This window comes from Chenopodium quinoa, unplaced genomic scaffold, assembly GCF_001683475.1.
Source record: "Chenopodium quinoa cultivar QQ74 unplaced genomic scaffold, ASM168347v1, whole genome shotgun sequence".
In the NCBI taxonomy this organism is placed as follows: domain Eukaryota; kingdom Viridiplantae; phylum Streptophyta; class Magnoliopsida; order Caryophyllales; family Amaranthaceae; genus Chenopodium; species Chenopodium quinoa.
Window position 1 is genome coordinate 526,479 of NW_018744790.1, and position 144,179 is coordinate 670,657.

The 144,179-nt window shown below is 38.0% G+C and overlaps 3 protein-coding genes across 4 annotated transcripts; all 3 read right to left on the reverse strand.

The window, feature by feature from the left end:
* Window positions 1-18,426: 18,426 nt before the first annotated feature.
* On the reverse strand, window positions 18,427-29,872 carry LOC110703911 (sialyltransferase-like protein 2). 2 transcript variants are annotated; one of them, XM_021881707.1, is made up of 13 exons: window positions 29,623-29,872; window positions 29,464-29,537; window positions 24,339-24,452; window positions 22,080-22,169; window positions 21,884-21,961; window positions 21,508-21,608; window positions 20,780-20,972; window positions 20,613-20,703; window positions 20,476-20,540; window positions 19,942-20,096; window positions 19,752-19,833; window positions 19,298-19,407; window positions 18,427-19,080 (listed from the first exon to the last, which is right to left on the reverse strand). In XM_021881707.1, the coding sequence occupies exons 1-13, from the start codon at window positions 29,711-29,713 to the stop codon at window positions 18,891-18,893; spliced, it is 1,434 nt and encodes a 477-aa protein (XP_021737399.1). In that variant the 5' UTR covers window positions 29,714-29,872; the 3' UTR covers window positions 18,427-18,890. The 2 variants fall into 2 exon arrangements, with proteins under 2 accessions (XP_021737399.1, XP_021737400.1); XM_021881708.1 differs by lacking the exon at window positions 24,339-24,452.
* A 24,834-nt stretch (window positions 29,873-54,706) lies between these two features.
* Window positions 54,707-61,662, reverse strand: LOC110703912 (long chain base biosynthesis protein 2a). Its single transcript, XM_021881709.1, has 12 exons — window positions 61,239-61,662; window positions 61,075-61,140; window positions 60,173-60,261; window positions 59,888-60,033; window positions 59,661-59,785; window positions 59,478-59,571; window positions 59,186-59,349; window positions 56,451-56,612; window positions 56,217-56,343; window positions 55,957-56,123; window positions 55,719-55,826; window positions 54,707-55,160 (listed from the first exon to the last, which is right to left on the reverse strand). The coding sequence occupies exons 1-12, from the start codon at window positions 61,362-61,364 to the stop codon at window positions 55,065-55,067; spliced, it is 1,470 nt and encodes a 489-aa protein (XP_021737401.1). The 5' UTR covers window positions 61,365-61,662; the 3' UTR covers window positions 54,707-55,064.
* Window positions 61,663-94,277: 32,615 nt separating this feature from the next.
* Window positions 94,278-96,238, reverse strand: LOC110703828 (flavonoid 3',5'-methyltransferase-like). The gene is made up of 5 exons (XM_021881612.1): window positions 96,040-96,238; window positions 95,821-95,906; window positions 95,490-95,634; window positions 94,843-94,974; window positions 94,278-94,684 (listed from the first exon to the last, which is right to left on the reverse strand). Exons 1-5 carry the CDS (start codon window positions 96,100-96,102, stop codon window positions 94,373-94,375), a joined length of 738 nt encoding a protein of 245 aa, XP_021737304.1. The 5' UTR covers window positions 96,103-96,238; the 3' UTR covers window positions 94,278-94,372.
* Window positions 96,239-144,179: the final 47,941 nt, after the last annotated feature.

The window sequence follows — 144,179 nt, forward strand, 5'->3', positions numbered from 1 at the left end:
CTTCTCACTCGATTTGCGCCCGATCGGGCGAAAAGAGAACTTGTTTCCAGGTCTCCTCTCGCGCCCGATCGGGCGAAATTAGCCAAGAAGTCAGCTCTGCTTGCGTGCCCGATCGGGCGAATTTTTCTCCGATTTTTGCCTCACTTGCGCGCCCGATCGGGCCCGTACCAAGCCCTAGAGTTTCTCCGATTTCTTTTCTTCTTCAAATTTTTCTAAGTCTTTTTACCTGTCAAATTCATACCTGTATAACAACACTTAAAAATGGTAAAATATCACTCTCCTCACCTCTCTAAAATAAAAATAAAATAAGAGAAAAGGAAAACTAATCTAGAAAGCATGAAATACGGGTTGCCTCCCGCAAAGCGCTGGTTTATATAGGTCCCGCACGACCTTCTTACCAAGTACAATTCCTAGGACCCTTTACCTAACGCTTGATCGGGTGGTTTCTCACCCGGTCTAGCGATGTTTAGGCTGCGATGCGGCTTCCTGACATAACCTGTGGGGCGCCAAGTCGCCTTATCTGGTGGATCCTCCTTGACTTGGAATGGGGGATCTTCAATGCTACGCACTAAAAACCCTTCTTCAATAGAATGTTGCTTCAAATTGTCATTGCGTTCAACACTTGCAACTCGATCTGGCGGAACACTTACCGTTGGCTCGATTCGCACAACTTGCTCGATCGGTTCCACTTGTTCATCCTCGAAACCAAGGCCAACATTGTAGAGTGCTCTTTCTATTGCATCGACTTCCTTCTGCCATTTGTCTATCTCATCTGAAAAGGATGCAACACAAGATACCGCCTCCAAGGGATCTTTTTCAAGAGCTTGGGGCTTGTTAGAATAATTTACAACCACATTAACACTGAAACATTTCTCCTCAGTCATGGAACTTTTGGGGGCATTATTCAGATTAAAAACCACTTTATCGTCCCCTACTGATAGTGTTAACTTACCACTTCTTACATCTATGAATGCTCCTGAAGTGTTAAGGAATGGTCTACCCAAAATAATTGGGGTTTGCATATACTCAGCCATATCAAGAACAACAAAATCTACAGGTATATAAAATTTACCTACTCTAACGGGGACGTCCTGTAAAACACCTAGAGGGTATTTGAAAGAACGGTCGGCCATTTGCAGAGTTATATTGGTAGCTTTTAATTTACCCATATTCAACTTAGAACACACAGATAATGGCACGACGCTAACACTAGCACCCAAATCCCATAATGCATTATCAATCAAGAGATTACCAATATGACAAGGGATAGAAAAACTACCCGGATCTTTTAATTTAGGTGGAGACTTATTTTGAAGTACGGCACTACACTCTGCAGTGAAAGCTACTGTCTCTACCTCACTAATAAACCTTTTTCTCGTCAAAATTTCTTTCATAAATTTTGCATATGAGGGGATTTGTGTGATCAATTCAGTAAAGGAAACTGTTACCTTCAAATCTTTAACCACCTCCAGGAACTTACCAAACTGCTTATCCAAGTTTGTCTTCAATTGACGATTGGGGAAAGGAAGTTTGATGATTGGCTTTTGAGCATTCTTATTCTTATCTGGAGTAGCCACCTTCTCTGGAGTTGTACCCTGCAATGTAGAATTAGATATGTTAGTATTATCCTCTAGCCCTGCAGGGCTATCAACTACATTGTTTGATTTAATGGAATCAAGATTAACATTATTTAATAAAATAGGTTCATCAACTCTGGGCATAGAGGGCCCTTCATAGTTTGAACCACTCCTTAGAGTAATTGCAAATGCTTGATCCGTAGGCCCAGTCGGCTGTGCCGGCAGGGCTCCCTGTTGGCGTGCTTGTAAAGTAGCGGAGAGTTGCGCAACTTGATTATCTACAATTTTATTATGCGCTAGAATTTGATCAATTGTCGCATCCCTGCTCTCCATGTGCTTTTGCATATTGACCAACATTGCTCTAATTTCCCCCAAGGAAGGGTCGGAAGATGAGGGGGGTTGTTGTGGTTGATTCTTCTGGCTAGCGTTGGGATGATAGTATTTCTGCTGCTGTTGCTGTGGCACCTGTGGTTCTTGTGGTGGTGGATTTTGAACATTAGTGCTCCGGTAGGAAAGGTATGGATGATTCCGATACCCAGGATTGTAAGTGTTGGAGTATGGGTTATTCTGCCTATAAGCTTGGAAGGCATTAACTTGCTCCACGGAACTCCTGCAATCCTGCTCCCAATGACCTACAATACCACAATTTTCACAGAAAGCCTCATTACAATTATTATTAATCGCAGAAACATTAGCTACATTAGCAGTGCTCAGATTATCTAATTTTTGGCAAATAGAGGTCAGTTGAGCTTGCAAAAAGGATACAGAGTCGACACTATGTTTCCCCTTGTTAGCAAATCCTCTGGGATTCCCATATTGGGAATTGTGTATCGCCATATCTTCAATAACCTGACCTGCATCATCAACATTAAGATTCATAAATCTCCCACTAGCTGCAGAGTCTAAAATTATTCTAGAAGAATTTCCAATGCCGTTATAAAAGGCTTGGATTAACTTCCATTGTGCTAAATTATGGTGGGGCATTCTCTTTGTAAGTCCTTGAACCTCTCCCAAGCCTCATATAAAGACTCATCGGCTTCTTGGGCAAAGTTCTGAATCGCACTCCGTAGTACTGCTGTTCTCACTGCAGGATAATACTTGTTATAAAAATTCAAAATAAGAGTTTCCCAGTCAGTTATACCAAGCGTAGTTCTATTTAAGCCATTAAACCACAATTTAGCTTTTCCAGTTAAAGAGAAGGGAAAGAGAATCTCCCTGATTTAGTCTTGAGTGACCCCGGCTTGCCTGATGGTGTTGCAATATTGACAATAGTCGGCAATGTGAAGATTTGGGTCTTCACCCTTTGCTCCACTGAATTGCTTCCTCTCTATCATCATTATAAATTGAGGCTTAATTTCAAATTGAACCCCATCAAGAGCCAGAGTAGGGGTGAGATGTGGAAAATCCGTAAGCTTTGGTTGTGAATAATCACTAAGCTTCTTTGGAGCCGCCATCTCCGATTCTGTGTCTGATGATGTCTCTGAATTGCTAGAATCAGTTGGAGGATCGCGGTGATTATTGTTAGTATCACCAGAATCCGCCAGGATTTGCTTGTAGAAGTTTTTCTGTCTATGGAAGGAACGTTCGATCTCAGGATCGAATGGGATATAACCTGATCTGGAACACCTGGGCATAAACAAAAACTAGAAGCAAATATGAGATTTGTCTCAGAGAACTAACGCTCTCTGAGACAAAAGAGAAATAATCTAGACTACAAAATCAATCAGAAATAAAAATAAAACCGTTTCCCCGGCAACGGCGCCAAATTTTGACAGGGTAAAGTCGTATCCCTAATAAAAAATAATTACCTAAATCACTAACTAAGGTAGATAGGGAAGTAGGGTCGATCTCCACAGGGAAACAAGTCTTTTTACTCCTATTTTATTATTATAATCTAAACTATTTAAGTAACCAATATTTATAGTTGAATAAGAAACTAAACTAAAAAGAGTAGGAATAGGGAGAAAATAATATATAAAAGGATCTAGGGCATAGGTTCACCAATAAATAATACTCCAGAGTAAAACATAGTAATCAACCATTGACATTGCATAAATAATATGATTAACAGGCTCTCGCAATTTACTAATCAACATAGATCTAATAGGCTCTCGCAATTTACTAGATATAAGTTCTTATTGAAAATAACCTTTAATATCAAATTAACATCTGCTCGATTCATCAATTTAATATTGCTATACTTTTACAAGCCGCAATTGTAAAACATTAAAACAATCCAACAAGAAATCATCATGCAATACCAATAATCAATAACAGTCAATCATCAATGCATCAATAAACCAGATTGTAAAGGGCTCTCGCTACGTATTACAATCACACAATTAATTTACCGGTATTAAATCTCATCTCTCGAATCTTGACTTAACCATTTATAAATTAACTTGCCTATTGAAACTAGACCTAAACATTAATTCTCATCTCTCGATTCTTGAATCAATATTGTCAAACTCATGCATAAAAGATAGGCCTAATCTAATCACAGAGCATTAAATCAATCAATAGGAAATTAATCTAGCATTGATAATCAACAACAATAATTTACCCCTTCATATTATTTATTAGATCCCCAAAAACCCTAGAAATTAAACTACTCACACATAATAAAAACTAAACTAATCAAAGTAATAAAATAAATTATGATGAAAGGAATAAAAATAAATAAGATTAAGGAAGAGAAATCGTTACCAAAATAATCTGGAATTAATCAAAGAAATAAGAACAAAGGTTTAGAGAGATTAAGAGAGAGAAGACTAAGTAGAGAGAGAAAGTCCAAGGAAGAAGGTGATTAAGAGAAGAAGAAGAAGATCTCAAATTAAGCGTCCTAAAAACGTACTTAAACAAAACTAAAAACTACTCCTAATTAGAAACTAATTGCTCGTCAAAAGACCCTTCAAGAAACACGCGCCCGATCGGGCTAGAGGCCGCCCGATCGGGCCCGCCTTTTTTCTCGCACAGGTCTTCTCACAGCACCGCCCGATCGTGCTAAGCCTCGCACGATCGGGCGCGCCTTGGGCCACGCACCAGCACGCATCTTGCCCTTGCATGCATCCGCCCGATCGGGTCTATGCTTGCCCGATCGGGCCCGGTCTTCTCCTTCGAGGCTTGGACTTCGATTGGGCTAGATTTCTCGGCCCAATCCATATTTCCTCTCGGGTCTCGAATACATGGTCCAAATGCCTCGTGATCCAAATCACCGAGCCCTTAGTCACCGGCTCGATGGCTCTAGCCGGCCTTGGGCTCCAAAAGTGGTCGTGTTTCTCCAATGCTTGTGATCGCTCCAAAATATCTCGGGAAAATACTCCAAAAGCATAAATCCCTACAAAAGTCAACCAAATCTACGGAAACACTGGAAAACACCGATTAGTAATAAAAGTGTCTCTAAAGAGCCAAAAACACTACTAATTACGACCAAGGGATGGGGGTAAAATCCTATATAAAATAGACATATCACTCTTCGTGACTGTGATCTTTGGGACCTTAATTTTGTCGGCCAGTGGTTCACTTGGGAGAAAGGTTTGACTGTCAATACCCTTATCAGAGAGAGATTAGACCGTTATGTTGCTACGGCCCTTGGCTTAATCTTGCTCTAAACCCGGTTGTTGAGAATTTGCCTCGTTCAAAGTCAGACCACTCTCCAATTTTTCTAAAGATTGGGGCGCATAGAAAAAAGAAGAAAAAGAAAAAGAAGAGATTCCGTTTCGAGACTTGTTGGTTGTTGGAGGACGAGTGTTTAGAAGTTGTTAGGGGTTCGTTGCAGGGGGTGCGTGGTCGTATTGAGGACCGATTAAAGTGTGTGGCGAGTGGGCTGCAAACTTGGAGTAAGAAGAAATTCAGTGGCCTTGAAACGCAAATTGAGAAAATTGAAAAAGCTCTAAAGGAGGCTCAGAGTGAAAATGTGACTGATGATTCTCTCTCGAGGTGTGCCGTTCTTGAAAAGCAACTTGATGCTCTTTTAGAGAAACAGGAAGCTTATTGGTATCTTTGGTCGAGGGCTTCAGAAATTAAAGATGGGGACCGCAACACTAAATATTTCCATCACAAAGCCTCGCAGAGAAGAAAGAAAAATAGTATTCTGGGTCTCTTTGACTCTGATGGTGTTTGGTGTGAGGAGGAAGCTGATTTGGAAAGGGTGGTTCAGTCTTTCTACCAAAATCTCTTTTCAGCTGGTACTCCCTCGATTGATGCTTGTGAGAAGGTCCTCAAATCAATTGAAAGCCTCATTACTCCAGAGATGAAGTTTTTGCCGCTCTCAATTAGATGCACCCTTGTAAGGCTCTAGGTCCCGATGGTATGCATGCTATATTTTTTCAGAAATTTTGGCATATTATTGGTGATGACATTGCTGGTTTCATTAGTAATGTTTTGCAGGGTAATGAGTCCATTAGCTCTGTAAATTTTACTAACATTGTTTTGATCCCGAAAGTCCAGTCCCCTACTACGATGTCTGAATATAGGCCTATTGCTCTGTGTAATGTGCTCTACAAAATTGCTTCAAAAGCCATCGTGATGAGACTTAAATCAATTCTCCCTAACATTGTATCGGAGAATCAGAGTGCGTTCATTCCGGGGCGTCTTATTACTGATAATGCTCTTATTGCTCTGGAAATGTTCCATACCATGAAGATGAAGAGTAAGGGAAAGAAAGGAACGATCTCGATGAAGCTCAACATGAGCATGGCTTATGACAGAGTAGAGTGGAATTTTCTGGAAAAGCTTCTTTTGAAAATGGGGTTTGCGGATAGATGGGTTGAAATTGTCATGGATTGTGTGACTTCGGTGAAATACTTGTAGGGAATAATTTCAAGCCTTTAAAATCCCACTAGCTTGAACCCCACTGTGATCATACACTAAAGTACGGTGGCGTCCAAAACGGAAGAAGATAGAGCAAAAGAGTCGCCAACAAGTTTTTAAGGAACTTGTAAACCGTTCACGAGGTGAAGGTTACACCCCTTAACGATCCAAGAGATCGTCAACTCCATAAGGTCATGAACCAAATAAGGGTTCGGGGATGAAGGTACAAATCCAACCTAAAAGAGATTGAACCTGCCCTAATAATAGGCCTCTACTTTATTCTGCTCGTATTCATGTGCGCTTTCCAATTAACATACAATCAATAGGATTAACCCTAAACCTGTTTAATCTATGTTGGTTGAATATTAATGCACAAATAAACTATTATTGGCGATCACTTGAATTATAATCATATTAACCCTAACAAGATTATTAATATCTTATTAAGCGCGATTACAAATACAAATTCCCTTTAACATGCATAAAAGGTGATCAAGCAATAACAATATATAATATATATTAAGCAACATAATAAATAATCAACATCATTAATAATAATATTACTAATCATAATCATAATCATCATAATCATGTTAAAGCACAGCAAGATCCTAGGCATGATACTAACAAGATTAATAACAAACCCTAGCATGTCACTAAACAATAAAAATCAAATCTTTAACCCTAACATGATACTAACAATCATAAATATTAGGAAGAGCATGAAAGGCATCATAGCAATCATATTTGATATTAAAATTAACCTAGACATGATACTAGGAATATCATAATAACAATATAAACATGATTTCTACATCATAATATCAATTAATCAATTAAAGTACTTACTTTGATGCCTGGTACCTCTTTCTAATAACAAAATACACACGTTAGTAACTTTAAGGAAAATAATAAACAAAGCAATTAAATTAAATAATTGAAAGAGAGATTTGGGACCAAACCCTCAGAAATTAAAACCTTTCACGTCTAGGGCGAAGGCAACTTCAAATATGGCTAGGTGTTTCTAGATCTTGTGAATGCAGAATTTTGTATGTGAAAACAAAGTTTAGAAAAAGAGAGAGAGAAAGAATAATCAAGAAAATCTTGATGAGAGTTGGTGATTGAAAAAGGAGAGATATGACCTCTATTTATAGGAAAAAAAAAGAGAGTCGAAGAATTAAGAAAAGAATCCAAATTCGAATCGAAATAGAACTCGTAAACAGCAGTTTTTACGGATTTTGTTTTTATCATATCTTTTGATCCAGGAATTGGAATAAGATGAATAAGATGTCGTTGGAAAGATCTTGAAGTCTACTTTCTAAAACAATTGAAATCAGATTAAAATATGTTGTAGAATAAAAGATATGAATAAAATAGTGAGACGGTGTCAGTTTTGGATAGAGTTTGATATCTTATTCATATCTTTTTCGTTATACCTCGGAATTATTATTATAATATATCATTGGAAAGATAATTTCAATATCTATCCAACCTTATAAAATTTAGATAAAAAATATGAGGCACGAAAATAATATCTGACTGTCTTTTAACATGTTTACATCCGAATAGAATTAGGACTTTTAAAAAGGAAAGTTTTATAAAAAAGGAAAGTTTATAAAAAAAGGAAAGTTTATATTTAAATCAAATTCCTTAATCTTATCTTTTCAGAAAAGGATATTTAAGATATTTTAGAAACTTATAGAAGATTCTAATCAATCCTAATTAGTTTAGGAATAGGATTAAACCTTTGGACCCTCCTCATGATCATTGGGTCGTAGGCAAAATCCTGTTTGGGCCCAGTTTAGTATTTTGGCCATAACTTCCTCATTATTCATCGGAATTGGGCTTATAATATATCGTTGGAAAGGTCTTTGCAAGCCCCATCCAACTACACCATTATTGGACCCTTATCATGGTTCAAACTAAACTGGAATGGACGTTTTCATAAAATAGAGTGGGTTTTCGAAAACAGAAAGAAGAGAAAAGAAAATAAAAGCTTTCCGCAACACTAGACTTTTCCACACTTTCACCTCATTCGATTATGGTTTGACGTGAAAGATATTCATCACTGGGTTTGGTTTTGGGGAGACAAAAATGGGTGTCTACAATACTCTTTTATAATCAATGGCAATGTTTGTGGCTCGGTGGTTCCTTCCAGAGGTCTCCGTCAAGGTGATCCCTTATCCCCGTATCTTTTTATTCTGGTGGCTGATGCTTTTTCAGGGTTGCTTCGAAAAGATTTACAGGATGGCTCTATTCATGGGGCTAAAGCTAGTAGGAGTGGCCCTACTATTTCTCATCTTCTCTTTGCGGACGATAGTCTCCTTTTTGCAAGAGCTAACCGAAGGGAGTGTGCAAAAATTGTCGAAATTCTTGACATATATGAGAAAGCTTCCGGTCAGAAAATTAACTATGAAAAATCGGAGGTCTCTTTCAGCAGGGGAGTTAGCACAACAATCAAAGATGAGTTGTTGGGGATTCTGGCAATGCGAAGAGTGGACAGTCATGATAAATATCTTGGAGTGCCGACCATAATCGGGAAATCCAAGAAGATGATCTTTGCAGCCCTCAAGGATAGGATATGGAAGAAAATGTTGGGGTGGAAGGAAAAATTTCTCTCTAGAGCGGGGAAGGAGGTGCTTTTTAAGTCGATAATCCAGGCTATCCCGACTTACATTATGGGTGTTTACAAAATTCCCTCTGGAGTCATTGATGATATTCATGCCATGATGGCAAGGTTTTGGTGGGGTCATGACGAAGCAAAAAGAAGAGTTCACTGGAAGAGTTGGAAGGATCTATGTACCCCCAAGTGCTTAGGGGGTATGGGGTTTAGAGATTTGAAAGTGTTCAATGATGCGCTCCTTGGGCGTCAAGCTTGGAGAATTGCCTCCAATCCGAATTCCCTCTTAAACAAGGTACTTAGTGCTAAGTATTATAAGGGAAAGAGTTTTCTTGATGCAAATCTTGGTGTTGGTGGTAGCTTCTCGTATCGTGGCCTGGCGTAGCATTTGGTCCTCAAAGAGTTTGATCAAAGAAGGCATGTTATGGCGCATTGGCAATGGCACTTTGTTGAATATTTGGTCTGACCCTTGGATTTGCAATGGTGAGAGTAGATTTATCTCTACTCCTTACTCGGAGGAGGTCACATTTGTGAGTGACTTGATCGACCACGCCTCAAGGGAATGGGATATCCCTCGTATTGAGAGCCTTTTCAGTGAGGATGAGGTGCGAAGCATTCTTGCTTTGCCCCTAAGCTCAGTTGGCAACCCCGACTCGATCTCATGGGCTTTTTCTATGGATGGTAATTATTCAGTTAAGACTGCTTATATGCTCGGGAAAGGTTGTGATCTCGATAATTTGCATAAGGCGTGGGTTGAAATTTGGAGCATGGATGTCATCCCCAAAGTCCGACATTTTCTCTGGCGAATTTGCATAGGTACCCTCCCTACTCGTGCCTACCTCAATTACAGACACATGACTGATGTAACTGACTGCCCGTGGTGTGCTGGTTGCCCCGAAACCGTTTGCCACGCTCTCTTTGATTGCCCAACTGTTCGTAATTTATGGGTGGAATGTGATTGTGTTGAGATGTCCTTTTGGCCTTCTGGTATGACCTTTATGGACTTAATTGTTTCATGGTCCAAGCTAGACAACAAGAAGAAATGCAGAGGAGCTTTTCTTTTGTGGAATATATGGTTCAGAAGAAATGAAATGGTGTTTAATGCAAAGGAATTATATCACCCCACAATTGTTGCTCGTGTCTCGCGTCTAGCTGCTGACTGTTTGTCTTACCCAAAGAAAATTTATGGAGGGATCGGGAAACACCCCTGCAGTAGCTCGAAGACGTGGAAAGCTCCACTAGATGGGTCGGTCAAACTCAATTGCGACGCCTCATTATCTGAGGATGGGTGGATTGGGACGGGAGTGGTTGCCAGAAACCACGAGGGTGAGGTTCTATTCTCTGCTTCTCACAGGTACAGGGCTTACTGGCCTCCTATTATTGCTGAAGGGAAGGTTGTGCTGCTCGCATTAAGGCTAGCCAAACGCTTTAACCTGTCGCATATCATCATCGAGACCAACTGTGAAGTCCTCATCAAACGTCTGTGCAAAGGCTCTTTATATTTTTCTGATCTTGATTCTCTCTTGGATGATATTCTTTTCTTTAGTTCTTCTTTTACTTCTGTTGATTGGAGTCATGTCAAGCGAAGTGGCAATGTAGTTGCTCATAATCTTGCTCGCTTAATTCCTTTTGGTAGTGAACAAATTTGGGAGAACCAAAGCCCTTGTGAGGTTGCTCCTTATGTACTCATGGACAAACTTTCATTATCAATATAAGACTCCGATTAATTGTTCTCAAAAAAAAAAAATTTAAAGACGATTTATTATAAATTTACTGATCTGTACAAAGTACTTGTTGACTAAAGTTGCATAGAAATTATAACGAGGAAAAAACGAATTTTTTTTAAAGGACATTATATTTCATCAATTAAAGCGGCATTTATAATTAACAATAATGAAAATATATTTAACAAAATAAAAAAAGAACTAATTGGGGAAGAGCTAAGAATCCTAATAATTTGGCACATTCTCAATTTGTGTCTCGTACAACTTTTTGAGTGGATCCGTCTTCGTTTCATAATTTTGTGAGAAAGAAAATTCTTGTGCTGATTTCATAACCCGAATCCGAAAGGAGGTACTAAATGTATGAAATACCTATGAAATATAACCTAGTAAGTTGGGGGGGGGGGGGGGAGTAGTACGTATGTGTGCATCTTATTTAACCTAACAAGTGTTGTTTGAACTAGACAAGAACCATGGTACTTAAATTGGTAGGTTATAATGGTATATGGTTGTTAGCTAACGCTCATTTTTGTCAATGCATGGTTCTGCTTAAATTCTTGAAAGATATAAAAATAGTTAACAACAATAATATGTTTTGTCCATGACAAAAAATGATTAACCAATAATATACGCATTTTATCACGAAATCAAACAACACATGATACAATAATAATAGTATGGTATGGAACACAGACACACACTATAGACGTATATTGAACCACAACAATATACTTGTACATGAATTAATTAGAAGCAGTAAATATATAGCATGTAAAAGAGCATAAAAGATGGTTCAAAACCACATACTAGATCTCCTACTATGATAAAGTAGTACTACAAAACTACATAAAGGCATGCATGTATGGCCGCATGCATGGTGGTGTAGCATCCAATAGGTTGATCTACGACACACATGTACCGCTAAAGAAGCGGTTGCAGGATGAGCCGGCGCAACACCAATAGCCCGGTACTATGTTACATGACTCCCCAGCTGCTGAGCAGGCTTCCTGCTGGGCAGTCGCACAAGAGGCCATCATAAAAATGATGGCAATAGTAAGAAGCAAGAGAACCTCAACACATTTCTTTGTTTTCATCTTTATTTGATTGTATGATAAGTGTCTTTTGTTTACTTTTTGGAGCTGATTTAAGTCCCTTTTTATAACCTTCAAAACAAAATGTCCTACGTCATATAACGATGTCACTTGTGAATAATGCATCAAAGTCCACTCTTCGAGGTGTCTAATTAGATGCTCTTCTTTAGGGTTGCCTACGTTCAAATATTATTACTTCGTATTAATTAGATTATTATTACTAATTAACGACTTTGTTGGGATGGTCAATTATCTTTAAAGAAGCATTGTTTAATTTTAAGCCAAAGTCAGAAGAATTCAATACGGAGTAGTTATCATATAATACCGTGATTACCGTCTTTGTATTTTTTTAGTTGCCATATTTTAACCTTAACATTAATCTAAGATTTTAACTAGAGCTGTCAATTCGGGTAAATAGGTCGGGTAAGAGTGGGTGGGGTCATCTTGGGTCGGGTCAATTCGGGTTAATGTTGTAACCTATGTGGGTCGGTTCGGGTTGGGTCATGCTTGAGTCGGGTCACGTCGGGTAATACATCTTATCGAATTTGGGTCGGGTTTAAGTTGGGTTAATAACATGTCGGGTTACATTTGGGTTGGGTGAAAAATAGGTCAGGTTTAATTCATGTTTTCACGGGTTAAAACGTGTTAGGGCAATTCTCGGGTTTGAGCCAGGTTCGGTTCGAGTCAATAATTTGCGTGTTAGAATCAGGTCGAGTCATTCTCGAGTTTGAGTCGGGTTCGGTTCAAGTCAATTATTTACGGATTATAATCAGGTCGGGTCATTTTGAAGGTGTAATTATTCTCGGGTTCAGGTCGGGTTTAGTTCAAGTCAATAATTTGCGGGTTATAATCAGGTTAGGTCATTTCCAAGTCGGGTCATTCTCGGGTTTAAATTGGGTTATGTTCAAGCAAATAATTTGCGGGTTACAATCAGGTCGGGTCATTTCCAAGTCGGGTCATATTCGGGTTCAACTAATTATAAATAGATAATTATCATTTTTATCAAGCTAATTATTTCCTTTGACTATAATATATGTGGCAACACACTAGGGAACTATAGTCTATAATATAGGAAGATAATTATCTCCTTTGACCACAAAATAAATATATACTATATTTAACACTTAAATTTGGGAATGATGCTCCTTTCTTTTGCTGGCCTGGATCGACTTGATCTCCCTAGAAAAAATACTTTGATCAACAATAATAAGGTGGTCTAAATTGAATTTAAGGTGATTTGAAATCGGGTCAAGAACAAAGGGTTGAATTTAGGTCGGGTCAATAACGTAACAAGTCGTGTTGATTTCGAGTCGGGTTAGTGAACGATCTGGTTGAAGTTTTGGGTCGGGTTAGTAATAGGTCGAGTAATATTCAGGTTGGTCAATAACAAGTTGGGTTGAATTGGGTCGGGTCAATAACAAGTCAGGTTGATTTCGGGTCAGGTTTGTAATAGGTCGGGTTAAATTCGGGTCGAGTTAGGAACGGGTCGGGTTGAATTTAGGTCGGGTTAGTAACAAGTCGGGTTTAATTCGGGTTTTGACGGGTTAAAACGGGTTTGGATCAATTTAGTTCAAATCGGGTTTGGTTCAGGTTAATAATTTACGAGTTACATTCGGGTCGGTCATCTCCAGGTCGGTTCATGTTTGGGTTCGGGTCTCACATACTCGGGTCAAATCGGGTATAGGATTGGATTCAGGTCGGGTCAGGTCAAGTTTGGGTCACCATTTTTTCGGATTCATATGGGTCGGTTAATAATCGGGTTCGGGTCGGTATTTCGGGTCGGGTCAATTTTTGACAGCTATAATTTTAACGGGGGGATTTGCATGGAGCTGGTAAGTATCTCCAATTCAATTTGAGTCTATCGGTAAATTAAGGTAACATGTAGTCCTCTTAGAATACGGTAATTCTAACAAGTGTTCGTAGTGTAATAGATGTTGTAAACCTAAAGATGGGCATCATGCCGTGCCGTACCGTGTCATTTCAGGTTGTGCCTGGGCCGTGCTGGGGTGGGGCTCGTGCCGTGCCGGCTTGGCGGCGGGTCGTGCCGTGCCATGCCAAGTTTTGGCACACCCCAGCCCATGGCACGTGCCTAGCAAGTCGTGTCGTGTCAGGCTACGGCCACCACGATTATATAATATATAATAAAAATAACCTGCTGGCGAGCCGTGTCAGCGTGCCGACGATCATGCCGTGCCAATTTTCAACATTTGTGTTCACAGCACGGCCTACGGCCCACAAATGGGCCGCCGTACCGTGCAGTGTCGTGCCAGTGGTCGTGCCGTGCCGGAGTCGTGCCACCTTAGTAGAATAGTAATAAGTAATTCACAAAGGTGTGTGGAGATGAAAAAAGCCTCGGATAAGCCTCGGTAGCGTAATAGATGTGGCACACCTCATTTCATTTTAGTTCAGTTCACTTCAGATTTTAATTTCTTTCTCTTATAAAATATTCATTTCAGCTCTATTCAATTCAGTTCAGCTCAGCTCCAATCAGTTCAGTTCAACTCAGTTCAGTAAATGTGAACGAACAAACCTTAATAAATTTAAATTCATAAGAGTAGTATTTCTCTAATGTCTTTCTTTTTAATTATAAAATTATAGAAAATTTGATAATTATCATCTACAATTGGTATTATTTTAGCAATTCCCACTTACATTTTTTTATTTTATTTTATTTGAATTTCACCAAACTTACTTTTTTTTAAAACATCAAAAAATTCTCACCTACTTGTCTATCAACTCAAATGTGACGTCATGTGGGGCCCACTAACTACCTTCCAACCCTTTTCCCCTCCTTTTCTTTCTTTCTCACTTGATTTCTTATTCCATTGTACACCTCTTTAAATTGGGGAAAAAGTTCAATTTGTGAAATAATTAACATGAATATGTAATTTAATTTAAAAAATTTCCCCAATTTTGAGAAAGAAAGAAAGAAAAGGAGGGAAATAGGGTAAGGTAGTTAGTATGCCCCACATGACATCACACTTCAATTCAGAACCAAATTGTTGGAAAATTTTAATGTTATGAAAAATATTAGGTGATAAATTTTTTTTTTATAAAAAAATTATAGATGGTAATTGTTAAAACAGCAACAATTGTAGGTGGTAGTTAGAGCTGTCAATTCAGGTATCCAAGTCGGATTTGGGTCGGGTCAAATCAGGTTTCGGGTTAAATTAAGATTAAGTGTTGTCGGGTCAATCTAGCTTCAGATCAGGTTCAGGTTCATGTCGGGTCAATTTCAGTTCAGGTTATAACGGGTTGTTCATCTTTTCGGATATAGGTCGAGTTCAATTCGAGTCAAATTCAGATCGGGTTCAATTTCAGGTTCGGTTTGTGTTGAGTCGGGTTTGGATGGGTTAATAAGATGATACATTCGGGTTCGGGTAAGTGTTGAGTCGGGTTTTGGTTCAAGTTCAATTCTAATAAATATCGATGTGGTCAATTAAGTTGAACTACATAATTACGCCTTTTCATAAATTGATCAAGCACCATCAAAATTATATTAAACCTATATATATATGAGTAATAGAGAACAAAAGGTATATAAGCTAAACAAAATATTTTATTAAACCGGATTGAGGGTTTACAGAATTGTACCAGTATATAAGCTGAACAAAAGGTATATAAAATTTTATTAAACCTTAGCTTCCATGACTCGGGTACAAGTTGTAATTGGGTCGGGTACTAGTTTGGGTTCGGATTGTTATTGGGTCGGATTAAATCAGTTGACGGTTACTATTAGGTCGGGTGTAGGTTCGGGTTCAGGTCATAAAGTATTGGATCAAATCGGTTTTCGGTTAAGATCAGGTCAGGTTCAGGTCACTAGTTTCACCCTATTGTTCGAGTACAGGTAAGGTTCAGGTCATTATCAGTCCAGGTCGTGTTCTCGGGTCGGGTCAGTTTTTGACAGCTCTAGTGGTAATTGACAAAAAAAATCTAAAGTTATTTTTGTCTTTTTCTTGTTTTTTACTATAAAACTCCATCCAGGCCACCATGTTTGGATTTTTTTCCCCCTTTAATTCCTTCTATTTTACCTTTTTTTTCCTTTACTTTTGCTGTTAGTTATCTTAATATTTTGAAATTGAATACTAAATGAGAATTTTGAGGAGCAAAACAAAGTAAAGATGTGTAAAATTGTAGAAGATGATCACATATTTTGTTTTGCTCATTTAGTCATTTGCTGTAATTGAGCTCATTTGTCCATACCCTTCTTCCAATCTCTCCACTCTAAATATGAGCCATGAATACACACACGCGATTTCAGTATCATTCCAAACAAAGGCCGCAATAACAATGACAAAAAATTAACCTAAACAATTACTCTCAATTTCCATGTATAAGCATTATTTTACTCATTTACAATTATAAAGAAATAATAAAATTAAATTTTAGTTCATAATTATTTCAAGTTTTGCACAGTTTGCTTATATGTAGTATTCACTGAGTGTTTGATCTGTGCACCCAGGTGTGCATAGTGCAACCGGTAGAACTTAAAAAGGCAAAAAGAACATACTAGTGTATGAAAATGAATAAATATGTGTTTGACAAAAGAACATGTTTGTGTTTGATTAAAAACATGGCAATACAAAGAACATGATAATACATTAGAAAACATGTTTTTTTCATGATTACTTAAGTGGTTGAATTTAACCTTTTTTTTTTTTTTATTTATGTACATACATTCAAGAACATATTGTATAATGTAAAGAACATATAGCTCAAACTCAAAGAACATAATGATCAAACTCAAATAACAATTATGCTCGCGTGCTTTATAAATGTCTATATTATTCTTTTTTTTGTTCATGTTCTTTAAAATATTCAGATTTCTAGGTGCACCATGCCTTGCCATAAAAATTTCAGTATTCACCCATTTGTCATCGGTTGTCCCTTGTAGGGAACAATTGGTTGTATGGTAGATGAGGTGGAGAAAATATTCAGGGACTTATAAATTAACAAAACATCACGGCCAAGTCATGAGTATCCCCATTCTATTGACTATTTTTAATTGAAAATTGATGCATTATCAATGTTCAATATACTTTAACAAGATTTTGAAGCTAATATAAGGTCATATAATACCAAAAAATAAAATAAAAAAAATGAATATGGCTAGTTTTGGCGCTCGCATTTGCATTAGCCGCCCAAGTTATTATTTAAATAAATTAGAGTAGCTTACAAAATTACGCTTCATTAAACAAATCTGACCATCCTAACAAAGTCATTAATTAGTAATAATAATCTAATAATAATAATTATCGAACATTACCGACTTCAAAGAAGAGCATCTAGCAGTAGCAATGACGAATTGACGAGCGATGTTAAACACAAGTTGAATAGTGGATTTTGATTGCATTCATTATTACAAGTGACATCGTTATACGAAGTAGGACATTTTGTTATGAACGGCTATAAAAAGGGATGCAAATTAGCACCAAAAAGAAAACAAAATAAAAGACACATAACAATATATGATATAATCAAATAAAGATGAATACAAAGAAATGTGTTGAGGTTCTCTTGATGCTTACTACGGCCATCATTTTTATGATGGCCTATGGTGCGGCTTCCCAGAGCGTACCATTGTCGTGCGCAGCAGCCGGAGAAGCTTGTGATATTCTACCAAATAATTGGTGTTGTTCCGGCTCAACCTGCAACCGCTACTTCAGCGGTACATGTGTATCGTAGACTCGTAGATTGATCAACCTAGCTATATGCATGTATGCCTGTATGTTGAGTTAAATAAGCTACTTTTGTATTAGTACGTCCTACTTTATCATAGTAGAATATCTTGTATGTTTGTTTTGAACCATCTTTTATGGTCATTTCACATACTCTATATTTACTGCTTTTAATTAATTAATTCATGCATGTGTTGTTGTACGTTGTACGTGGTTCGGTGTCCCTTATTACTATTGTATAATATAATGTGTTGTTTTATTTTGTGATAACTGATAACTATGTTCATTGTCTATTGATTTTCTTTTATTTATGTGTATAAACTATAATATGCTTTATGGTTTTTTTTTTTTAAAAAAAAAATCAATTTTCTTTGTTTTTTATAATGTTTGCTTAATTTACTACTGATTCTCCCAAGGGCATCATGATTTTATACTGGACTCATATATACTCCCTCCGTTCTGATTCATAATAGTCACAACACTTTGAATAACAAATGTGTCAATGCATAACTATTTAAAAATATAAAGGGCTAGTATAATGAAAATATACGTTATGACTAGTCCAAAAATATATTACATGGCAATATATGTTTATCATACATTGGTAAAAAAAAAAAAAAAATAGTGCAAAAGCCAAATAGTATTGATCACTACGAAATGGCGGTAGTATATACTTTTATATATGGATTAAAAAACATTTAATTTGAGATATTTTTTTAAATCAATTAAATTACGTCATATTTTCTAATATTTATCAAAGTAAATCCAGTTACATATAGAAGACAACTTAAATATTATTGTAAAACAATTTTGCTTTTCATTTATTTTGATTATTGTCTTTGATTCCAAAATATAGATCATTGTACATTACAACATATTATCCGACAATTAATAACGATTGAACATACTTGAATCACATCAAGACAGTGAACGTATATATTCTCCATAAATAGACAACCTCCAAAAAGACGAGGATAATTATTTAAATTCGTACAATTCACAAGCTAAGCTAATATATAAATATATTCATAGGTAAAATGAAAAGCTACAAGTAAATAGATTGGAAAAAAAAAAATGAATGTCTATCCAACAATTGTTCTAAGTAAAAACCTAAAGCATTGTCCAGGCCACGCATTGTTTCTATGTATTAAAAACAATTACAGTATTACAGCTTAAGTACAGAGAAATCAATGACAAAAAATGTGGTCCCTTATACCTCACCAGGTTATAAAAATAGTGGTCCAAAAAACTCAATTGCCCATAAATCCACCAGGTTAGTTTTTTTTTTTTTTTTTTTTTTTTTTTTTTTTTTTTTTTTTTTTTTTTTTTTTTTTTGGTTTTAAACAGAATTACTGTCTTGTCTGTTCAAAACATGGTCAGAACAAAACTAATTACTGGGGTACTGTGCAAAGCAAGCCATGGCCAGGATTATGCTCCACAGGATACATTGTTGCCCCTTTGACATATTTTTGGTGCTCAAGAGCTGCCTTCCGGAGGGTTGTTTTAGGCTTCCGATCAAATTGCTGCTTCTTTATCATGGAACATTGGCTTAGTGGATCGGTCGAGCCAGCTCCAACTCTCCTGTAAAGGATTGAAACTGTTATGTGGGGGAGAACTTCTCAATATTAAGCATCAAGTAACATAAGCATCCATATGCTTCAGCTTCAGCCTTCATTTACTTTAAAATTAATTTCAAGGGTGACAATGTGACATCAAATAATACGCAGATATGCCCAAGGAACAAGCTTAGATTTAAATCTTAGTGATAGAAGAGGCAAATGCCTTCAAGATTACTTACGCCAATATCTTCTCAGATGCAATCCTTGCAGCAGCAATAATGCGGCGGCTGGGAAGCGACTTCACAGCACGATTTGGGTCAGCACGCATGGGAGAATGAATTTTGATCAGCTACAAAATGAAAAAAAACAAAAATGTCAACGACCATTCTTTTTCTTATAAAGTCGGTGAAAGAAAGTCATTTCTTATTATCTTAGCTTGGCCTGAATTACTAATACTAGCTGCACAAAGATGCAGTTTTTGAATAGCTGAGAAACATAGCACAACTGTATTTTCCACGTGACAAAATGGACTGTCTTCAGATTGGATGTAAACAATAATTTAGGTAACTTTCATGTTAAGGGAGATCAAAGTGGCTAATGCTCTCTTGTCTGATAAATACAGTCTTCAGAATGAAAGAAAGAGAATGGAGCGCAGAAAAAAATAATAAGAAGAAAATCGCATGTGACACTCACACCCAAGCACTCCATCATCTGGTAGTATGCTCGACCATGTAAAGGAGTATGACCTCCACGGGATTCAGAAAAATACCTAGTCCTGAGATTGTCAACAATTGTCAATCAGAAAAAGAGCTAATACACTTTAATTACTGATTTATGAAGCAAAATGGAAGCTCATAATTATGACAGCATTATTCAGTATTACCATTCTTCGTAACCCGGATCAACAGTAAAGCCATAGATATCCACTGTGTCACATATAGAAAGTGCAAACTCCAATGCTTTAAGTCCCGTTCCTTTAGCAGATGAGCCAAAGGATGTACCTAACATGAGATATACAGGATTGAGAATAGGAATTTCCTGCAAAAGGGAGGAAAAACAAATTTAGTGCAATAAAGTAGGTGTAGATAGCTCAGGGACAGCAAGAACACACTACCAGTGATAGTTAATCAAAGAAACAAAAAAATCACAGATATCATGAGCATTTTTAAATCAATTTGAGTTTGTTATAAACAGTTCCACTACTATTATTGTAAAGCACACCCCCTTTTACATACCAAATTCGCAATTTCAAAAATTAAAATGAAGGGAAAAGCCATTGGATAAAGTATCCATTTCCCAAGTATGTATAATTAGACTGAAAGAGATGGGCGTCGGCTCAAATTACAACTGACTAAAGGAAAAATCACTGCGCTTAAACCAAGGGGCAAATAAAAGAAACAAGGGAATGAATACAAACCCGGATCATTTTGCTCATTATGTCATGAATAGTTGTTTTAACTATCAAGGCCTCCTTTCCAGCATCTGCAAGACGTTCCTATCAGATACTCTAAAGCATATTGATTAAACCTCAAAGAAGTCAAGTAAAGTTTGTACCATACAGCTCAGCAACTTTATCTAGAGCTTTGGCAGACCCTCTATTCAGAAGACGGAATGTACTCTTTGAGCCTACATATTCAGAATAATTCTGTTGCATATCCAAGAAACCAATAATTAGAAGTGAATCATTGCACATCAAGTACATTTTATAGAAGATTTAAGACCTGAATAGGTGCACCATTCTGTCGGAAAACAGCATCAAAAGAGTCTATCTCTTGGCCAAACTTGGTTTTCAGAAGATCTGCAGAATTCCCTACCACAGCACAACGGTGGAACTGCTTCGGATAATAAGGAGGTGTAAGAGGAAGAACCAGAGAGAGTTTCTCCATGCAAAGGGCCTTGTTTCGACAATTATTTCTGCCACTCAAAAAAATCATGTTGGACTTGCGGTTTTACAGAAAGGCAATCAGGCATATCAGGTACTGCATGACACAAATTGATTAATGAACATTTGATATATTCCCTTCTCCTGCCCCCAACCCCCCACAATAGTCAGATATGTCTTGCTTATACTCCATTCAATAGACAATGTCCATACTTGAGACATTAGCAATTAATCATCACAAGTTTGTTTGGATAAAGAATGGGCAAGGAAAAGAAGTCGAGAAAGGGAAGGGACGAATGATGAGTATTCCTTCCTAATCTCTCCACTGTTGGAGAATCAATTTCTTACATTTTAATTCCTCTACTTCTCTCCCCCCCCCCCCCAAATTCCCTTCCTTCCTCATTTGTTATACAAATGAAAGATACTCCATCCCTCCTCCAACTCCCTTCCTTTCCCTCCATTTCCTTCAATCCAAAGGGTAAGGCAATATATCTTCTGTGATATACTTTGCAATAATAAGTACATCAGGATGGCAATGGCATCTCTCAGTGTAAAAAAAAAACTTACAGCTGGATTCCCTTGTTGATCCTTTTCCATGCATAATCCTCCCAGCCATTAGGCAGAGCATCGATGTACTCTTTTGTCAAGACTGTTGTACTATTTCTAACCTGAGAAATTCAACTCACTAAATAACAGATCAATGAAGAGCATCGAATTAAATAATGACTGAAAGTTCTCCACAAAACAACCATTGAAATGATTCATAAACAAGATTGTGAACCTTTGTTTTTTTTTTTTTCATTTCTTTCTCCTCCTTGTAGCAGGGAAACAATATAATATTGAAATTTTTGAATGACAACTTCTAAATCAACATTGTGCATAATATTTTTCTTTACCTCCTTACTGTTTTAAGAATAAATGATACAAGAAAAAGTCAGCTAACCTGTTCCCAGGTTGCCACAGCTTCACAAAGATTGAATTCATGAGACAAGCCTTCAGCCTCTCCTGTTTTAGGGTCATTCTGTACGAAATTATAGGCCATTTTAGCAGCAAGACTTAATTAAAGAATTATAACATGGGGAAGATGATGTGGACATAAAACAAATTTTCAGCCCCATAAAGCAACTAAATAGAATTACCCATTTGGAGACAGTTTCATCAGGAAATTTCATTGTAACTTTGCAACTATGTTTTTCAAATACAGCTCTCAAACCCAAGCCATTTGCACTCTGCAACAATAAAGAGCAGACACAAAATTAATTATGAAAAATGAGCAATTGAAGGCATCAATTCTAAGAGTCTTAAACATAGTAAAGTAAGCCATGCTGGTCCATTTAAACAAGGTTTATTTTCATTAAGACAACTTGGGCGCTTTACATGTTCAGGAATTCAACCTTAACAGTGTGTTTGGATGGATTAAGGGGAAGGAAAAGAATGGGAGGGAGGAGAAGGGGTGGGAAGGGAAGGGAAGGGGAGGGGAGGGAAGAATGAAGAGTTTTCCTTCCAAATCTCTCCATTTTTGGAGAGATCAATTTCTTGCCATTCTATCCCTCCATTTCTTTCCCCTCCAATTCTCTTCGTTCCTCATTTGCTATCCAAATGAGAGATTATCTATCCCTCAATTTCTCTTCCCTTCCTTTCCCTCTATTTCCTTCAATCCAAACAAAGTGTAAAGGAAGGGCCTACAGAAAACACTAACCCCATCTTTCAGTCAACAAGACAAACTCGCATAGAAGAATAGTATACAACACAAAAGAAAAGTTACAAAGTTTGTGCTATAATGGACACAAACTTGGTTCACCATTGGGGTTTTTTTTTTTTTTTGGGGGGGGGGGGGAATTTAGGGTACCCTGAATGAGAACCAAAACCTAATTAGGTTCCGGTTTTAAAAGCAAGTTTTGATTTCGAGTAATAAAATTGGGCACCTGTTGCAATTGGTTCCGGTTCCGATTTTGGTTCGGTACGCTGTAAATACGGGCTCCGGTTATGAGTACTTGAAACCAAAATTGCCGATTAAGCCCAATTAATACAAGCCCAATATTTAAACAATATATACTTCCTCCTTTTTTTTTTTTTTTTTACTTGCAACAATTTACACTATCAGTGTTTTTTGAAGTATTGCACTTTGACCAAACACGTATGTTGAGACACAACTTTTCCATTAGGGGCCGTTTGGTTCGCGAGGGGTAATCGGAATGGAATGAACAAAGGGAAAGACAGGGAATGGAATGAAAATACCTAAAATTTTCTATGTTGTTTGGTCTTAAAAACAAAAGGAATGAGGGCCACCAGTCCCACCACCACACCACCACCACACCACCACCTCAAACCTTCATTCTCCACCGTTTCCAGCCACCAAACCACTCGCCGCACCTCCCTCCCCCTTCGCCTCCCTTCGTCGGTCATCCCCGTCCCTCGCACAGCTCTCCCCGCCCCTCGCAAACCCTCCCTCAACCCCGAAAAACCACCATCAGCCTCGAATAAACCCTAGAAAATATTCTCCCTCGCCGTTTGAGGTGCGACAACCTCCGACGAGGGTTGGGGAAGGTGCGAAAAGGGTTGGGGGAGATGCGAAAAGGGTTGAGGGAGGTGCGAAAAGGGGCAGCGAAGTGCGATTCCGGTGCAAAAAGGGGCAGCGAACGATTCGATTCCGGTGCAGGGGAGAGTCGGTGAGGGTCGGCGAGGGGCGGCGAGGGTCGGGGGAGGGGCGGCGAGGGTCAGGTAGGACGGTGGTCGGGTTTTCCGGTGGTTGGGTAAGTATGAAGGTGGTGATGTGGTGGTGTGGTGGTGGTAGGGAATGGGAATGGAAATACCTAGGGGGGGGTGGGGAATGGGCTTAGAAGAATTTGGGGGGATGGACGGGGGAAAGGGAATGAAAAAAAAGGGCTAACAAACAGCAACAAAGGGAATCAGGGTGGTTGATTCCCTTTCCCTTTGATAAATACCCCCAACCAAACGGCCCCTTAATTTATCTAATTACCCGTTAGTTACGGGTGAGCAGAAAATCAGGGTACACTGAATCGGAACCAAAACCTGTTAGGAACCACAGGTTCCGTTTTACGGAACCTGTACAAGAGTTTCTGATTTCGGGTAGTAAAATAGGGAACCCTTTGCAAGGGGTTTCGGTTCAGGTTCTCGATTTTTGGGAACCGGAACCTGTAGGGTACCCTGTAACCTATTAAAAGCATTATTTAAACCCAAATCATGTATCAAATTAAGTCCAGATTTTTATAAACTAATAAATAAACAATTGTCATAAATATATGTATTAAATTTGGTAATTATCTATATTTGGTTTGATGTATTTGCAAGTTGTAAGAGTTGTATGTTTATGACCTTCAAATTTATTTTGAAATAATTTTGCAAAAAAATACATAATATATTGAAAGACAGGGTACCCTGAATTGGAACCGGAACCTGTAGGTTCCGGTTCCAGTTTCCACCAACTGTTGCAACAGGTTCGGTTCCAGTTCCCGGAATTTCAACAGGGTCCTGTTGTGCTCACCCCTACCCTGTTATGCTCAACCCTACTATTAGTAAAACTATAGAAAAATTGATATTATGAAATTATACATTATGATAAATCCAACGTATTATACAATAACATTCGTTTTTTTATACTCCCTTCGTATTTTATTACAGAATATATCTAGAATTACCAACAAATGAATAATCAACATACTCTGAATGATCAACAAATGATCGCAAAATAGTAAGATTACAAGATTTTTCCCAAAACATGACAGCTAGGGATAAACCCAAGTATGTATAGTACTCTATAATGCAGGAATCCTAAAGGGTAACTAATATCTTCGAATATTTAGCGAGTTTAAATAACATTGGAACTTACTCTAAATTCGAACATTCATTAAATGTACCTTTAAGGTACCACATAGTTTGTCAATGTTCCTTCCAAGCATATGGAAGGATAGACTCAGGGTTACAAGGTTCGCGGTACGTTGGCCCGAACCGCGACCTGGTTCGTTTGTACCGGAACACGGTACAAACGCGACTCAGGTCGCTGGAGGTCGCGGTTCGAGTCGCTAGAGTCCACGAACTGATTTCATAGCTTTTTAAGGGAAAAAGAAAGGGGAAAAATGGAGAAACCTCCATTAAAATCGATAGAGTTCTTGAAATAGGAGAGAGAAACTAATTGTGCAGGTGAGAGGAGAGAGATAGTGGGTTGGTCCTCAGCTCGCAGCGGTTTTTTTATTAAAAAATCTTCTTTTGGGTAGGTGGGGATAGTGGTGGGCCTAAACCTCTTATCTTACCTTTTAATTTAGTACTCCGTATTATACAGCTGTGTAGTGTACTTTAATATATTTTTTTTAGTGAAATTTGAATTTATAGGACTGGATCAGAGGCTGTCAATTGGACCAAAAAGCCTTAAATTTAATTAATAATTATAAAATAAAAAATTTTAAAAAATAATATCTTAAAATATATTTTGTTCTTATCCCTTATTGGTTAATAAAAAATTACTTAAAAATATAATATTAATTATTTATTTCGTATCCAATCGTTCCGGATTCACTAAGAGTAAAGTTTCACGTATCCGTTTCCGTACCACGTTTCGAATCGAACCACGTACCTTGTAACATTGGATAGACTTAGCGCAAAGCTTAGCATACACCGAGTCACCGAGCTACAACACACCTTTCAACTTGTTGTAATACACACAAAAAATTATACGAACTCCTGTTGTAGTTGAACTTTGTGACTAGTTGCTTAAGCTCCAAACTTTGACGGAAATATGTCTAGCCACCGGTGAGATAATCTCCTTGTAATCTATTCCCTTTTCTAAAGAACCCTTCTTGCAATTACGCGAGCACTATACTTGGTTAAATCCTTCCTTTGAAGACCCATGACACCCATCTACACGGGACTATCTTTTTCTCTAAAAGTCTTAAAACAAGTTCTCAAGTCGAATCACTATGAGGTGACTCCATATCATCTCCCATTGCGGCAAGCCATTGAGCATATAGTATATAAAATAACTCCCTTGAACAACTAAGAATTATCCACCTCTTCATCAATACGTAGTGCAAAAGCCACCATGTCTACACAATCGTACCTTTAGGAAGTGATAACTAACTTCCTGGTTCATCACTCTTGATGTGAGAATGAGTGACTAGTTGCTCCACAAGACTTACGATGTGACAACATCAATGTATAAAAAGTCTGAAAGGCACACCATAGGCGTTTCCAAGTTCCTTGCGCCTAAGGCACGCCTCCTCATTGAAATGAGGCACTTATAATAAATTATAATACAAATTTTGAAAAAAAAAAAAAAAAAAACATTTGTGCACCTCAATGCGCCTTACTCGGTGCGCTTTATCGAAATCGCCTTGCATATACGGCTATACCATAAAAAGCGCATGACCTTTGAAGCCTAGGCGCACATTTTTCAAACACTAGACAACGGTAGACCAAAAAAGTAGACCCTTGGTCTCCTGGTAAGACCTTTCAGCACTAACAGACATACAACACTCCATGTTCACCTCTTAAGCTGAATCCCTTATTGTCTTATAGATTGAGTGAAATTAGCTCCTTTGTCATGAGCGAAATAAGCCTAAAACCTATGTTAAACCTTACACGGGCTAATCATTTTTGTTAGGCCCACGAAACTTGGATATAGGTAGGACACTAAAATACTTCATTTTAGTTCGAAATCATGAAATATTTTCACAAAATAACCAAGTCGGACACTTAGACACGTACCCGTATAGGGAATGGGTACCCAAATACAAGTAACATAGCCTAGCACAATTAAACATGCAAAATTTACCATCATATGTCCATATATTCTAAGTAAACCTATACCATCTATCTTGCATACTTATGTTGGCCATGTAAACACTATCTCCATTTACCTCTCATAGTCAATAAAGCACTCTTTGCACAAAGCACATATAATAAGACACCCATCTACACAATGAAGTGATGTGTATCAGCAACCATTGTCTAAATTGGTGCTTATTATATTATGGTCTCTTCTTAAGACAATTAGATTTCTAATGTCCTTCTCCTTACAATCATTACAAACATTATTAGGTCTAAAACCCTTAAAAAATGGTTTCTTGAATTTACACCCCAAAATCTCCTCTCCATTGCCTCCACTTTTATACCTTATAACCAAACATTTTATAGCTTGATTCACAATATGAAAACTAGACCTAGCCTCCTTTTCTAGAGTCACTTTATCTTTACCAATCATACAAGACTACACAAAATTCTCATATGACAATGGTATAGATACAAAGATAATTAAGGCAGCATCCTTGTCCTCGACTCTAACATCAGTACTCTGCCTACTCCCTCCGTTCGTAATAATCACAACACTAAATATTGCACAAAGTTTTACTTAAATTATGAGAAGAGACCAAAGTGGAAATTTTATAGTATATATTTCCTCCATTTTTTAACATTTGTAACACACTTTTTTAATACGCTTAAAACAAGGGTGAGAGATTGTTAGGTGTATAATTTAGTGGATCATGAGATTAAAATAAGGGTTATATTACAACTTTCAACAAAAAAAAAAAAACCAAAAAAAAAACTTTCCAATTGTAACGTTTTGCAAGTATTGTGACATTACTGTGTTATGGAAGTGTTGCAAGTATTAAAAGGAATTAGTTAATAGGGATACATTTAATTGTTAGTAGAGGAGAGAGATATTTTTTAAAAAATAAGGCAAGTAGAGCTTATGAATGACTAAACGAAATAATCATTATTGGTTCATGAAGCAAACCCCCCTTATGGGATTAAGGCTATGATTTATTGATTGATTATAAGGCAGAACGCTTTTTAAAAAAAAAAAAAAAGTGTTGCAAATATTACGAAACAAAAGTATTATACAATTCTAATTAAAATTGTAATTGATCTAGGTATTTCTTAAGAGGAGTACCTTCAAACATTTGCAAACTAAATAGACATTGATTCATAAACAACTTGTTGGTGAAAGACTTCGTCATATACATAGACCTAATGGGGTTTCCTCCTACAAAACCTAGGTAATGATTTACTCTGCGAGACACTATAATTATTAAGATTGTCTTGCATCTTGATTTGCCACAAACAAAAACCATTCCTCCCTATGAACTTGTCGATCTTCAAATTTTTCACCAGAATAAAAACCCTAGCTCTTTATACAATTTGGTACAACGGATGTAAGAAAGATGAGCAAAATCAATAAGAAACACACATATTACGTGGTTCACCAACATGTTGGCTACGTCCACAAGAAAAGTTTTATTGGTCTTAATCTATGTTACTCTATCACCCGATTGTACGTAGAGTGTCACGACATGACATCCAAATATATAGTGGTCTTATATGAAATATAATAAAATCTAGAGCGTCAAAGGATCCGACACCAAATCAGACACCTACAAATCCAAGACTGTACGACATAGATATTCTTAAGGAAATACAAGTTACATACTTGATCTAGAACACTCAATAGATTAAACAGAATGATCAACAGATTGGAATGATCAATGATCAACAGATGGATGATCACTAGAGACTCAAAGCACTATCTTAGATAGTTAGATTAGCCATCATTATGACTCTTTGGTGCCATGTGCACGCAAGAGCTATAGCTCACTCGACTATAATTATATATCCACCACTGCAAATCTAAAATGGCCCTCTGAACGATAGCTCACTCTCTCACGAATTATAGCTCCAACCTTATGTACGTCATTCCCCTAATCTTGCTCGTTCACAACTAATAACATATTCAAGGCATATTTCAATAGTCTGTCAGATGGGGTTTCTTATGTCCATGATGTTGCAGCTTTTTCTTTACTCTTTGTACCAAGCTTTATCCACCTTCTTCCCCCAAAATTATACTCTGCATAGGCTCATATTTATAAACATATGTTCATAATAACTGGACAAGTGGACAATGAATCTAACTTCTTTTTTATCAAAGCAAGTACTTTCTGATGATGCTGAGCAACATGACTTTGACATCAACCTTAGAAGATAGGCAATAGGCCAGATCACAACACATTGTGCGAATCAACAATTAGTACCCCATTGAAAACATATAATTATTGCCAACAATCATGGAAAAGTTGTTGAGACAAGTTGTTGAAGCAAGGTAGTCTATCTTAGTTTTGATGGAAACAAAAAATAGAAAGCCTAATTGGACAAGTTGTACGATTCAATAGCACATCACAGCACCACAAACACCCTAACACTCAACACTCCAACATAAAATGGGACACTCACATTTACGCGAAAAACATCCAGTTAATACACATTATACCAAGTTTATAATAATCATACTACCGTCCAACTATATCCATATATTTCATACAACCTTCATCCGTATTTTAATTAGTTCAAATTATACTATCAACTATTCAACAACAATTAATTCATTCAAGACATTAAATGCAACAGAAAGATTTGGCAAAGCAAAACCCAAAAAGAAAATGCAATTCATAGTACAATGATTTGAATTAACATAGTTTAACGAAAAGCCAGTATATAAAACAGTAAGAAGCTTACCACACACTGTTGAAAACTATTCTGAAGAGCAAGTAATGCCTCCAAATCCTTATCAGAAAGCCGTGATTTTGAATCTAAAAAAATACCCAGAATTTAAAAATCAAATTTCAAACTTGCAATTGAAAATTGAAGAAGAGAGGAGAGAGAAAAAGGGAGTACCAATATTGGAGATTCCATTGATGTAAATGAGAATGATTGACAACCCAGAAGCTAAAACTAGCAGTAACCCAAAGGGCAGAACCCTCATCATTAAATTAACTTGAAAATTTTCGATGAAATTGTTTGTTTGAAAATTGATTGATGATTTTCTGGAATTTGAGTGAGTAGAGTGAGCGAGGAAGTGAGCGCTTGTCGATGGTAGATCGGCCAGTCTTCGGCTTTCTTGTTTCGCTGGTACGCAAATGGAATTTTTAATAGTACAAAATAAATGTTAAATATTAACCGATAGAAAGTTTGTGCCTCAACATATATCACTTTCTACATTGTAACCCCAATATATTTTTTTTGTTTCCATACGGTAACCTTGTCATTATCTTACCGTTAAAAAATTCCATTAGTGGGGTCTACTCTCTATTATTTTATCGATTTGCGAGTTGAAAAATATTCCATCAAAGGTTTTGAGGGCTATTTTGGTTCTTAGGAGTCCAAATTGAGCCCAGATTTGGCAAAAAAAAATAATATAAATGCCTCGTTTTGTGTGTTAAAATATGAACACATAAATCGAGACATTTCTTAATAAGAAAAACGAGGCATTTACGTTATTTTTTTGCCAAATCTGAGCTCAATTTGGTTCCCTAAGGTCCAAAACAGCCCCCGAAACCTTTGACGGAATATTTTTCAACGCGCAAATCGATAAAAAAATACTAATAATAGAGAGTGGGCCCCACTAATGGAATTTTTTAACGGCAGGATAACAGCAAGGTTACCGTATGGAAACAAAAAATATATTGGGGTTATAGTGTAGAAAGTGATATATGTTGGGGCACAACGTAGAAAAGTGAAAAAAAAAAAAAAAAAAAAAAAAAAAAACAGGGTTACTATATAGAAATACCCAAGTTTTATTAAGAGAAATTGGTAGTGTTGCTCCTGTAAATTTTCTTATGTCATTTACAATTGCATGACACTCTTTATATAGCATGAGTGTTCAATTAGGAGTACAATAATTACATACATATAGCCATATGAGTTCACAAGGGTTTGGACTCATATGACCATTATAACATCAAATCAATAATTGACATTCATTATCTTCTAACACTCCCCCTTGAATGTCCATACTTATACATAAAAAGGTATGTGTTGCCTTATTAAAAACCTTGATAGGTAAAACCTTATGGGATGACAGCCATAACTAGGAAAAGAGTACAATCATATTGTATTATATGCTTTGGTATACTACCTCGTTAAAAACCTTGTCAAGAAAAACCCAGTGGGGTAAAAACCTGATCGAAGGGGAAAAGAGTACAGTGCATATAATACTCCCCCTGATTTCAGCATAATTTGCGAAGATGTCGCATTTCGATTCGGTGAACTAACTGCTCAAATTTCTTCGAAGGAAGTGATTTGGTGAACAGGTCGGCAAGATTGTCATAAGACTGAATTTGCTGGATATCTATTTCCTCGTCCTTTTGCAAATCATGTGTGAAGAATAGTTTTGGGGCAATATGTTTTGTTTTATCTCCCTTAATATATCCTTCAGTTACTTGAGCAATGCATGATGTATTGTCTTCAAATATGATGGTTGGGTCTTCTGTTATTGCGTTCATTCCACACTCCTTTTGGATATTACTGATCATCGACCTCAGCCATACACATTCTCGTCCTGCTTCATATAGGGGTATCAATTCTGCATGATTTGAGGATGTCGCGGTCAATGTGTGCTTTGTTGATTTCCATGATATTGCAGTGCCGCCATAAGTGAACACATATCCATTTTGTGACTTGGCATTTTGAGGATCCGATAAGTCAGCGCATGCGTACCCAATGAGAGCAGCATCTTGTTTCGGTTGATAATATAAACCAAGGTCTTGTGTCCCTCGTAGGTACCGGAGTAAGTGTCAAACTCCATTCCAATTAATGCCAATATGTTGGTGCATTGCTATGCCTGGCTAATAAGTTCACAGAGAAAGCTATGTCGGGTCTAGTGTTGTTAGCTAAGTACATTAAGGCTCCAATTGCACTTAAGTACGATACTTCTGGACCCAGAATATTTTCATTTTCTTCTCGGGGTCTGAATGGATCATTTTTCATATTCAAAGAAAGAACAACCATTGGAAATAAACATGGGCACGGGCCGTGCCCGTGCCGCCACGGGCCGTGCCGTGCCGACTCCGCAGCGGGCCGTGCCGTGCCGTGCCTGAATTTGGCACACCCCAGCCCACGGCACGGCACGACCCACGTGCCTTGCGGGCCGTGCCGTCCCGGGCCGCGGGCCAAACCGTGCCAGCTTATTTTTTTATTTATTTTTTTTTTAATAAATGAAAAAAAAAAACGAATTAAACGATATATTTTTTTTTTAGTACAACTTAATATATGTGATTAATATATGTTTATGTTAAATGTTAATGTTAATATATTTTGTTTTCATTTTTTGAACAAATTTATTTTAATTTAGGTTATATAAATTATTTATCTAATTAATAATTATGTTTAAGTTTATTTAAACAAATAAAAACAATTTTATTAATTTAGCAAAAAACAACAATGCATATAATTAAAAAGAATACGAGTGCGATAATCCGAAAACACAAAAAATTGAAGAATAACTTATTTTATTATATGACGGTAGGCGGTACGAATGTACGATAATTCAATAATACAAAATAAGTAATGATAATAAAAAATCGTACAATAGTGTATGAATATTGAATAACTTCATTTATTATACGGAATATGAAGTTCGATAATACAAAAAGAATACAATAGTGTATAATGTAAATATGTAATCATGTAATTATTATTGGTCGTCTTCGTCTTCGCCTTCGTCTTCGTCTTCGTCTTCTAGAGGTTTAAGTTCATCCGCCAAATGAGTTGATTGAGAAGTATGAGAACTAAAAGAAGTCGACGTTCCTTCATCGTCGTCGTTTTGTGCATAAGTACGATCTTGAGAACGAGTTTCGGCTTCCAACCAATCCTTGAAGCAAACACACATTTCAAGTGTTTCGGGTTTTAGTCTTGTTCTTCTATCGTCTAAAACTCGTCCCGACGAACTAAAAGCTCTTTCGGAGGCAACGGAGGAGACTTGGATTGCAAAAATATCATGAGCCATTGCCGACAAAATTGGATGTTTCACGGTTTGTGATTTCCACCAATCGAGGATGTCGAGGCCAAACTTCTCTTCATCGTCCATGCCTTTCATGAAGTCGTAACTTAAGTACATTTGCAACTCCGAAACATCGCTTTGTGTTCTCTTACTTGATGATGATTCCGTACCTGAAAACTTGGACATCATGTTAGCAGCTTGTGCAAATAAACCTTTGGCCCGTTTACTTACATTTTTGGATGTTTGAGAAGGGGCAAATCGAGACACGGTTCCATATTTACTTTCATAGGTGGAGTATAAAGAAAAAAAAATCATTTGTCACTTTACTTTTAAAAGCTTCAACATCATCTTCAAAATTCATGTTACTATAATAAATATCAATTAATAAAAAGGTGCCATCATACTTTTGCCTAGGATCTAAAATAGAAGCAAAAATATAAATCATAGGAATATCGGTGTAATATTTACGCCATTTTTCCTCCATGGATGGAAGATATCCACGATAAACATGTTGAGATCGGTGTTCTGCAAAAAGTTATGCAAGTAAACATGCATTACTAAGAAAAGAATGAGAACAAGGATTATATACAGAAGAAAAACAATGTGTCATACCATATAGTAATTGTAAAAACTGCATATATTTTTCACAATTAACCCAATCATCTTCTAGTAAAGCATTTTGTGGAAATTTCATATTATAAAAAAGTGTTAAATGAACCTTGTACTCGATTGCCCGACTCAACATTTCATAGGTGGAGTTCCACCTAGTTGGACAATCCGGTGCTATTTTTATGGTTTTTATCCGTTGTTGCCTGCAAAAACCTTTCTATTCTTGATATCTCATGTTAGAGCTATTAATAGACATAATAGCATTCCTTATTTTGTGATAAAATGGACCAATTGCTTGTGTTCCATCCTTCACACACAAGTTAAGAACATGACAAATGCATCTAACATGAAGTGCATCTCCATCTAATATAACATCGGTCAATTGGTTTTTGACCAAATTCGCACTATATGTCATAGAAGTTGCATTATCGAAAGTCATTGACATGATTTCCTAAGACTATATGCATCAATGGCTTCCATTAAATGATGTGAAATGTTAAGACCGGTATGAGGGTACTCAAGCATTTTGAAATGAATGATGCGTTTTTGTAACATCCACTCATTATCTAACCAATGACAAGTAACACATAAATAGTGGAGTCCGTAACCACCATCCCATGCATCGGCGGTTAAAGAAACTCTACTAGGAAGATTAGCTAATTCATTTACTAATTTCAATTTGTACTCTAGATAACTCTTCATGGCAGCAGATCGAACGGTTTTTCGGGAGATTTTTTTGTGTTTTGGTTGTAGTGCTCGGTTAATATAGTTGTTGAAGGCATCATTTTCGGCGAAAAGAAAAGGTTGTTCCGCATGTACAATCATTCTCCCAAGTTCATCCCTATCTCTCTCGTAATTGTAAATGAAGCCTTGTGGATGGAATTGAGAAATTTTGGGTTGGGTTGGATCACTAGATGGTCCACCACATTTTTTTGTATGTCTATTAAGGTGTCCCATCCCTCCCTTGGTATCGGCCGAGAAAATTTTACCACAAGTCCGACACTTGGCCTTTTGTCCATTTTTACTTAATTGATAATGTGACCAAACTTCACTCTTTCTTTTGGTTTGAGCAAAATCCTCTTCGGTACACCACTCTAATATGTTAGGATTTTGGGTGTTGGGCATTTGGGTGGATGGTTCACTCGACCCGCAGGATTGTGTTTGGCTACCTTGGGAAAGAGGAGGAAAAGGAAATTCATGTTGTTGAAATTGGCTTTGTTGAAATTGGGTCTAAGGAGCCATATCATCCATTTGTTCTTGCCCTCCCGTGTTTTGGGGATGAAAGAAAGGGGTGAAAGTGTTTGGAAAGGGCATGTTAGGGGAGAGAAAGGGCATGTTAGGGGGGGCATAGGCATTGAAGTGTTTGGATTTGGTGATTCCCTACGTTTTGACTTGGCTTTTCTAGAGGAGGAGGAAGCGTTCGGGTTTGATGCCATGATTAATTAATAATAATAACAATAAAAGTAACAATAACAATAATAATAATAATACAAATAACAATAACAATAACAATAACAAAGTAACAATAACAATAATAATAACAATAACAATAAGAATTAGTAAGTAGTTTTTATATAAATTAAATTTTTAAAAATAATTATAATAATAGTAGATTACTTGGATCAATGAGATCCCAGGTAGGAGAGGTTAGGAGCGACGTTGTCCAGAGCCCAAGTCCCGCCTTAGACAGATTTCAACAATCCAAATAACGCACAATTAAAATAGAAAGTAGTTTTTATATAATTAAGTAGTTCCAACTTCCAAGAATACAATAATAATAATAATAATAATAATAATAATAATAACAACAACAACAACAACAACAACAACAACAACAACAACAACAACAACAACAACAACAACAACAACAACAACAACAACAACAACAACAACAACAACAACAACAATAATAATAATAATAATAATAACAAGATTAACAACTAACAATAAAAAATTAAAATAAAGTTGAGTTAGATCTTACAATGACGCTTCAATGCTTTCCCAAATTTATAATTTCCCGAACTTATAATTTCCCGAATTTATAATTTCCCGAATGTAAATATAACAATATTTTTTTTTTGGTAGTAGACTAATAAAGGTAATAATAGTAAAAATGTAAAATTTATAAGAGAGTAGGAATTTTTTTTTTTTCACAAAAGAGAGCAAGATTGTAGGATTTGTAGGAATTTGAGAATTTAGAATTTGGGACTTGGGAGTAAGAAAATTAGAGAATAAGAGAGAAGAGATGAGTTGATGAATTGTGAAAATTTTGGAGGAAAATATGAGGTATTTATAGGGAATTTGGGTGGGAAAAGGGGTGGAAAACTAGCCGCTTATAGCTGTTGGAAAACGGCCATAAACGGCTAGTTTTCCAACGGTAAAGGAACGGGCTGTGCCGTGCTGGGCCAGGCTCGTGCCGTGCCGCCGGGTCGTGCCAGCGTGCCGGCCACCGTGCCGCCCGGCGTGCCACGTGCCGTGCCCGTGCCAAATCCCACAAATTTGTTCACGGCACGGCCCACAGGTGGGCCGCCGTGCCGGAGTCGTGCCGGGCCCGTGCCGCCCGCGTGCCGGCACGGCCCGTGCCCATGTTTAATTGGGAAGTTGGTTGGAGTTGCTTTGTCCATGAGGAATCTTTTCAAAACTCTTTCTGTATAGTTTGATTGATGGACAAAAATACCATGACTCAAGTGCTCAATTTGCAGTCCAAGGAAAAATTTAGTTTTCCCAAGGTCTTTCATCTCAAATTCTTTCATCAAGCGTTTTGCAGTTTTCTTGAGTTCATTTGGGGTTCCAATGATATTCAAATCATCAACATAAAAACTACAACGGTAGCGAATCCTGATTGTGATTACTTTATGAAAACACAGGGACTAACTTGGTTGTTCTTGAATCCTTCTCCCATAAGGTATTCACTGAGACGGTTATACCACATCCTTCCAGATTGTTTCAATCCATAAAGTGACCTTTTTAGTTTTATGGAAAGCAATTGTCTCGACTTGTGGTTTTCTGGTAGTTTTAGCCCTTCGGGGACTTTCATGTAAATGTCTGTATCGAGTGACCCATACAAATACGCAGTCACTACATCCATTAATTGCATTTGCAGTTATTTTGTGACTGTCAAACTTACCAGAAATCTTAATGTAGTTGCATCAACTACTGGAGAATTTGTTTCTTCATAATCAATCCCTGGAATTTGAGAAAATCCTTGGGCTACAAGTCTTTCCTTGTATCTAACTATCTCATTTTTCTCATTACATTTTCTCACAAATACTCATTTGTATCCAACAGGTTTTACACCTGCTGGTGTAAGGGTTATTTTTCCAAAAACTTCTCTTTTTTCAAGTGAGTTTAACTCAGCCAGCATTGCCTCATTCCACTTTGGCCAATCACTCCTACGTCGACATTCTTCAGTTGTTCTCGGTTCAACATCATTTTCATCAGACACAATGTCGATTGTGATGGAATTTGCAAATATTTCATTCATGATAACATTTTTCCTATTCCACTGAGTCTTGTTAGAGACGTAATTCATTGAAATTTCATTGTTATCGATGTTTTGAACGTCTTGTTCATTCCCGTAGGGCTGTCTTCTTGTTCGTGCCCTTTTGGATTATCATCATTTTCTTTACTTTCATCCACATTTGGTCTTTCTTGACCTTCTAATGGGGGAACATCATTAGTATCATTTTCTATTTCATCCAATCTTTTCAATTTCCTTGGCTTAGAATCTTTTGAACCAAGTGGTCTCCCACGCTTTCTTCGTGCTTGAGATTCATTTTCTATGGCCTTATTACCAGTTGGGATTTCAATACGTGTAGGGGAATTTTCTGCTGGTATATGTGATTTTGTCACCTTCTTCGTGTCTACAAATGCGTAAGGCAATTGATTTGCAACACTTTGTAAATGAACAATTTTCTTAACTTCTTGTTCACACGTATTTGTTCGTGGGTCTAACATCAACTGTTGTGTTACATTCCAAATAAGTTCAATTTCTTTCTTACGAGGGTCCGCTTTCTCTCCCCCTAAGGTTGGGAATACTGTTTCATTAAAGTGACAGTCGGCAAATCTAGCCGTAAATAAGTCACCCCAGTCAATGGTTCAAGATATTTAATCATAAAGGGGGATTCAAACCTGACATAAATTCCCAACCTTCTTTGTGGACCCATTTTTGTTCGTTGGGGTGGAGCAATGGGAACATATACAGCACAACCAAAGATTTTTAGATGTGAGATACTTGGTTCTCGACCACAAACAAGTTGTAGTGTTGAGAATTTATGATAAGATGTACGTAGGTCTCAATCTAATTAGCGTTGCTGCAGGCATTATAGCATGTCCCCAAGCAGATGATGGCAATTTTGACCTCATTAATAATGGCCTTGCAATCAATTGTAATCTCTTAATTAGTGATTCAGCTAGACCATTTTGTGTATGAACATGAGCTACTGGGTGTTCAACATCAATTCCAATTGATATACAATAATCATTAAATGTTTGGAATGTAAATTCCCCAGCATTGTCAAGCCTTATTTTCTGTATTGTATGATATGGGAATTGTGCTCTTAATTTGATAATTTGGGCAAGTAATTTTGCAAAGGCAACATTTGTACTTGAAAGCAGACTGGCATGTGACCATCGTGTAGAAGCATCAATTAAAACCATGAAATATCGAAATGGTCCGCATGCCGGATTAATTGGTCCACATATATCTCCATGAATTCTTTCCAAGAATTTTGGAGATTCAGTAGCAATTTCTTTCATAGATGGCCTTATTATTAATTTACCAAGTGAACATGCAAAGCATGTTAATTCATCTGATCGAGGAATTTCGACATTTCTTATTGAATGTCCAACTGAATGTGTTATTATTCTTTGCATCATCCTAGTTGTTGGATGCCCCAAACTATCATGCCATAAAATAATCAAATTTTTGTCATCTAACTTCTGGTTAGATACCATATTGATTCACACGGGTTGTATGTTTATACGATATAACCCCGAAGAATATGCTGGCAATTTCTCATATATATTTTCTTGCCATGTTTTTCTGCCGTGAGGCATATATACTCTTTTTGATATGTTGTCATTGTTTCTAGATGATAGTCATTTTGGCGTACATCTTTAAAGCTTATGAGATTTCTTCGAGATTTACTCGAATATAAATCATTATTGATTATTAATTTTGTTCCATTTGGAAGCATTATACAAGCCTTTCAAATCCTTCAATTAATTTAGCTGACCTGGAAATAGTGTTTACATTTGCTTGAAACAACTTTAATTGTGAAAAATATTCTATCCTTCAAGATAGTATGTGTTGTTCCACTGTCCACAAGGCAATGATATTCGGAACTAACTTCAGGCAGATCCATATCTTCATAAAATAAATTTGAGATTAATTAGTTTAGAATAATATCATACAAAGTTTTATTGATGATAGGGATTAAAAGTACATGACTAGAAATTTAAAATACAAGACATAAAGAAAATACATTAAAACATAATATATGTTACATTAGTAGATGGAAAACCTAAGCATTATTATTTTCTCCAAGGATGAAATCATTTCCCATTTCAGCATTATCCATGAAATAATCAGATACGTTAAGGCTGGGACAAGGAGCATTTTCTTCGTTGACATAACTTGCTTCTGCATTTTTCTCTTTGCCTTTTACAAAAGCTTGGTAAATGTCCACCAAATGTTTAGTCGTACGACAAGTACGTCCCCAATGCCCTGCCATGCCACATTTGTAGCATGTGTATTTTCCTTTCGAAGGAGTTTGTTTGTGGCTTCCAAATGATTGTCCCTTCTGTTTTTCAAAATTTTCAAAATTATCGTTTCTTTGAAAATTGTTTCTACCACGACCACGACACGCCCACGGCTGCAATAATTTCCACAACCATTGTAATTTCCACGTTCACCTCTTCGTGTAGCATTTGACTCGGGTGGATAAGAATTTGTTGCATTTGCCTCATGATGAGTGGCCAAAGACCCAGTTGATCTAAGATTATGATTTTTCAACAAAAGTTCACTATTTTGTTCCGCAACAAGCAATACACTCATTTATTCATTAAACTTTTTGAAACCTCTTTCACGATATTGTTCTTGCTACAGTATGTTGCTTGCATGAAAGGTAGTGAGTGTTTTTTCAATGATCTGTTCATCCATGACTGGATGATCACAGTATCTCAATAAAGATACTATCTCATGTATAGTTGTATTATAATCAATTACAAATCATTTGAAATCCTAGAATCGTAAATTTGTCCAGTTAAATAATGCCTTAGGAAAGAGCACCCTTTTATGGTGTCCAAATCTTTCATTAAGGCAATCCCATAATTCTTTGGGATCTTCAACCATCATGTACTCAGTTTTAAGGCCTTCATGTAAATTATGCCCTAACAACACTAAGGCTTTTGCCTTATCTTGTTTAGTAATAGGTTTTAGAACCGTCATTGCAAAAGTGGTAGCATCAGTTGTTTGACCGGAGGGAATTTTATTTTCTTTAACTGTGTGCTCCAAGCCTTGAGCTTTCAAATTCATCATTGCATCCACTTTTCATTCCAGAAATTTCTTTCTAGGTAAATCTAAGATGCTGAATTGTCTAATCATAAGTTCTCCCATTTTAGCTACAATAAATTAAGTGATAATTAGTTTATAATAACAAATTTTATGTACAACACATATGTTTAGTCCTTCCATAATTATAGTTAGGTTAATAAAATAAGTAATAATTAAATTTATCAATAATAAACCATAAATAATATTTTTTTTTATTTTCTCCCCTTTGGTTTATTATTGTGAGTAATTATATGATTAAGCAAAAATCAATCATGCTAGTTGCAAAAAAAAAAAAAAAAAGAAATAAAAGCAAAATGACAACAATAACAATCGTAACAATAATTATAATGATAACGGTAATATTATACAATGATGATTAATAACAACAAGCCAACAAAATAAAACAAAACCAAGCTTTTAATATACTAAAACGACAAAATAAGTGAGTTTTACTTATACATAATGACAAAAATTAAAATTGCTACAGTAAAACTACAAGCCTCGTAATTAGAAGAAATATTGTTTTATCTTCATTAAATATTCCTCAAAAGTGAAGGTGTGGGTGTTTTGGTTGCCATCGGCGGGGAACATATCGGAGAAGAAGGGGATGAAAAAATTTTAGGTGATTTTTGGATAAAAATTAGGAAGGGATAAGGAATTTGTTGTGAAATCGGGCTGCCTTTTATAGAGGTAGGTTTATCCGTTACTATTCTGTACAACTATAAAAATATCATATAATAATCTAATATACTGACAAAAATTATGGTCTAAATATATATATTTATAATTGTAAAATGTTATCTGTAGGGAATAATTTCAAGTGTTAATCCCCCTAGCTTGAACCCCACTGTGATCATACACTAAAGTACGGTGGCGCCCAAAAGGGAAGAAGATAGAGCAAAAGAGTCGCCAACAAGTTTTAGGAACTTGTAAACCGTTCATAGGATGAAGGTTACACCCCTTAACGATCCAAGAGATCGTCAACTCCATAAGGTCTTGAACCAAATAAGGGTTCGGGGATGAAGGTACAAACCCAACCTAAAAGAGATTGAACCTGCCCTAATAATAGGCCTCTAATTTATTCTGATCGTATTCATGTGCGCTTTCTAATTAACATGCAATCAATAGGATTAACCCTAAACCTGTTTATCTATGTTGGTTGAATTTTATGCACAAATAAACTATTATTGGCGATCACTTGAAATTATAATCACATTAACCCTAAACAAGATTATTAATTATCTTATTAAGCGCGATTACAAATACAAATTCCCTTTAAACATGCAATAAAAGGTGTGATCAAGCAATAACAATAAATATCATCAAGCAACATAATAAATCATCAATATCATGAATAATAATTATAATAATAATAATAATAACAATATCATCATAATCAAAATAATAATAATAATAATAATAATAATAATAATAATAATAATAATATTCATAATCATAATAATAACATTTATAATCATGTTCATGTTAATATTAAAGCATAATAATAGCAAGATCCTAGGCATGATACTAACAAGATTAATAACAAGCCCTAGCATGTCACTAAGCAATAAAAATCAAATCCTTAACCCTAACATGATACTAACAATCATAAATATTAGGAAGAACATAGGAAGCATCATAACAATCATATTTAATATTAAAATTATCCTAGACATGATACTAGGAATATCATAATAACAATATAAAAATGATGTCTACATCATAAAATCAATAAAAACATTAAAGTACTTACTTTGATGCCTCGTACCTCTTTCTAATAACAAAATACACACGTTAGTAACTTCAAGGAAAATAATAATCAAAACAATTAAATTAAATAATTGAAATAGAGATTTGGGACCAAACCCTCAGAAATTAAACCTTTCACGTCTAGGGCGAAGGCAACTTCGAATATGGCTAGGTGTTTCTAAATCTTGTGAATGCGGAATTTTGTATGTAAAAGCAAGGTTAGAAAAGAGAGAGATGAATGAAGGAGAAAGATGGATGAATAAGAGAATTGGAGAATTAATGATTGCCAATGAAAACTGATTGTAGGTGATAATTAATTAAAACTTATTGTTGATGCAAATTCGTAAGAATTGGTGAATGAAAACGGAGATTTTAATAAGTTATTTATAGAGAAAATCAGCCAAAAAGATAAAATAAACAAAACAGAGTCTGACGCATAAAAAACAGAGCTGGCGCAAACCCTGGCTAACTGGCGCCAGGCACCAACACTAGCGCCAGGCGCCAATGGCTAGCGCCAGGCCTGGTTCCAGGCGCCAAGCCTGGTTTTAACGTGTTTTCGAAAATCAGATAAGTTTGCCGTAATGGAGGATAAAATCATATAATTTCCTCGAAAATGCTATTTGATTTTAATTAAAACTCTGAAACGTCAACAAAAGTCAATTTATCAATGCTAATTGAATTAGGAATGAAAAGAACCTTCTAGAAGAATCTAGAAGACTAAAACCATTCCTAATTGCATTAGGAATGATAAATCATATTAGGCCCTCCTCAAGATCATTGGGCCGTAGATAAAGTTCAAACCGGGTCCAGTTTAGTAATTTGGCCATAACTTCCTCAATATTCATCGGAATTGGGCTTATAATATATCGTTGGAAAGCTCTTGTCAAGCCCCATCCAACTACACTACTATTGGACCCATATAATGGACCAACCAAACTGGATTTGCTGTTTTCTTAAAATAAGTTTTCAAAAACAGAGAGAAGAGAAAAAAAATTGAAAACTATCCGCAACACTAGACTTTCCACACTTTCACTTCATTTGATTATGATTCGATGTGAAAGGTACTCATCACTGGGTTTGGTTTTGGGGAGACACAAATGGGTGTCTATAGAAGCCCCCACTTTGACTGAGTTTGGAGAAACGCGAGTTTCGAAAACAAAAGTCAAAGTAGCGGTAGGGACGGAGAATGATTCAGAACGTTCTACGATCCTATACCATTCTTGTAACGGTGATACCTGCAAAACTAGCGTTATTTAAACAAATAAAAGAGTTAAAAAACGCGTATCTTGCACCGTCGAGTACACGTCTCTGAAAGTAACCGATTGTTTTGCTGCTTCACTGTTTTGATGACCTTCTGCAAGCTAGAGAATGCCATCCCGCTTTAAAACCGCTACGCCCGTAACTGCTTCCAAGTTAGAAGATTGCTTCGCCTGAAACTATCCTCCTCCGCTATGATAGTATTCCACATCCAAGGGAATACCATCAAAGATTGCTTCTCTTGAAACAATCCTCAGCTGTTTGTGACAATTCTCCACAATCTAGGGAACGCCACCTTGCTGTTTCGATGTTCACTCATCTCTGAACAAAGAGCTTCTTTTTGATATGTTCACGCGTCTCTGAACAAAGAGCTTCTTTTTGATATGACTCCAATTTCCGCTGTGATAGTCTTCGAAAAGATCACTGCTTTTTAATCCTTAATGCTGCTATGCCAGTACGTCGGTGCTTTGCTGCTTGTGAACCAGTATGTCGGTGCTTTTGCTGTGATGACATTGGGAATAGTTGCCAACACAACTCTTGTATGATATGACAATCCGTTTTAGGGAAAGTTGTCAATGCCACGTATCAATCCATACTTGGAAATGTTGCCACGATGAAGCGACAATCCGTATCTCGGAAAATTTGCCAAAATCCAATTTTGGGAAAATTTGCCGATGCTTCGTAACAATCTTTCATAAGAACTTTGCTACGATCGACAGTCCACACCTTGGAATATAACTCTTGAAAGCAATCCACCTTGGAAATTTGCCAACGCTATGCGACAATCCTTTTGGGAAAATAATGCCACTATTGACAATCTGCGTCTTGGAACATTTGCAAAAAAAGAGTTGACCGACAATCCACTTCGGGAAAATTTTCCACTTACTGAAATGAATGACAATCCACGTTGAGGAACCTTTGCCGAAATTTATGATGAATAGAGACCTACAACAATCCTTTGGGAAATTTTGCCATAGGGAACTGGGTGTATGACAATCCAATCTCAGAAAACTTGCCAACGATCTATGAATGTATGACAACTCGAACTTGGAAAAACTTGCCAAACAAAGAAGGAGCACGGCAATCCACGCTTGGAAACTTTGCCAGAGATGACAATCCAATCTTGGAAAAATTTTCGTTGAAGAAGATGCACGACAATCCATTTTTGAAAATATTGTCAGTTGGGGATGACAATCCAATTTTTGGAAAGCTTTGTCGTTTAATAAGAATGCGCGACAATCCATATTTGGAAATATTGTCGTTTGAGTGCTTGCTTTTGAACCGATTGTAGTGAGCTAGTGTTTTAGGCGCTTAAGCTAAGTGAGACGATCTTTCGTCAGGTCGATCACTTATTGCAATTGTAATCAAACCGACTACTTAATCATGTCAAATTGCTTATAGGGGCTAACTGGCGTACCAAGGAACCCGAAATTGTTGTATGAGGTCGAAATCACCTTTCTGAGAGGCTTCGAGTTCTGTCGCTGCTGAAATATCTCTGGCGCCAAGCATTGGAGTAGGGTCTTCCCTATTCTGTTGCACCTGTATTTATTTTGACTATAGAACTTTGCCAATTTCTTCAATTATCTTAGGGTTGACCTAAGGTTTAACGTCGCTTGACTCATTGACTTGACACAACTCAAGGCATAAACTTGACTCGCTGTGATTGACTCGAGGTTGACTCGACTCGAAGTGAAATGACACGTGTGACTCGTGACCGTGTGTGCATTGTAATGTGATCGTGCGACTCGAAAATGCAAAAAAAGAAAAAATTCAAAAAAATTTCCGTCATTTTTGTGGAGGGTACCGACTTTCTCCCGAAAAAGAAAGAGGCGAAAAAGAATCGAAGTTTGAAAATGCATGTTGAACGAGCTTAGTCAAATGTTGTTTGATACTATCTCTCAAGGTGCAAGGATTAATCCATCCTAGGCTATCTCAATTGGCTCAATAATGAAAGTATTTGGGTAACTTAGGCACGGAGGCTAAGCACTTCATACTTAGTGATGTGTCAAGGCATGCTTTAGCGTTGTATTAAGATTCCATGACAAAGGGTTCCTAATGGAAGTATATTTTGTCATGTATCTGTGCAGTGTGTGAAAGTGACACTAAAGCTAGGCCGCAAAGGCTAAGTGTGTGGAAAAATATACTGAAAAGAGTCAAATAATGGTGACTCTTAGGCTAGGTAAGCTAATGATGTAGGGATCAAGCCCCCAAGTCTAGCTCTAAGTGAATAGGGATGAGCATAGGAGATCCCTTGATATGATCATGGTGTGTGAATGTGAATATGAATGCATGTTTATTACGGCCGCACCTCGATGTGAGGTTGCCTACATATCCGTTAGGAATCAGGCCGAACATAGCTCTAGCCGAACCTCGCACAAGTGTGTATACCTCAAAAAGGTCTTTTAAGGGTTGTAACGTGGTTAGGCTAAAGGTTATAGAATAAGGGGATAAAGGCTCAAGACCCTAGATAAGCCCCCCAAGGTGTGCAACCTCGCTTTTGAATCTTTATATTTATGCTTGAGTTCCTACTCTTTTTTAGCTCTTTTTGCTTTATTTATTTTATTTTAATAAGTGTGGGCAATCCCGATCATGCGGTCTATCACTCACTTGGCATTCATGTTTCTCAGTCACGGTACCGAGCACTCGATAAGAGACGCAATCTGAGACGTGTTTTTATCGAAGATATTTTCATATCAAATACATTGGAAACACTTACCCTTTTGTACACTTTTTTCATTTTTTTTTTATTTTTGCTTATTTTTTGCTATTGCTTTCTTTTGAATTTGCTCAAGCTTTCTGTAGAATTGCATAAGTTGCACACCATCCCACCCCAAGGTTAGGTAGATGTAGGTTGAAAAAGGAAGGGTTTATCGTTAGACGAGGCTCAAAGGGGTTTATCAAAAAAGGATGTGTAATTGAAGGGTGAAAGGTGATATTATGTGGCTACAAGGGGTGCCTCAAATCATTGGTATACCTTGTGCTTAATTCGACATGGATTTTTTTTTTTAATGCAATGCAATGTGATGATCATATATAAGAAAATAAATGCTCATTTTATTAAAAAAAAAAAAGGGAAAAGAATCTACAAAATTAATCTAAAGGAAAAGAAAAGGTGCCTATGCTAGACTTATTGAGGAAAGGAAAAAATGAAAAAGAAATAGAAAAAGAGGTCATGAAATCTTGTCGTTGAAGCTCGCCTCTTGTCTTGTGTTGTTTGCTTCATAATCACCGAGTCTTCTCGCTAGCTAGAGGCAATGGGATTTTGTTGGCTTCTATGAGATCTTGAATGAGATTTTGAAACTTGTAGCATTCATCAGTGGTATGACCGCGTCCTCGATGGTACTTGCAATAGGAGTTTGGATTCCATCTCGAAGATCGATTTTCTGGTGTTGGATCCTCGGTAGGGCCAATAGGTTTGATTAATCCTCGATCAGAGAGACGATCGAAAGCAGCATCGTAGGTCATTCCAATGGGTGTGAACTCTCGCCTGGGTTTCCTTTTAGATCCTTGATTGTCCATGGCTAAGACACCATTATGGTCAAAGGTACTAACATTATTACTAGAGTGGGCGTTTCCGGAAGAAGAAGGATTATCGTTCTTCTTTCCTTTCCATCCACCGTGGTTACTATTGTTAGTAGCTTTTTGCTTTGCGAGGTCGTCTTCGATTTTAATTCCGATGTCATAAACGGCCTTGAAAGTATTCAAGTTGTGTTGATATTTTAAGTGCTTTGAATACTTTTCTTAGAGATTCTTGATAAACATCCTCACAGACTCCTTTTCGGTGGGGACCTCAATCATCTTGGCGGAAATTTCCCTCCATTTATTAAAGAAAGAAGTAAAGCCTTCATTCTCTTTTTGTCTTAGCATCTCAAGTTGTTTATGGTCGGTTTCAACTTGGATATTGCACTTGTATATATCGACGAAAGCGTTTACTATCGATTCCCAGGTAAAGGTTTTCTCCTTGTCAAGGGAGAAGAACCATTGTTGACAAACGGCTTCAAGAGATAGTGGGAACAGAGAGGGGAAAACCTTCTTATCGATACCCTTAATGTTCATTATAGTTTCGAAAGCTCTTAGATGAAAATAAGGGTTATCAGTTGCCTTGAGTTCGGGATGTCAGTGGCATTGAACTTTTGTGGAATAAGTTCTTTGTTCAGCGAGACCCCTTGTGAACTCATGCCTTGAAATTTATAGTCACTAGATAGCTTGCTTAGACTCTCTTGCATGAGGTTCATTTGTTGTTGCTTCACGGGATCATCGATCTTGAGTGTGAGTAGCTTTAGTGTCTCAGTTACGGTAACCAATTGGTTCCTAAGCTCATTGACTTCTTCTTGACTTGCCATTATCTTTTTAGCCTTCCTCTTTTGACGAATCGGTTTATCGAAAAGTGAAACTTGAATAAAGAGGTTGTCCTTGATTAATCGCCCTTCTTTCCTCGACCAAGTACTGTGGAAAAGGAATTTGGGGATATTTATTGTTAATTATTTGACTCAAACTTCATTCAATATGCAATGGATGGAGGAAGTGAAGAAATATTGGAATAGAATGTGAAAAAAAAAGAAAAAGATGATGTAGATGGAGGGGTATGAAGAATTAGCAATAGAATGTATCCCCCAACTCAAATGACGGAAAAAGACCGACTCATGCATGAACCTAAGACATGGTCATGGTGACATATACTCAAAGTGTGTGCTAAGACTAGTGAGTGTAGATGGTACGTTAAGACTCGTGTCATGACCATGTGGCTAAACTATGTGACTAGACTCAAGCAAAGACTAAGTTAAGACTTCACGTATATGCATTAAACTTGACAGACTGTGGTATTTTAGTCATAACTTTTTATCTGTGACTCTGATTTAGATGAAACCAACGCCAAATTAAAGATAAAACTCGGGGCTACAGATCCATAGGTTGTACGACTCGTAGGTCTTCTTATAACTCCGGCTATAACCAAAACAAGTTGACGTTTGTGCAGTATACGGGAATAAAAATCCGGGTTGACTTAAAGGAACTATGACTCGATTTTATATTTATTTATTAGCTCAAATTAATTAATTAATTAAACAAAGTCCTTTAGTCATTAATTAGTTTATTTAGTCTTAACATAAGTCAAACAAACGGTTAAGAAAACATAGAATATATGCAAAACAAATAATGCACAATTAGTCAAGTAGGCACAATATGATGCAATGAGTTCGCAACCTAACCATGGCTCTAGTTCTCTAAAGTTGGGATATGGTTTAGTCAATAGAGGGTCCATGGTTAATTGTCCGGATGCACCACGCGGAAGCCTAACCGTGAAGGGTTGGCGCGAGTGGATGGGACACCGCGAGTTTTAGAAAAAACTCGCTTCCATGGTTTGGTGAATTCAACATCTCGGATGTACCCTTTGTTGCACGGAGCGTTCAATCGAGTAGATGGAGCATGAATTCCCAGAGGGTTATGTCCATATGTAGAACACATATGGGTTTCAGAAAAGTGAGAAAAAATACAATTAGGAAGTAGGATCGAGCAAACAATACGAAAAACCGGTCGAAATTAGAACGCATATTTCTGGCTCGGTATTGGGGGAAATTGGCGCCAGCAAACAGAGACTGGCGCCAGCTTTTAGCTGTAGCGCCTGGCGCCAATACTGGCGTCTGGCGCTACGACTAAAATGCTGGCGCCAAGCTCTGGCCCCTGACGCTACTTCCCACATGCCTCAGCAGCTTTCTGTGCTCGATAAAATTTTCCAGTTTCGCGCGGTGTTATTTTGGTCCTAGTTGTGAAAGATATTTCTCAAATTTCCTACATGTAAAATACTATGTTTTTAACTCATTACGGATGGTCTTTCCAATAAGATCTTTTTTATGCATATGACAATAATGTTAATCAAAATTACGCACATGAAATACTTAGAACTTTTCGAGTCTCATCCACTCATTCTAAATCATTGCCGAAACGAATTCAGGAATTAAAATAGAAATCCTCCCCAGTGGAGTCGCCAAAAACTGTAGGGAATAATTTCAAGCGTTAATCCCCCTAGCTTGAACCCCACTGTGATCATACACTAAAGTACGGTGGCGTCCAAAAGGGAAGAAGATAGAGCAAAAGAGTCGCCAACAAGTTTTAGGAACTTGTAAACCGTTCATAGGATGAAGGTTACACCCCTTAACGATCCAAGAGATCGTCAACTCCATAAGGTCTTGAACCAAATAAGGGTTCGGGGATGAAGGTACAAACCCAACCTAAAAGAGATTGAACCTGCCCTAATAATAGGCCTCTACTTTATTCTGATCGTATTCATGTGCGCTTTCTAATTAACATGCAATCAATAGGATTAACCCTAAACCTGTTTATCTATGTTGGTTGAATTTTATGCACAAATAAACTATTATTGGCGATCACTTGAAATTATAATCACATTAACCCTAAACAAGATTATTAATTATCTTATTAAGCGCGATTACAAATACAAATTCCCTTTAAACATGCAATAAAAGGTGTGATCAAGCAATAACAATAAATATCATCAAGCAACATAATAAATCATCAATATCATGAATAATAATTATAATAATAATAATAAAAATATCATCATAATCAAAATAATAATAATAATAATAATAATAATAATAATAATATTCATAATCATAATAATAACATTTATAATCATGTTCATGTTAATATTAAAGCATAATAATAGCAAGATCCTAGGCATGATACTAACAAGATTAATAACAAGCCCTAGCATGTCACTAAGCAATAAAAATCAAATCCTTAACCCTAACATGATACTAACAATCATAAATATTAGGAAGAACATAGGAAGCATCATAACAATCATATTTAATATTAAAATTATCCTAGACATGATACTAGGAATATCATAATAACAATATAAAAATGATGTCTACATCATAAAATCAATAAAAACATTAAAGTACTTACTTTGATGCCTCGTACCTCTTTCTAATAACAAAATACACACGTTAGTAACTTCAAGGAAAATAATAATCAAAACAATTAAATTAAATAATTGAAATAGAGATTTGGGACCAAACCCTCAGAAATTAAACCTTTCACGTCTAGGGCGAAGGCAACTTCGAATATGGCTAGGTGTTTCCAAATCTTGTGAATGCGGAATTTTGTATGTAAAAGCAAGGTTAGAAAAGAAAGAGATGAATGAAGGAGAAAGATGGATGAATAAGAGAATTGGAGAATTAATGATTGCCAATGAAAACTGATTGTAGGTGAGAATTAATTAAAACTGATTGTTGATGCGAATTCGTAAGAATTGGTGAATGAAAACGGAGTTTTTAATACGTTATTTATAGAGAAAATCAGCCAAAAAGATAAAATAAACAAAACAGAGTCTGACGCATAAAAAACAGAGCTGGCGCAAACCCTAGCTAACTGGCGCCAGGCACCAACACTAGCGCCAGGCGCCAATGGCTAGCGCCAGGCCTGGTTCCAGGCGCCAAGCCTGGTTTTAACGCGTTTTCGAAAATCAGATAAGTTTGCCGTACTGGAGGATAAAATCATATAATTTCCGCGAAAATGCTATTTGATTTTAATCAAAACTCTGAAAAGTCAACAAAAGTCAATTTATCAATGCTAATTGAATTAGGAATGAAAAGAACCTTCTAGAAGAATCTAGAAGACTAAAACCATTCCTAATTGCATTAGGAATGATAAATCATATTAGGCCCTCCTCAAGATCATTGGGCCGTAGATAAAGTTCAAACCGGGTCCAGTTTAGTAATTTGGCCATAACTTCCTCAATATTCATCGGAATTGGGCTTATAATATATCGTTGGAAAGCTCTTGTCAAGCCACATCCAACTACACTACTATTGGACCCATATAATGGACCAACCAAACTGGATTGACTGTTTTCTTAAAATAAGTTTTCAAAAACAGAGAGAAGAGAAAAGAAATTAAAAACTATTCGCAACACTAGACTTTCCACACTTTCACTTCATTCGATTATGATTCGACGTGAAAGGTACTCATCACTAGGTTTGGTTTTGAGGAGACACAAATGGGTGTCTACATTATCACATTGAGAATGCAAGCCATAGTGGTCCGAGAGCCGTAATATCTAAAAAAGATCATGGGTTCAAAAACGGAAAGAAACACAAAGTATGTAAAAGTAAGAAAAATAATAAGTATAAAAGGTTGCATCTTCTTGTCAATTTAGTTAATAATATGCATGCAGAATTACTACTACACAATTATAACAACTAAAAATTAATACTTTACGTGAAAGATGAGCATGTAACATGCATAAATCAAACAAAAAAAAAAAAACAATATAACAACATGAATAAAACAAAGGAGGATATAATGATTTTACAAGTAAGAGAATTGTTTTTCACCGTTGTTTTTAAGGTATATAATACAATAAATGTTTGAGTTTCTGGTACAGAGGATCCCAAATATGGGCAAATATAGAGCATACTCCTCAAAACATTTAGAAAAAGATAGTATTATTTGTTATAAATTTTTAAAAGTATGTATAAATATACCTGACTAGAAACTGGTGTTGATAACGTGTTAAATATTTACTGATAGAAAGTTTTATTCAGAGAAGTAAAGAAGAAGTAAGTGAAGATGGAAAATTGGTAGTGTTGCTCCGGTAAATTTTCTTGTGTCATTTACACTTGCATGACACTCTTTATATAGCATGAGTGTTCAATTAGGAGTACAATAATTACATACATATAGTCATATGAGTTCACAAGGGTTTGGACTCATATAAGCATTGTAACATCAAATCAATAATTGGCATATATTCATTATCTTGTAACAATAAATACTTTTTTGTTTCACTCTTTAATGAATGAAACTTACTCAATAGTCGATATATATAAGTTACCTCGATATTCCCTCCATTTTTAAATATTTGCTCCTTTTTCCATTTTCAACCGTTTTTATATACGGAGTACTTGTTTCATTTTCTTATTTAGAAATCTTTTACAATATTTAATTAATTACTCTCACCTGGTGGAACAACCATAAATCATATTTTATTAATCATATTCCCTCTCCTCCAATTCTCCCCAGTACTTTTGCATTTTATAATTTTTTATTCTTCTACCTACCCCACTACCTTCACATTTTTATTATTTTCTCCAATTTCTCCTTAACACTCTGCGCATGGAGAAATAGAGCAATTATTTAAAAACGCAGGGAGTATAAACAAAAGTTATTTATAAACTTTATTGATAAAAGTTACCTAAAAATTGTAAAAGTTACCCTAAATTCAACAAAATTTACCTCGATGTACAATAATATTACTGTACATCGGATGTATACAAAAATATTTATTTTTTTTTATTGTTCTTTTTTTAATACAAGTAAAATGGTTTATTTACTTGAAAATACGGTAGGATTTTTTGAAATCATCTCAATGAATAAATTAATGTATTATTTTTCATTGTTATAATTTACTTTAATAAGTTTTAATTAGTTCCAATTAGTTTCAATAAGATCTAATAAGTTCAAATCTAGTCAAATAAGTTTTAATCAGGTTTGATTAGTCACAATCAAGTCTAATTAATCTTAATAAATTCAAAATTCAATCGAGTTTATTAATTTCCAATCGGGTTCTGTTTGTTCTGATGACTTCGGTTTAAGTCCAATCAAGTGAAGAAAACGCATCCATAGTTAGATTAAATTTGCCATAAATCATTTAACCAATAAAAGCACAACATTAAAAGTAGTTCGAACTAATTAAAACCTCTTATCTAACTCCATCTTTGCTGTAAAAAGGATTTGATGTAATACATATTCAATAAAATGAATCTTTATTTAGGGAGCTCATATGATAAGATACTCTTCAATAAGTATTTTTGTTGGGAGTAGTCTTATGATCGGTAACAAGTGTCAACCTATAAAGTTTCCCAAGGTGCACATGAGTGAGGACTAAATGCACTGGAACAACTCATGTTGGTTTATGGGGCTAATAGTCGATCTATATTGCATATATTCGGCTGTGAGTAATATTAGCTTGTGTGGTATATATATGGGGCCAATTGTCAATCCACTAATTCCTTGCGCATTTGGTAACTATGCTAAGATACTCCCTAATTATGCGTGCTGACTAGGAGTTGTCTTAGGATGAGTGATCTTTAGTATTCAGAGTGTGTATGAGTAGAAAACTTGTGTTACTCTATGAAGTCAAATGTCAATAGAGCCCAAAAATAATTTAAGTGATATGTTAAGAGCCTAAAAAATTCTACCCTAAAATATGTTAGAGTCCCAAAATTTTCATGTAGAAGTTAAGTTAAAGTCTCAGAAATTCCAATCATTAGGTTAGTTAGGGTCCCAAACTGTACAATTGGTAGGTTGATTAGGGTACATGAAAATACAATCGATATTTACATTTAATGAAGCTTTATTGCATTTAATGAGCAAATATTTGTACAAAATGAGTTCATTATTGTGCTCATTTGCACAAAATGAGAAAATTTGCACAAAAGCATACTTCCTCCGTTAATTGTTAGTAATTGCAACAAAGGAATATTTTATATATCACAAATAATACCCCTTTGTTGCAATTAACATTTGATAGAGGAATTATTATTAATGGAAACTTCTCAATTGCAAGCGTGATATGAGAGAAACTAGTGAAAACTCACAAATTCAACTTCAATTCATTACAATGGTTGCTTGAAACCTCTGATTTTTTACTTTAACTGGAAGAACTTCTGGAAACTTAAAGTTCCTTTTAAGTATAAAATGTTCTTGTGGATTGCATTCTATCTATCATTCCCACGGCTTCTCTTCTTACCTCCAAATACCCAAACTTTGACCTAATCTGTGCTAGATGCAATTCTCATTTAGAAGACTTTATTCATCTCTTTAGGTATTGTCTTTCAACTATCATTCTCTGAAAGATGATTTTTGTGAAATTAAAACCACCACCCTCTTTTTGCTATTCCATCTTCATGAAAGCTGATTGGGAGGATTGGTTGGTGTTTAATTTTAGCCAGTCTTAAAAAATTGAGTTGCACTTTTCTCATGGGAATGTGGCAGATTTTGAAACTCAGGAATGGGATCATTTTCAAAAATAAATCCTATAACTGCAATTCTCTGTTCCACAGATTTATATTGGATTACAAAATCAATACTTTTATTTTGCAGGGTGATCCAAAAGGCAAAGGAAAGGTGGGAGATGCAGGTGGTTCAGGAGGCTCTATCTATTCTGGGTAGAAACCTCCAAGACCAGGATTCCTGAAACTGAATACTGATGGAGCATGGAAGAGTACCACTGAGGGTGGTGGTGGAGGAGTTTTTAGAACCGAAAAAGGAGCTTGGTATTTTGGGTACTCAAGCAAATACAATGCTCCTTGTGCTCTGGCAAGTGAATTGTATGCTTTAGTGAACTGTATGCTTTAAGGGAGGGGCTGAATTATGCAAGAGCTTTCCCTGTGAAACTGTTGGAAGTGGAAACAGATGCCAAGGCTGTCACTGCCTTAGTGGAAACAGTGGAAAACTTTGAAACTATGAACCATAGGATGTAATGTTTTGAGGCATAGCCTCTCTATGTATATTTTCTTCCTGTTGCGTTAAAAAAATGATGGAAGAAAAACTAGAGGTTTGAATGTACCTAGTTACCTACCCATGTCCACTTGTCCAGTTCACTTAAAATGTCTAAATTGCCGGTTTACGTGAACTTTTACACTGTCTCTAACCATCCAAATAGTCATTTCGAAAGAAAATCAACACCAATTCAAAATCAAGTCTAATACCAACACTTTCAACCCATGGGTTTCATAGATGCCCGCAACATCGTACTTTAAACAACAAATAACAAGAAATAATAAGAATTTTAATATGTTGACAATTATTCTTAGCTAAAAAATAATGGACCATGCATCATTTGCCATGGAAGAACAGAATAGAAAGAATCGTAATCCAAGTAATTTCGAGAAAGACATTCAATATTTACAAAAGAAGCCTCCAAACAGGAGCCCCATTCGGGTTAGACAACTGTGAACTTAAAAACAAAAAAAATAGAACAGAGGGAGAAGAACAATAAGTCCTTAATTTCACAACATGCAGATGCAGCCCATATGAAACTCCTTTGGAGACGCTAAAAAAAATACTACTAATATTTTGCAAACTAACATCCAACCTAACCTTTCCCCTCATCTTTATGCTACCACAAAATTGGAAATATTAGTCCAGCTTCACTGCACCATCCTCCTGATGCTCCTTCTTTGGCTCGGCTGGGAAGTATTTAATTCCAACCAGATCACCAACATTACTGATAACCTGAAATATTGACAAGACTACTATAAGAAAAGAAAATGATGCTTAGAAAGAAAATGAGCCCTAAAAAGCACAGCTCTTGCTCCTCACTGATCAACACGACCACAAATTTACAAATTCAGTAGATACTGCCTAATTAGTCAAATTTGAGTGAAAACTATAAGAAATACTTCCTTTTTAAAAAAAAAAAAAAAAACTAGCAATGTTTTGGCTTTCACACTTCTCAACGCGCAAGTTCAAGTACAATTATCAAGTAAAAATTCTAAAGAGTTGATTTGAAATCATACATTGAGACACATTTAACAATGACTTTTTTTTCAAGTACACATCACCAAGTACAATCAATGTAGATGTTTGTCAATAGTTAAACAGTCAAAACATTGCAAGTAAAGAATTTGAAGTATGAAGCATAGGTTAATGTGACATCTGCACTGTTCTTTCAGCCAACTACAAAACTGTTATATCTTGACAAATAGGAAATTTTGACTAGTAGTTTAGGATGAGGAGGTATCCAAGAAATGAAAACATAATGAACAAAAGAATGTCCTGAAAAACACTGACCTCAAGAGCCTTAACAAGGTCCTCCCTTGAATGAGATGCAGAAATGCATATACGTGCCCTAGCCAACAATAGCGGTGTAGCTGGAAATCCCACAACAACAACAGCCACCTGTGTTTTTATGGACAAAAATAAATTACTACAATGCCAACATTTTAAGAGCTAGAACAACCAATCTTAATTATGGCACATATCAACATTCAGGAATAAGACAAAGATTGATCATGGTAACTATGCTTACATTTTGCTTGAGACACTCCCTAGAGAATGCAGGAATTTTGGAAGGATTGTAGAGCATTATAGGCATCACCGGAGAATCATTATCGCCAAGGACCTCAAATCCCATCTTTTGTAGTTCCGACCTGAAGAAGTTACTGTTTTCACGTATTCTGGTCAACTTCTGAGAACCTGATATGCATGACCACAAGTCAGCATAAAACTATGAAATACACAAATCAATTGTAACAACATAAACAACTATGAAGGGCAGGTATATTAGACCTCTACTCGAACCATCCTCTCCAAGAAGAACCTTTATTGCAGACACAATTTGTTGTGCGGCTGGTGGTGAAATTGATGTCCCATAAAGATGAGCCGGACATGTATACTTGAGATACTGAATAAGCTCCTGCATTAAAAGAGATAATATGCAAATTAGATTAGAGTGATCTAACAATGGTCTAACTACTTCAAATAAACCTCCATGTAGAGGTAAAAAATGCACATAAAACAAACCTTTGAGCCAGCAATATAACCACCACACGATCCAAATGACTTTGTGAAAGTTCCCATCATGACATCAACATCAGCTGTATCAACTTCTAAGAGCTCACAGACACCTCTACCAGTTTTCCCTACAGCTCCAATGCTGTGCGCCTCGTCCAGGTAAACATACGCCTAAAATAAAGAGGGAAACGCAAAAGTGAATACAAGGACAAGAAATGCAACGAGACAAGCTTCAAGGAGTTTTCAGAGTTATTTTCATGAGAACAGGAGAGGGAAGAAACAGAAATGCTTCACTTTGCAAACCAGAACAGAGAACGAATCACATTGTAAAATACACCACAATCTCACATTCTCACTTGAATAGGATACTAATCACACAAGGTTACAGCTGAGTAAGTTAGTTCAAACACTTTCATCTTACATACACAAATTATCATGAATGACCAGCATTGATTACTTCAATCTCTCTATGGAGAGGGTAAAAGGGAGTCAACTCTTGCTTTATTTTCACGGGACAGTTTATTTCATTAAAGGTTTGATCAACTCAAAATTTATACTTCCTCCGTTTCTTTTTAGTTGACACGTTTCTTTAGTCACGTTTGCCAATGAACAAATTCAATCATTAATATTTTTAATTATCGATAAGCAAATATTATAAAAAGTTGATATTTTGAAAATATACATTGTGACGAATCTAACAAGATCCCAACATGGTCAAAGGGACGTGTGTGAATAGTGCTAAAGTCAAAACTATCAACTAATAAAAAACGGAGGTAGTACAAAGTATAACATTTGGGTTTCTTAACAATAATTACTTGATGTTCTCTTTCTCCAAGAAAACATATATGTTATACATTTGGTTCATGATGGCACTTAACTGCTGTCTTGACAGGACATTTTTTTTTATCCCATTAATATACAAACTTCATTAGTAAGCCTCTGGATAACAGTTCTAGAAATATCAGTGTCTAAAACATTGATAGCAGAGGATTAACATACACCCGAAGCTTTTATGAGCCACTGACTACACTCTTTGTCACACATTGAGTTGCTAAGCTCCACTGCTCCAGACCCCTCACATAATAATATTGTTATACAAGTGTTCCTTAAGTAGAAGACGGGAGAGAAGGAGGAAGAGATCCAATTCCCCTAATTGGATAGGTAAGAAGAGGAGGGAAGGGAAGGAAATCACAGAACAGAACTTGCTTCAAAATCCAACATTAAGGCCATGTGTAATTCACCTTATTCCATGACTTTTCATGACTTTAATACTTATTTCAGAAATAAGTTCAAATCAGATCAAAAAACATACTTTATCGTTTTATGTGCGATTTTTTATTTTTTAAATATCTTTATATTCGTAATGAAAAAATCATGAAAATCACAAATAAAAGTACATGTGTTTACTCATGTCTTGTGGTTAAACATACTATAAGTGTAATTTCAATCAAGTTTGTGGTTGAAAATTACCGTCTTTAGACACCACTTTGTCAGCAAAATATCATAAAGAAAAAATTTGCTATGCTTGTCCCAACTATCAAAGGTCTTTCCATAATAATCTCAGTTCTCAACTATGGGTTATTCATGTCTAATACAAATTATAGGGTCATGCTTCCCAAAATACTCCTGGATGACTCATGACTGGCAACCTGCTTAAGTCCAAAAATTTGCTCTTCTTACATAAGAATAATAGTCCAACACCAAAAGCTTTGTTCCAAAAGAGAGGACTTTAAAAAATATCCATCTGGCTTACAGCTTTCACCAATTTACACTTTGAGCATCTTCAATTTTTCTGTCTCTCACTCATTCTCTCAAAGAAGAAATATATGTTGTTGCCGTCGTTTTTTTTTTTCTAGAATAACCAAGTTGAGATTCTCCTTAATGTATCAGTAGTGTAATACATAAATTCATAGGCTCATAGCCATTTGATTGTCATCATAAAACTAAAACACAATCACAATCAATACCAAAATAGCAATGAAAAGAATACTACTGGATCTTACACATGTGATAGTTCTTACCTTTAAATTTGAAAAACAGCATAAATTAGTTTGTTTTAATCGTGTTAGCTGGAAAAAAAAATATAACAAATTCCAGACTAAAGCTTTAAAATCAAAAAACACGAAAGATAAGATTTATGGTGGCAGCAAATTTCATCTCTAACAAACTTCGGAAACGGAAAAAAAGGGAGGCAAAGGAAAGGGAGGGGAATAAAGTCCCTTGAGCTAATTAGGGATTGGAAAAAGGAAGGAGGGGTATTTTCACTCCCTCATAAAGTCATAAGTAAACACTATCTCTTCAAAATAGGAGAGATTTGAAAGGAAAAAGAGCTCCACCTTCTTCCTCCCTTTCTTCCCCCTCTCCTTCCATTCCCTTGTATTCTGCTATCCAAACAAATCATGTACAGCTATGTGCGTCACTTCATAAAAACTGAATCTGTCACACGCTCACACATGCAATCTCACTAGCAAGAACCAGTCATGTAGGTAATGAAAATAGTTTGGGAAGCATAACCATAAGTTGAGATTATACATGAAAAATCCATAGTTGGGATTACTGGCGTGAAACTTTCCTGTCATAAATCACATTATAAAAACCTTAAAAAAGATGCGCATCCCTCCCTGCCCCTGCCTCTATCTCCCCACCAAAAAAATGATAATATAAACAAAATTAGCAACAACAACAAAAAAAAATATAATAATACCCATAATTAATACATATCGCAAAAACTCAACCATCCATACCTTGTATTTTTTGCATATAGCTACAATCTCAGGAAGTTTGCAGAGTTCTCCCTCCATACTATATATGCCCTCCACAACAACAATGATTTTCTTCCATGGTCTGTGTGTCCTGGGTTGACCCTCGGCAATTTGTTCTCTCAAAACTTTCTCCAACTGAGATGGAGCTGAATGGAATAATAAAATAGAGCAAGTCAGATATATGAAAGCAAGATCTTAAACACTTAATTTGAGTTATTGAAAGAGAGGGGAGGGGGCTATTGTTCTCATTAGCAGGTTACTTAATACAACTCACTGTTATGTTGGAAAACACAAACAGTAGCCCCTGATCCACGAGCACCATTGACAATGGAGCTGTGATTCAAAGAATCACTAATAATTAACCCACCCTGTTATTGACAATAAAGAGTATTCAGATCTCCAAGTTAATTAATGCAACTCATGAAATAACCGTTTTCCAAAGATTAGCCCCAAGTACCTTCCCAATCAGAGCAGGGATAATAGCAGAATTTGTAACATATCCCATTCCAGTCACTAAAGCAGCTGGTTTTCCAACAAATTTGGCAACACACTCCTCTAGTTCACTGTGCAGTGTAGTAGTGCCTGCATGCATAATATGGAAATTCTTAGCCATTTACATTACATGGACCTGTTTCCCAGAAAGAATTAGTACATCTTAGTAAAAAAAAACATAAAAATGGGCACCTCCATCAACAGACGGGCTACAGGTGCTGGCAGAAAACTGCTTTAGTGATTCAATTACACGAGGTGTGCAATACTCATCGGCTGCTGCAAATCCAAGATAATTATAAGAGCCCAAGTTAAGACAACGCTTAACTTTGTCAGTTCGTCTGCACAAACAATGCATAAATTGATTGGTATTATAAGACCAGAATTTTGAAACCTCCAAGAAAGAAAAAACCAAAAAGCTGAAGCAAGCAAATTATCATTAAGCGAAGGTTTAATCTTTTGCATATAGCTAAAACATACTTTAAAGTCTTGTTATGATCATTGGAATAACGTTCCACAACATCAAACCAAGCATCTGGGGCACTTGAGATCGGTCGTCCAAAGCAGTCCTACAGATGGCGTGGAGAATTAGCCAACGTATTGGCAGAATAATAGTAGAACAACACCAGGGTACCAAAATTTCCCATATTTACACTACAAATTAATTCTCTGCTGGATATGCTAAATCTTAGATTGATAGACTGGAAACTATGGAAATTTGTACGTCTCTAATAACAGATTACTGATAGGACTTTAAAATTTTCCTAGTGAAAACCAAACATTGTATGCTTCACCAAAAATTAATATTCATCCAACAATTTAATCTCTCTTCTCTCCCTCCCACCTTTCCCCCTCCCCCCTCTCTATTTCTCTCTTAAATTACCCTCTCCCGCTTTCTCACACGCACAAAAGAAAGATTAAATCTTTGTCTTTCAAAATGTTCCCTTTTGATTAAAGTAGTACACTAGCATTTCAACTTAGCTATTCCTGTATAAATTAATATATTAACACTTAATCAACGACTATACCAATACAAATACAAGAACACACTGCAAATCACATCAGAGCTTTGATCATGGCCTCATGGGTGATAGTGAAAGCAGGCCACTTCCAGTTTATCTTTGAAATCAATCCGCGTAATACGCTCAATCACAGACCCAATGCAAATTTCTAAGTCACTAACAAACCACAAATCTATAAGACTAAATCCATAAGACTACAATTCTATTACAATTGATAATGAACCTTTCAGCTTATGATTAATTTAAAAAAATTCACTATCTTCAAAAGCAACTAATTCCCACTTATACATAGCATGCCATTAAAATAAAGTAAATAAATCAAAGAAAAGAAATTAATTGCAATTAATAGAATCAAATTACCTGAATTCGAAGGTAAAGACGACGAATATAGAAATCTTCATATCCTAAACAAATCGGCGCGTAACCCTAATAAAAAAAAAAATTACACAAAATCAGAAATTAAATTCAAATAATAAAAAATTAAAGATTCAAACTTTCCAAAAAAAAAAAAAATGAAAATCAACCTCAATAGTGCTGGTAGTCCACCGATCGACGATTTTACGGAATAAATCACGTAATTGACCAAAAACAAATAATAATCCATAACTAAAGTAGGTCGTTAAAGCAGTCAAATATGGAATCGTAATCATTTTCTACAATTTTTTTAAATTTTTTTTTGAAAATTGTATGAAATTGATCAATAATTCACCAGATCTCAGGATAAATAAAAAGGTGAAATGGAATAAAAAAAGAGATCTGGGAAATTGAAGGGTTTAACAATGGCGTAAAAGAGGAGAGAGAAAATGGAAGGCGGGAGGAAGGAGGAGTTGGGTGGCAGAGAATGATGGTCAAGTTCAAATTGGCTGACCCCAAACGAGGAAGAAGAAGAAAGCCAATCCTCTGGGTTTGTTGATTTTTACAGGATTTTTAGCGTTGAATTTTCATGAATATTTTGCTGACTTTTTTTCCTTTTCTTTTTAGCAATTGACAAGGTGGAATAGATTGGAATTAGCTTACGTGGAGTGTTTAATTGGTTGGGTTCGGGTCGGGTATCTCGGGTTTGAATTACATCAACTAGTTTTGTGCCGGACGATGCTCAGATTGTCGATAAAAATTTAAATATTAACTTTTTTACTTGAATGTTAAATACGGTTTTACAATCCCTTTTAATATGTAGGATATTTAGACATACGATGTCATATCGCTTATTTAATTAAATAAAAGTGTACTCTTTGTAGTTTATTTTGTGAATATCTAAGTTATTATTGATTTGGAATTATTTTTATTGAACTTATTAAATTGTTTTTTGTTTACTAATTCTCTATTTTTTTAAAAGTAAATTAAATATATTATAAATGGATCTTATTTTAAAGAACTTTTTATAACGAATTTGATGATGGAACTAGAATAAAATTATAGGATATTTATTAAAAGTTATTATTAATTTTATATATGAAATATTATAATTCTATCTACAATAAAAGTCTATACAACAAATTTATTTATGTTTTTAAAAAAAATTATCTAAACATCACTTATTTAGCATCCTATGTGTCACGACAATAATGTGTCGTTGTCTCGTGACTTGGCTGCGAGACCAGCTTTATATATATTAAACAGAGCTTTTTTGGTGCAACAAGCCACACCGTGTGGCCTGCTGCCAAGTCAGTAAAAATAACGGATTTTGACGCGCGCATAACGGGGTTACTGGTTTTATCAGGGTTACTTGTATTTTTCAGGGGTTACTTGTATTTTTTTTCAAGAGTTATTTTTTTCAGGGATTACTTGTATTTTTTTTTTTCAGGAGTTACTTGTATTTTTTTTTCAGGAGTTACTTGTATTTTTTTTTCAGGGGTTACTTGTATTTTTTTTTTCAAGAGTTACTTGTATTTTTTTTTTCAGGGGTTAATTGTATGAATTAGTTATTCAAGGGTTACTTGTATTTTTTTTTTTCAGGAGTTACTTATATTTTTTTTTTCAAGGGTACTTTTTTTTAGGGGTTACTTGTACGGGTTAATTCAAGGGTTACTTATATGAGTTACTTCAAAGGTTACTTGTATGAATTACTTATTTAATGGTTACTTGTTACTTATTCAAAGGTTGCTTGTAGGTTGGTTTCAAAAAAAAAAAAAAAAAAAGGTTGCTTGTAGGCCCCATACCAAACCAGTAACACCCTACAAGTAACACCCGACCAAAACCAGTAACACCCTACAATGCAAGTAACCCCCAACCAAAACCAGTAACACCCTACAAGTAACCCCTGACCAAACAAGTAACACCCTACAAGTAACCTAACCCCTGACCAAAACCAGTAACACCCAACAAGTAACCCCTGACCAAAACTAGTAACACCCTACAAGTAGAGATTTGTTAAACATCGCCCACAAATTACTACATAAAGCCCACAAAATGCACTTGGTTTGACAATATTGCCCTTGACCTAAAAAAAAAAACACTCACACTCTCATCACTCACACTCTCATCGCTCATCTTCTTTCAACCTCTCTAAAAAAAAAAAATTCAAACAACGGCAATGTCGAGGCGGCAAGGCAAGGAATTGGCGGCGGCGGCGGAGGGAAGGAGGTCCCAAGGAGGCAAGGTACAATTTGTTAAAAAAAAAAAAAAAGGAAAAACCGCCGTGACGGAGGTGGGGCGCCCTGGCTGGACGCCCAGCCAGCGGTGGTGGCGCCAGCTGCAGACGCCGCCACCAGTAGGCTGGCGCCTGGGCTGGACGCCATAGCCACGGTTGTGGCGTTTAATCAAGGCGCCGCAGCCGTGGCTATGGCGTCCAGCCCAGGCGCCAGCCCACTGGTGGCGGCGTCTGCAGCTGGCACCACCGCCGCTGGCTGGGCGTCCAGCCAAGGCGCCCCCCCCCCCTTTTTTTTTTTATTTGTTTTAAAATATTGTTTTTGTTTTTTTTTTTTTTGTGTAATATCTTTTTGAATTGTTTTTATATTTTGTTGTTTATTTTTATAAATTTTTTCAATTTTGTTGTATTTTTTCTATGTTTATATTTTGTTTACAATTATTTGTTTGTTTTTTTTGTACATTTTTATTTTTATTCTCTATTTTGATTTGTTTTTATATTTTTTTTGTGACTTTGATATTGTTTTTGGTTAGTTAATTTATTTTAAATTTTATTATTGATATTGTTTTTGGTTAGTTAATTTATTTTAATTGGGAATGAATTATTTCTGTTTATATGTATTCTTCTGTGTTGGTTTTATTTCCTTTCTAAGTGTATTTTTTATTCTATTATTTTTATTTAAGTGTTTTGTTAATTTCTTTATTATGTTAATTTGTTAGTATGTTTTTAGTTTATTTTATTTGGGTAGTGGTAGCTATTTTTCGTATAAATTTTTGTATGTTTATATATTTTAAAATTTTGTGTAGAATTCACTGGGTCGTCATGGTGCGGGGAAGAATGTAGAGCTTCTTAGTAGAAGCTATTCAGTGGAGAGGTCGGGGCATAGACATGTCAGATCCCGTGGTATTTCGGCCTCAGCTCGTAGAGAACGGATCCACCGTCGGGATTAGGATGACGATGACGATGATGATGCTGAGGAGGGTGACCAGGAGGAGGAGCAGGAGGAGGGCGCAGATGAGGATGAGGATGTGGACGATGGCAGTGGACCGTATGATGATTACGGTCCATTCAGTCAGAGGGTTGATGACATGTACGAGACACATATGGTGGAGGTGCGTAAGGGTAGGGGTGGTAGGTTTGTTAGTAGATCTGGCACATCATCTGCGTCCACTGTATCTGGGGCAAGCAGGAAACGGTCGAGGGCCGGTAATGATTCTTGGGTTGTTAGGAGTGAGGTGCCCGGTGGGCCTGTTGACGGGAGTGTGATTCCTAGCTTTCTAGGACACATAGCTGCCCGTATTTGGGAGGACCAGGAGAGGCCTTCAGTTACGGGGTTGTTGAAATGTCATACCCGGGAAAAGACTTGTAGCTTTTTGCGTACATGGGCTGAGGCTTGGCCGGCGGAGAGTGAGATGTTCGAGCGACTGGAGGGCACTGGGGTGAATCACGTTCCTGCCACCATGCACGATAAGATTGACAGTACGCTGATCACGGCTTTCATTTAGCGATGGCAGCCGGATACAAACTCTTTCCACCTTCCGTTCGGTGAGATGACGATCATGTTACATGACGTCGAGGCCATTCTGGGGATTCGTGTTGAGGGTAAACGACTTTGTGCTGTGGCTGATGCGGATCAGGCAGATTTGCTGGCGGAGTTGTTGGCGGTGGACAGGGCTGCACTGTACACCGAGGCGCTAGGTGTTTGGGAACACGGAGGTGTGAAGATCGCATCCGTGTTGCAGCGGTGTTTGTACCCCAGTGCACGTAGGACGCACGACGCATAGCTGAGTGCTTATGTTTTTCTACTCCTCGGATGTACCTTGTTTCCGGATAAGAGCGGCGGAAACAAACTCAGGCCACGCGACATAGTAGAGGCGTGTGACCCCGAGAGTGTAGGCCAGTTTTCCTGGGGATCGGCTACGTTGGCGTATATGTATCGCCAACTAGGATTTGCGAGTCGGGCTGACGCGGCAGGTATCACTGGGTGTCTGACTCTATTGCAGACCTGGATATACGAGTACTTTCCTGCATTGCGACCACATCGTGACCCGGTTCCTATTGATGAGGGGATGCCGCGTGCTTGTGCGTGGAGTCCGCGCTCGGAGAAGAAGTCCGTTGACCGCCTCCGATCGATACGGTTATTGCTGGACAGGCTGTCCCCCTTAGAGGTAACGTTTATAAATTGTTTCTACATTTTATTATTTGCACATATTATATTCATGTTATTAAATTTTAAAACTATGTGCAGGTGAACTGGATGCCTTTCGGCCCGAACCCTAGTGTTAGGGTACCCAGGACCCTGTACACGGGACTCATTCAGTATCGTGAGATCGTCGAGGCGTACATGCCCCAGCGTTGTCTTCGCCAGCTTGGATTTGTCCAAGTTGTCCCTCCTCCCCCGGCATGCCCGATGAAGGCGATCCGACCTGCATCGTTGAGGGACTACGTCGTGCAATGGCCGGATATCATGACCGGGATGTGGGACCAGTTTCCGATGGTGGCCCGCTTATGGACTGCGGAGTTGCAGCGGCCGCCCTCTGGGGTTCCTCCCATGTGTGACCATTACTACATGGAATGGTTCAACTGGTATTCGCACCCGAGGTTGATCGCAGATCTCGACCACAGCGATGATGATTATGTGCCACCGCCTACTGCCATGGAAGCGGTATGTCTCATATTATATTTATCGTTGTCTTTTAATTAAGTTTTATATGTTGTTATTGTATTTCATCTTTTGTTTTTTGTTGTATGCAGTGGATGGGAAAGATAATGCAGGACGTACAGAAACTCTCTCTTGAGAAGGACAGCATGAGTGCAACAGGGAGAGCTGTTGTTGATAGTCTGGAACAGACCCTTGCGCAGTGGGAGTCGTCGTCGAGGAGGGATTACTGATGGTTTTGTCATTTTATTTATAGAGCACTTTAAATATTATCGTTTTAATTTATTAAATTGGACATTATGTTGTAAGTTTGTAACATTTTAGATTGTTCTTTTAGCTTCCAACTTAAACATATTATCATTGCTGTTTTTAAATTTTGATACAACCGTTCGTGGATCCGCGCAACTTACCCATGCAACATATAGAATGCAGTAAGCAATACAATATAAAAGATTAATGTTCTCAATAAAAGAGCAGCGTACAAATAAGATTACATAGGAAGAATGTAAACATGAAAAACTAAAATGCAGCTAGGGTGTTCCATTCGTGGATCCGGTCATGATATAGCGCATCCCAACCCTCTACGCTTGCTGTGCGAATGTTGTACCACCGAGGTATAATCGGTGGCACTGGAAAATCGGATGACATGTCTAGTCGGATGAAATGTCTGTATGACGACCCAAGAAACGCAATAGCTAGCTCTCTGACCGGTGTGGTGACAGTCTCACGCGACCGCCAAGGGAGAACCGTGGTACAAGGATAATAAGCTTGACTATGCACTCCCAGGCCGAAATGCATGACTGCGCATTTGTAAATGTTTGCAACAGCAAACAGATCTAGGGGCGCGTCAATGAAGTACCTGGTTTGTCCAATATTTGACAAACTTTTCCCTGTGAGGGACCCATTGCTGCATCACATAGTCCACCAGTGCCGGACACCACTGGTACGAATCCCTGAAGTTAGCCAATGCTCGCTCATACGCTTCCTCTGTGGTAGCCTGTAGGATCTTTCGCCACTTACCATTCACCAATCTATCTGCCATTTCCAAATTCTTGTTGAAAAGGTTGTAGGCTTTCACTTTCACGCAGTTGTTGATGTGCCATGTGCACAATAAGTGGTTCGATTCTGGAAACAGCTCTGCTATGGGGGCAAAGAGACCTCACTCACAGTCGCTGACGATGGCTGCTGGATGAACATTAGGCCCGATGTAGTTTCTCAGCTTCTCCAACACCCAATAATAACTTGGAGCCGTCTCATCCTTGATGATTGCATGACCAATCAGAAAGTTATGGTTCGTTGGAGTCATCCCCATGATCTCAACCAGTGGGAACTTGTACTTGTTTGTCTTGTACGTTGAGTCGATCAAAATCACAAATGGCCAAGACTTGATCATATCAGCACAATCAGGATGCACAAGGAAAAGATGAGTCACCTCCGTTGTATCTTCATCAGAATCAAACCAGAACAGGTAACCACGTGATTGTGCCTGGTGTAGCAGCTGCTGTATAGGGTTCCTTCCCTCTGACCGTTCAAACCTGAGTTGCTGTCTGACGTTGTAGATGTGTCTTCGGTTTGGATGGTCTTCTGGAAATTTCTCTAACACAGATGCTAATATTTTAGCAGGCTTGACTTGAGCATCACTCATTTCTTTCACAACTAGTTTCGCAGCAGGACTTAAGCCGCTCAGCTGTCGATGACCCTCTTCATATACTATCATCTCATGGTTGTTATACCCCCATTTAGAGTAACCAATCACTTCCCAACCGTCACGACTCCGTAGTTGTCGAACCTTTACTCTGAACTCACACCCACAACCTTTCCGCTTTGTATCAAACCGAGTGGCTGTACGAAAATCTCTTTCTTCTCTTTTGCGATAACGGTCACATCTCAAAATGCGATCCATTCTACCATCCCGTTGAGATTTATGAGTTACTACTACTGATTAGGGGATTTTTATCTGCCAATCGCCGTCTGACAAGTGGACCAACCAGGTTCCGCCATGTGTCCTTCACGTGGGCCAATAGGAGCCTGCCACGTGTCAGTCACAGATATGTCCTCTACGGACCAGTTGAGACACACCACGTGTCCACCCATGCCAAATGGGAAAACCGGCCACCAAGGCCCAATCCTGTTATGAGGCCCAGTCAGCCCTAGGTTTACCCTAAACCTAGAGGCTGGCACGCTCCTCGAGGATATAAATACCTCTCTTAATCCTCATTAAGAGGGGGGAGAACTTGAATAACACACGGATTATACATTAAACACTCTCACCTAGAGAGACCTAATCACTTTAATTTCCGCACTTGTTACTCCTTAATCAGGTACTAACTTGACCGTTGGAGGCGGAGCTCCTACCACAAGGAGTCTTCGTTGTTTTGCAGGTACAGGCGTCCGGTTCCAGTCTCGGTGTTGTAACTTTCCCGCAGGACATCAGAAAACCCCGAAACATTTTGGCGCCGTCTGTGGGGAGAGTACTTCTGAGATGGCATCCACGTTTGTACCGACTTTTGAAGAGAGGCGTCCCCTAGACGACCCTCAAGTCCAGTCGGACCATGATACTGACAATGAACTTGAAGTTGAAGCTCACACAGCTCCAGACGGGACCCTAAGGGCCCGACGCACCCGTCCTACCGAAAGAAGGGAACGGGAACATTTTCAAACTGTTAGTGAGCCAACAGGCGCACCATCTGTTCGGCAGCAGCCGGCTGATGGATCTGCTCCCATTACAAGAAACGAGCTCATGACCTTCATGAGAGACTTAAAGGGAGAAATTCAGGAATTAATCACTAAGAAGACGCCTGCTCTGGACAAAGAGCAGTCGGCTAAGAAACCTTCCTCCTCACGGAAGAGGAAGCCAGTTCAGGGGCGAGAGGCAACCCCTCATCCTAAATCCAGGAAGTGGGAGCCGCCTGCCCTTGACCTCACAAAATACCGTTTCCCTACTCCAGGAAATAGGAAACCTGTTCGTCACATTCAGGCGGACGGGTCGAAGAAAACATACACAGACGCTCGTCTGCTGTTAGAACAGAAGAAGAGTGCCCGACTGTCAGAGTCGGCCTCTACTTCAAATTTTCAAGAAAGTTTACAAAATGCCTCGATAAGGCATACCCAGTCGTATCATGAGAGTCAGTCAGGCGGCACCTCCCGTCGGTCAGGCTTTCATAGCGACCAGGCGGTACCAAACTTACCGTTTGTACCGCAACAATAGTATTTCTTGCAGCCACCTCCATTTGGTGGACCTGCAGCAAAAAATGTCCAACCTATGGACTGGCAGCTACGGTTGCTTAGACTTGGTGAACAGCCGTCGGCCTTCTCCAAGGAAATTACTGAAGCCGCTCAGCCGGCCAAGGTAAAAAATGTCTTAGTAGGCGCCTATGACGGCACTACTAACCCAGAAGACCATCTGATGGCATTCACCAACCTGATGTACCTTCAAGGGTTGGATGATCCCACCTGGTGCAAGTGTTTCCCAGCGACTCTTAAAGGAATTGCACAACAATGGTTCGGCAACCTGCCGACTGGTTGTGTAAACAACTTCAGGACGCTTGCTTACCTGTTCACCTCCAACTTCGCCATGAACATTCCTGCGAAGAAGACGACCCTTGATTTGGGAACAATTCAGCAGGGTGAGAAGGAGGGGCTTCGATCCTACATCAGGCGGTTTAACCTGATGAGAATACAGATTCAAGGGTTACCGGATGAGGTAGCTTATACTGACTTTTTTAGGGGTCTCAAGGATGGGTCGACCTTCAAATTTGATCTGGTTCGAAAGAGGGTGGCGACTCTTCAGGAGGCCTTGATTGAAGCAGAAGCCTATATACAGGCGACTGATCTTTGCAATACAAAACAGTCGGACTGGAAAAAGTCTGACAAAAGAGAAGGACGACAGAAGCAGTTGTCCAACAAAGATGAGAAAAGAAAAGAGGTCTGGGCGGCTGATTCCTCTAAACAGCCGGCCCAGAAGAAGAAAAAAGAATTCAAACCATACTCCCCAAAGTATGTGTTTAACAAGGACAGCCAAGCTATCCTAAAAGAAATCAAGGGACGGATCTCAATTGAGAAGCCGGTCCCCATGAAGGGTTCTGCAAGCAATCGGAACCAAGAAAAATTCTGTGATTATCATGAAGATGTTGGTCATCACACCAAAGAATGCATCAGCCTCATGCGGTATCTGGACCGCCTGGCTGAGCAAGGGGATCTTGACTCTTATATCAAGAAATCCACGGGGAACACTTCCTCGAAAAAACAGTCGGCCAAAAAGAATCAACAGGCCGACAGCTCTGATACAGATGATGCAGTCGTCTACACTATTGCAGGAGGCTTCGCAGGAGGAGGTCCCACTATTAGGGGCAACAAAGACAATATCAGGCGGCTAGATGTAAATTCTGTTCACCCAGAACGGCCCTCCAAAAATTCATTTCCTGAGATTGTCATTACTGAAGAAGATCTAGGAGGGGTCAGGGGGCCGCATGACGACCCTATCGTCATTGAATGTAAGGTGGCCAATCAGAGAGTTGGCCGAATCCTCATAGATACCGGAAGCTCCTCAGATCTTATCAGTAGCAAATGTCTGTCAAAATTGAAGTACAAAACTGATTGTATACATCCGGCCTCCCACCCTTTAGTAGGGTTTGGAGGAGGAGTCGTCCACCCTAAAGGACGAGTAGATCTACCCATCCGCCTGGGTGAAAAAGGGGAAGGACGACACATGGTAGTCCGGTTCCTGGTGGTAGAAGAACTCTCGGCCTACAACATGATTCTGGGACGACCAACACTGAATAATTCCAAGGCTGTAATTATCCCATCTCTTATGTTGCTCAAGTTTGAGAGGGACAATGGAACAGTCGGCTCCCTAAGGGGAGATCAGAGGATGGCACGAGAGTGCTATCTCTCGGATGTCAAGCCCACTGTCATGGCCGCTGGGTCCAGTGGAGAAAAGATTGACAATGTCAAAAATAATGCGCCTGTCCACGAAACAGGCGGCAAGAAAAGAAAAGCATCCCAGATGGGGGCCGCAAGAAAAGATAAAAAATAGCAATCATTGGCAGAGGAGCGGTCGGATGAATTTCGCCCTCAGCCGGCTGGTGATCATATGGACCTAATCCTAGATGTCTCGCGTCCTGACAGAACAGTCAAAGTTGGGACGACTGCTCTAGGGGTCCTAGGTGATGATTTTCACAATCTGTTGAAAGAATACAAAGACATCTTTGCATTCGAAGTCCATGAAATGCCAGGCATTAGTCCTGAGCTGGCGGTACATAAACTGGCCGTGGATCCAAAAAAGAAGCCAGTACGGTAGAAAAAGCGGAACCATGGCGAAGAAAGAAGTCAGGCGGCAGCCGCCGAAGTCAAAAAATTACTTGATGCAGGATTCATTCGGCAATGTTACTTCCCAGACTGGGTTGCAAATGTTGTGCTTGTTAAAAAGCCGAATGGTACCTGGCGAATGTGTGTAGACTACACAGACTTGAATAAGGCGTGCCCAAAAGACAGTTACTCTCTGCCTAAAATTGACAACTTGGTCGACTCAACAGCCGGCCATGCTTTGATGAGTTTCATGGACGCCTACTCTGGTTTCCATCAAATACCTTTATGGAAGAAGGATCAGGAGAAGACGGCCTTCGTCACTGATCAAGGGTTATACTGTTACACGGTCATGCCGTTTGGTCTTAAGAATGCCCCGGCCACCTTCCAACGTATGATAAACACTGTGCTCTTTGATCAGATTGGTAGAAATGTCGAGGCATATATTGATGATATGATTGTCAAGTCTAAACTTCAGACAGATCATCTGTCGGACCTCCGAGAAACTTTCGCCACACTTAGGCGGCACCATGTCATGCTCAATCCCAAGAAATGTGTCTTTGGAGTTGAGTCTGGGAAATTTCTCGGATTTCTCATTAATCAGAGAGGAATAGAGGCGAACCCTGAGAAGGTACAGGCGGCCATTGACATGCAGTCGCCCCGTACCGTCCGAGAGGTTCAGAAGTTAACAGGTTGTCTGGCGGCCTTGGGAAGATTTCTAAGTCGATCAGGCAACAAATGCCTATACTTTTTCCAGGCAATTAAGAAAAAGGCAAGGTTTGAATGGGGGCCGGATGCTGAGGCGGCCTTTCAGAAATTGAAAGTTCATTTGCATTCCTTGCCGAGGCTAGTCAGCCCTTTGCCCAAAGAAGTGCTTTACATGTATCTGGCCGTCTCTGATCATGCGTTAAGCGCTGTTCTTCTTGCTGAAAGAGACGGCTGTCAGCTCCCGGTCTACTTTGTCAGCCATGTACTGAAGAATGCGGAGTTGAGGTATCCCTTAGTAGAGAAATTTGGTCTTGCACTCTTCATGGCTGTTAAAAAATTAAAGCCATACTTTTTGGCACATGCAGTCGTCGTGTATACAGACCAACCGATCAAGCGGCCACTTACCACCATGGAGTCGTCAGGCCGAATGATCAAATGGGCCATAGAAATACAGAGCCTCGAAGTTACCTTCGAGTCTAGAAAAGCAGTGAAGGGGCAAGCCTTTGCTGACTTCATTGTTGAGATGACTCGTCCCCCTGACTCTCAAGTTCCAGACCAAGTCTGGAAAGTATATGTGGATGGAAGCTCTACTTCAAACGGTTGTGGAGCAGGCGTCATATGTCAGTCGCCAGAAGGCGACAGGTACGAGTATGCTTTACGCTTCAGTTTTCAGGCTTCAAACAATGAGGCAGAATATGAAGCTTTATTAGCCGGAATCCGCATGTGCAAGGCGGCAGGGGCAAGAAAAATAGACGCCTGTTCCGATTCACAACTGATAGTGAGTCAGTACAATGGCGAATATGAAGCAACCCATCCGGCCATGATCAAGTATTTACAGGCGGTCCGACAAGCAGTCGGCTCCCTAGAGGATTTCCATCTGACCCAAGTGCCAAGGTCAGAAAACAACCAGGCGGATGCACTTTCAAAATTAGCGTCGTCCGCCTCCTGTGATACTCCTCGAACTGTTTTTTGGGAAGTAATGGAGAGGAGAAGCATTGAAGAAGACTCTATTGGAATCTTAGACAGGAGCTCGACCTGGATGGATTCAATCAAGGCATATCTGACAAACGGTACTCTGCCGGATGATCATCATCAGGCGGCATTATTAAAAAAACGAGCAACCAGTTTTGAAATGATAAAAGGAGAGCTTCACAAAAGGGGGTACCTTCAACCCTTCTTAAAATGTGTCACTCCAGAAAAGGGCCGAGAGATACTAGACGATCTCCACTCTGGTTACTGTTCTTCCCATATAGGCGGTAGGACGCTTGCTCAACGGGCAAGGCGCCAGGGCTACTTCTGGCCTACCTTAGAAGCTGATGCTATGGAGATGGTGAAAAAGTGTGACAAGTGTCAAAGGTTTGGCAAACTAATTCACCGTCCGGCTACTGACCTCACCACCATTCATAGCCCCCTACCGTTTGCTAAGTGGGGCATGGATATTTTGGGTCCATATACGCCTGCTACAGGCGGAAGAAGATACATACTTGTGGCCGTCGACTACTTCACTAAATGGGTAGAGGCGGAGGCTGTTAAGGGAATCAAGACGAAGGATGTAATTTCATTCATTTGGAGAAATGTCATCACTCGGTTCGGGGTTCCCATGTCTATGGTTTTTGATAATGGTCCCCAATTTGAGACGCCTGTTCACAAAAGCTGGTTGGGTGACCAAGGAATCGCACACTGCTTTGCATCTGTCGGCCGTCCACAAGCAAACGGCCAGGTAGAAGCCTTTAATAAAATCATCTCAGATGGTCTCAAGAAAAAGATTGAACGAGCAGGCGGCCTATGGGCGGATGAACTACCACATGTTCTCTGGGCCATTAGGACGACTGAAAAAGGGGCGACTGGAGAAACTCCATTCCTCCTAACTTATGGTGCGGAAGCTGTTCTTCCAATAGAACACTACGAGCCGACTCTTTGAGTAATGCTATATGACGAAGAGGCAAACTGGGAAGCCATGCGCCTGGCATTAGACTCGATCCCTGAAAAGAGAGGCAATGCTGTCTTACGCCATGAGATTTACCGCCTGAGAATGACTCGATCATACAACAGAAAAGTGCACAGGCGTCCACTCAAAGTGGGAGACTTTGTACTTAGAAAAATGGAAGCAGTTGGAAGGGCTAACGAGTCTGGCAAGCTAACTCCCAACTGGGAAGGCCCCTACCGAATATATGAAGAGGTTAGAGACGGTACCTACCGTCTGGAAACACTAGACGGCCAGCCGTTACCTCGAACTTGGAACATAGATAATCTTAAGAAATATTTCTTTTGAAAAAATGTAGTCAAGGACTATTCAATTTTGTATTTAGAGGGGCATGCCAACTGACCAACAGTCGGCTACTCTCCATTTTTATATTCATTTTTATTAAAAGAGGGGCATGCCAACTGACCAACAGTTGGCTACTCTCCATTGAGTATTTTACTCTTATCTTCAAAGAGGCATGCCGCCTGTACCTCTACAGTCGGCTACTCTCCATGTTCTAATTGATACTCTCCATTGAGTATTTTATTACATATTCAGAGGGGCATGCCGCCTGTACCTCTACAGCCGGCTACTCTCCATATAGTGAATCATTATCACCAGAGGGGCATGCCGTCTGGACATACAGTCGGCTACTCTCCATAGAAGATTGCCGACTGGCTCCAAAGCAGACGGCCACTCTCTTATACTTAACTTAAAATGATCAGGGCCTGGCCGACTCTGTGCCTAAACAGGCGGCTACCCTCCTCTAACTTAGCACATACGTTCACCAAGAACTAACCAAGGCAACAAGCCGAATGATCAGTCCAGGCGCCTAGCCAACTGATCCAATATTTAAATTCAATTCGACCTGTCCCAACATTATAGCAGGCGTCCGGCGGCATCCCTCCGGATGAAATTCGTCGCAGAGAGCAGCTCCCTTTTGGGTGGAACATTGCTCTATAAACTAATTACACGGCACCTATACGACTGTCCCCAAGGGCAACCACGTAGCCGTTTCTGAGACAAGGATGTACCATAACACCCAATTGTTTTCTTTAAGCTTAACTCTATCACTAACCAAACCAGTGGTAGCAGTTGACATCTGAGTCGGATGACTCCCTGTATTACTTGGGATAAATTCAGGGGGTACCTCTTGAGTTAATAGCCAACAAACATTGGCGAATCAAGGGGATCAGCCGGCCTCCGCCGCCTGATACCTCTACTACTCAAGCAAGAGTGACGGCGACTGAGTAAACACCAACGTTAACTCATAGTCACTCCCTCAAACTTGGTATGGAGCCTAAAAGGTTCGAGTAGACCGCCTGTTTTTTGGCAAACGGGCACTCAAACCACTACTCCTACTGGGTTACCACTACTTGGGTTAATAGCCAACAAACATTGGCGAATCAAGGGGATCAGCCGGCCTACGCCGCCTGGTACCTCTACTACTCAAGCTAGAGAGTGACGGAGACTGAGTAACTCCCATGTTAACTCATAGTCACTCTCAAACTTAGCATGAAACTTAAAAAGTTGTCTACTTAAGACTGCCGTCTGTAACCAAACAGGCATACCTACTTTGGTTGGACGTCCTATTTAACGCCTGCTACTATGCAGCCGCCAAAGCTGACGACCAGCCATCTCTTAACGAAATAAACTAAGTACCAAACTTAGTATATTGAACAGTTGGCTTAGACGGCCTAGAGTCTCTAGCCGGAAAACATAACAAGGAACCATGTTCCTATTTGGTTGAATAAATGGCCGACTGATTGCCCAGCTTGGAAACAGACAACCAGTCGTCCAGGGGCATAGGCGGACCATCCGTACCTGTCTACAATCGGCCATGCAAAACAGTCGATATAGTGTACAATGCAATATCAAATATTCAACACTTAGACAAATTTCAAGCAAAAAATGATTTCATTAATGAAGATAAAAATATTCAGAACCCCGGCCCCCTGGCCGGGTAAATACAAGCAAACGGCACGCAGGCCGTGAAAGAATACAAAAGCTTAATGGGGCAAGTCTTCAACATTAGCAGCGTCCGCCTGGTCAGCCTTCCTCTTGCTAGACTCGGCCTTAGCTGCATCCTTCTTCGATGCCTTGTCCCCAAGTGGCACAAGCGCCACTATCGGCTGCTCATCCCCAGCCAAAGCCTCCTCCAACTCCTCGTTCTCAGCAGCCGCCAGGATCTCTTCATTATATGTTTCAGAACACTGGCGGTACGTTTTTTCCCACGAGGCAAAGTCGGCATTGGGGAAGAGGCGACTTCAGGTCATGCGCTGGATCTTGGAAGAGTCTTCCATCATCTCTCGGACGAGCTCTCTTTTCTCTTGCTCAGCCTTCTCCGAGAGCTCTTCAGTCAGACTCTTCTCCTGGGTCACCAAGCGTTCCTTTACGTTAGCCAAGGATTTCTCCATGGCTTCGTATGACAGCATCTTTTGGCGGAGAGGTTTAAGCTCGGCCTTGAGATTGGAGACGGTCGCCTCCAGCTCGCTGTTCCTCTTTTGGGCCGCCTCTAACTCAGCCCGGATAGCGGCGGCAGCCTGCGCCTGATAGTAAAGAATATCAATTGTCAGAACTTCATTTTGGGCAATTTGAAACATTGCCTTATCACAGTTAGAGGCGGCCATAGCTTTTGCAGCCTTTACCTCTTTGTTTTTCCGATCAAGCGGCTTGCGAAGGCCGTTCACTCGGAGCAGGGCCTAAGTAAAGAGAAAACAGGCGTCAGTTTCCAAACAAGATAACAGGCGTCCTGGAATTCAAATACTCAAAAAATGCTAAGTATACCTCAGCAAGGACCCCTGCAATCCCATCAAGGTCAAGGGTGCCGACACCCCTGACCGCCTCCCTTTCAGATGGAGGAACTGCTTTTATCATGGACTTGGCTACCTCTACCAAGTCAGGCTCCTGAGGGCCGGCTGCATCAAGCGTAAAAAAAAAAAAAAGCAAATTAGACCTAGTCAAGAAAGAAGCAAGTGTAAGAGCTTTTACAAGAAATTGTTCATACTTCTAGGCGGCCCCGCCGGAGCTTTAGAAGAAGTGGCCGGCTGCTTCTCAGCCGCCACTGTTTTCCTGGAAGACCCAGGAGAGCTTGCAACAGTCGTCCTCCGGGCCTTGGGGTCTGACTGTTGCGAGGAAGAAGCTCTTGGAGTGCCCGACTAAAAAAAAAAAAAAAAAAAAAAAGAGAGAAAGAGTTAGTATATGCATAAGACAATTCCTAAAAGAGGAGGAGTTTCGAAGCTCACCAAGGGTGCCCCCTTGTTGGGGGAGTCGGTACAGGACTGTTGCATAAGAGAGGCTCGCAACATGGCCGCCGCAGTCTTGGATGCTGTTATTTTACTCATGGCGTCAGCTGCAAAAATTAAACAGCAAAGTTAGTAAAAATCCCAAGCAAGGTGTAAAAAGCAGAGTATTTGTCAGGCCGGCTACCTCTAGAGCACCGACTGCTGAGGCCACAGGCGGCCAAAAAGTACTCGTCATAGAGCCATTTGAAGCTCGGGACGCAGTTTAGGGGTACTTGCTCTCGTACCCCTGAAGTAGAGTTCGCCCTAGTCTTTACTTTGAAGAGTCCTTTGTCTAGGATCTCTTTTTTAGCCTTTGGGGGAACAGGCGGCATGCTGCGGCCACCTGCAAGAAGAGGCGGATCCCTATTCCACTTGTTGAAGCGTTTGTTCAGCTCCTTGTCTGAACCCTCGATGATCAGGAAGGTGTTCCGCCAATCCTTCCATTTGTTCGCCTTACCTCTCGTCATGAGGTAGCCCCTATGGCTTGTTATTTGATACCAGCCGGTACCGCCCGACTTTGGGGTCCGGCTGAGATAGTTCATGTGGGCGAAAGCCTCAAAGCTTGGCTCCACCCCGTACATTTCGCACCCGGCCACATAGCCGAGTACGTTTACCCAAGAGTTGGGGGCTAACTGCCATAACCCCAAATCATACCCATCTAAAATCCGCTGAACAGCCGGATGTAATGGGAAGCGCAGTCCAGCTTTGATGGCCGCCGCATAGCAGCCAAAGCAGCCGTCATCATAGCTGGTACCAGCCGGCCAGACTACAGTATCTTCTGGATCCGAACAGTAAAAACCCAGGGCCCATCCTGTGGTTAGCTATAAAGCTCTCCACTTTGTCTTTCATGGCTGCGATCCGGCCCCGGGGTACCGTGCAGTAGTAGGGGGTGTTTTCCTCTCTGTAAGAGGCGGACGGCTCGGCCCAATTGCTCCCCTTCTCAACTGCATGAGAAAGTCTCGCCTCTTGTAGGCGGCTGTTTCTTTCTTCTGAGCCTGGAGAAGCGTGGCCAGAAGAGCTGGACTCGGACTCGTCCTCTGACGAGTCCGAAGAGGACGACTCCTCCCCTCTCCCAGAGGGGCCCGCCTCCTCTCCCTTAGAAGCAGGAGAAAAGTTAGATGTATCAACGGTAAAATGGGAAGGGACCACCTTGGCCCCTCCCTCAGAACTATCGGCTTGGCAGCCGCTTTGTTTCACTTCTACATCTGGCGCCTGGTCAGATGTTTCGCTGATGGGCACCCTTTGGGAGGAGCCGTCCGAGTTTGAGATCCTAGCAGTCTTTTTTGTTCTGGCCATCACGTTCTGCATAGACACAGATACAGTCGGACTTTGTATAAAGGGCAAAGATGGGTCCAGAAAAGGGCAGGCGGCACTCCTAGTCCTAGATTCAGCCGTCCCCGGTGACCGGCTGATCACTAACATAGGGCGTGTCGTGTGCTTCCATGGTGCCATTTCAAAAAATAATAATAAGAAAAAAGTTAAGAATAAGAGAACCGACGGTTACCTGAACGAGTGACGGTTGATGAAATTCTGAAATCCTTTGCAAACGGCTTGTCAGAGCAGGCGGTAGGCAACAAAAGTCCAAAGTGTCAGAGCAAGTTCAGGGGTCCGAATGTTCTCTCGCAAAGTTCTCAAATGTGAAAATGACCAAAGTCAGCACTTCCTTATATAGGCAAAGTGAGAAGGCGAAGGGTCGCTTCCAAATTCAAAATTTGGGCGGGAAAATCTCTCGGCCATCTGCAAGGTGACACCTGTAGTAGGCCGTCGCCTGTCACCATGCGACACCTGTCACAGGTGACATGTGACCAGTCACGTGCCACCTGTGAGGGGCAAATGATTAGGGGATTTTTATCCGCCAATCGCCGTCTGACAAGTGGACCAACCAGGTTCCGCCATGTGTCCTTCACGTGGGCCAATAGGAGCCTGCCACGTGTCAGTCACAGATATGTCCTCTACGGACCAGTTGAGACACGCCACGTGTCCACCCATGCCAAATGGGAAAACCGGCCACCAAGGCCCAATCCTGTTATGAGGCCCAGTCAGCCCTAGGTTTACCCTAAACCTAGAGGCTAGCACGCTCCTCGAGGATATAAATACCTCTCTTAATCCTCATTAAGAGGGGGGAGAACTTGAATAACACACGGATTATACATTAAACACTCTCACCTAGAGAGACCTAATCACTTTAATTTCCGCACTTGTTACTCCTTAATCAGGTACTAACTTGACCGTTGGAGGCGGAGCTCCTACCACAAGGAGTCTTCGTTGTTTTGCAGGTACAGGCGTCCGGTTCCAGTCTCGGTGTTGTAACTTTCCCGCAGGACATCAGAAAACCCCGAAACAACTACCAAGCAAAATTCAGCTGCAATTGCAACCTGTTTTGCCCAATCAATCGCTTGTTGAGCTTCTTCGAATGGACCATCATGTCCAAATATCCCACTGTAATCATTTCCGTCTCCACCATAATCCTGCATCAATTATATATTACAATAAATACATTTAACGGATAATACATTTAATTTCTATATTTACACAGAATTAACACAAAAAAAAGCATAATTATGTATAATCAAACTTAATTTTTATAAAAACCCAATTCGAATTTTCAAACTAAATTTAAAAATATACCATTTCGAATTTTCAAACTTAATTTTAAAAAAACCTATTTCGAATTTTCAAAATTAATTTGAAAAAAACCCATTTCGAATTTTTTTAAAAAATCATTTTCGATTTTTTTTTTTAAAAAAATAATAATAAATAAAAAACAACAACAAAATCAAAAAAGAAAAAAAAAATTAATTTATAAGGGTGGCGTCTGCCAGGGCTGCCACAGCCACTGGACTGGCGCCTGGCAGGGCCGCATCAGCCAGTAGAGTGGCGCCTGTCCAGGACGCCAGTCTGGTGGTCTGGGCGTCTAGGCTGGACGCCACTTTGGTGGTTCTGGCGTCTGGCTTGGACGTCCAGGCTACGGTTTGGGCGTCCATCCTAGGCGCCGGAGCCACTCCGACGGTAAACCGTGAATTTTAACGGTGACTTACCTCGTTTTCCGTCGACGACGACGTACCTCCGGCGTCCCCCGCATCTCCGGCCTGCCCTCCAGTCTCCCCCGGCGAGCCAGTACGGCTCCACATTTTTTAAACCGAGATTATTTCAATTTTAGAAAATGGGCATAATGGTCACACCAAGTCATATTTGTGGGCTTTATATGGTAATTTGCGGGCGATGTTTAGCGATTCACTACAAGTAACCCCTGACCAAACCAGTAACACCCTACATGTAACCCCTGATCAAACCAGTAACACCCTACAAGTAACCCCTGACCAAACTAGTAAGACCCTACAATTTTTGACGTAGAATGTTCGATTTGAGATTCCACGAAGAAAAGGAGCTCAAATTTCTTTGGTTCTATCGATTTCACTACTTCAAAAGTTGTTCATGATCTTAAGGATAATTAATCACAATTTTTCACAACAATTTGACACCCAATTTCTACAATTTCGGGCTTTAATTATAGCAATTTAGCAAAGAGGAGAGAGAAAATGGGTAGAGTAGAGATATGGTTGTTGGTGATGTGTGGTTTGGCTTGAAGAAGAAGCTAAGAAAAGAGGAGAGAAAAAATGGGTGGAGTAGAGATATGATTGTTGGTGATGTGTGATTTGGCTTGCAGAAGAAGCTAAGAAAAAAGGAGAGAGAAGAGTTGTGGTATTTTAAAAAAAATAAAAAAATAAAAATTGTGGCTGGCCACACCGTGTGGCCAGCCACATACAAAAATTTGTGATATTAGTGATATGATATTTTTTTAGGATGTCTAGACGTTTACCTAAACTTAGCTCCGACTACATCCACATCCGACCCTTGTCGCAAAACTAGCTTATGGTGGGTAAGTCTCCCAATAGAAGTTTCCGCATGCGGTGAGGCTCGAACTCGAGTTCTTCCTTAAGCGACATCAAGTTGCTTACCACTTGACACAAGTCTGGCTAGTAAATTTAAATCAACATGTTAAAAAAGGTATATTTATCTCTATTGAAAACTATTATACGTATAAAAATCAAGGGGCGAGCTAGTGAAGAGGTTATGTCCCTCTAAAATGTCTAAATTACCCTTATTATCATATTGTAGAATGAAATTATTATAAAAGAAATAATAATAATAATATAAACACTTCGTATATGTGAATTCAACAAAACGAATGAAGACATAAACACATGATTGATGCTTGCCAAAACAAACAGATGAAGAAATATTATGTGAAACAATTTCCATTTCAAACGAATTGAGACATACACATTATTTAGAGAAAGGATTATAAATCAAACAAAATAAATACTCGTAAGTGTTGGAACCAATTTTACTACCTCCGTTAACTTTTAGTTGCAACTTTGAAATATTTTATATATTACAAATAATATCCCAAAGTTGCAAGAGGTAGTATTTATGTACTTCCCTAAAAAGGAACTGACACAATACTTGCAACACACTGTAAAAGGAAAGTTATTTTAGGGAAAAACTATACTCATTATTTCCCTTATTTAAAGCACATGACCCACTAAATTACACTCCTAACAACCACTCATCCTATTTTAAAGTTTATTATATCATGTAAACCTCAACTTTCTTAATTACCGTGCTAAATGGTGTGTTGCATCTAAAGAAAAACGGAGGAAGTATACTCTAAGGGTCTAGACCCAAATCTAAAGGGATAATTAAAGAATGTGCCAACGGTGAATCCAAAAGGCCCATTTGCATGATGAATGAAGTCAATCAATCCCTAAACAAGATCAATAAACTAAGGGCCTGTTCTCATACGATTATTTTCAGTTCAGTTCAGCTCCTAATTTCCTTCTCTTATAAAATATTCATTTCAGTTCAGTTCAGCTCTAATAAGTTCAGTTCAGTTCACTTCAGCTCAGTTTAGTCAATGAGAAGAGGCCCTAAGGATTTCCCTACTTCCCTACTTTATAAAAAATAGGAGATTATTCTTATGAATAGTGCACGTACTATTATACCCCTCAAAATGTTTTTTTACCTCCTTACTCCCAAGTGTAATTTTATAATTTTTCTTAAGACCCATCAATTAATTAGAAATTAAATGAAGAATGGAATAATAAAGTTTAAAATTTTCTATTTTTAATTTAAAGGGGGTTATGATTTTATTACATGACAAAATTAGTAACTAGGCAACGAAAGGTTGTTGCTTTATGTGGGAGTTTTTTTTTTCCTACATTTTGTGAAGGTCGAAAAATAACGACTTGCACATAATTGTGTTTAAAAGACATTGAAACTAATGAAATTAATCTATGATTGTGCCGAAGTAGATGTACTAGAAAGAAAGGAAACCAAATTTACTACGGTGAAAAGGGGAAGAAAGCAAGAAGGGATTCAAGGGAATTATTAAGAGAATTATGGGTTGCATAGGGTTAATTTACTGCAAAACCAAATTGTGAGAAGCATTTTGTCTGAGTTCATAATATGAATATCTATTAATTTCTTAGCATTTTGAAATCATGTGTATTTGAATACTATTATGTATTAATACCACTCCATCATGTACTGCTATATGATGTACCTTTTTGTTTCCAATTAGGTCAATGAGCGCAAAGATATATTAATATCATAATTTCCTATATAAAGTGTTAGCACGTGTTTTTTCACTACTTAAATAAATAAGGGTGCAGCATGTTGTATCACATTTCCGAGAATATTCTACAACATAAAAGACAAGAACCTTCGACAACAGACGAATAACTCCATGTGCAGTGTAAACACAAGCCAAGAAAAATTAAGGCTAAGCAATAGAGAGATATTCCTCTATAAGTCCATTAACTCCTTGTCAAGTGCAAACACAAGCCAAGAAAAATTAAGCCAAAAGGGCTTCCCATCCTGCGCGCAACGCCTTTGAATTGGCTGCCCTAATCAAATCAAATTAAAAGAAGAAAAGAAGCATCAAATAGAAGCTAACTGTCACGAGGGGAAATTTCCAACCCACAATTGAGTAATTGTTACGGGACACCTCTATAAAAGCAAAACGAAACAACAGACCAAAGGGTGTACATCAAACATCATACGAATCTCAGTTATTTCTACTATAATTTACATTCGCTTTCTTATCTCTACCTATAGCATTATAGGCTTAATAGCCTAGATTTAGAGCATGTTTGGTAAGAGTATTATTGTTATGGTTGAAAATAGATTCAAGTAAACATTACCAAGTGTTTGGTTAGAAGGTTTAGGTAATAGTTACCATTATCTAAGGGCAATGATCCACCCATTTGTTACCTCTCTAAAAGTTAAGGTAACAATTGCCCTTACTCTACTCAAACAAAAATAAAGAGATTTAGGTTTAGGTGATTTTTTTTTTTTGAAATAAATTAATTCATAAATAAGTCATACGACATCTAAAAAGAGATTTAGATGTAACAAATACATAATAATAGAATCAAATAAACATTCCATAAGCAAAGCTACAATCGTTGTTGCAAATCGTACATTCTTCATACCCTCTTTCATATCGCTGTGATTTATAGCCTTCTTCGGCGAGGGACACTACTAGAATCCGGGTTATAACGACATTTTTTCTACGACAGCTAGTAAAATTGTCTTAATATTTTAATTCTATGACGGTTTTTATAGCTTTCGTAATATTATTTCGACGGTTTTTTTTAAAACCGTCGTTGAGTTACGACAATTTTTAGCCAATAAACTATCGCAAAAGACACTAAAAATACTGATAAAAAAAATTAATACTTATGACAACTATAAATTATCGCAAATTACGACGGTTTTTGAAACTGTCGCAATTTGCGACAGCTTATGGCTGTTGTAGAGTTGATTTTTTTTTTTTTTTGAAATTAATGGTATTTAAATACCAATTCAAAAGCCCACACCCAAACCTAAATAGTCTTCCGCCATTTCTCCTCTCTATTTCCCCTCTCGGTTTCTCTCTTCTCTCCTCCCCACTCTATTTCTCTGTTTTGCTCTCCTCTTCCCAACCTTCTCTCAGTTTCTTTCTCCTCTCCTCTCCATTTTCCTCTTTTTTCTTTGTTTCTAATGTGAAAAGAAACAAAATTCATGATCAAATTTCTTTTGGTTTATCAAATTTCATGTTTTGAGGTCCAATTTCGTGATGTTGGAGTTCATTCGGTTAAATTCGACCATAAAAATTAATCTGGAATTTTTATTTTTATGGTCGAATTTGACCATGAAAATCCAGAGAGGAAATTTTTGAAGGTATGCTCATTTTTTTTTTTTTTTTGTATTTTTTCGTTTTTATTATTGTGGTTTTTGTTTGTTTTCTGATTTTTTTTGTCTATATTCATAATTTTGTGCTTGAATTGCCGTTTTTGTTTCGTTTATTTCCATTTTATTTTGGTTATTTGTGTCTATTTTCAATAATTTGAAGTTAACTTTGATTTTTGGGGTTGAATTTCCTTTATTTAAAGGATATTATTGTTTATGTGTTTAATTTCATTTACTTCAATTTGGTGGATGTTTTATTGGTGTTTTTTTCGTTTGATTTTTTTTGTTGCTTTTTTGTAGTGTTTTTGATAATTCTTGTAGTTTCATTCATTTTTTGTTCGTTTTTTTGTGTTTTTTTTATATTATTTGATATATTTGTATTTTTGTTTGATGTGTTGTTATTTTTAGGTTATTTTTAGATCTTGTTAGGTTTCATTTTAAGGAAATTCTTGAAAATAACACCATAAAAAAAACCCCAAATTTTGATTATAACACCACAAAAAAAATAGTTTTTATTATAACACCACAAAAAAACTAAATAAATTGTTTTCACCACCAGTTATTAACACGTGACACTTATCTACTGGATTTTAAAAAAACTAAAAAAAATTAGAAAAAAAAAGAAAAACCCTAAACTCTTACCTCGGCCACCACCTTCACCACCGACGCCGGTTCTACCTGGCCCACCGTTGTCACCCCAACCCGCGCTGCAGATTCCCCTTAGCCGACCAACGAAACCAGGACAGCCCAGCCCAGCAGACCACCTGAACCACGCACCACACCGTACCGGCGTACCCAGCCTCAGCCTTAGCCCCGATTCGATTTGGTTTGGGCGCGGGTTTGGGTTCATGGTATGTCATCTACATACAACACTAGGAAGAAAAGGCTGCTTCCATTAACCTTCTTATAAACACAAGGTTCTTCTTCGCTCATGAGAATACCAAGCTATTTGATTTCCTCATCGAAACGAATGTTCCAACTCCGAGATGCTTGCAAACCTTTCTAGGATTTTCTAGATCTTCAAAACCCTCAGTGTAATACCCGAATATTTTATGATTTTATATAATATATTTTATATAAAAAAAAGTATTTTTATTTATTATATAACTTTTCTAATCTAATAATTTTATTTAGAGTTTGTAAAGTTTTAAAACCCTATCTTGTTTAAATAGCATTGTACAATTCAAAACGTATATAAGCTATTTTAAACCCTATAACTATTGTTAACCCTTAAAAAGAATATTGATTAAAAAAAAAAGTAGCTGGCCGTTTTTTTATGCGTTTTACTCTTATACCAAAACTAACTTTTGTTCTCTTTAATTTGTTTTTCATTAACCAATCTCCATCATCATATCTAATGTTTCATATGATGATTACATCACTTTGTGATCAATAAAGAAGCCTCAAAAATTTATTTTTCTTCGTATAATCAAAGCTTACGAACTTCAGTGTTGCCCAGCGCTATTTCTTGCTGTAGTTAAAGGTAATCATCACACGAAACTTTGGAGATGTTCCGCAAGTATTATATTTCGTATTGTTACGTGTGATATGATTTATTATTTGTACTCTATATTATTTTTATGTGTAAATTTTATAATTATTTATAGTTCGTGTGATCAAGTTTGTATATTTATATGATTATTGATTATTTGTATTATATGATTTGATTGGATTTGAGTATCATATTACTTTTATTGGTTATAATTGATTACTACTAGGGTTTTAATGTTGTTGCTATAGGGAGTATTGTTTTATCGAGGTTTAGGGTTACTAATGCAGAGTATTATTTTTGGGTTAAGATTTGATTATTTTTGGGAACTAGTTTTATTTCCCTAAGAGTTAAGATGTTTTTGAATTGAATTGAGTTGATCTTGTTATGTTATTTGGGAACATGTGCCAATATTGAGATACTATTTATTATCACGTGAATTATTATTTGATCAATGTATGAGATCAAAAGGTTGAGGAATTATTATTTTGTTCTTGGTCTGAGCCTCAACGTTGTATACCTTAGTCCTTGGCATGTTGGTAAGCGGATGATAATCATGAGTTAAGAATGAGGTACAATCTTTATTATTTTTTTTATATGGTCCCCTACAGTGGGAATTGGCCAGTATGTGGTCTGGTTTAAGGTTTTTTTTTGTTATTGAGAGTATTCAAGTTTTTATACTTGTTGGTTTTATTCGAATTACCCATGTCCAAGGCTAGGTATAGAACAATGAGCATGGCACACTTATTGGTTATGAGTTGAATAAAGGTTCGTACTATTATTCGAGGTTGAGTTTGACAAAGGTTATTTTCAGAGTACAATGTGTAATGTAGTTTCGAACTACATTGTTTAATTGATCTAATAATGTTAATTATTATATTATACTCTATATTCTGATATGTGGTGATTACTCAGATTTTTGCTGACGTGTGTGTTGTTTTATTGTGCTATTTGTATTTGCGGCCATGTCTTTTTCTTATGGTGGCCATGCGACGATCTATTTTGGAATTTGTCCTTAATGGTGAGCAGTCAAGATTTTCTAAGCAGGTTGATCAAGTGGTCGTAGCTAAAGGATCTCAAGTGTTTCGATTAGTGTGATGTCATGAGTTTATAAAGTTGTATAAATAGCTCACCTAGTTTATTGGGTTGTAATTATTGGGATTTTGAAAGCCTTAACACTCGACAGGTTGTTGAGTGTGGCGGTAATACCTCCGATTTAAGTGTATGCTTCCGCAATTTTATTTAAAGGTAGTCTATTTTTCCTTTATTTCTTATTTATTATTAGCTAGTAAATCGAAGGTGTTACACTCAGGTTGTCTCATATACACATCCTCCGCTAAGAACTCATTTAAGAAGGAGGTTTTGACATCTATCTGCCAAATTTCATTATAAAAAAATGCAGCAATCGCTAGATGAATCCGAATTGACTTATGCATTGCTACTAGGGAAAAGGTTTCATCATAGTCAAGACCATGAATTTTCACGAAGTCTTTTACAACCAGTCTTGCTTTATAGATGTAGAAATTCCCATCTTTGCCTGTTTTGATCTTGTAAAACCATTTGCAACCAATAGGTTTTACCCCTTCAAGCAAGTCTAATAGGGTCCACACATCATCTTCAGACATGGAGTCTGTTTCCGATTTCATGGCATTAAGCCTTTTCTCAGAGTCGAGGATTGCCAAAGATTGCTTGTAGGTTGAAGGTTCCACGCATTCCAATAGGAAATTTTCAGAATATGCAGTTAATAGAACACCAACAAACTGTTTATTTCTGATTATGAGTGGCTTACGAAGGGTACGAGCAACAATAGAGATATTCTCTTCAACTCTTTAGAGATCTTCGTGTGAATTAGATTCAAGTGGGATGATAGGAGTTTTGCTAGTTGAATTTAGCTTGCACCAACACATGATTTGTCAACTGAGTTGACTCATGTGCCCTTGCCTCTGACATGGTGTTATCCACATCCATTTGTTTCTCGTCTCGAATATCTTTGAGAACCACTTTAATCCCACTAGAATTTTTAGAAAAAAAATATTTTTCTATAAATATGCCATCGCGAGCAACAAATACTTTATTATCTTCGCGACTGTTGAAGTAATACCCTCTTGTTTCCTTGGGATAACCCACTGCACAAAGAAACATTTGTCTGATTTGGGACTTAGTTTATCGCTTTGGAAATGTTTTTTATAAGCTTTAGAACCCCAAATCTAAAGAAAATACAACTTTGGAACTTTTCCGTTCCACAAGTCATATGGGGTCTTTTCCATCTCCAAACGGGCTTTTGTTTGGTACTTTTGCAACTATTTCTAAAGCATAACCCCAGAACGATTTTTGTAAATCTATAAAGCTCATAATAGATAAAACCATGTCTAGCAAAGTTCAATTTCTCCTTTCTGACACTACACCGTTTGATTTTGGTGTTCCAAGAGGAATTAATTGTGAAAATATTCCACAATCCCTATGATGATCATCGAAATATTAGCTCGAATACTTTCCACCATGATCTGATTGTAGTGCTTTAATCGTTTTTCCAAGTTGGTTCTGAACTTCATTTTGGAATTCCTTTAACTTTCAAATGATTCCGACTTTTGCTTCATCAAGTAGACAAAACAAAATCTACTTAAATCAGATCGTCAGTAATAGTAATGAAGTAGTTAAACCCGGCCCGTCTATGGATTTTGAACTCACTGGCCCACAAACATCCGTATATATGAGTGTCAAAAGGTCAATAGCTTTTTCACCCGCGGTCTTTCTTGTAAAAGGTGATTTGGTCATTTTTTTTAACAAGCATGACTAACAATTCGCAAATGATTCATAATCAAATGAGGATAGGAGTCCATCCTTATGTAATTTTTGGATGCGTGTTTGGCTAATATGATCTAACATACAATGCCATACCATATGTAGGTTGGGTTTAAACCATCTATTCGTTGCTTTATGTGATCAATGTTGTAGACATGGGTAGTATAATCTAAGACATACATTACATTAATTAACTTCTCGCTAGCGTATAACATACTATTCTTTGAAATAAAACAACATTGTCTTTAATATCAAAAGTAAAACCTTCAGTATCTAAGACAGAAACTGGACAATGTTCTTAGTAATCGCTAGAACATAATAACAATTATTTAGTACCAAAACGAGACCAGATAGGAGTTTTAATTCATAACTTCCAAAAGCAAGTGCAGCAACAGTTGTTCCATTTTACTACTTGAAGCATCATTTCTCCCTTCTCTAGCTCCTTACTCATTATAAAACCCTACATATCATTCACAATGTGAGCACCACAACCAGTATTGGATACTGTACCCATGTGGAAGAGGAAGTAAGATTAACTTGCACTATTAGAAAAAAACAAATGAGATGCCCCAAATGGGAAGTAGTTATTGATTTCCGCTTCAAAACACCCACCCCAAAAAGAAAAAGAAAAAGTGAAACATACAAATAGGGAGCGGTGATGACTGAATAGCTCCCAAGTATTGTAACGGGAAGCGGTTTGAACATTGAATCGCTCACCATTCTTACAAAAAAAACAACAAACCTTAACAACAATACCAGCTAGCCGCCCTATTCGTTTCCCCTTTCTCTCTCCTCTCTCTTCATTTCCCCCTTCGATCTCTCACTGCTCTCACTCTCTCTCCTTCATCTCTCTTCTCTCGATGTTGTCTCCTTCTTCTTTCTCTCCTCTTCCATCTTTCTTTTCCTTCTGTCTCCTCTTCTCTTTCTTCTTCTCCTCTTCCATCTTTCTTCTCCTTCTGTCTCCTCTTCATTCTCTCTTCTCTTTCAGAGCACCACTACTAAAATTTGGTCATATTGCGAATGTATTTCTACAACCGTCATAAAAACAATCGCGAAATATGAAATATGCGACCGCTTTGAAAACAGGCGTAATATTGCGACTGTTTTCAAAGAGCTCGAAGATTTGCAACTGTACTTTGCCCAAAAACAGTCGCAAAAGTATTTAAACATTTTTTTTTAATAAAATGCATGTTTAAAATAATTCAAAATTAAATTAAATTGCGATCGTTTCAGAACGATCGTAATTTGTGACCACTAAAAGCGGTCGCAAAAGTGTTATTTAAAAAAATAAATAAATAAGGGTATAAAAGGGGTGCACCCTAACCCCTAATTTCTCAAAAAACCAATTGTCCTCCTCTTTCATTCCGTTCTCTCTCTTCTCCTCTCTTCTCTTCTCTTTCTCTTTCCTCATTCATGCGTTCCGAATTTCCACCTGTTCTCTTCTCCTTCGATCTCCTTCTCTTCCCTCTTCTCCGACAACTTTGGTGGTTTTAAGGATTCCGGTAACGTCGGTGGTGTTGGCGTATTGGCGAGTTCGACATTTTCTCCCTCACGGTCCAATGCGTAGGTGGTGGTGTTAAACAAGTTAATGGTTTTAAGGTCGAATTCGATCATGAAAACTCTAGGTTTGGACTTTTCATGGCCGAATTTGGCCTTGTTAAACCAAATTTGAGGTTAACTTCGAAATCAATTCTGATTTTGAGGTATGTTTTTGTGTTTATAATTTTTTTTGTTTCATTTTTTGTTCGAATTTGGTGTTTTTTTGTTTGAATTTTGGTTGGTTTTTTTATCAAATTTCCTTGTTCGAAACCTGATTTTTTGTTGTTTTTATTTTTGTTCATTTTTAGTTTGATATTCTGTTAATTTTGGGTTGATTTTTTGTTTGAATTTGGTTTGATTATTGGTTTGCTTGGTTTATTGGTTGATTTTCGTTTCGTTTCGTTTTGTTAATTTTTGTTTTTTGTTTTTGGTTTCTAGTTCTGGTTTCTTTTCGGTTTGATTTATGCAATTGGTTTGATATTTTGTTTTATTTTGGTTTGATTTTGTTTGATTTGAGTGGGGTTCTTATTTTAATTTAGGTAGTTTTGTTTTTGGTTTAATTTTGTTTGATATTTGTGGTGTATTTTTTATATGTTGTTTTATGGTTTTTTTATTATTTTGTGTGGTGGTTGTGGTGGGTAGAGGTTTTTTTTAAGGTGAGAGGCCGGTAATGTTGGTGATGGTGGCGACTTCTGGTGGAAAGAGGTAATGGGCATCGTTGGTGACAGTGAGGTGCATTCATTTTAATATATAAAATTATAGCGACCTCTAAGGTAGTCGCAAATCTGAAAATTTTGCGACTGGTCCGAAAGTCAGTCGCAATATATAAAATTTGCAACCGTTTTTCAACCGGTCGTTGAAAATAAGAGAAATGATCGCCAAAAAATCTGCGACCGTCAACTAGTCGTAATTTTGTGTTTTTGCGAGCAAGTAAATAACAACCATCATTGCAAATATTTTCAACGATCGTTTTCCCTATTTTCAACGACCGTTTGCGATAGTCACAAAAAACTTCAATCTTAGTAGTGCACCATAAACGTCGACACTAACCACCACAAACGCTGACACTAACCACCACAAACGCTGACACTAACCATTGCTCCTTTTCTCTTTCTCCTGTCTTCTTTCAAGGGTTTTAATTTGAAAACAAAATATAGTTTTTATGTCAAATTCGAACATGGACAAATTTAACCCTTAAAACCCAAATTCAAGCCTATTTTGGGGTTTGGGTGGAATACAAGGTATGTTCCCTATTTTCTTTATACAATTTTGTTTTTTTGAGATTTTAATTTGTTTTTAATTTATGGTGATGTGTGGTTGTATAGGTTTGTTTCAGGCGGATCTGGTTTTGGGTGGGGGTCTAGGTGGGTGAGGCGTTTTTTTTTTTTAAAGGCGGGTTACAACTGGTTGGTGGTGGTGGTGATACGGGGATAGGGGCTGGTGGTGGTGGTGGAGGTGGTGATTCCAATTAGGGATTTGGTTTAGTGGGTGGTGCGCGTGGTTCGGGTCTGGTGGTGGAACAAGAGCAGCAAGCCGACAACAATTTTTATTGAATTTTTTATTAAATTTTTTTTTTATGAAGATGTAATATTACAACCTTTGATTAATGAAAATGCTTATGTTTATACATATGTAAAGTGTTTGTGTATCAATTTAAGTGAAAAAAACACACAATTTTTTTTTTTTTAATTTTTATAGGCATAATGGGAATCAGTTCAGAGCCAATACCACTTCCCATTACCTTTAAATGGGAAGCGGTTCACCCATTTAAAGGGGCAATGGGATACCCCCCAAGCCTGAGCGGTACAAAACCTCTTCCTAATAGGGTTTTGAACCGCTTCTCAATTACTTTTTTCATACTAGTGTATTGTACAACAAGAATGTTATGTAACTCTTTACCTTACATGTTGTGGGGACACTCTGCTTTGAGGTATGGCCACTTGTCGCAATAGTAACACTGGCATACATTGCATCCTTCTTCAGGTACTCCTCGGAATGGTTGACAAGTAAGTCCACAAGCTTGACTATTGAGCCTTCATCATCGTGAATAAGCTTGACTATACAGTATGGTGTCATGAGCGAACACATCATCAAAAGGTCTCCCTAAGGATAGAACATAATTATATGGAGAAAATAATTAAACACTTTAATAATCCCAACTTTGCTCAATTTATTTTAAATAATTTCAATTTTTGATTATTCTGTAAAAGTTCCAACTTTCACCTATATTTTCTTCTAACAATCCCAAATCGGTCAACAAAAGGCAATGACCTAATATTGTAGGCCACTTACACGTGTCAAGTCGTAAGTTGTCCAATTTTTTTTTTTTTAAAAAATTAAATAAAAAAATCTAAATTAACCAGCCCGCTATCACTGGCGGTGGCCACTTCCATCCACAGTCAACTCCGAACCACCCTCTTCCTAGCCCCAGCCCCAGCCCCCTCAACCAGTCATAGCCAAAAATCTTGGCCTTGCGTTGAAACTGCCACCCATAAAACCCTTAACCACCCATAACCAAAGCCCATGTCCATGAAACCGTCCCCATCCCCTTCCCCCACCCCCAAAATCACATGCAACACCACCAACATCGCTTGAAATCACCCCACCAAACCACCAAAAACGCAGCCCCTCCATTTCTCTCTCCTCTAATAGCCAGAAAATGCAAATAAAGGTAGTGATGGGAGCGTTTCCGGTGTGGGGAGGTCGAAAAAAAGGGGTTGGGGATCAAAGAGGGTGCTTTGGTGGAGGTGCTTGCCAGTTGGGGAACGACGGTCTCTAGTGTTGGGTAGCTAGTGGTATTTTTTTTTTTATATATATTATTTTTTTTTTAATTTAATTGATTTATGTTTATTTTTTAAACCAATTAGAATGTGACACGTGTCATATAATTTGGTTTTTTAAAATTTAACCCTTTGTAGGTAACCGGTAATTCGGGTTGAAAACAGAAAACGCAAATGAAAGTTGGAATTATTATACTAGTAAAATAATCGAAAATTGGGATTATTCAAAGTAAATTGAACAAATTTGAAATTATTAAAATGTATTTTTCCTAATTAATTAAACACAACTAATAGTGTATACAAGTATTAAACTATTAATACCTATCTGCTATAGATAGGTAGCTTGTGTCAATAAAAGTATTAAACTATTAATGTATGCTACTACTCGTTTTTGTCACGAAAGCATAAATATGATCTGTATATTTATAATAAATTATATTATAATAGGAATTTAAGATATCATTAGCATTGACAATCAAATTAGCATGTAGTTTAAGGGACAATGACAAAGATATTACTTCAATAGCGTTTGGTTTAGCTAGAAACAAATCACGCACGATATGTGGGGCAAATATAGTAATACAGTATTGGACGAAATAAATTAAACTTATAGGGTCGCACACATAAGGCATGTGTCGAATTAATTACCAAACTAACATACTTGAAGCCTGAATACGCCACTGGTTTCTTGGTCGAATTGGTTAAGAGGCTCGTTTCAAGAGGTACATCAACATTTATTTTTGAGATGTATGATTAATACATATATGTGATATGTGATCCAATCATTGTTCTAATTTTTCACAATTATATATTTCAGAATCCTAATTTGTGACATGTCTAAATTTTTCAGTACAATACACAAACTTATAAACATTTTATCTCTCTACGACGTTCTTTAAAGGATTTGAAACAAATCTAATCTAAAAAATACTTGGAAAAAAAAAAAAAACAATATTCCCTCTGTTTTTAAATACTTGCTTCATTTCTCTTGGACACGAATGTCGATGCTAATATTTGATCAATAATATCTTTAATTATCAATAAGTATAATTTTTAACAATTGAAATTTAATAATCTATTCATTGAGATGATTCCAACAACTACCCACAAGACTATATTTTTTCTTATGTATATAAATCACAAACATTAATCAAAGTAGGACGAATGAATAGTGTAAAAAATATAAACGGAGTAAGCATTTAAAAATGGAGGGAGTAATAATTATTTTTCTTATAAGTAAATAAATTATTAGTGCACTTACATCGATCTTTGACTCATTATGATAGAAATTACAATAAGTTTAAAACTCAATACTTGCGTCTACAAAGTGTAACACCGTCGCCAATCGAAAGAAGGGTCGACTCAATACGAGGGTCAGTTGCAAGGAAGCTATTCAAGTCCCTAATTGCACCATGTCCAATCTTTTTAATAAAACCCATAATTGGATCATTATTGAATATATCATCATTGCTATCATATGCAACGGAACCAAACCAAAGAGTGTTGTCATAGGCAATTACTCCTCCAATCTTAACAAGTTTAAGTAACGGTTCATGATAGTTGATGTAATTCTCCTTGTCCGCGTCCACAAAGGCAAAATCAAAGATCCCTTCCTTACCCTGCATTTTTATTAGTCCGCGATGTTAGTATAATATTTGAATTTAAATTAAATTAACTCCGACTAAAAATTATTACTCGTATAAAGCAAGAAAAATAAGTTCAAATTAAATGCGTGGTATAAAGTGAAATAAACAATGCGTAAGTTGATATGTCTAACCTGGCTTATTAGATCATTCAAAAATGGCATGGCTGGTCCATGAACAAAGTCAACTTTATGGTCAACTCCGGCCTTTTTGATGAATGGCTCCCCAACTTCATATGCTTCTCTATCAGGATCAACTGCTAGAACCTACAATTTCCATCAATTTAATTGTTGCTTCACTTTATTGGTAGATTTAGACTTAAATAGCCCATGATTAAAGACTTAAAAAGCAAAGGATTTAGAAAAAAAAATTATCTTTTTTTGGAAAGGAAAAGATGATGCATAAATAGTATTTTTGATGCAAAATTTTGCCAAATTGTATGATAGATACATTAGATAGGCCCTGAATTTGTCCTAAAAAATAAATATAATAAAGAATTAGTAGAAAATAATCTCAAACTCAACAGTTCAACAAAAATAATTTCAGTTCAGTAAAAATAAGGTGAAGTGAAAAAGGGTTTACACTTTGTTGTTCATTCTAATTAGGAGGAATTATTAGTATCATATGTTGTTTTTATATTTTTTTTACCTAGTACGACATAAATGTGTCATATATTATCAATTATAATAAAATAAATTCAGTTTAATTATTAATTTAGAATGCTTTAATCTTGAAAATTTAATTAAGGCAATTTAAGATTTTATTTACGGAAAAACTTTACCTTTCCATCATCAGGAAGAGCAAGTGCAGTAGCAAGAAGAGAATAGCCAGTGAATACACCAATTTCTAAGGTGTTTTTAGCGTTCATGAGCTTCAATAATAATGATAGAAATTGTGCTTCATCAGTGGACGCATTCATGATACTCCTGCACACCATGTCACAATTGACACAAATTAGCTACTCCAATTCATCATAAGTAGGCTATAGGGTCCAATCGATCGAGTTCGACCCACACTAGTCCAAACCGGCTTTCGAGCCAACCCAGACTCGAAAGCCGGTTTGAACTAGTCACCACATATTGAGTATAATTCGAACAAAAAAAAAATGTTACATGTGTTGGTATTTCTCTAGAGTGGCATCTCTAATTTCCTTCATTTGTTGATGCTCATTGGGGTAAGCACTTGTTTTCATGATATACTGTAAACAATATTTATACCAATTCATACATACAAGCATCAGTACAACATTATAAATTCTTAAAATAAAATTAATTAGCAAAATATGTAAAGAACAAATAGAAACGAAAGGAGTCTTAGTAAGAATAACAAACCTCGACAAGGGTCGGGCTGTTGAGAATAGTCTTCTCCTTGATCTTGTTCAAGTCCAATGCCATATTTCCTATATGTGTTTTTGTAGTTTGCTTGGTTTATCTTCCTTATTAAAAAAGAGAAACAAAGGCTTTAATTTTTAGTAAGAGGTGCTACCGTGCAAGTGATTTTTCTTAAGGCATGAAGCAAAATATATATAATGGGAATAATAAAGTCTAGCATGAGGTTGTTTACTGTTTATGATTTATGAACATAAATATTAAATGTATGATTATTATACGTAGTAATTATATGAAGTAATATTTTATGATAGATTGATAGTTAGTTTGAAGTTTGGACTTTGGAGTTAAATATTGTATTGCCCACCATGTACGATTGTCTAGTAACAGCGCCAATCTATGACGACTCACGAGTTAGGTAGTTATAACCAAAGGGTGAGATTTTGTTAAGACCCTTTTGTTAGCTTGCGTCATGTCATCTAATCAATCAGTGATTTGTTTATTATTTCAATCAAACAAAGGAGAAGACTTTTGGGGTTCTTGAATTTGATAAATCTAATGAAATTATTATTATATACAATCGAGTGTACGGTGTATTTAAAGTACAGAGTATTTGTTTGCTCACTTGATGATAAAATGAGCAATAATTATCATTCATCTAAATAAGTAAACAATATCCTTGGGTGTATCGTGCACCCAAATATATATAATATTTTCTAAGGAAAATGAGTATATTTTTTTATGGACATGACTTTTTACTTTCTACTCACTTCAATAATTCTATTACTCTGGATAGAATTCCTTTTTTTTAACCTTAGGTCTTGTATATAGCTATATACTATGTATATTTTTGGGAAATTATTATTGGTACACCATAGGTTTGGGCTTTTATATCAATGATATACCTGCTTAAGTTTTAATTATAAGTGGTACACTTATATTTTTAACAAATTATCTACAGTTTGCATTCCGTTAACTATGACTGCAATTTTGATCAATTTTAACTCCCTCTTTTTTCCCTCCTTAACAAACTACTTCGTATATTGTATACATGCTAATGCATAATATATGTGTATCCAATAAGTGAATTAGTGAAACATGATAGTTTTGATCTCAAAAGTCACTTCATCGGTGAAAATGTTGATTAAATTAGAGTGTATGGGAATTTTATTATTTTTAAGGTATTTTGTTTGTAGTTTTAATTTACTAAAAGAAAAACATATACAAATATATTCTACTAGTGATTTTGAATGCAATGTTAATATGTTATGTCTTTCACGCTTAATGTAAACAACAATGTTTTTAATTATCAATAAGCACATATGTACGAGTATTATAGAAATTGATGATATGTTGGAAGTTTAATGAGACAAATCTAATAAAATTATATATAGATCACCTAGTCACATATGGCTATTATTTTTCCTTGAGCTTAAATCACAATAAAAATGTTTATGATTTGAAGAGCAAGTTGTGATTAAACTTATTAAATGGGTGTGTACTCCTTCTGTCTCGAATTAATAGGTTCTTATTTCTTTTTTGAATTGTTTCAAATCAAATGAAACATTACCATTTTTGAAAATTTTCTCTACCTTTTCACTATTTCACCCAACTACCTTTTCACTATTTCACCCAAATAAAGTCACATTCATTTTCTCTCTTTGTCATCTTAATTTTTTCTGACAAAATATAATTTGTGTTATTAAAAGAAAGGAGTATAATATTGCTTCACAATAATTTATCCAAAAGATCTGCCTCGCTCTAGAAACGTTGTCACCTAGTCGTACTTGCAAATGCACAAGTCCTGCTTTTAGAAAGTCAAGAAGTTACGGTTGACATTTTATAAGCTATCTGGTCAAAAGAGAGGAAAATAAAAATATACTTATTGTGATCTATATTTAATTTGGTGGCATTCTTAAATCTTAAGCCCTTAATTTGACAAATTGAAAATTAAAAAATTCATTTCTTCAAAAATAAATTAAATACTCCGTATTCATATTGTATTGCATGTATAATTTGACCAACGCATTGTTTAAGAGATGGAGTGTGTTATTGTACTGTTATCATATAATACCAACATAATGTTGTCTCATTTGATAAGTTTATGTTCTCAATTTTTAGAAGTTTGGAGCTCGAATCCTATCAAATCAGGGTATTTGAAGGTAGGGATTCTCTTACCCTCCCCTCTACTGCCAAGTGCCTAGCCCATAAACAGTCTAAACACTAGACCAATTAACAGTAGGAGTTGAAATTTGGTAGGATCCTCCTTACCAATTAAATATATATATATATATATATATATATATATATATATATATATATATATATATATATATATATATATATATATATATATATATATATATATATATATATATATATATATATATATATATATATATTATTGTACGAAGTACGTTATATTGAATACATGTAATATAATACTCTTTCTATCCCTATATCTTTGATCCATTTGATTTTTGATTTCCAAGGAGCATTTTAAAAATGTATATATCTCCATTTTTTATAAGTGTAAAAATTATAAAAACTTAATTTATTAATAGAATATATAACGAGAGTTATTTAACAAGATCTCACATGACTATATTATCTCTTATAGATCAATAAAAATGCTTAGTCAAAGTTTTTTAAAATTTGACCAGATATTATCAATAGGAAAAAAAATTTGAAATAGAGGAATATCAAGCTAAGATTGACATAATGGTTACAATCACACGCACTACAGCATATTAGGATAAGGATCGATTGTATAGTTCCTTGTTTTAAAAGTGTCTTCCCTTTTAACCCATGCAAAATTATGACCTATCAGGACAATTCTTCTTATCTTTAAAAAATAAATAATAAAGTACTCCTTTTGTTTTTCTTCGATTTCTTTTTAATTGCAACACTTTTATATAAAGGTGAGCAAAAATACCGGGTACCCGGTGTTGCCCTTGATGTTTTGATGATAACACAAGTCAAACAAGTGGACTAATGTATTTTGTCAGTCTTGTAGTCTGTTTATAAGTTACAGGAATCACTCAAGGAAAAGGAACACAAGGAGCTAAAAGTCAAAGTGATCAGCTAAAGAGTTCCTGTGAAGGAACTAGAGCTTCGGAGCAGAAGCTAAGGAAAGAAGACTCGAAGCAGAGACTTCTTAGAGAAGCATAAAGTCTGAAGTATTTTTCTATTTTAGATTTTATGTAAGTGAAAAATAATTAGGATTAATGCTAAGTGGAATGCGTTTGAAAAAAGGATAAGTATTGACTTGCTAAAAAATAGGATAGTTTGTTTAAGAAAATCTTTTGTGATTTTATCTTTTAAGCTGATAATTTATTTTCGAAAAAATATATTTTTGCAAAACCAACTTCCTAAGCTTGCGCAACTGACTGTTGATTTAGTCTTCTCCACTCACGAACATGCTGCTTCCTTAAGGCTCAACGTGCCCTGGTTTTTAGGACACGATTGAAAGTTTTGGAAGTGGTGTAGAGTAGTGGCGTTAATATGCAGCAGTGGTGGTGTGAGTGGTGGAAAGTGTGGCATTTTCTCCAAGCAATATTTTCCTATAAATATCGAAGTTATTTTCTGGATAACTTCACCTTGCTCAAATACTTTTATCTTTCTTTCTTGTTCATAAACGAGTCAAGAGTCGCATTCCACTTAAGTGTTTTTCTTAATTACTTTCACTAGAGTTTATCATTGATTTGTAATTTGGGAATTGGGAGTTTGAGTGAACGCTAAGAGAAGTTAGAAGAGAAAGAGAGAGAAGAGAATAGAGAAGAGAAGAGTAGCAAGTAGTGGGACTTGCTGCTGGGAACTTCAAGTTCATAGAGGAACTTGAAGATTGATTCTTTAGCTTGTAATAGGTTGTTTGCCCTGTTATAGTGGAGAATCTTTCCTAAAATCCCAAGTGGTCGTGATTTTTCCTCTTGTTAGGCCAAGAGGTTTTCCACGTAAAATCTCTCTCGGTTCACTTTGAGTTCCTGTAGCCTAGTATTTTTCAATTCCGCAAAAAGTTAGCTCAATTCTCTTAAACTACAATTCACCCCCCCTCTTGTAGTATTCCTCTAAAGTAACAATTGGTATCAGAGCCTAATCCTCTCGAAATCAGGACACCCTGAAGAGGAGAATCTTGGCACAAGATGAATACTCATGAAAAGCTTGAAGAAGGGTACTCTACGCAACGACCTCCTATGTTCAATGGGAAATTCTATACCTATTGGAAGAACAGAATGGAGATCTTCATCAAAGCAGAGAATTATCAGGTCTGGAGAGTAATCGAAGTAGGAGACTTCGAGGTAACCAAAACCAATGCTCAAAATGAGGTAATTCCTAAACCAATGTCTGAATATGAGAAAGAAGACTTTGATAAAATGGAAATCAATGCAATGGCTGTAAAACTGCTTCATTATGGACTTGGACCACATGAACACAATCGTGTTATGGGGTGCAAGAACGCAAAGGAAATTTGGGATCTCCTTCAAGTAAATCATGAAGGAACTAATGAAGTGAAACGTTCTAAAATTGATTTACTCATGTCTAAGTATGAACGTTTTGAGATGCAACCCAAAGAGTCTATCCAGGAGAAGCTTATTAGATTCACTAACATTATTAATGAACTAGTTTCTCTTGGTAGAAAAATTCCTACTGATGAGCAGGTCAGAAAGGTGCTAAGAAGTCTTCCTCAAGACGAGCGTTGGAGAGCTAAGGTGACAGCCCTTCAGGAAACAAAGGACTTCACAACGTTCAACATTGAACAACTTGCCGGTTCCCTCATGACACATGAGCTTCATCTAGGAACCAGTAACAGTGAAGGAATCAAGAACAAAGGGCTGGCACTGAAAGCTGACCAGGAGGAATCAGAAGTGGATGAAGAAGAAGCAGCAATGCTAGTCAGGAGATTCAAGAGGATGTTCAACCGAAACGGACGGAACTCCAGAAATTTTCAAAAGAAGTCTTCTAACTCCAAACCAGACTATGGATGTCACAAGTGTGGGTCAACAGACTACTCATTAGAGACTGTCCTCAATGGGATATTGAGAAGGGAAAAGGGAAGTTCAAAGAACAAGGAAAAGAGAAATACAAGACTCCTTTCTCAAAAACCGATGTCAAGAAAGCAATGATTGCTGCTTGGGGAGACTCTGAAAGTGAGGAAGATGAAGATCAACCTGAAGAGGAAACTGCCAATCTCTGCTTGATGGTGAAGTTAGATGACATGCGTGCATACCTCAAGGAACTGGAAAAGGAGGTAAGTGAAAGTAACTTTGATAATGCTAAACTTAGATTCCTATCCAAGGATGCTTTAATTGATCTTATTGTTGAAATGGAAATTAATCTGAGTGATGAATGCATGCAAAGGAACGAATGTCAAAAGGTTCTGCAAATCTGGAAAGATCATAGTGCTTGGCTGGAACAGCAAGAAATGACATTCAAACCAGATTTGGAGAGCTACATGACAAATATCTTCTTATGTCTGAAATGCTTGAAAATGTTAAAAAGGAAAATGTCATGTTAAATGTCGAGCTTTCACAGTATAAACTCGTTAATGCTGATATTAGTTCTAGTAGTTCCTCTAATGATTCCATGCTGAAATTCAATGCTGATTTTGAAAAACTCAAGCTAGATCTTGAGAATTTAAAAAATGGCAAAGATAAACTGGAAAAGGAACTACAGGGTAGAAAGAATAGAAGCATTGATCCAAATGCTACTCCCAAATGGATCAAGGATGCTCAAGTCAAGAGAACTGAGGGACTTGGGTATGAGTCCAAAAGGAAAGGGAAACAGAAAAATTATGTAGACCTACCTAGTAGCAAAGTTTGTACTTTCTATGGAAAAACAGGACATTTACAATCTGATTGTAGAAAGAAATTGGAACATGATAAAAGAAATGTTAAGCAAGTATGGGTAAAGAAAACTGATATCGCATCAACATCAAAGGAACCCAAGGATCCCGGGGTTCCTGAAACTAACACTTAAGTTTTCTTGCAGGTCCAGTGAAGGGGAACAACCTATGGTACCTCGATAGTGGTTGTTCAAAGCATATGACTGGAGACAAATCAAAATTTCTTTCACTAGAGACCTATCCAGGAGGAACTGTGACTTTCGGAGACAACAAGAAAGGAGAAATCATTGCAAAAGGCAAAATTGGAAAGTCAACCTCCCATGCAATAGAAAATGTGTTCCTGGTCGAGGGTTTAATGCACAATCTACTCAGCATATCACAATTTTGTGATAGAGGAAATTCGGTAAGCTTTACTTCTGATGAATGTCATATCTTCAATAACAGATTAGGGAAGGTTATTCTAAAAGGAACGAGAAGAGGAAATACCTATGTGGTTGACCTTGACTCAATCTCAAAGAGTAGCCTTACATGCTTGAGTGTTATTGAAAATGACTCTCTACTTTGGCACAAACTCTTTGGACATGCTAGCTATGCTTTAATTGATAAACTCAGGTCAAAGGACTTGGTTGTAGGACTACCCTTTATCAAGTTCCTGAATGATAAAATCTGTGATGCCTGTGTAAAAGGAAAGCATGTCCGAAGCTCCTTTAGATCTAAAAGGATGGTCGGTACCACTAAGCCATTGGAATTAATTCATATGGATTTGTGTGGTCCCATGAGAGTCCAAAGTAGAAGTGGCAAGAAATATGTGTTAGTTATAGGTGATGATTATTCTAGATTTACTTGGGTGATTTTTCTAACAAGTAAAGATGACACCTTTGATGAATTTGTAGCATTTGCCAAACATGTGCAGAAATTAAGTGGATTTTCTATAATCCATTTAAGATCTGACCATGGTACAGAGTTCAAAAATTCAAAATTTGATGAGTTTTGTAGGGAACAAGGTATGAACCATAATTTCTCTGCTCCTAGGACTCCTCAACAGAATGGAGTGGTTGAAAGGAAGAATCGAACACTGGAGGATATGGCAAGAACAATGTTGATAGCAAGCTCCCTGCCAAGGAACTTCTGGGCTGAAGCTGTCAACACAGCATGCTACATAATTAACAGAGTAACCATCAGAGCCATAACTAACAAGACTCCCTATGAACTGTTCAAAGGGAGGAAGCCAAATATCTCTCATCTCAGAGCCTTTGGATGCAAGTGTTTTGTTCACAATAATGGAAAAAGGAACTTGGGAAAGTTCGATGAGAGAAGTGAAGAGGCTATATTCCTTGGCTATGCCTCAAACAGCAAAGCTTATAGAGTTTACAATAAGAATTCTTTGTGTGTTGAAGAAAGAATTCATATCATATTTGATGAATCTAACTCTTTTATGAATGTACAGGAACATGATAATAATGATTTTGAAATTGGATTGATCAGAAACAGGGATGAAGAAGAAGAAAATCCTAAGAAAACTAGAGAAGAGCAAAGAGATCCAAATGAAGAGATTGTGGAAAATCCCAGGAAAATAATCAAGAAGCTCAAACAAATGAAGATCAGACCAATGAAGAGCAAATCCTCGAGGATCATGAAGCAGAAGAAGAAGATAGAAATGTAGAACAGGAAACGCCTCAAATTGGAGTTCCGGCAAGAGAATTCCAGCCTAAGCCCTTCAAATATCAAGGATCTCATCCCACCGATCTAATAATCAGTGATATAGGCAGAGGAACTCAGACCAGATCACAAATGAGGAAATCTGCGCATTCAATGCATTTCTCTCCATTCTAGAACCTCGAAATCATCAGGAAGCCTTAGAAGATGCTTATTGGATTGTAGCCATGCAAGAGGAACTGAACGAGTTTGAAAGGAACAAGGTCTGGCATCTTGAAGTCAAACCCAAAGAGAAGAAGGTAATTGGTCTCAAATGGGTATTCAGGAATAAGCTAGATGAATATGGAACTATCGTGAGGAACAAAGCTCGTTTAGTTGTAAAAGGCTACAATCAACAGGAAGGTATTGATTTCAAAGAAACCTTTTCTCCTATAGCTAGGTTAGAAGCTATTAGAATACTTATTGCTTTTGCTTCTTACATGGGTTTCAAACTTTACCAAATGGATGTGAAATGTGCTTTTCTAAATGGTTACTTGATGGAGGATGTATATATAGAACAACCTCCTGGTTTTGAAAATCCAAAATTTCCTAATCATGTGTTTAAGCTTAACAAAGCCCTTTATGGTCTTAAGCAAGCCCCAAGAGCCTGGTATGAAAGACTCTCAAAGTTCTTTTTGCAAAATGGTTTTAAGAGAGGAAAAGTTGACAAAATTTTGTTTTTAAAATCAAAAGGAACTGATCTTTTAGTTGTACAAATCTATGTGGATGATATTATTTTTGGTGCAACTAACGATGTCTTGTGCAAGTACTTCGCTGATCTTATGAGTGGTGAATTTGAGATGAGCATGATGGGAGAAATGAACTTCTTCCTTGGTCTACAAATCAAGCAGACAGAGAAAGGAATCTCAATTCATCAACAAAAGTATATCAAGGAACTACTAAAAAGGTACAACCTTGATCAAGCAAAAACAAATCACACACCCATGGGAACAGGCACAAGACTGGATGATGATCCAACAGGAACTAGTGTGGATCAAAAGATGTACAGAGGTATGATAGGTTCCTTATTGTACTTAACTGCTAGTAGACCTGACATTGCATTCAGTGTTGGATTATGTGCCAGGTTTCAATCGAATCCTAAGGAATCTCACCTAACTGCTGTAAAGAGGATACTTAGATACTTGAAAGGAACTGATGAGTTGTGTATCTTTTATCCTAGAAGTGATTCTTTTGAACTAAAAGGTTTTGCAGATGCAGATTATGAAGGAGACTTAGTTAATCGAAAAGTACATCAGGTATGGTTCAGTTCCAAGAGCCATGCTTAGTCTCATGGGGTTCTAAGAAACAGAACAATGTAGCTTTATCTACTGCTGAAGCAGAATATGTAGCTGCTGCTGCTTGCTGCTCTCAAGTGTTGTGGATAAAAAATAGCTCAGAGACTTTGGTATGAAATTTGATTGCATTCCCATTTTCTGTGATAACAGAAGTGCAATCTATATCTCTAAAGATCCAGTACATCACTCTCGTGTTAAGCATATTCATATTAGACATCACTTCCTAAAGGATAATGATGAGAAAGGCTTAATAAAATTAGAATTTTGTGAAACGACTAACCAAATTGCTGATATTTTGAATAAGCCTTTAAACAGAGAAAGACATGAGATGATGAGGATGGAGCTTGGAATGATTAAGTTGTGTTAAGGAAAAAGCCTTGATGTTCCCTCAGGTAAAATCTCCAAACTGATGTACATTTTATCTCACACAAAAATGATATGTTTAATTACATAGATATGGCAGGTGATTTATGCATGTATGTTCAAAGTTGTGCATAAAAGAATGATAATTCTTGAAATCCTTGACTGATGGCATGAGCTATGTTTACTTGTTCCGTGCATTAATTTGTATATTCACAAGTTTATCCATTCAACAAATTTAATCGTTTTTGATAATTTTCTTTATTTTTTTTTTATTTTTTATTTTATCAAACACGGTTTATCTGATGGATACATTCAATATTCATCTTATTTTGATTGAATTAATCCCTTTACATGCAAAATACATTTCATCTTCTAGAATTATCTTTTTATTTACCCAAGGCTATAAATGCAAGTGACGCATCATCATAATTCACCTCACCTAACATATACCCTGAAGCGACACCTCACAATTACTCTAGTATAAAAGGTGATGGGAAATTCAGAGAAATTTACACCGCTCAAGTCAATTATACCTCTCCCTTACAAAGAGCCTCACTCATACTCACCCATGGACATCTCACCAAAAAACCAAACCCTAGCCACAGAACAAACCTCTGCTGTCAAAATCCAAGAAATTACCACAGATAAAACCTCAGAAATTCTCCATCAACTTCTTCTTGAATATCCTCCGTCACCAAAGAATGCAAAAATGGAAGAGGAACCAGTTCAGCAGCCCAAAGAAGAAGAGATCGAGGAATTGGGGGTTTCCTACAAGCATAAGACAGCAACGATCAAGCGGCTTAAGGACAATGCTACACACTTCGTATCTGGTTTGAGCTTGAACCTTCCATGGTGTAAAGCGAGTAAGTTCAATGAATTTCTTGAGTTAATTGAATTTCAAAGTTGGACTTATCTATTGAATGAATGCTTTAATAAGCCTTTGTATGCTGCTGCCTTGAAAGACTTTCATGCGTCCTTTTCTTGTGAAAAAGGAAAAATTACATGCAAAGTGTTAGGAAAATCGATTGATTTTGATGCAGAGTATTTAGGGGAGTTATTTGAAGTTCCTAATGCTGGTTATGAGTTGTATTTCAAAGGTTCTGTGCAGAAACCTCTTCCTAACATCTCAATCGAGTCAATTGTTGAACATTTCCAAGGAAACCCTAAAGCCACCTATGTCAATCACAACAACTTTACCCCTCTCCAAAAATTGCTGTTTGAAATTGTACACAATGACATTGTTCCAAGAACCCAGAAAAGAGATTCAGCCAATAAGCTTGACTGTATCTTCATGTATTGCCTTGAAAACAAAATCCAAATCAACTTCCCTTCTATCATGATTCAGTACCTAGCCCATTGCGTACCCAGAAATTGGAAAATTGGGTATGGTAACCTCCTCACCACCATCTTTGAAAGCTTTAAAATTGACCTCACTGATTGTGAACCCCTGCACCTACAGAACAACCAGTATATCCAGAAAACATTCCTTGAGAATAGAGGTCTGCATGTGGTTTATGGATATTTAGAAGTGTTGCCTGCAGTTTTAGAAGGAGAAGAGAAAACAAAAGTTGAGGGGGAAGCATCTGGAGAAAAAGTTGTTGAAGGCGGAAAACCAAAGGAGAAAAAGAGAGAGAGGGAGAAAGGGTTAGAGGCTGAAGTTCAGGAGGAGGAGGTATTGGAGACAGGGGGAAGGAAGAGGAAGAGTCTGAGGCTGTCAAAGAAGAAAGAAAAAGAGCTTGAGCCTGTTCTCATTGATCTAGGGGAACAGGACGTTGGGAAAGAAGCTCAAGTTCCTACTCCTACTGTGTCTCCTAAGTCTGCACCAAAGGAAACAGGGTTTGAAGAAATCAACTCTCTAGCTATGCTCAATGAAGCAGTTTCAATTGATCTATAGGAACTGAAGGATATGCTCAAAGATGTCATCTCATAACTCAAGAGAAACACAGGAAGGGTGGATGCTCTAGAAAGAGCAGTGTCTGGTTGTGCTGCTGATGCAAAGTCACTACTTCTTCAGGTTGCTCAGGCAAGGGATGAAGCAATCAAGCAGGTGGTGGAGAAGATTGCAGCCAAGCTTGATGACCTCACTGCAGAGGAAATCTGATCCTGTTCCTGTTTCCTTAGCCTATGATGATGCTGCTTTTGTGTTTCTTTTGCTATTTTTGAACAATGTTTTTCTTTTGGTTCTGTAACTAAAACAAGGATTATTAGTTTTTTTTTAAAACTTGTGGATTTGATGCACCTTTGGCCGATGTTTATCATTGGTTTTGGATGAATGTTTTATCTATATTTTGTGCATATTCTCTGCTTTGAATTGCTTTTATGATCTCTGCCTTATCATTAGACCATGTTATGGTGCTGTGCTTGAGATAATTTGCTATATACATTATGTTTTTGATAATTCCAAAAGGGGGAAAGAATACAGGCAAACTACTTACACACTTATCATCCATCTCTGCCTCAAATTTTTGTGTCTCTCTGCTTCTCAGTAAGGTATAAAACTTGTTTCTAAAAATTCTTTTTCATCCTTCATTTTATTTTACAGTTGTTTATTTGATATCTTAGCTTATTTTTTGCTCTAATATATTTGCCTTGTTTGTCATCATAAAAAAGGGGGAATATTGTTGCCCTTGATGTTTTGATGATAACACAAGTCAAACAAGTGGACTAATGTATTTTGTAAGTCTTGTAGTCTGTTTATAAGTTACAGGAATCACTCAAGGCAAAGGAACACAAGGAGCTAAAAGTCAAAGAGATCAGCTAAAGAGTTCCTGTGAAGGAACTAGAGCTTCGGAGCAGAAGCTAAGGAAAGAAGACTCGAAGCAGAGACTTCTTAGAGAAGCATAAAGTCTGAAGTATTTTTCTATTTTAGATTTTATGTAAGTGAAAATAATTAGGATTAATTCTAAGTGGAATGCGTTTGAAAAAAGAATAAGTATTGACTTGCTAAAAAATAGGATAGTTTGTTTAAGAAAATCTTTTGTGATTTTATCTTTTAAGCTGATAATTTATTTTCGAAAAAATATATTTTTGCAAAACCAACTTCCTAAGCTTGCGCAACTGACTGTTGATTTAGTCTTCTCCACTCACGAACATGCTGCTTCCTTAAGGCTCAACGTGCCCTGGTTTTTAGGACACGATTGAAAGTTTTGGAAGTGGTGTAGAGTAGTGGCGTTGATATGTAGCAGTGGTGGTGTGAGTGGTGGAAAGTGTGGCGTTTTCTCCAAGAAATATTTTCCTATAAATATCGAAGTTATTTTCTGGATAACTTCACCTTGCTCAAATACTTTTATCTTTCTTACTTGTTCATAAACGGGTCAAGAGTCGCATTCCACTTAAGTGTTTTTCTTAATTACTTTCACTGGAGTTTATCATTGAGTTGTAATTTGGGAATTGGGAGTTTGAATGAACTCTAAGAGAAGTTAGAAGAGAAAGAGAGAGAAGAGAAGAGTAACAAGTAGTGGGACTTGCTGCTGGGAACTTCAAGTTCATAGAGGAACTTGAAGATTGATTCTTTAGCTTGTAATAGGTTGTTTGCCCTGTTATAGTGGAGAATCTTTCCTAAAATCCCAAGTGGTCGTGGTTTTTCCTCTTGTTAGGGCCAAGAGGTTTTCCACGTAACATCTCTCTGTGTTCACTTTGAGTTCCTGTAGCTTAGTATTTTTCAATTCCGCAAAAAGTTAGCTCAATTCTCTTAAACTACAATTCACCCTCTCTTGTAGTATTCCTCTAAAGTAACACCCGGAATTAGAACTGGTTAGAAATCGGAGAGTCCGGATCTGAATTTGGAATTCCAGGTAATAAATTTAGGAACCAATTGCAACCGGTTCCATTTCCAATTCCCAATTTTTTTTGGACCCAGAACCGGTTGAGTATCCGATTACCCAATATATATTAAACTAAATATACTTTTTTTCTAAAAAAAAAATATCTTTTTTTTTTTTTAACACAAATGAAAGATAGTTTATATTAATAGGCTAAAGCCTTAATATTTACAATATACATCCCATAATTTGTACACTGAAAATTGATGTAATTACAAAAGAAGCCTAAGCAATAGGCAGTAGTAGAATCCGTTAGAGATCTCCTAGTGAGATTAATATATACAACACATAATAACCCAGAATATAACGACATCCATATCTAAGAAACCTACAGGAACAGTTCTACCAAGTAGTAGTTGCTGCAACTTGTGTCTTCTCTACTTCATACTGATTAGAAACACATTCTGGAACAAGGTAAAGTGTTTTGTACCCAACATACATTTCCCTACAAAAGATATCCAAACGATGTGCCAGTTCATTCTTCTCCCTATGAATGTGAGTAACAACAACCACTTCAAATTTGGACAGAACAACTGCAACATCACAGATAGTTGCTGCTAATCCGTGGTGGGGGTTAGGACCTGTTGTAAGGAGCAGGTCTTGAAGAAACTTTGCATCAGTTTCAACAATCACCTTCTTGACATCTAAGTCACTTGCAATCGACAACCCATCGTTCATAGCATATAGCTCAGCCAGAAAAGGAGAAACATCATCATACTTGCAAGAAAATTAAAACCCACATACCATGAGCCATCTGACCTCCTGATCACCCCTCCTCCGGAAGACACAGCACAATTCATCCAAGCCCCATCCGTATTGATCTTGTAATATCCCTCCTTAGGTGCTTCCCAACCAGAGCTTGAAGAGACCTGTTCTTTACCCTTCTTTTTTCTATTATCGTGTAAAACAGAATTAGAGATCTGATAGTCAAAACAAATCTTGGTGAAGAGAGAAATCGAACTAATTTGCTTGTTGTCGAAAATTGTGTTATTTCTATGTAACCATAAATGCCACACAGCAGTAACAAAGATCATTCTCCACTTTTTATCCAAACCAAGATTATAATTTGTCCATACTTTCCAAGAGGAATTTTTAAAGATATTGAAATCAAATTTGTTGGGAAGATAAACTTTTGCAAATATATCATTCCACAATAGTGAAGGTGAAAAGCAATACCTAAAAATATGAATATGAGATTCTAGATAAATATTACATCTAGAGCAAATTGGAGAAATTAAGGGCATGTAAGTAGCCAAAGTTTCGGCTACTGGAAGAATAGTGTGGACACAATTCCACAAAAATAATCTTGTATTTAAAAGGAGCATGAATTTTCCATAAACTCTTCCATGAATTGATGTTAGAAGAAACTAAACACTTTCCTTTCAAAAGAGAGTGATAAGCTGATTTGACATTGAAGATGTCATCCTTGCTTAGATCCCAAGTGATAAAATCCTCCATATCTGTCCATTTCGACAAAGGGGTGGCTTTGATCATATTGATAACACGATGAGGAAGAAGATGTTCTATGTCTTTCAGATACCACTTCCTGTCCCTAATTATATTAGACACCTTCCAATGATCCATTAAAGTTGGAATAAAGCAATTCATAACATCCTTTAAAGGAGAGTTTCCTATCCAATGATGATGCCATAATGAAGTAGGAACCCCATTGCGTGTACCAATTCTTAACCTCGAGGCCAATAACTCCCTCCCTTTCAAGATATCCTTCCAAATTTGTGAATGATTAGGACTAGCATGACATTAAAAAATAAGCCCTTTTTTTTAAGAATTTTTTCATTGAAGATCCAAACCCATAATTTCTCTGGTTTGGTAAGGATATTCCATCCTAACTTTGCCATGAAATCTATATTTCGCAGTTTTAATCTTCTAACTCCTAACCCTCCGATTTCCATAGGTTTGGTGATATGATTCCAACCTAACCTTGTAGTATACCTAGACTTATCAACCTTATTCCATAAAAACTTTTGACAACTTCTCTCAATATCCTCACAAACAGAATTAGGAAGAATGCTAGTTTGCATTAAATAAACATGAAACGAAGAGAGCACTGATTTAACTAAAGTACATCTTCCTGCCATATTTAATAATTTGGATTGCCAACCTTTAATTTGGTTGTAAGTTATATCAAGTAAACCGAAATAATCACACTTTTTAACTTGTTAGGATGAATTTCAACTCCCAAATATTTACCAAAAGAAGTAGTGGAGGTGAAACTAAATTGTGTGATTAAATATTTTCGTATATTATGATTCATTTTTCTAGGAAAAATCATTGTTAGTTTATTATGTTTAACCCTTAGGCCTGAAATATCCCCAAAATCTTGCAAAACTTGCATAATTAATTTGATATTACTCTTAGATGCTTGGCCAAAAAGAAACACATCATCCGCATAAAAAATATGGGACAAAAAAATTGACTTGGTTACCTTAATCGGCTTCCAAAATTTTTAATTCACCTTTTCTTCTATCATAAGAGATAATCTTTCCAAGCATAACACAAAAATATAAGATGACATGGGGTCACCTTGTCTAATACCCCGTGAAGGACTAAACTAAGTTGTTATTTCACCATTTCATAATACTGATATTTGAGGATCGGTGATGCAATACATGATCAACTTGACAAAATTCATAAGAAAATTAAAACCAATAAGGGTTTCTTCAATAAAATTCCACTCTAAGCTATCATATGCCTTTGTTAGATCAAGCTTAAGAGCCATGATATTCTTCCATATTCTAGCTTTATGAAAAATATGAGACATTTCTTTGATGATGATAACATTATCTTCGATTCCCCTCCCATGAATGAAACTTGATTGTAAGGGACTAATCAAATTATTTAATAATGATCGAAGCTTTGAAGAAATTAACTTAGTTATTAACTTATAAACTGTATTGCATAATCCTATTGGTCTAAATTGAGTCAAATTAATGGGATTATCCACTTTAGGAATTAAAGAAATATATGATTTATTAATGTCAGGATTGAAAGAACTATTAGAAAAACTATCTAAACATAACTTGTGAAGAATTTGACTCAAAGAATCCCAAATAGCTTGAAAGAATCTTGATTGGACACCATCCGCCTTGGACATTTCATTGGTTCCATATTAAACAAACAACTTCTAACCTCCTCAATATTAGGAATATAATTAGCTAACAAATAATTATCATTATGTGACAGCCTATTAAAAGGATTAAAATTACCAGAGCCTCCTTTATTCTTAATTTTCGATTGGAAAATGTTCATGTAAAAATCAGTTGCCATATTTTTAAGAATAGAATCATCAGTGATCCAATTATCAGAAGAATCCTTAAGTCATAAAATATTTCCCCTACTTTTCTTTATTTTGGCTAAAATATGGAAGTATTTCGTATTTAAATCCCCATGTTTACGCCAATTGATCCCAGCCTTTTGTGCCCAAATTATTCGTTCCTTATCATATATATCTTTTAATTCCTTTAATAAATCCTTTTCCAAATTCATTAAAAAATCCGAATGTTTTTTAGTCAAGAATTTTTGTATTCCACCTATCCTTGATAAAAGTCTATCTTTTTTATATTTTAGGCTTCCAAAAATATTATGATTCCAATCTTTTATATTATATTGGAAGTTTCTCATACCTATCACATAATCAACATACATATCCAACAAATTTCGAACAAAAAAATTTTGAAATTAGGAAGAGAAAGCCAAACCTCTTTACATCATAACAGAAAAGGGCCATTGACTGTAGGATTAGTACAATAAATCAAAATAGGAGAATGATACGAATAAGTAAAAGGGAGATGAAAAACCTTTGTGTGAGGAAATTGTTCCTCCCAAGAGCTCGATCGAGACGTTGCTTGATAAGAGTAGCTCCTTCCCTCACATTGCTCCATGTAAACGGATTTCCATTATAGCCCATATCAAAAAGCCCAGCTGCATTTGTGAAGTTATTCATATCCCTGCACTGAGCATGCCTAAATCCACGACCCCCAAACTTTTCATTCTAAGAAGTTACTTCATTTAGATCTCCAAACAACAGCCACGGAGTATTAGGAGGAGGTAAGTCAGATTGCATTTCCCTCCACATTTCATGCCTTTCCCTTGGAGTGGAAGGAGCATGCATATCCGTAACCAATGCTTTGCTGTTAGTATGCTTGAAATGGAAAAGGGCATGAAAGAATGAAAAATCCTCCTTAAAATCAGCAATATCTACCACATTCTTCCAAAATAGCCATATTCCACCTCTCTTGTCATTAGCTTCAATTGCCTTGAAATCATGAAATCTCAATTAAAGCATAACATGTCTAGCGCGAAAATCATCTGATTTAACTTCAAGGAAAACTGATGCGGTTCCAAGGCATCAATATTGTTATTATAATTATTTTTATTGTTATTTTTAGTTTATTATTAGATGACCGAATTTATTAGGATATTTTTGTTAGTTTAATTCGGTTACTATAAGATAAGCTTAACTTTAAAGATCATATTTGCAAAATATTATCTTTACAAGTTAGAGTTAGTTTCCTAGTTAGATTAGAATTTGTTTTACCGATTTTTAGGCTAATTATTTAGCTTATAAATACGTGATGGTGTTTAACGAAAAGTATGATTGATTGATTTGAAATTTATAAAGTTTTACGTAAGCTTGTGCTTGTGTATTCTTGGCCTAGTTTAGGTTTTAACCTCATGTTGCTTAGCGTTTCTTGACCGAGACTCAAGATTCCAAACCTTTCAACTGCGATTGAAGGTTATATCCATTAAAATTCATATCAAAAACAAAAACCGCAGGACGATGGATATTAAATAAATGACGAGCATGAGGGATAAACTCATCCCTACAAGCTCCCCTCGCATTCCATAAAATAAATTCCATCTTCAAATTGGGCAAAGGCCGCTGAAGAGTAACCGATGGACGATCAGTCGGTCTTGGATTCAGGGGAAGGTAATACACTTCCCAATCCCTCCAATAAGAAAACATCCCTATCGGTAGAACATCTTCCAACGACAATGGAGTCATTTGTGCTACAATATCCCTTGGGCCCTGAAGAAATCTGAGATATCGGACCTGCAATTGCATTCCCACCACCGCATCCTGTGAGATGAATGTTGCGATAAGGTGATTTTCCATGTTTTGTCCTCTGGTTTCTAATCGCAAATGAAACCATGGACCCCGGCCTTAGAATAGACAAGGCTTCCTGTTTCCTTTTTACCTAAATAAAATTGTTTTTTCTTTAAAAAAAACCTAAATAAAATAGCTCCGTGCAATCATGCACATATAAATATAAGTATTAAACGCTAAAAATGAAACTGGATCAAAATAAGTATTAAATTTGTATTAAAATTTAATAATTATGTACTTAAGTGGGTACCCGGAACCGGACCCGGTACCCGCCGGTTCCAATTCCTAAAGTACGTTTCGGACCCGGTTGAAGTGATTCCAGTTTCAATTCCGAATTTTAGGACCCGGTACCAACCAATTTCGGGACCAGTTCCTAAAATTCGATTGGGTACCCAGTTTGCTCACCCCTACTTTTATATTTTGAGATTTGTTAATTACTTGCAACACTTTTCATTTTTGTCATTTATTTATCTCTTTCTCTCTCTTATCCATATGGGTCTTTTTTTTCCCTCTTCAAAATCTACCTAGGACACCATGAATATAAAAGTGTTGCACCTAAGAAAACGGAGAGAATATTTTATTTTTTGTTCCATTTCTCCATTCACGGAGTTTTATGAAAAATAATAGAAAGTAGTAATAAAATATGGTGAAACTGGGTTAGTTGAAGAATAAAAAAATCAAAATATAATTAAATAGAAAAATTTGTCAGAAAAAACCTTTTAAAAGCATTATTTTGTGAAGAAAAAAAAACCTTTTAAAAGCATTATTTTGTGAAGAAAAAAAAAACCTTTTAAAAGTTTGTTGGTTAAACAAAGCCAACACGTTTTTTTTTTTTTTTTTTTTTTTTTTTTTTTTATTGTCGAGAGGAAATTGATTTATGTAATTACCCTCTAATTAACTTAATTACACGGTAATTTTCTCTAATTAGCCTCTAACCCACCAAATCACTAAATAATTAGATTCAATTTAGGGCATGTTCTCTTACGTTGAAATTCGGTTCAGTTTAGTTCAGTTCAATTCAGTTCAGCTCAGTTCAGCTCAGTTCAGTTCGGTTCAGTTCAGCTCAGCTCAGCTCAGCTCAGTTCAGTTCAGTTCAGTTCAGTTCAGTTCAACTCAGCTCCTAATTTCCTTCTCTTATAAAATATTCATTTCAATTCTATTCAGTTCAGTTCAGTTCAGCTCAGTTCAGTTCAGCTCAGTTCAGTTCAGTTCAATTCAGCTGAGTTCAGTCAATGAGAACAGACCCTTATAAATATAAAAAAATAATATAAAAAAAAAACCTCCACTCCCAACCACCAACCAACCACCCCCTCCGCTTCCTCCTCCCTTTCCCCCTCCCATACCAGACCTGCCACCAATATCCCCCACATCCGGCAAACCTACCTCTATTGTCGGCCGACCCTCCCTTTTCCCATTATCCCCGTCGGCGACCACCACCTTCTTGATTTTGAAAAACAACCCTACAAAATCGATTTGGGGGGTTTAAATTTTGTGCAACTTGATTGCAATTATTAATGCTTGTTCTGGATTTGATTATGTATGTATTTGATGCTAGGGTAATACAGAAGCAAATTGCAAATGATTTGGACTTGATTTTGAGCATATTTGAGTAAATAAGAGCCAAAAATTTAAAGGGAGGTGTTGGTTGCCGATGGGGATAAGAGAGAAAGGGTGGGCCAGTCAACGGTGAAAGTAGGTCGATAGAGGTGGGGGGGGGGGTCTGGGCGGCAAGTCTGGTGGGGGAGGGGGTTGTTTTAATTCAAGGGAAGGGGAAAGGGAGGGAGTGGTTGGTTGGTTGGTTGGTGGATGGGGGTTCAGCTAGCAAAACGTGTAGGGTGCCCGAGAGTAATATTGGAGTGTGACGCCATCAATATTGTGAGACCCATCAACTTTTCAAGGTTTGGCAGAATCTAGTTGATCTAATCATTAAGGATGTTGTGTTTTTAGGTAGAGAGTTTCACTATTAAAATTCAGCCAATTTGCGACCGTTTTTCTACGACCGTCATGAAAACGGTCGCAAAATATGAATTTTGCGATCTTTTTTAAAGCAGTTGCAGATTTGCGACCGTTTTTAAAGTGGTCATAGATTTGCGTCTATTTTTGCGTTATAAAACGGTCGCAAAGGTATTTAATATTTTTTTTAAATAAAGTACACGTCAAAAATAATTCAAAATAAAAATAATGTTGTTGCGACCGTTAGTGGCGGTCGCAAATTCCCGCAATTTCTACCGTCTGAGAGTCGGTCGCAAAATTACGATCGCTAATGCCGGTCGCAAAGATCTTTTTTTTTTTAAATAAAAGGTACTATAAAAGAGGAGCACACCCTAACCCTAATCAGTTTCATCCGCTCCTCTTCCCCTTTCTCATTTTTTTCATTTCTCTCTCTTCTCACGCCTCTCTCCTCTTCCCCTCTCTCTCTTTCCTCTTCTTCTTTCCCTGATATGTTTCCTCTTCTCCTTCTCTTTCCTCTTCTCCCCGATCTCTTTCCTCTTCTCCTTTTCCTTTATTCTCTTCTTTTCCTCCCTCTGTTCTCTTTTACACCAGTAGTGCTAGCTTGCCTTAAGTAATCATCTTTGCTGATTCTTCACTGAGCAATAAAAAAAATTTGATAAATTCAACGAGCAAGAAATGAATTATGGTGTTAATGGTCAAATTCGACCATAAAAATTCCAGATCTAGAGTATTTGTGGTCGAATTCGACCATATGAACCATTAGAGGAAAAAATATTAATAAAGGTATGTTGATTTTCAGAAAATTTTGTGTGTTGGTTATTTTCGATTTCTATGGCTTTGTTTCGTTCTTTGTTTGAATTTTTTTGTCGAATTTAGGTGAGTTAAATTCTTTTTTTTTTAATGTGGGTTATATTTATGTTCGATTTAATTTGTGTGGGTTTAATTTATGTTTATTTTCGATTTATAAGGGTTTTATTTCGTTTTTGTTGGATTTTTAGGTCGAATTTTTTGTTCAATTTGTGGGTTTAATTGTTGTGGATTTTTTTTTTTGGTATAATTATTGGGTTGAATTTTTGGGCGATTTTTTTAAATGATTTTTTTTCGTTTTTTGGTTTAATTTTTGTGCATTTTATTTGTGGGTTAAATTGTTTTGATAAATTGATGTTTTTTTTGTTTGAAATTATGTAGGTTGTTTTTGTTGGTTTAGTCGATTGTTTTGGTTGGTTAAATTTCTAGGTTAATTTATTTTTTTATATTTTTCTGGGTTAAGGGTGGGTGGGTGGTGGTGGGTATTGGTGGTTTAAGGTGGGCGAAGGTGATGGTTTGGGTGGGATCTAGTTTAGGTGGATCTGGGTTAAGGGTGGGTGGTGGATCTTTTTCTTTTTTTTGTTTCTTTTAATACTTTTAGCGACCGCATATGCAGTCACTAATTTCAAGATTTGCGACGTTTCATAAAGCGGTCGCAATTTTTTATATTTGCGACGTTTTTTTAACGGCCGTTGAAAATAGTTAAAACGGTTGTTAAAATCTGCGACTGTCAAACGGTAGTGTGGGGAATAAATTTCAAGCGTTAATCCCCTAGCTTAAACCCCACTGTGATCATACACTAAAGTACGGTGGCGTCCAAAAGGGAAGAAGATAGAGCAAAAGAGTCGCCAACAAGTTTTAGGAACTTGTAAACCGTTCACAAGGTGAAGGTTACATCCCTTAACGATCCAAGAGATCGTCAACTCCATAAGGTCTAGAACCAAATAAGGGTTCGGGGATGAAGGTACAAATCCAACCTAAAAGAGATTGAACCTGCCTTAATAATAGGCCTCTACTTTATTCTAATCGTATTCATGTGCACTTTCTGACTAACATGCAATCAATAGGATTAACCCTAAACCTGTTTATCTATGTTGGTTGAATATTAATGCACAAATAATCTATTATTGGCGATCACTTGAATTATAATCAAATTAACCCTAAATAAGATTATTAATTATCTTATTAAGCGTGATTACCAGTACCAAATTCCCTTTAAACATGCATAAAAGGCGTGATCAAGCAATAACAATAAATAATTATATCAAGCAATATAATAAATCTTAATAATAATTATAATCATCATAATAACAATCATATTAATCATAATAATAATAATTATAGCAATAACAAAATTATAATCATAATCAAAACAATTATAAAAATAATCATAAATCATGTTAAAGCATAATAAAAATAGCAAGATCCTAGGCATGATACTAACAAGATTAATAACAAACCCTAGCATGTCACTAAGCATTAAAAATCAAATCTTTAACCTTAACACGATACTAACAATCATAAATATTAGGAAGAACATAAAAGGCATCGTAACAATCATACTTAATATTAAAATTACCCTAGACATGATACTAGGAATCATAATAACAATTTGAACATGATTTCTACATCATAACATCAATAAATCAATTAAACCACTTACTTTGATGCCACGTACCTCTTTCTAATAACAAAATACACACGTTAGTAACTTCAAGGAAAATAATAAACAAACAATTAAATTAAATAATTAAAAGAGAGATTTGGGACCAAACCCTCAGAAATTAAACCTTTCACGTCTAGGGCGAAGGCAACTTCGAATATGGATAGGTGTTTCTAGATCTAATGAATGCGGAATTTTGTATTTGAATAGCAAGTTTAGAAAAAGGGAGAGAAAGATGAATGATTAAAGAGAATGAGAGAATTGATGAATGCGAAAGAAAACTGGTTGTAGGTGAATATAATTGAAAAGCTGGTTATTGATTCATGAAAACGGAGTTTTTAATACGTTATTTATAGAGAAAATCAGCAAAAAGATAAAATTAACAAAATAGAGTCTGGCGCACGCAAAACAAGATTGGCGCCAACGCTAGCCATTAGCGTCAGGCGCCAATGCTAGCGTCAGGCGCCAATGGCTGGCGTTGGGCGCTAATCCTGTTTTTGACGCGTTTTCTAAAATCAGATAAATTTTGCCGTACAAGAGGATAAAATCGTATCTTTTCCTCAAAAATGTTCTTTGATTTTAATTAAAACTCTGAAAAGTCAACAAAAGTCAATTTATCAATGTTAATTGAATTAGGAATGAAAAGAACCTTCTAGAAGAACCTAGAAGACTAAAACCATTCCTAATCGCATTAGGAATGATAAATCATATTAGGCCCTCCCCTAGATCATTGGGCCGTACATAGGGCTCAAACCGGGCCCAGTTTAGTAATTTGGCTATAACTTCCTCAATATTCATCGGAATTGGGCTTATAATATATCGTTGGAAAGCTCTTGTCAAGTCCCATCCAACTACACCACTATTGGACCCAAATCATGGACCAACCAAACTAGATTGGCTGTTTTCTTAAAATAAGTTTTCAAAAACAGAGAGAAGAGAAAAGAAATTCAAACTATCCGCAACACTAGACTTTCCACACTTTCACTTCATTTGATTATGATTCGACGTGAAAGGTACTCATCACTGGGTTTAGTTTTGGGGAGACACAAATGGGTGTCTACAGAAACCCCCACTTTGACTGAGTTTTGAGAAACCCAAGTTTTGAAAACAAAAGTCAAAGTATCGATAGGGACGGAGAATGATTCAGAGCGTTCTGCGACCTTAAATCACTCTTGCAACGCCGATACCTACAAAACTAGCATTAGTTAAACAGATAAAAGAGTTAAGAAACGCGTATCTTGCACCGTCGAGCACACATCTCTGAAAGTAACCAAGTTGTTTCGACGACCTCCTGCAAGCTAGAGAATGCCATCCCGCTTGAAAACTGCTACGCCTGTAACTGCTTCCAAATTAGAAGATTGCTTCGCCTGAAACGATCCTATTCCGCTATGATAACATTCCACGTCCAAGGGAATACTATCGAAGATTGCTTCTCTTGAAACAATCCTCAGTTGTTTGTGACAACTCTCCACAATCTAGGGAACGCCAACTTGCTGTTTCGGTGTTTACTCGTCTCTGAACAAATAGCTTCTTTTCTTTTTTTGGATATGTTCACGCGCCTCTAAACAAAGAGCTTCTTTTTGATATGATCTTCTGAATGATGTGTCCACGCGTCTCTGAACAAAGAGCTTGATAATAGGATGCCCACGCGTCTATGAGCAAAAGATCTTGATGGAAATGTTCACGCGTCTCTGGAACAAAAGAGCTTGATGATATGTCCACGTGTCTCTGGAGCAAGGAGCTTGAATGAAATGTCCACGCGTCTCTAAACGAAGAGCTTGATAATAGGATGCCCACGCGTCTCTGAGCAAAAGAGCTTGATGGAAATGTTCACGCGTCTCTGGAACAAAAGAGCTTGATGATATGTCCACGCGTCTCTGGAGCAAGGAGCTTGAATGAAATGTCCACGCATCTCTGAACAAAAGAGCTTTGATGATATGCCTACGCGTCTCTGGAGCAAAGAGCTTTGATGGAGATGTTCACGCGTCTGAACAATAGAGCTTCGGTACTTGAACGTTTGTTGCGATAACATTCTGAAGAAAAATTTCCGAAGACCAACGTTTGTCGATCTCTAAAGTCGCCTGAACTTTGCTTCCGCTAAAACCAGTATGTCGGTGTTTCCGTGATGAGCCAATTCTTAGGCGCTTTAAGCTAAATGAGACGATCTTTCATCAGGTCGACCACTTATTGTGATTGTAATCAAACTGACTAGTTAATCATGTCAAATTTCTTATAGGGGCTAACTGGCGCACCAAGGAACCCGAACTTGCTGTATGAGGTCGAAATTACCTTTCTGAGAGGCTTCGAGCTCTGTCGCTGATGAAATATCTCTGACGCCAAGAATTGACTCTGTTGCTAGACGCTGTGATCTAGCGCCAGGCGCTAAAAGCTATTGCCAGACGCTAGATGTTGTCGTCTGGCGCTGGAGTAGGGTCTTCCCTGTTCTGCTGCACCTGTATTTATTTTATACTATAGAAATTTGCCAATTTCTTTAATCATCTTAGGGTTGACCTAAGGTTTAGCATTGCTTGACTCATCGACTTGACACGACTCAAGGTATAAACTTGACTCGATATGATTGACTCGAGGTTGACTTGACTCGAAATGAAATGACACGTGTGACTCCTGACCCGTGTGTGCATAGTGTTGATTCAATGTGACTCAAAAATGCAAAAATTTTCCGTCATTTTTGTGGAGGGTACCGACTTTCTCCCGAAAAAGAAAGACGCGAAAAAGAATCGAAAGTTTGAAGATGCATGTTGAATGAGCTTACTCAAATGTTGTTTGATACTATCTCTCAAGATGCAAGGATTGATCCATTCTAGGCTATCTCAACTGTTGACTCAATGATGAAAGTATTTGGGAAACTTAGGCACGGAGGCTAAGCACTTCATACTTCGTGATGCAATGATAATTATGATTGATGAGTGATGTGACAAGGGATGCTTCAACTTTATGTTAAGATTTCGTGACAAAGGGTTCCTAAGGGAAATATATTCGGTCATGTATCTGTGCAGTGTGTGAAAGTGACACTAAAGCTAGGCCACAAAGGCTAAGTGCATAGAAAGATCTTATTTCAAGAAGAGTCAAATGATGGTGACTCTTAGGCTAGGTAAGCTAATGATATAAGGATCAAGCCCCCAAGTCTAGCTCTAAATGAATAGGTATGAGCATTGGGGATCCCTTGGTATGATCATGGTGTAAGTGTGTGAATGTGAATATGAATGCATGTTTATTACGGCCGCACCTCGATGTGAGGTTGCCTACGTATCCGTTAGGAATCAATTCGAACGTAGCTCTAGCCGAACCTCGCACAAGTATGTGTATACCTCAAAAAGGTCTTTTTTAAGGGTTGTGACGTGGTAAGGCTAAAGGTTATAGAAGAAGGGGATAAAGGCTCAAGACCCTCGATAAGCCCCCAAGGTGTGCAACCTTGTTTTTGAATCTTTGTATTTTTATGCTTGAGTTTCTACTCTTTTTTTTAGCTCACTTTTATCTTTTGCTTTAGCATTTATTTTATTTTTGCAAGTGTGGGCAATCCCGATCATCCGGTCTATCACTCATTTGGCATTCATGTTTCTCAGGCACGGTACCGAGCACTCGATAAGAGACGCAATCTGAGACGTGTTCTTATCGAAGATATTTTCATATCAAAGACATTGGAACACTTGCCCTTTTGTACACTTTTATTTATTTTTTTTTACTTATTTTTTGCTATTTTAATCTTCTGAATTCACTCAAGCCTTTTTAGAATTTCATAAGTTGCACATCATCCCATCCCAAGGTTAGGTAGGTGTAGGTTGAAAAAAGAAATGTCTATCGTTAGACGAGGCTCAAAGTGATTTATGAAGAAAGGATGTATAATTGAAGGGTGAAATGAGATATGACGTGGCTACAAGGGGTGCCTCAAATCATTGGTATACCTTGTGCTTAATTTGACATGGATTTTTTTTAATGCAATATTAATGAAATGATCATATGTAAGGAAATAAATGCTCATTTTATTAAAAGAAAATATATAATGATCCTATAGAATAAATATAAGGAGAATAAAACGGTACCTATGCTAGACTTATTGGGGAGAGGGTAAATAAAAAATAAATAGAAAAAAGAGGTCACGAAATCTTGTCGTTGAAGCACGCCTCTTGTCTTTTGTTGTTTCCTTCATCATTATTCGCTCTTCTTGTTAACTGGAGGTTTGGGAAGCTTGTTATTATCAATCAAATGTTGGATATCCTCCTTTAGCTTCCAACGGCTCTCAGTAGCATAACCCCTACCTTGGTGGTACTTGCAGTGTTCGTTTGGATTCCAACTAGGCAATCAATTCTTAAGTGGGGGATCTTGAATAGGTCCAATGGGAGTAATGATTCCCTTGGCATGGAGTCGATCGAAAGCATCATCGTAGCTAATTCCAATAGGGGTAAATTCCCTTTTCGGTTGCTTTCAATTACCCACGGCTAGGATCTCACTAAGGTCGAAAGTACCAACACTATTGCTAGAGTAGGTGTTTCCTAAAGAAGAAGGATAGTCATTCTTCTTCCCTTTACAGCCACTGTTGTTATTGTTACTAATCTTGGCCTTCTTGTCACGCGGAGGAGCATGAAGGAGATTTGTATCAATGAAGTCTTGAACACGATCCTTGAGGGCGAGACACTTTTCAGTAGTGTGACCGCGACCTCTATGGTATCGACAATAGGAATTTGGTCCCAATTAGGAAAACGTTTTTCAGATGGAGGGTCTTGGCCTTGATCGTGAAGACAGTCAAAAGCTTCATTGTAAGTCATTCCTATTGGTGTGTATTCTTCAATGGTCTGTTTTGCCTGTGGCTTAGGAGCATTGAGTTCTTCATTACACCCTTGGCGAGAATTTTATTCGATGGCCGTTACCCGATTTGCTAATCCTTCTACCACATTCAAGAGCATGGCAATGACATCTTGCAGTTTTCGAATGTCCTCTTTTAGACTTGACGAGTATTCCCTGGTATTATCTAAGAAAAGACTTTCATCCTCCCCAATCATGTCCACTTCATCGAGAGAGGTCATACAAGCTGTCTCGATCATGGGCTCTCCTACAGGTGTGATAAGAAGTGATGGATCGAAGGACGTTTGACTTTCTTCGATGGCTAGAATCTCAGAAGATTCATTGTTATTGATCAGATCTTGAATGGCTTCTTTGAGTTTCCAACACTCCTCAGTGTCGTGACCCTTTCCTTGGTGATATTTGCAGTGCTTATTAGGATCCCACTTGGGTGGCCTGGCTTCTGGAACTGGATCTTTGATAGGCCCTATGGGCATGACTAGTCCTTTATGATGTAGCTTATCGAAAGCCGTTTCATAACTCATACCAAGTGGAGTGAACACCCTCTTTGATCTTTGGATTCGTGGTTTAGAGGCGTTCATGGCATGTACCTCATTAATGGGAGAGGAATAATAATGATGGTCGTTCTTCTTTCCTCTCGCACTATTATCTTTCAGAAGGTCATCTTCAATGTCAATGCCTATATTATAGATAGCCTTGAAACTATTCAAGTTGTGTTGGTACTTTAAGTGCTTTGAATACTTCCCTTGGAGATTCTTGATAAACATCTTCACATATTCCTTTTCAGTGGGATTTTTTACCATATTAGCGGAATTTTCCCTCCATTTATTGAAGAAAGACGTGAACCCTTCGTTTTCTTTTTTGTTTTAACATCTCAAGTTGTCTACAGTCTGTTTCGTCTTGAATATTGCACTTGTACCTATCAATGAAAGCGTTTACTATCGATTCCCAGGTAGAGGTTTTCTTTTTGTCAAGGGAGAAGAACCATTGTTGGCAAACGGTTTCGAGAGATAGTGGGAACAGAGAGGGGAAAACCTTCTTATCGATACCCTTAATGCTCATTATAGTTTCGAAAGCTCTTAGATAAGTAAGGGTCATCTATTGCCTTGAATTTAGGGATGTCAGTGGCGTTGAACTTATGCGGAAGAAGTCCCTTGTCCAGCGAGACCCCTTGTGAGCTCATGTCCTGAAATTTATAGTCGCTAGATAGCTTGCTTAGACTCTCTTGCATGAGGTCCATCTGTTGTTGCTTCACGGGATCATTGATCTTGAGTGTGAGTAGCTTCAGTGTCTCAATCACGGTGACCAATTGGTTCCTAAGCTCATTGAATTCTTCTTGACTTGCCATTATCTTTTTAGCCTTCCTCTTTTGACGAATCGGTTTATCAAAAAGTGAGACTTGAATAAAGAGGTTGTCCTTGATTAATCACCCTTCTCTCCTCGACCAAGTACTGTGGAAAAGGATTTGGGGGTATTCATTGTTAATTATTTGACTCAAACTTTATTCAACATACAATGGAAGGAGGAAGTGGAGAAAGATTGGACTAGAATGTGAAGGAAAATGATGTAGATGGAGGGGTATGGAAAATTACGAATAGAATGTACCCCCCAACTCAAATGACGAAAAAGACCGACTCATGCATGAACCTAAGACATGGTCATGGTGACATATACTAGAAGTGTGTGCTAAGACTAGTGAGTGTAGGTGGTATGTTAAGACTCGTGTCATGACCATGTGGCTAGACTATGTGACTAGACTCAATTAATGACTCGACAAGGTGTTATTGACAGCGAAAATTAACCGAATTAATTAGTAAACTGGTTAATTATACACTAGGTGATGGCTCGACCAATAATCCGAACTGTCGGCAAAACGACAGGACTGGCGTCGCACTGTGTAGTGTAGCGCCAGACGACAGAGCTGTCGCTAGACGCCACACTCCACAGAGTGGCGCTACAGTCCAGAATTTGGCGCCAATGCTGGAGCTTCAATCTGGGACTGTTTTCGGTGTTATTAATCAACAAGGGTATGCCTAAAGTCGTACTAGGTCAATTCTGATTAAAATATTAGACTTTATTTACTCAAATTAATTAATTAATTAATTAAGGCAAAGTTCTTTAAGTCATTAATTCACTTAATCTCAACACAAGTCAAACAAACGGTTAAGAAATCATAGTATATGCACAACAAATAATGCACAATTAGTCAAGTAGGCACAATATGATGCAATGAGTTTAACCTAACCATGGCTCTAGTTCTCTAAAGTTCGGGATATGGTTTAGTCAATAGAGGGTCCATGGTTAATTGTCCGGATGCACCGCGCGGAAGCCTAACCGTGAAGGGTTGGCGCGAGTGGATGGGACACCGCGAGTTTTAGAAAAAACTCGCTTCCATGGTTTGGTGAATTCAACATTCTCGGATGTACCCTTTGTTGCTCAGAGCGTTCAATCAAGTAGATGGAGCATGAATTCCCAGAGGGTTATGTCCATATGTAGAACACATATGGGTTTCAGAAAAGTGAGAAAAACTCAATCAGGAAGTAGGATCGAGCAAACAATACGAAAAACTGGTCGAAATTAGAATGCATATTTCTGGCTCGGTATTGGAAGAATTTGGCGCCAGCAAACAGAGCTTGGCGCCAAGTTTTAGTTGTAGCGCCTGGCGCCTATGCTGGCGTCTGGCGCTACAGTTAAAATCCTGGCGCCAATCCTCTAGTCGCTGACGCTAATTCCTACATGCCTCAGCAGCTTTCTGTGCTCGATAAAAATTTCCAGTTTCGCGCAGTGTTATTTCGGTCCTACTTGTGAAAGATATTTCTCAAATTTCCTACGTGTAAAATCCTATGTTTTTAACTCATTACGGATGGTCTTTCCAATGAGATCTTTTTTATGCATATGACAATAATGTTAATCAAAATTACGCACATGAAATACTTAGAACGTTTTGAGTCTCATCCACTCATTCTAAATCATTGCCGAAACAAATTCAGGAATTAAAATAGAAATCCTCCCTAGTGGAGTCGCCAAAAACTGTGGGGAATAAATTTCAAGCGTTAATCCCCTAGCTTGAACCCCACTGTGATCATACACTAAAGTACGGTGGCGTCCAAAAGGGAAGAAGATAGAGCAAAAGAGTCGCCAACAAGTTTTAGGAACTTGTAAAACGTTCAAAGGGTGAAGGTTACACCCCTTAATGATCCAAGAGATCGTCAACTCCATAAGGTCTAGAACCAAATAAGGGTCCGGGGATGAAGGTACAAATCCAACCTTAAAGAGATTGAACCTGCCCTAATAATAGGCCTCTACTTTATTCTGATTGTATTCATGTGCGCTTTCTGACTAACATGCAATCAATAGGATTAACCCTAAACCTGTTTATCTATGTTGGTTGAATATTAATGCACAAATAATCTATTATTGGCGATCACTTGAATTATAATCAAATTAACCCTAAATAAGATTATTAATTATCTTATTAAGCGTGATTACAAGTATCAAATTCCCTTTAAACATGCATAAAAGGCGTGATCAAGCAATAACAATAAATAAATATATCAAGCAACATAATAAATCATAATAATAATTATAATCATCATAATTACAATCATATTAATCATAATAATAATAATTATAGCAATAACAAAATTATAATCATAATCAAAACAATTATAAAAATAATCATAAATCATGTTAAAGCTTAATAAAAATAGCAAGATCCTAGGCATGATACTAACAAGATTAATAATAAACCCTAGCATGTCACTAAGCATTAAAAATCAAATCTTTAACCTTAACATGATACTAACAATCATAAATATTAGGAAGAGCATAAAAGGCATCGTAACAATCATACTTAATATTAAAATTACCCTAGACATGATACTAGGAATCATAATAACAATTTGAACATGATTTCTACATCATAACATCAATAAATCAATTAAACCACTTACTTTGATGCCACGTACCTCTTTCTAATAACAAAATACACACGTTAGTAACTTCAAGGAAAATAATAAACAAACAATTAAATTAAATAATTGAAAGAGAGATTTGGGACCAAACCCTCAGAAATTAAACCTTTCACGTCTAGGGCGAAGGCAACTTCGAATATGGCTAGGTGTTTCTAGATCTAATGAATGCGGAATTTTGTATTTGAAAAGCAAGTTTAGAAAAAGGGAGAGAGAGAGATGAATGATTAAAGAGAATGAGAGAATTGATAGATGCGAATGAAAACTGGTTGTAGGCGAATATAATTGAAAAGCTGGTTATTGATTCATGAAAATGGAGTTTTTAATACGTTATTTATAGAGAAAATCAGCCAAAAAGATAAAATTAACAAAACAGAATCTGGCGCACGCAAAACGAGATTGGCGCCAACGCTGACCATTGGCTCCAGGCGCCAATGGTTGGCGTTGGGCGCTAATCCTGTTTTTGACGCGTTTTCTAAAATCAGATAAATTTTGCCGTGCAGGAGGATAAAATCGTATCTTTTCCTCAAAAATGTTCTTTGATTTTAATTAAAACTCTAAAAAGTCAACAAAAGTCAATTTATCAATGCTAATTGAATTAGGAATGAAAAGAACCTTCTAGAAGAACCTAGAAGACTAAAATCATTCCTAATCGCATTAGGAATGATAAATCATATTAGGCCCTCCCCTAGATCATTGAGCCGTACATAGGGCTCAAACCGGGCCCATTTTAGTAATTTGGCCATAACTTCCTCAATATTCATCGGAATTGGACTTATAATATATCGTTGGAAAGCTCTTGTCAAGTCCCATCCAACTACACCACTATTGGACCCACATCATGGACCAACCAAACTGGATTGGCTGTTTTCTTAAAATAAGTTATCAAAAACAGAGAGAAGAGAAAAGAAATTAAAACTATCCGCAACACTAGACTTTCCACACTTTCACTTTATTTGATTATGATTCGACGTGAAAGGTACTCATCACTGGGTTTGGTTTTGGGGAGACACAAATGGGTGTCTACAGGTAGTAATATTTTTCTTTTGCGACCAAGAGAATAACCACCACCACGTTACGACCGTTGACGGTCGCAATTATGTTTTGCGACCATTTTCACTATTTTCAGCGACCGTTTGTGGCGGTCGCAATTTGACCGATTTTTAGTAGTGTTTAAGTTTTTTTCTTGCAATCACATTAAAAGTGGGGGTAATTGTGTATCCCATCTAAGAGAAAGGCTACACATACAATGATTGTATGTAGTAGCCAACATACAATATATGTTGGCATAATTTTAGTACGCGTAGTCAGAAAATTTGGGCCCACTTTTCATCAAAAATCAAATTTCAATTTGAATTTCAACCCAAAATTTACAACTCTAATGTTTGACATTGAAATTATTTTTGTCATTTCCAATGTAGTATTAGTTTATAATTTTTTTAATAAGAACATAATTAAATGTAAGAAAAATAAAGAAAGAAGAACAAATTGAAATTGAAAAAAATATTAATCAAAACTGTCGATTTTGGTAGGGGGAATGCGCCATGAGCTTTCGATCTTTATAAGTTACAATCAATTAAATATTTCTAGGTTTCTTCTCAATAAAATAAAATAAATAAATAAACTGGGTTTTTGCTTAACAACTACGGACTATTTTTTTTAGTTTACTCCGTAATTGTTTTTATAAATTGTTTGCGATTTTTTTTACTGGAGTAAAGAATGGAACATCACCATAAGTTTTTTATTTCACTATAAGAAATTAGCAATTTTGCAACAGCCAAAATTTGTCACTAAAATAACTAAAACTGTCGCAAAAATTTGTTACGACTGCCAACTATCGCAATGGGGTTCTGGTAATCAAATGAGTCAAAAACTTTCATTTTTACGACAGTTTGATTGTCGCAAAAAATAATTACAGCAGTTTTACTAATTTCAACAACAGTTTTTCATGTTGTCGCAAAAAATAAGCTTACGACAGCTTAAAGTCGTCGTAAATTACGACGGCCTATAAAACCGTCGCAAAAATCAGTTTTAGCGACGGCCAGAAGCCGTCGCAAAAATTAAGAAAATATATAAAAAAACAAGAAAAGAAAAAACCCTACACCTCAGCTGTAGCAACCCTACTTCAACCCCTTCACTCAAAGTAACCCTCACCCACCGCCACCAAAAACCATACAAAACCACCACCTAACGCCACTATAAACACCAAATTAACTCAAAGCACACATTTTTTACAACATAAAACACTAGATCTGGAAGAAAGAAAAAAAAACAAAAATTAACATACACGTACAGTAGCTAAAATAAACACAAAATATCAAAAATAAGAACATAATTTTTTTTAAAAAAAAATTAGAAAATAAACACAACAAACATACACAGTAGCAAAAATAAGAACAAGAAACATACACACTAGCAAAATTAAAACAAAATAGCAAAAATAAGAACAAAATAAACCAAAATAGCGAAAATAAATTGAAATAATTATAAAAATATCAAATATAAACCGGAAAAATTCAAGAAATAAACAACCACCACAATAATAAAAACTTAAAATCCAAAAAATTCAACATACCTTACAAAAATTTCCTCTCTTTGGGTTTTCATAGCCAATTTCGACCATAAAAACTCCAGATCTGGAGTTTTAGTTTTTATGGTCAAATTCGACCAAAATAACCATAGCTTTCTTCAATATGTAAAAAATCTGTAATTAAAAATCTCAACACCACGAAATTAAACCTCATAAACACGAATTTATCTAAGCCACCACCATTTTTGTAAACAAAGAGAGATGATGAGATAGAAAGAACGAGAAAGAGAGGACGAGAAAGAAAGAACAAGAAAAAGAGGAAAGAGGGAGGACAAAAACCAGAGAGGAGAAAAGGAGAAGAAGAAGAGGAAAGATGAGGAGAGGAGAAGAAGGAGGAGATGAAACGGCGAATATGATTAGGGTTAGTTTTGGTGTGGGCTTTATAGGGATTTAAATACATGTAATTATAAAAAAAATAAAAAAAAATAAAACAATTCTACGACAGTCATAGTCTGCACTACTAAAAAACAGCCTGTTTCCGACGGAAAAATTCCGTCGAAAAAACCCCGGTATCCGTCGGAAAACTCGTTTCCGACGGAATTCCGTCTGAACGGGCTGTCGGAAAATGGTTTGTAGGAAAACGGACCCTTCCAACGGAAAATTTTGTCGGAAACATTATTTCGACGGAATTCGGTCGTCGGAAGAGGTTTTCTGGCACCGGATAAATCCGTCGTAAATCTCCGACGGACACAATTCCCTCGGAAAGTTGCGACGGAAAATCCGTCGTAAAATTATTAAAAAAAAAAAAGCATCTCACCACCAGCCCAAACCACCAACTACCACCCCCTGACCAGTGTCACAAGCCCACCCCTAACCCGTATTAGTGTATCACCAGCCCCCCTGAAGCCACCACCTCCACCGCCGAAACAAACCATTACAACCTAGAAATTAACCAAGATCCAGCCACCACCAATACCGAACCCTAACCCAGAACCACCCAATACAGCCACCCCATCACCGAGACCTAACCCAAATTCACCAACCACCACCACCGAAAACTAACATTGACCCACAAACCACAACCACTGCACCCTAAGCCAGATCTTCCCAATTCTAAAACCCATCGAACCCTGACCCACTAAACCCAAACCCAGATCCACCAAAAATCCTAATCCTAACAAAAACCTAGATCCGCCAAAATCCATCCCCAAACCGTGACCAAACCCACACCCAAACCGACTAAACCATGAACGACTAAACCAAACAACACGCACAGCAAAAAACTTTGATAAAAAATTGAAAAACAAAAATTAAAAAATTAAAACGTACCTTAAAATCGAATTAGCTTTAAATTTCACCTCGAACTTGGTTTAATGAGGCCAAATTCAACCATGAAAAATGCTAGATCTAGCATTTTTATGGTCGAATTCGACCTTAAAGCCCATTAAAGTGTTATAAACACTCGCCATTTTTGGAGGACGTGAGAAGAATGAAGGCGTGAAAAAAAGAGGGAAGAGGAGAGAGGAGAGAGAAATAGGCGTGAATAGAAAAGGAAAGAGGGAAGAGGAAAGAGAAAGAGAAGAAGAGAGGAGAGAGACAGAAAAGAGGCGGAGAGAGACGAAAGAGAAATGAGAAAGGAAACGAGGAGGGGAGGATTTCTATTTTAATTAGGGTTTTTTTTTTAAATTCATAAATCCGTTGGAAAGGCTTTAAATTCCGTCGTAAATTTCGGACGGAATTAAATTCCGTCGGAATTTTTCGAGGGAATTAATTTCTGTCGGAAAATATAACATTTGCGACGAAATTTTCGTCGGAAATGTTCGACAGATGTTCGAGGAAAATAAAATCCGTCAGAAATTTTGCACTTTCCGACGGATTTTCGTGTCCGTCAAAACCGTTCCGTCGGAATTTGACCATTTTCTAGTTGTGTTTGAGATTTTCAAATGTTAAAAGTACGAAGCTCGTTTATTATAAAAGCTCGTTTATTATTAAGCTCGTTCATGAATCACTCATTTATCAACTCTTTTAATAAATGAGTTGTTCATGAACCATTCGTGAACATATATTGTACTAAATGAGCCGAGCTTGAACAAATTTTTGAGCTCGCTTGAAAGCTCGAGATCGTGCTCGGATTCGCTTAAGTTAAATGAACTGAACATGAACAAGGTAGTACTCGGCTCGCCTCGGCTCATTTACACCCCTACATGGACATATTAGGCCCGTCTAAGGCCCTGTGCAAACAGCCTTACTTCACAGGGCCCTGCAACTAAGAAGGCCTCAAATTGTAAAGTCTTTAATAAAGAAAGTATATAACATTCTGATATGCAATGTTTAGAAGTTAACAAAGAAAAAATTGTTAAATTGGTTTAAGCGGCAAGATTATATCAACCATCTAATGATAACTAAGGTCAGTGGAACAGGCCTTTGTAACTGCAGTTTTTTATTTTTATTTTTAAAATTTTTTATTTTATTTTTTTTCCATTTTATTTTGATTTTTACCACCTGCAAAAAACAACTTATTGGCTTTTACCACCTACATAAAAACAAAAAAATTTAATTTTACCACCAACAAAATTTCCAAAAATTGGATTTCACCACCAACTAACGGATTTTGTCCATGAATCCGTTAGTAGGGCCCACCTTTTTGACGTTTCTGTGGGGATTTAATATAGGTACTACAATGCAGAATTTCACGAATCATATTCGTTCGCACCTAAACAGGATCTACAAGCATAACACATAAAAAATCACATAATACATGCATTTGACGCGTGATTTCCACAATCGATTGACTATCAATTAGAGAGATAATAGAGCCCTAAGCGTTGCTCCTCTACTTAGTCCACAGGATAAGATTGAACCTCCATTACTGCCAGGTAGTTGGGCATGAACACTTCGAACCACCTTCTACGGAGAGGGGAGGAGGAAACCGATCACGAACACCACCACACCACCACCGTGCACCACCTTGCACAAGGAGGTCGTACAATTGTACATATGGGATTAAGGGAGTAAGGAAAGAGATTGTGTGAGGCTAGGATTTGATTGCTTACTAGTCAATTCTCAATTGACTGGTTAAGTGTGTGATATCAAACCCTCGGTGTTTAGGGTAATTTTACTCCGCCACGTGGTCCAATCAGAGGATGACACGTGTCAGCCCCAGGATAGCCCAAGGTGGACCTATCCCTACTTGACACGTGTCACTCCAGAAACCTGGGAGGAATGGCGGCCTTCCGGCCCAAATCCCGAGAAAGCCGTAATGCGGCGTAGCCCACCAATGATTAGGGTTCAGTGACCTAATCAGGGGCACAAATCCCGAGGACCCTATAAATAGGGAGATTCCCCTCTTCTGGAGGACACGTTTTACCATTTATTACAAACTGTCCCTGTGATAGAGACATCTGAGCTTGGAATCCGAGCAGATACCCACCTAAATTTCCGCACCTTTTTCTCTCCCTTCAAGTTACTAACTTGTTCGTCGGAGGCGGAGCACCACCCAACCAGTGTCTCTGTTTTTTTTTTGCAGGTACAGGCCGCACCGGATCAGTCTTCGTGTTGTAACTCTCCTGATGGATAAAAACACCCAAAACATTTGGTGCCGTCTGTGGGGAGAGTACCTCGAAGATGGTTCAAGAGTCTGTACCACCTCCTAATCTTCTGGGCGATGACCTAGAAGTCTTTACAGACCAGGAGGATGAAGATCCTCAGGTCGAAACCTATACAGCCGATGATGGCTCTCTGATAACCAAGCGCATCCGGCCTAGAGAGACTCTGGAGCGGGATGCCTCCCAGGCGGGTGCAGATTGACCCCCTGGACAGCCGGAAGGGGAAACCCATACGGCAGCTTAATCAGCACCTGTTACCCGAGACGAACTCATGAGATTCATGACAAGTTTCAAGGGTGAAATTAAAGAACTGATCACTAAGAGTCGGGCTGGCCCGAGTAGGGGTCAGAGGGTCAAGAAGACTCCTCGGGAAAAGGGGAAGTCAGTCAGAGATCGGCAGCCCACTCCTCATCCAAAGGAGAAGGCAGCTGGGACCATTGATTGGTACAAGAATCTTCTTCCTAAGAGGAATACTAACAATACCCGCCGGACTCAACAGCCGGTGGGAAGTAAAAAATCAACTCTTGATGCCCGAGAAATCATCAACCGGAAGATAAATCAACAGTTGTCTGAGTTGGCTTCCACGTCAAACTTTCCTGACAGCTTCAACAACACCTCTGCAGGGAATGCACTTTCCCTGCATGAGAGCCAGACAAGCGGTAATACCGTCCATTCTGGCCCTCGGATGATAGGAACTATACCGTATGTACCATCTCAGGTCTACGGTCAGTATCCCCCTCACTTCATGCAGCTGTCCCTCTTCGGAGGTCAGGCGGCATATCACAATGTCCAGCCACTGGACTGGCAGCTCTGTCTGCTTCGCCTGGGTGAACAACCTTTTGCGTTCACCCGGGAGATAACCGAGGAGGCACAGCCGGCCAAGGTTAAGAATGTATTGGTAGGTACCTATGATGGTACCACCAACCCAGAAGATCATCTCATGGCTTACACTAACCTCATGTACTTGAAAGGGTTGGATGATGTCGCTTGGTGTCGATGCTTCCCGACTACATTGAAGGGCATTGCCCAACAATGGTTTGGCAACTTGCCAGCCGGGTCCATTGATAATTTCAGGAAGCTTGCCTTCCTGTTTGCTTCCAACTTCTCAATGAACATCCCTGCTAAGAAAACAAGCCTGGACTTGAGCACCATTAAGCAGGGGGAGAGAGAAGGGCTGCGCTCCTATGTCAGGCGGTTCAATCTGATTAGAATTCAGATTCAAGGACTGTCTGATGAGGTAGCTTTTACAGAATTTTTCAAGGGTTTGAGAGACGGGTTGACTTTTAAGTTCGACCTAGTCAGAAAAGGGGCTTTCACTTTACAGGCGGCCCTGAGGGAGGCGGAAAGCTATATTCAAGCAACTGACCTCTACTCGCCTGGTAATCAGTCGGACTCCAAGAAGTCTGACAAACAGAAAGACAGCCGGCCTGCTCAGCCGGCCAAAAATAAAGAAGAGAGCAAGAAAGGAAAAGAAATCTAGGCGGTTAGTTACTCTGACCAGCCGTCCTAGAAGAAAAAGAAAGAATTTAAACCGTGCGTCCCTAAGTACGAGTTTAACAAGGACTGCAACTCCATCCTCATGGAAATTAAGGACCGACTGTCCCTAGAGAAGCCGAATCCAATGAAAAGTTTCATTCAATCAAGGAACAAAAACAAATTCTGCCAATACCATGAGGAAGTTGGCCATGACACCAACTACTGCTTTGGCCTTCAACGGGCGTTGGACCGTCTGGCTGATAAGGGGATGTTAAAGTCCTACATTTCTAAGTCCCCAGCTGGGGCAAAGAAGAAGAACAAGGGTAAGTCCTCCAAGACTACCTCTAGCCTGCTAGTAGCTCGGATACCGACAAGGAGCCGGTCTACACAATAGCAGGCGGGTTCTCATGTGGTGGCCCTACCATCCGGGGCACCAAGAGCCATCTTCAAAAGATGGACAAAGATGATGATGAGCAGGCATCTGCAAGCTCATCCTTCCCAGACGTCTTGATCACTGAGAAGGACAGGGGCAACGTCCGCCGTCCGCATGATGAACCGGTCGTCATTGAATGTAAGGTTGCCAACCAGCTGGTTGGACGGATCCTTATTGACACTGGCAGCTCATCAGACATCATCAGCCTCCGGTGCCTGCAAAAACTGAAATACAATGTCAGCAACATGCATCCGGTCACCCACCCCTTGGTTGGTTTTGGGGGTGGGATGGTCTACCCAGCCGGAAGAATTGGCTTCCCATCCGGCTGGGAGAGAAAGGCCAGGGACGACATATTGTTTTCAAATTCTTGGTCGTTGAGGATTTGAACGCCTACAAAATTATCCTTGGTCGGCCAACTCTCAACAAATCCAAGGCGGTAATCATCCCGTCTCTCATGCTCATCAAGTATGAGAGGGATGACGGCTCTATAGGTTCCTTGAATGGGGATCAGAAGACGGCCCGGGAGTGCTATCTCTCAGCCGTCAAAGATATTGTGGCCCCAGGCGGCCAGGAACCAATAGATCTTGACAATGTCAAGGATGCCGAGCCAGTACATGCCCTACCAGCAGTCGGGAAGAAAAGAAAGGCACCTCTGCTGGTGGAGGTGAAGAAAGAGAAAAAATAGCAATCATTGACCGGTGAACGGTCAGACGAGCTCCGTCCCCAACCGGCTGGTGAAAACATTGATCTCGCTCTGGATGACAGTCGTCCAGAGCGCACTGTAAAGGTTGGGACGGTTGCTCATGCTACTCTGGGTGCAAGCTTGCACCTTCTGCTGAAAGAATTCAAAGACATTTTTGCCTTTGAGGTGGAAGAGATGCCAGGCGTCAGCCTGGATCTCGCTGTCCACAAACTCGCTGTGGATCCCAAAAAGAAGCCCATCCGGCAAAAGAAAAGAAACCACAGCGAGGAAAGAAGTCAGGTGGCAGCTGCCGAAGTCAAGAAGCTGCTAGACGCTAGGTTCATTCTGCCTTGTAATTTCCCCGACCGGATGGCCAATGTGGTCCTTGTAAAAAAACCGAATGGGACCTAGCGCATGTGTGTTGATTACACAGATCTCAACAAGGCGTGTCCAAAGGACAGTTACCCGCTTCCAAAGATCGACAGTCTGGTCGACTCTACGGCCGGTCACGCCTTGATGAGCCTTATGGATGCCTATTCTGGCTTCCATCAGATACCCCTCTAGAAGAAAGATCAGGAGAAGACGGCCTTCGTCGCTGATTTGGGGTTATTCTGTTATACGGTGATGGTGTTTGGCTTGAAAAATGCACCTGCCACTTTCCAACGGATGATTAATACGGTCTTCATTAATTAAATTGGGAGGAATGTGGAGCCGTATATTGATGACATGATAGTCAAATCCAAGAAACAGGCGAATCACCTTGCTGATCTCCAAGAAACATTCACCACCCTCAGGCGGCATAAGGTCATGTTAAACCCCAAGAAATGCGTCTTTGGTGTTGAGTTTGGGAAGTTCCTCGGATTCCTGATTGATCAAAGGGGGATAGAGGCTAACCCCGAAAAGATACAGGCGGTGATTGACATGAAGTCACCTCGTTCTATCAAGGAAGTTCAGAGACTCACCGGTTGCCTGGCCGCCTTGGGGAGGTTCCTCAGCCGGTCAGGCGACAAATGCCTCTAATTCTTCCAAGCAATCAGGAAGAAGACCAGGTTTGAATGGGGGGACGATGCTGAGACGGCATTCCAGAAGTTAAAAGAACATTTGCATTCTCTACCTAGGCTGGTCAGTCCCTTGCCTAGGGAGACGTTGTACATGTATTTATCCGTCTCAGATCACGCTCTCAGTGTCGTTCTCCTTGCTGAGCGAGACGGCGTTCAGCTCCCGGTTTACTTCATTAGCCATGTTCTCAAACATGCTGAACTCCGGTACCCCATGGTTGAAAAATTTGGCCTTGCTTTGTATATGGCATTCAAAAAGCTAAAGCCTTACTTTCTGACACATCTGGTGGTGATTTACACCGACCAGCCACTCAAGCAGCAGTGAAAGGTCAGTGAAAGGTCAGGCGTTTGCCGACTTCATTGTTGAAATGACCCGTCCGGTGGCTCCGGATAATCTTGATCAGGTTTGGAAAGTGTATGTAGACGGGAGCTCTACAAAAAACGACTGTGGTGCAGGTGTAATCTACGAGTCTCCTGAAGGGGAAAGATATGAGTATGCACTACGGTTCAAGTTTCAGGCCTCTAACAATCAGGCGGAATATGAATCCCTGCTAGCTGGTATCCATATGTGTAAGGCGGCAGGGGAAATGAAAATTGACGCCTACTCTGATTCACAGTTGGTCGTTAGCCAGTATGAGGGAAAATATGAGGCAACTCATCCGGCTATGATCAAATACCTTCAGGCAGTCAAAGAAGAGGCTAGGGCACTTGAGAAATTCCGTCTGAATCAAGTGCCTAGGTCGGACAACAACCAGGCGGATGCATTGTCAAAACTGGCATCTTCCGCCTGCCATGATACGCCTCGGTCAGTCTTTTGGGAGGTACTTGAAAAAAGAAGCATCTATGAAGAACCCATTGGAATTCTTGACCGAAGCTCTACCTGGATGGATGGCATCCGGGACTACCTTTCAGACGGTACACTTCCTGATTCGCCACAGGAGGCAGCCGTCCTGAAAAAGCGAGCTGCAAGCTTCGAGTTGAGAAACGGAGAACTCTTCAAGGCGGGGTTTCTGAAGCCTCTGTTGAAGTGTGTCACCCCAGAAAAGGGGAAGGAAGTTCTCGAAGACTTACACTCGGGATTCTGCGCCTCCTATATAGGCGGCAGGTCCCTGGCCGTCAGAGACAGACGACATTATTTTTGGCCCACTCTTGAGGCATACGCCAAGGAGTTGGTGAAGAAATGTGACAAGTGCCAAAAATTTGGCAAACTTATTCACCGTCCGGCTACTGATCTGACAGCCATCCACAGCCCAATCGCGTTTGCAAAATGGGGCATGGACATCTTAGGTCCTTACACGACTGCTCCAGGCGAAAAGCGCTACATCTTGGTGGCTGTGGATTATTTCACCAAGTGGGTGGAGGCTGAGGCGGTTAAGAACATCAAGACCTTAGATGTAATTTCCTTCATCTGGAAGAACATTATCACCCGGTATGGGGTACCTATGTCTATGATGTTCGATAATGGTCCTCAGTTTGAGACGCCTCAGCTCAGAACTTGGTTGGGAGATCAAGGAATCTCAAGCTGTTTTGCATCAGTCGGCCGACCCCAAGCAAACGACATTAAGAAGCCTTCAACAAACTAATCTCAGACGGCATTAAGAAGAAAATTGAAAGAGTCGCTAGCTTGTGGGCAGAGGAGTTAATCCATGTCCTATGGGCCATCCGGACACCAGCAAAGGGGGCAACCGGTGAAACCCCATTTCTCATGGTTTACGGTGCTGAAGCCGTCTTGCCCATTGAACATTACGAGCCGACTCTCAGAGTCATGCTATATGATGAAGAGGCAAACTGGGAAGCAATGCGCCTGACATTGGATTCACTCCCAGAACGCAGGGGCAATGCCGCCTTGCGTCATGAGATTTACCGTCTGAGAATGACCAGAGCTTACAACAAGAGAGTACACAAGCGTCCCTTGAAAGTTGACGACTTAGTGTTACGGAAAATGGAGGCAACCGGTAGGGCCAATGAGCTGGGAAAGCTAACTCCAAATTGGGAAGGTCCCTACCTGATTTATGAAGAAGTAAGAGACAGCACCTACCGCCTGGGAACTCCAGACGGCAGACGCCTGCCTAGAACTTGGAATGTAGACAATTTGAAAAAGTACTATTTCTGAGAAGGTAAATTTTTTGTAAACAGTGAGTCAATTAATGAGAGTTCAAACTTTGTTTGCAAAATTGTTTTGATTATCCGCCTGGGTAATACCCAGACGGATTCTTCATTTACCTAACTAAGTTTGATACTTAGTAAAGGTTGCATTTGTTCGACCGCCTAGGTAATACCCAGAGGGATCCTTTGTTTATTTAATTAAGTTTGATACTTGGTATGATTTAATAATTGCTTGTCCGTCTGGGTAATATCCAGACGGGCTTATTTTTTTAAACCAACTAGGTTCGACACAGTGTAAATCTAATGTTGTAATAACGCTCGGCCAATGCTCCGATTAAACACTAAGCACAAAAACGCTTAGTGGCTATACAACCAGTCCAAAACAAGACTAAAGGCTGAAACGGCCCGATGGTTGCTTATTTTATAAAACCGCCTGTCCCAACATGGACAAAGGCGTTCAGCGACACCCATCCGGGTGCAATCGTCGCAGAGAACAGACTATTTGTCTTTCTTCGTATCTATGCAGACGGCAAAAATTGAACGACCGAATTGGTCAACTCATAGCCGTCTAACCAGAATGATCTGTGAAGAACGATCAAGTTACCGAATACCGGATGCCCCTAAGCATCAGTCGGTCACCGGATAAAGCTCTCACTTAGGTTATTTATTCCAAAGTTGCATCTTCTATCCCAATTGGGGCAAAAGAGTTGGTGTACGGCTGTGCAATCTCTACCAAGACAGAGAAAAACCGTTTGGTTAGTGACTGGAACGCCTGTTGGTGTACGGCTGTGCACTTGGTTTGGGGCAATCACTACTGTGATTGATTGACTTACAAACGTATCATGCTCTTTGCAGCATCAGATGTTCCCAAGTCAATCAACCAACTCAATTTGACTTACAAACCACACAGCCGTCCAGGGGCAAGGACAGCCGGCTTTTAATAAGTTATGCTTTTAATAAGTTAGGCAAAAAATCGCCGCATGCTTTTCATAAGTTAGACAAAAATCAGGCATATACGCACAAATGCAAAAAATTGAAATCCAAACATAAATGCAAAATGATCAAAACCGACTCAGTCGGTGCATTCATAAAAAGTCCACCCAACCAAACGGTTGTAGTGGATCAAATGTTAACCGGACCCCGTCCGGGAGAAGATAGAAATTGTTGATTACCCGGCTCCTCAGCCGGTAAATACACGAATACTCAGCACGCAGGCCGGAAAAGCAAGTTATTGGCATACTACCGCAGATTAAAGAAAAAATAAAAAAAATAAAAAAAAGAGTTGGCATACTGCCGCTGAAAAATCACTTCTGGCCCGCAGGCGGCTCCTCCTGGTCCTCATCATCTGAAGGAATCTCATGTGCTTCACCAGGACCAGGAAGCTCAAGCGCGGGAAGCTCAGTGTTGGCGTTAGCTCAGCCGTCGAAGGACTCAGGCTCTGGCTCACCTTTCTCTCTCAAGTACACCACATCCTCGGCGTACCTGTGAGCCAGTGCCCAGATGCCATAATCCTTGTTTGGGTACAAGGCAGCCCAGGCGATCTTCATGCGGGCGTCGTTGTCAGCATCGCTTTCAGCAACCAGGCGGTTTTGCTCCGCCTCCAGGGTTGCTGCAAAGTTTATCTAGGCCTGAGCAGCCTCCTTCTCCAGCTTCTCAACCTTGGTCTTCAAGTTGGTGTTCTCTTCAGAAACACCTTGGAGTGTGTCAAGGTCCGCCTGGGCCTTCTTAAACGCCTCGTCGGCCTTCTTGAGCACCTCCTAAGACTTCTTGAGGCTCTCCTCCGCCTTTTTCTAGGCCTCCTCCGTCCCCTTCTGAGTTGTCTCAGCGTCGCTCACCCGCTGGTTGGCCGTCTTCAGATCCGCCTCCAGCTGCTGGATTCTCGACGCCTGTGTCATTGTGATTGCTTTAGTTTCAAGTTCATTTACGATAGTGGAGTATAAAGCAACATTATCAGCGTCTGTGGCGGACTTCTTGGCCCTTTTTACCTCTTCCTGTTTGCGGGAATAAGGACGTTTAAGCCCGTCTACCCGCAGCAGAGCCTGCAAAAACAAATCAAGTTAGTATTGTTGGCAGAGTAAAGCATTTGGAAAAAGTTGTTAAGTATCTTACCTCAGCCAGAAGGGACAAGATTCGTTCCAGGTTGAACATCTCTATCCCAGGGATAGCGTTCTTGTCCTTCTTGCTCACCGCCTCCAGCATGGCTTTAGCATGCTTCTGGACGTCTGGCCAGCGGGGAGATTGATCTGCACCACAATCAATAGGTGATGAGTGCGAAATTAAGATTGATCTCCACGTCCCTTTGGCATGATGGAGGTTAACTAAATCCTCCCCTGTTAACCTCTTATAGACCACGGCGGTGTGGTCTTGAGAGGGTTCAATCGGTTTATCTGATTTTAAATCAAACAAATTTCCGAATTCTTTAAGAGTTAGTCTCACATCATTGTTTAATAATCAGAATTGTACATGAGTAATTAGTGCATTCATTTTAATAACATTAAAACTTGAAATAAATTCCAATGTTAAGTAGTCATACGTATCATGGCACATTTGAAAGAAACCACTCATGCCTATACCTTTGAAAAAATTTTCCAAATATTTATCTAGGCCTAACCTAACTAGTGTGGGATGATGAATAAAATGGGTAGAGATTACCTGGCGATCGATAAGGTTTAGCATCCTAGCCCGTTGCTCCTCTGAGGTAATGACAACCTTCTCCCATCCCGGAATTTGAAGATCCGGGTTGACCGTTGGTTGTAGTGCCCTCGAACTCTCACCCCTTTGTGTCCTTGAACGTTTTGAGGCCATTATATTAGGAAAAACTTGATGGTTGGAGCTTTCTCTCTGTAGGGGTTTGAAGGAAGTATGAGAGAAAGTGGTAGAAAATAGGTGAGAAATGTAGAGGAAGATGTGAGGATTAATAATATGTAGAAATTTTGAGGTTTTGATGGATGAATTTGAGGAGATCTTGAAAAAGAAGTGAGTTTGAAGATGTAAAAATGGAGGTTTTAGAGAGAGAAAGTAATGGAGAAGAAGATGGAATAAAAAGAAAGTGAGGAAAGAAAGAAGAGGAAAAGTATATGGACGGCCAAAAATAGGCGCGCCCGATCGGGCGAGGCTCGCCCGATCGGGCGGATCATTTGAATTTCCAGAATTGAAGTTGCGCGCCCGATCGGGCGAGCTCCACCCGATATATCTTTTCCTTCACTCGATTTGCGCCCGATCGGGCGAAATTTGCTCGAGTTTCTGACTGAACTTGCGCGCCCGATCGGGCAACCTTGCCCGATCGGGCGAAATAAGGCTCGATTCCAGCTCTCCTTGTGCGCCCGATCGCCCGATCGGGCCCATGCCCAGTCGTTTCCTTAGCTTTTCTTCGTCTTCAAAATTTTTTTTTTCTAAGTCTTTTGACCTCTTAAACCTATATCTGTACAAAAACACTTATAAACGGTAAAATTTTCACTCTCCTCGCCTCTCTAAAATAAAATTAAAAATAAATAAAAAGGAAAACTAGTGTAGAAAGCAAGAAGTACGGGTTGCCTCCCGCAAAGCGCTGGTTTATCTAGGTCCCGCACGACCTTCTTACCAAGTACAACATCTAGGACCCTTGGCCTAACGCTTGATTGGGTGGTTTCTCACCCGGTCTAGCGGTGTTTAGGCTGCGATGCGGCTTTCTGACATACCCTGTGGGACGCCAAATCACCTTATCTGGTGGATCCTCCTTGACTTGGATTGGGGGATCTTCAATGCTATGCACTAAAAATCCTTTTTCGATCGAGTGTTGCTTCAAATTGTCATTGCGTACGACACTTGCAACTCGATCTGACGAAACACTTACCGTAGGCTCGATTCGCACAACTTGCTTGATCGGTTCCACCTTTTCATCCACGAAACCCAGACCAACATTGTAGAGTGCTCTTTCTATTGCATCAACTTCCTTCTGCCATTTATCTATCTCATCTGAAAAGGATGCAACACAAGATACCGCCTCCAAGGGATCTTTTTCAAGAGCTTGGGGCTTGTTAGAATAATTTTCAACCACATTAACACTGAAACATTTCTCCTCAGTCATGGAGCTTTTAGGGACATTATTCAGAATAAAAACAACTTTATCATCCCCTACTGATAGTGTTAACTTACCACTTCTTACATTTATGACTGCTCCTGCAGTGTTAAGGAATGGTCTACCCAAAATAATTGGGGTTTGCATATCCTCGGCCATATCAAGAACAACAAAATCTACAGGTATATAAAATTTACCTACTCTAACGGGGACATCCTCTAAAACACCTAAGGGGTATTTGAAAGAACGGTCGGCCATTTGTAGAGTTATATTGGTAGCTTTTAATTTACCCATATTCAACTTAGAACACACAGATAATGGCATGACGCTAACACTAGCACCCAAATCACATAATGCATTATCAATCAAGAGATTGCCAATATGACAAGGGATAGAAAAACTACCCGGATCTTTTAACTTAGGTGGAGACTTATTTTGAAGTACGGCACTGCATTCTGCAGTGAAAGCTACCGTCTTTACCTCACTAATAGACCTTTTTCTCGTCAATATTTCCTTCATAAGTTTTTCATACGAGTGGATTTGTGTGATTAATTCAGTAAAGGGAATTGTTACCTTCAAATCTTTTACCACCTCCAGGAACTTCCCAAACTGCTTATCCAAGTTTGTCTTCTATTGATGATTGGGGAATGGAAGTTTGATAATTGGCTGTGGAGCATTATTACTCTTGTCTGGAATAGCCACCTTCTCTATAGTTGTACCCTGCAATGTAGAATTAGATATGTTAGTATTATCCTTTAGCCCTGCAGGGCTATCAACTACATTGTTTGGTTTAACGGAATCAAGATTAGCATTATTTAATAAAACAGGTTCATCAACTCT

Coding starts and splice junctions, on each gene's coding strand:
- LOC110703911 (XM_021881707.1), bottom strand. CDS start 29,713: ATGATGAGGGTTCTGCCCTTTGGGTTACTGCTAGTTTTAGCTTCTGGG. Junction 22,170..24,338: donor GGTTCCGGTTCCAATTCAGG/GTACCCTGTCTT, acceptor TTATTGTTGCAG/AGTGCAAATGGCTTGGGTTT. Junction 19,834..19,941: donor GATCCGGGTTACGAAGAATG/GTAATACTGAAT, acceptor TGACAATCTCAG/GACTAGGTATTTTTCTGAAT.
- LOC110703912 (XM_021881709.1), bottom strand. CDS start 61,364: ATGATTACGATTCCATATTTGACTGCTTTAACGACCTACTTTAGTTAT. Junction 60,262..61,074: donor GTCTTTACCTTCGAATTCAG/GTAATTTGATTC, acceptor CGCCATCTGTAG/GACTGCTTTGGACGACCGAT. Junction 56,613..59,185: donor CTATATGCAAAAAATACAAG/GTATGGATGGTT, acceptor TCTTTATTTTAG/GCGTATGTTTACCTGGACGA.
- LOC110703828 (XM_021881612.1), bottom strand. CDS start 96,102: ATGGCATTGGACTTGAACAAGATCAAGGAGAAGACTATTCTCAACAGC. Junction 94,975..95,489: donor CTCTTCCTGATGATGGAAAG/GTAAAGTTTTTC, acceptor TGGAAATTGTAG/GTTCTAGCAGTTGATCCTGA. Junction 94,685..94,842: donor TGAATGATCTAATAAGCCAG/GTTAGACATATC, acceptor ATAAAAATGCAG/GGTAAGGAAGGGATCTTTGA.